This window comes from Drosophila willistoni (assembly GCF_018902025.1).
Source record: "Drosophila willistoni isolate 14030-0811.24 chromosome 2R unlocalized genomic scaffold, UCI_dwil_1.1 Seg167, whole genome shotgun sequence".
Lineage (NCBI taxonomy): Eukaryota > Metazoa > Arthropoda > Insecta > Diptera > Drosophilidae > Drosophila > Drosophila willistoni.
In genome coordinates, this window is record NW_025814050.1 from 12,469,232 (window position 1) to 12,588,208 (window position 118,977).

General features: G+C 35.1%; 12 protein-coding genes and 2 long non-coding RNA genes across 16 annotated transcripts; 5 read left to right on the top strand and 9 right to left on the bottom strand.

Annotated features, from left to right (window-relative positions):
• Positions 1 to 11,120: 11,120 nt before the first annotated feature.
• On the bottom strand, positions 11,121 to 12,382 carry LOC26528932 (vesicle-associated membrane protein-associated protein A). Of its 2 annotated transcripts, none has more exons than XM_023175686.2 (2): positions 11,634 to 12,382; positions 11,121 to 11,560 (listed from the first exon to the last, which is right to left on the bottom strand). In XM_023175686.2, the coding sequence occupies exons 1-2, from the start codon at positions 12,199 to 12,201 to the stop codon at positions 11,496 to 11,498; spliced, it is 633 nt and encodes a 210-aa protein (XP_023031454.1). In that variant the 5' UTR covers positions 12,202 to 12,382; the 3' UTR covers positions 11,121 to 11,495. The 2 variants fall into 2 exon arrangements, with proteins under 2 accessions (XP_023031454.1, XP_046866690.1); XM_047010734.1 differs by having other exon boundaries at positions 11,121 to 11,572.
• A 693-nt stretch (positions 12,383 to 13,075) lies between these two features.
• LOC6642068 (myosin-2 essential light chain) lies at positions 13,076 to 13,600 on the bottom strand. Its single transcript, XM_002064806.4, has one exon. It carries the CDS (start codon positions 13,598 to 13,600, stop codon positions 13,076 to 13,078), a length of 525 nt encoding a protein of 174 aa, XP_002064842.1.
• A 3,189-nt stretch (positions 13,601 to 16,789) lies between these two features.
• Positions 16,790 to 17,343, bottom strand: LOC6642069 (dynein light chain roadblock-type 1). The gene has a single exon (XM_002064807.4). The coding sequence runs from the start codon at positions 17,197 to 17,199 to the stop codon at positions 16,906 to 16,908; it is 294 nt and encodes a 97-aa protein (XP_002064843.1). The 5' UTR covers positions 17,200 to 17,343; the 3' UTR covers positions 16,790 to 16,905.
• A 2,749-nt stretch (positions 17,344 to 20,092) lies between these two features.
• On the bottom strand, positions 20,093 to 22,478 carry LOC111518655. The gene is made up of 3 exons (XM_023176034.2): positions 22,337 to 22,478; positions 21,933 to 22,280; positions 20,093 to 21,870 (listed from the first exon to the last, which is right to left on the bottom strand). The coding sequence occupies exons 1-3, from the start codon at positions 22,361 to 22,363 to the stop codon at positions 20,149 to 20,151; spliced, it is 2,097 nt and encodes a 698-aa protein (XP_023031802.1). The 5' UTR covers positions 22,364 to 22,478; the 3' UTR covers positions 20,093 to 20,148.
• Positions 22,479 to 23,726: 1,248 nt separating this feature from the next.
• LOC6642071 lies at positions 23,727 to 24,540 on the bottom strand. Its single transcript, XM_002064809.3, has 2 exons — positions 24,356 to 24,540; positions 23,727 to 24,279 (listed from the first exon to the last, which is right to left on the bottom strand). The coding sequence occupies exons 1-2, from the start codon at positions 24,380 to 24,382 to the stop codon at positions 23,830 to 23,832; spliced, it is 477 nt and encodes a 158-aa protein (XP_002064845.1). The 5' UTR covers positions 24,383 to 24,540; the 3' UTR covers positions 23,727 to 23,829.
• Positions 24,541 to 24,699: 159 nt separating this feature from the next.
• LOC124460199 lies at positions 24,700 to 26,941 on the top strand. The gene is made up of 4 exons (XR_006954136.1): positions 24,700 to 24,919; positions 26,051 to 26,196; positions 26,350 to 26,654; positions 26,755 to 26,941. It is a non-coding gene; the product is annotated as an uncharacterized LOC124460199 (long non-coding RNA).
• A 9,107-nt stretch (positions 26,942 to 36,048) lies between these two features.
• Positions 36,049 to 37,643, top strand: LOC6642072 (Golgi-associated plant pathogenesis-related protein 1). Its single transcript, XM_002064810.4, has 4 exons — positions 36,049 to 36,177; positions 36,987 to 37,094; positions 37,158 to 37,384; positions 37,458 to 37,643. Exons 1-4 carry the CDS (start codon positions 36,163 to 36,165, stop codon positions 37,546 to 37,548), a joined length of 441 nt encoding a protein of 146 aa, XP_002064846.2. The 5' UTR covers positions 36,049 to 36,162; the 3' UTR covers positions 37,549 to 37,643.
• LOC6642073 (MKRN2 opposite strand protein) lies at positions 37,627 to 97,230 on the bottom strand. 2 transcript variants are annotated; one of them, XM_002064811.4, is made up of 5 exons: positions 97,079 to 97,230; positions 67,706 to 67,844; positions 39,363 to 39,821; positions 38,220 to 38,406; positions 37,627 to 38,135 (listed from the first exon to the last, which is right to left on the bottom strand). In XM_002064811.4, the coding sequence occupies exons 3-5, from the start codon at positions 39,638 to 39,640 to the stop codon at positions 37,731 to 37,733; spliced, it is 870 nt and encodes a 289-aa protein (XP_002064847.1). In that variant the 5' UTR covers positions 39,641 to 39,821; positions 67,706 to 67,844; positions 97,079 to 97,230; the 3' UTR covers positions 37,627 to 37,730. The 2 variants fall into 2 exon arrangements, with proteins under 2 accessions (XP_002064847.1, XP_046866485.1); XM_047010529.1 differs by lacking the exon at positions 67,706 to 67,844.
• On the top strand, positions 41,537 to 59,774 carry LOC124460173. The gene is made up of 2 exons (XR_006954111.1): positions 41,537 to 42,061; positions 59,716 to 59,774. It is a non-coding gene; the product is annotated as an uncharacterized LOC124460173 (long non-coding RNA).
• LOC6642074 (protein eyes shut) lies at positions 59,840 to 97,972 on the top strand. The gene is made up of 13 exons (XM_002064812.4): positions 59,840 to 60,696; positions 64,328 to 64,476; positions 76,372 to 76,524; positions 76,609 to 78,866; positions 85,850 to 86,202; positions 90,494 to 90,766; positions 91,891 to 92,183; positions 92,254 to 92,914; positions 92,977 to 93,140; positions 93,224 to 93,955; positions 94,731 to 94,973; positions 96,572 to 97,051; positions 97,476 to 97,972. Exons 1-13 carry the CDS (start codon positions 60,284 to 60,286, stop codon positions 97,661 to 97,663), a joined length of 6,360 nt encoding a protein of 2,119 aa, XP_002064848.1. The 5' UTR covers positions 59,840 to 60,283; the 3' UTR covers positions 97,664 to 97,972.
• LOC111518656 lies at positions 93,961 to 94,687 on the bottom strand. The gene is made up of 2 exons (XM_023176035.2): positions 94,512 to 94,687; positions 93,961 to 94,445 (listed from the first exon to the last, which is right to left on the bottom strand). The coding sequence occupies exons 1-2, from the start codon at positions 94,560 to 94,562 to the stop codon at positions 93,996 to 93,998; spliced, it is 501 nt and encodes a 166-aa protein (XP_023031803.1). The 5' UTR covers positions 94,563 to 94,687; the 3' UTR covers positions 93,961 to 93,995.
• Positions 97,973 to 101,715: 3,743 nt separating the features above from the next.
• LOC6641894 (ras-related protein Rab-5B) lies at positions 101,716 to 108,903 on the bottom strand. The gene is made up of 6 exons (XM_002064813.4): positions 108,762 to 108,903; positions 103,194 to 103,610; positions 103,009 to 103,129; positions 102,292 to 102,460; positions 102,110 to 102,223; positions 101,716 to 101,797 (listed from the first exon to the last, which is right to left on the bottom strand). Exons 2-5 carry the CDS (start codon positions 103,460 to 103,462, stop codon positions 102,123 to 102,125), a joined length of 660 nt encoding a protein of 219 aa, XP_002064849.2. The 5' UTR covers positions 103,463 to 103,610; positions 108,762 to 108,903; the 3' UTR covers positions 101,716 to 101,797; positions 102,110 to 102,122.
• Positions 108,904 to 109,078: 175 nt separating this feature from the next.
• On the top strand, positions 109,079 to 114,457 carry LOC6641895. The gene is made up of 3 exons (XM_002064814.4): positions 109,079 to 109,407; positions 110,536 to 112,591; positions 113,349 to 114,457. Exons 2-3 carry the CDS (start codon positions 110,702 to 110,704, stop codon positions 114,054 to 114,056), a joined length of 2,598 nt encoding a protein of 865 aa, XP_002064850.1. The 5' UTR covers positions 109,079 to 109,407; positions 110,536 to 110,701; the 3' UTR covers positions 114,057 to 114,457.
• A 2,065-nt stretch (positions 114,458 to 116,522) lies between these two features.
• LOC6641896 (trans-1,2-dihydrobenzene-1,2-diol dehydrogenase) lies at positions 116,523 to 117,814 on the bottom strand. Its single transcript, XM_002064815.4, has 3 exons — positions 117,349 to 117,814; positions 116,906 to 117,282; positions 116,523 to 116,841 (listed from the first exon to the last, which is right to left on the bottom strand). The coding sequence occupies exons 1-3, from the start codon at positions 117,734 to 117,736 to the stop codon at positions 116,587 to 116,589; spliced, it is 1,020 nt and encodes a 339-aa protein (XP_002064851.2). The 5' UTR covers positions 117,737 to 117,814; the 3' UTR covers positions 116,523 to 116,586.
• Positions 117,815 to 118,977: the final 1,163 nt, after the last annotated feature.

The following is a 118,977-nucleotide window of genomic DNA, read 5'->3' on the forward strand; positions in this document are numbered from 1 at the left end:
ACATCATTTAAATCTCTTCAAATAAATTTTTGATTCACTTTTTTTTTTTCTTTGGCAGAAGACTGACTGTCAGACGAATGTAAAAGTCACTGATGTCTGATAGGTATTTCGTCATGAATATTAAAGTTGTCTGCAAGTTATCCGTTATTCTTTATTTTTCTTATCATACTTACATATGTATAGGTACATATGTATGTGTATGTATGACTTACGTGACTATAATAAATCAGAAAGTTATCCATTCACAGGTGAAAAGTTGTCAAGCTGAGAAGTTATAAACGTGAAAATTTATGACAAACTTTTGCAAATTACAACATCAATGATAAAACTATAATAACAAACTTTAACATTTTTGAACTTTATTTAATATTTAGTTGTAATCCTCTTAAATAACCATTAACCCACTTGTGATCAGAAATATTATTTTGCAATACACATTGGACTAGACTTTGCCATGTTTAATATAGATATTTGCAAATGCAAAAAGTAAGCAACAATTTTAGCATCGACATCGAAATTCCCAGTATAAAGATTTTTACTAACGGAAAAATTATTTTTAATGAAAAATAAAAGATATTTTTTCATTAACAATTTGGTTCTGTCATTGGGAAATAGATTGATTTTAAGAACTTTTACGAATACCAAATAGTTCCTAATCTCGATTAGGCATCATTTACATATAGGGTATAAAAGCAAAGCTCTAATTTTGCTACACAAAAATAATAGTAATTAAAAAATGTCATTTGAATAATTTTAAGGCATTTATTTCATTGGCGTTCAATGATTATTTTGCATTTTAATGGTTCATTTCCAAAACATTTAAAGATTTCATGTGTGAATAAAACATATAATGGGTATTTAAAGCAGAATAAAAAAAATGCCCCCATTTAAATCAAATCAATTTACAAAAACTCTTTGACATCCATAAGTTGTCTAGCTTGATATGTATTGACAAATGTTTAGATTTAATATATATAAAATCATACATATAAGTATGTACACAGACATGTATAAACCTACCTACATACACACAATTTGTAGACAAAACAAACCCAAGCAAACAGAAAATATCGCGTAAACAATTTGGGACAACGACTTTGTGATACTCTGTACTAAAAATCATCAACTGGTGTTTCCAATGGTATATTATCCGCTTTCCATCTAAGAAATTATTTTTTTTTGTTCTATTAATCTTCAATATCGTTAATATAGAACAATTGATGGGTATTTTTAGTACCTTTTATGCAACCCTTGAACAGCTTACAGGGTATGAAAATAAAAAACAAATCGAACTGGTTGAGTTGCACTTGAAGAGTAGCAAGAATAGCTCTTGCAATGTCTAGTCTGAGCCTTGCTGGCATGGTCTGTTTATAGCTGAAGCCTTTAACATCAGATGCTGATGATAGGAATGAAGCTTGTCTGCCAATCTGCACACATTTGAAGTCAAGTGTCATGTGTGAGTGAGTGACATGTGCTAGGCATGTCAATAAACTTTCTATTCAAGAGGAAAAGATTGATTGAGAAATAAGGAGAATAGCAGATAGAGAAGTCGGTATCATTTAAAGGCAATTGCTAATTAATAAGATTATGACGTGAATCAAAAAAAGTTAAATAAAACGCCTTTTTTTCACAAATCTTCCCCCTTTTTTTTTGCCTTTGGCAAAATCAAATGTAACCAAAGGAAAAAAAAATTGCTTTGAAAAACATTTATGAAGCTCCAGTGCTTATACGTAATATTATTTTAGGCTTGTTATGGGTTTTCTTCTACCTCGTTTTTGTTTTGTTGTTTATTTTTACTCTGCCCTCGGGCATTTAATGTCTGCTTTTTGTTTGGAGTGTGGTTACAGGTCACCCATAATATTTACGATCTGGCGAAATTAATGAACCGAAAAGTGGCGCCAAATTTAAATGCAAATTATAATTAAGTACATTTGCCGGCAAAGAGAAATGCAATTAATTAAATTCAGACTTTTTATTTGTAGAGTGTCGAGCATATAATTTAAAATGAATTGTACACTAAATGAGCTTGTCTTCCCTCCCTTAAAATCTTTCCCTCTCCTCTGTCTCTCTCTCTCTCTACTCTTCCATCTTATGTAATTGTTGTGCCACATTGCGTAAAACCGAAACCTTGAAATGCACTTAAAATTCTTGCCCGTATTTTGACACGAATTTTTTAATTGTTTTACCATTGGTCGAATGATGGCTGATGAAAGCGTTAGCGGCAGCGGTGGCTTGGGTTGAACAGATGCGGGTATGAGGCATCGTGAGTGTGGTAAATTGGCACATTGGTTGCATTTTGCATTCTGCAGTTTTCTAAACTAAACTAAATATCTTTTTTTTTTTGCCGCATTTGTTGGGGTTTGTATGTGTTTCAAGCTGGTTTCATTCTGCGGCCTGGCCATTTCTATGGCTGCTTCTCCCCTCCACCCAACAATAGGCACCCCGCCTCCTTCTTCTCCATGAGCCATATGTGGCCCACATAGTGGCGATGACTCTTTGAGTTGTATATTTGTTTTATGTATAGGTTTTTTTTTTGCTTTTCCAAGTAAGCATCTACACAGATATTATCAGTGCTTTGACCATTCTGCAAATGAATGTTGATTTATGTTTTATGTACTATCTCTCTGTTTGGTTCTTCACTGGGTTATTAGGTTGCCAGAGGCACCCAAATTGAATTATGGCTCATTGGATATTAAAAAGAAAAAAAACACATTTGAATTATTGTCATTAAAGAACTAAATATATTAATTGCAGAATGTTCCTCTGGAATATTGATTTATGAATTTAAATTTAAATATTTGCATTTTATTTTAGGTACAACAAATTGTCTAAAATTTATTTTTTACATTGCTCGTGCATAATAGTTGAGTAATGTCAATAAATTTATGTTAAAGTGATTATCAATCATTTTTAAACTGTATTCCAATTAAAAAAGCATACATTTTTTAATGTTTTCCTTTTCGACATATGCCAGAATTGGAAACTGACATTTAATTAGATGTTCTATCTGTGTGTATTTGAATTATGTGTTAATTTGTATGTTAGGCGTTATGGGCTTGTTTTGATTATAAATTATGTGCTAATTTAGCTATTGATTAAATGAAATATTCTCTAACTTTACCAACGATTTAATGGTAATCGTATAAATTTAAGCTTTATTCAAAAATGTTTCAAATTTACTTGCTTAGATAAACATTGCAGAATATTTATTGGACAAATAGAAGCTTTTGCAAATATTTGTAGTCTGCTATCCCAGACCAATATACCCCAAGGGCTTACACACAAACTATGAATTGACAGCTTAGGTTATATAGACATATATATATACATATATATACAAATAATCCGATTTTTTTTCTTGCGGGACGCACTTTTTTTACTTTATTTTTGCCGGCAATCTCCAAAAACAAAAATCTCGCCCAAATTCCATGCTCATATATCTGTATATAAGATAAACAAACCGGTAAAAAAGGACTCACACATACAAACATATAATAAGCTGCTAGCTATGTCAGCGAAAGGTAATTTATGAGAGTTTTCCCAGCTTAACGCATACTCACCAAATTTCCCCTAAAAGAGAGGGACAAAATGGGCAATTTTATGCCTTTTTTTGTAAATAAAATAAACGCTAGTCCCAGTTTAGACTTGATTTGCAAGTTTTTCAATTAAAAAGTTATAAATATAATATTTTAAATATTTCTTTTGGCTGATTTTTCTCATTAAAGAAATTTTATCAGAAGTCACAGTAGGTAAAATCATATAACCAAAGTAAGAAAGTTCTTTGCAAGTGCAAAAGGGGTTTTTCTTTAAACAGTTAATTATAGTTATAGAATTATATTAAAATACAAAAAAAAGCCTTTTATGATTGGGTTTTGGTAATAAAATTTAATAAGATTGGATACGGATTTTTTGTAAAAAAGAATTTAATATATATTGGCATATCTTAATGGGTATGACATGTTATTTCAAGTACATATATTTCAGAAAATTTTATAAAATATGATTTCAAAAAGAGCAAACTTGAAGTTATCCAAAAACAGTTTTCAGGAATTGCCAAATCAGCCAATATAGATTAAAGAAAAAGCAATTAACTTATTAATAACAAGTAAGGATACAATGAAATATATGAATAGAAACTCTAATGGAAAATAAATAATTGTCCTAAGACATTGTGGCTAACCACAAAATGTTTTTGTGTTTTCATTTCGTTTAAACCCAAACCAAAGAGTACCCATTTAGACGTCAGAAATCGACATCATTTGAGAATCAAGAGATAAACGGTTAAGCCGATTATTTGGTGCCCTAAGCTTTATGGCCAAGGTGTTTGACAACCTCTAATACCTAAGACACCACAACAGTAATAAAAACAACAACAGCAACGACAACATCCATAGGTATAACAATAACAATTAACTGTAAACTGAGCTAAAAAGAAACAATAACAAGGTGTCGATGTCTTGGCAAAGGTATTGGCCCTTCCACTCCCTTGCCTCAGGTCGAATGCCTCCATGCCACAGCCAATGGCCCCCCGAGAGATGGCTACTTGAGACTCGGTCTGGAGAGTTCATTAAGCTTATGTAAGTTAATTAAAACGCAAACAGGCAAAATGGCAAATGATCAAAGTGCCAAAGACAGCGAATGGCAAAGGTGAAATGAGATTGTGCACAACAAGATGAGGAGGACTCAGTAGAGATGGGCTGAGGGGTGGGGGGTTAAGGTTGGGCAACAGCATAATGGCAAATCACTTTGCACAGTAAATACGCAGAATACAGCACAACACACCAATTTCATTCGCAAATGCCGCTACCACTTTCCCACCCTCTCTCTCTGTCTCTCTATGGGCAATGCCAGTGGCACTAACACTTCCACTTTACCTCTTGTCCCCATGTTAACTGCAACATGTGTCAATTGGGTTTTTGGAGAGAAGAAAGAGGAAGAGGTGGTGGTGTGGTGATGGCTTGGTGTGGGTGATGTCAGATTGCCCAGTCCATGGCAGACTGCTTGTGAACCTGCGGCTGTGGTTGAAGTGCTAGCATTGTAATGGACACAAGGGAACACAGTCTGCCAGCGAATGAGAGACAACCGCATATACAATACCACAACACAAACCTCATTGACTTTGTCTGCCAAAATTTATTGAAGTCCATCAACTCTAAAGCTCTTTAGGATTAGTCCACCAAAATGACTGCCGCCAACAATATGGTGAGGAATTGCCAGCAAGTGAGACACTGATGAAAATGTAACCAAATGGTAGAGAAAGTTCGTTGTGAGTTGCTTCAATTTTTTCCACAGTGTAAAATAGACATGTATGGTCTCGCCCTTTCTCTTTCTCTCTCGATGGCAATCAGCATTTGAATCTCACATTGCAATTGCCCAAGCCTACTTCAAGGATAATTGAAGCTGCATCCTGTGTTACAGTCATCCTCTTTTAGCCTGTCTCTCTACTCAGTCCAACGAAAATTTCCCTGTTCGCTTTTAGGTGTAATTAAAAAAACAAACTATGCAAATTTACTTGAGCAAAAACTTTACTAGTGTCCCTGGCAAGCAGCAGCCCACCTAACTCTACTTTCTTTTCTCTGCACTTTGCCCCACGCCCCACTCCCCACTTCCCATTCCCCGTGACTGTTTGCAGCACCTGGGCGAGCGGGCACCTTTTGTGTTTGTGTGTGGCATAGTTTTTGGGCGCTACACAATTGTTGACTCTTGCATAAATTATAATTATTAAGTGCAGCGGCAAGAAAACACAATTTATTTTCTTTTTCGTTTCGTTTTACCTATTTTTTCGGGGCTAGGGGAAGGACTTGTTGTTTTTGCTGATGTTGCAGCCATTTGGCTTAGTCCCCCCCAAGGTATGCAACATTTTAATGCAGTTGGCAACGATGCGTATACGAAACATAAACCAAACATTATAACATGGAATACTAATACAATGGCAAAGTCAGTTGTCCCTGCAATGCGTGTGCTCCCATTTCAACTCACAGTTTTCTACTTATTTGTATAATCGATGTTGCCATGCCCACTTTTAACCTTTCGCTGCAAGACGACTACTTCGACTTTAAGGTGAGCCAACAACTCGATTTGAATGTCAGCCACAAAAAGAAACCAAAAAAAATGAAGCCATTTTTGCTTTTAGGCATTTAAGTTTCGTTCGGGCAAAAATATAATTGTTCCACTTCCTGCAATTTTGCTTAACACGGGCCAACTTAAGCACACTTTTCATTTCGCCCGTCACACCTACACAAAAGTAACATAAATTAAAATGTCGTTAAGTTCTGTTTTTGCCACAAAATTTTCGCTTATACAATATAAAACGTATTTTCGCTTTTTCTGGCTGCCAGTCTCAAAGTTGTGCAAGAAATTTTAGCAACTCATTTTTATAATTGAGATACATACAAAATATTTAACTCAAAACCCATTAGCAATAGCAATTGAAGCGTTGGCAGTGTCGAAGGCATAAACTTTTCTCTTGTGAAAATACTTGATAGTTTTCTCACTCTCTCTCTCTCTCTCTCTCTCTCTTGAATCTCTAAATTTATTTAAATCATAAACAGCACACGAAAAGGAAAACTTCAGACTCGAGAGCAAAAAAAACAATTGAATTTCAATTTTCTTTTTTCTAGCAATCGAATTTCTATTCTTGGCCTGAAGGAGATTAATGATTTGATGGTTTAATTTGTGGGGGAAAAACAGAAAAAAATCAACCAAAATAGCAAAAAAGAAGTCGAATTTAAAAAAACGCCGAAGATGATATACACTTGCCAACAATAAAAATAAAAAATTGTATACTGATTTTATTTAAAATGATGAAACTTAAAAAGAGCAAAGAAAAAGTTTGGGATATACCAAGTGAAAAAAAAATATTGAATATATTTCATTAGCCAGTCACATGCCTAAAATATTAACGTTTTTAAATATATTCAAAATGTTCCACTTTATGCTTTACAAGGCGACAAAAAATTAACGTATCTATTATTTACATTCTTAGTAATGGATAGTCGTAATTTCCCTTGCCCTCATCCCCTGTTTACAATTCTGCCTCTGTTCCAAAATATTTCAAAAATTTTCTCTCAATTTCTTGCATTTTCTTCTTTCAACCTGTCAAATATTTGATTTGGCTCAAGGACAACCATTTTTTTTCTTTTACTGTTCTTTTCTTGTTTTTTGTTTTCTTTTTTTTTTTTTGAAGGCAATTCTGTCCACTTGACAGCGAGTTTTTTTCCTAGTAATTTTTCATGGTTTATGTCGATTTTCATGAAAATTGCACTTGACATGCAATGGACACTTGAAATTTAATTTGCGAATTGTGTGGAATTTTCAAATCATTCAAGTGGAATTATGAGATTACTTAGAATTAATTGGCCATTTTGGCCAAGCTATTAAAGCTTTAAGGCAAAATTCTGTCTCAGACATTGAACTTGAAGGCAGATGCTTGTTGAAGAAACTTCCCTTGTTGCTATATTTAGCAAAAGAAGCAGCTGTTAGTTGAAACTAAAACTTTTCTTCTGCCTCTATCTAACGAGAAAGTTTTCCTATACGATATTACCGTATCAGAGTAGCTGTATATATACTGATGGACGACATAGAATATAGTTGATCCAATTAACTAACTTAAAATCACTTAAGTTGGTAAGTTTTTTTTGTTTTTGCATCAAGTTGTATGCTTTAAGTTTTTCCATTGCCAATTGGTTTACATTTTTAAATGGGTCAAACTCTTCTATCTCTTTTTGTTTCCTTCGTTTCTGCAGGACACATGGTCAATTGTCATGTGGTTAGCCAAAGGACAACAGGAAAGGAATTAAGGCAAAAGAGAGACAGAGCGAGAGAGAAAGAGAGTCATGGGAAAAAAACTCGATTGTGAAGCTTTTGAGGACACAATTTGTATTCATTGCCACTTTAATATTTAGCGATGCGTAAGCCGCTGTCAGTCACTTGATGTGAAGTGATTTTATTCACCCTTCCATCATGTATGCATATCAATTTTTTTTTTCTTTTGTTTTTTGCAGTGTTCCTTTTTTTTTTGTTTGGCACACCACATACACACCATCTGTGTGTATTTTTAAGTGCTATAATTTACATTTGACATGACATTTTATATCACTTTGAAATGCAACTGTGTATGCACACTCAATGGGAATTCTCATGCAGGCAGTATGTAAACAAAAAAAAAATAATAAGAATTTCATTTTAGCTATATCGCAGTTTATATACCCTGACCATATGTTGGCAGGAATTTTAATAGTTTAACATTTCGTATAAAGAAGCTTTGTTATAGACTGGTTTAATAATTACAATCAGTTGCCTTCATATATGTATTTGGTTTATCAGCAATTGAAGTGTAACAACATAATGTAATATCTCAGCTCAAAAGACATATAATAAGTATAAAATGTGAAGTTTGTATAGCTACCTTTAAGCTAAATATAATAAAATATAATAATTACCATTGAATATATGTACATAGTCGAAGCTTTAGATCTTGTCCTAGGAAGTTACATGATATAGATCAGACAGAAGATTCATTGTACATATAACTAGCTATAGATGATCAGTTGCATTCGATTCTGAAAATTAAGAAACTGTAAAGAAAATAGAGACAGACAAACAGGTAGTTATGGTTGTCTGAACTCGCGAGAGGTCATGATTTAGTAACTTACTAATGGCCTTCAGCTTTTGGTCTTAGAACACATTAGAATTTGGGATCTTGTTTTGCATTTCACAGATTAAAGAACGCACTACTCATAATTGAATAGTGTTATACAACGAATTAAAAGACAAGGGACTTAAAAAACTTAAAAACTATATTTAATTTGTTAAGTATTTAGCATAAGACAAACCCTTTGCGTTAAATCTCAAATTAGTAAATAAATTTGTAATAAAATTTTTAAATGTCATGAATATTTGTTCCCATGAACATACATGGTATTTAGAAGATGGTTCGAAAATATCTCGCTCACAATTATTTTTTTTTCCTTTACAAATCAATAACTTGTATAAGATCTTAATCAAAATAGCCACAAATTCATATATACCAGATGTAAGTATGTATAAAAAAGGTTCAAATTATGTAGCTATTACGATAATTGTTATTTTTTTTTTTGAATTCAACATTCGTAACGTTTACTCTATGTTAAAAAATGACATTGTCTCTAAATCAGAAAGACCAAAAAAAATTTAAAGAATAAATGGGAAATATTATAAAAACGAAAAATAACAAATACACGTACTTATGTGTACAGCTATTAAATTAACATTTTTCAAATTTTCAGTTTTGTGATGTTTTAATAAAGACTGGTAGAATTTATATTAAAAATTGTTTTATGAATTTTTTTGCAAAGTTCATTTTAATGAAGCATTTTACAAATGAATTAACATTTTTTTAATATCGCCTAATGGAATGGTAGAATGTAATAATAATAATAATTCAAAGCTACATCAATGGTAAATTTTTTTCTTAAATGTGTAAAAGAAAAAATGTGTTAATAATTCTGTAGAAATAATTGTAGCCATTAAAAGACTTTCATTTTCAAATGAAACTTAAATTTGATTAAATTTTCATTGTGTAAATGGTAAAGAGTATGTAAAAATTATCCCATCAGGCATCAGGCTCAAAGGTTTATGCAGCTGCCAAAGTTCCACAACATGCACACGCTTCTGTTTTTGCACTCCTTCACTTTGAACTCCTTTGACACACCTTGATTTCCGTATTCCCCTCATGGCAAACGTTCCATCATCGCTTTGCCTTGCAACTCATTAAAAGGAAGCAAAGAATGTTAAAGGGGTAAACCATCAAGAAAAATATCCCAAGGGCAATACAAGTTATCGACTTTGATATACCCTTTGACATTTTTGGTTAGCTATAAACAAAGTTGAAAATGTCTTTTTGTTTTTTCAATATTTCCATATTTATTGGTAAAATAAATAAAAAATGGTAGAGAAATTCATATCTTAGAGTTCGATCTTGCTTTATCCTGCCATTCTGAGAGTATAGGGTATTAAAAAGAAAAACACTCGAACGAGTCAAGGTGAGGCACAGAAAAAGTGGTGGGAGCAATGCACATCCTGGCCAAAAGCAAATGAAGCCAAGTCCTGGCTTCCAAAGATGAATGCATTTCCTCTTACTTTTTGCCTTTTCCTTGTGCGTAACGGGTTAAGAAGAAACAAAAAGAAAAGGCCATAAGTCATGAGTATTGGTGACAGGCGGCGAAATGAGTGGGTGTGTAAAAGAGAAAACAAACGGCATACCACAAAGACAGAGCGAGAGTGAGAGAGAGAGACAAAGGAAGTGCAAAGGTACATACACATACAATGTGAAAATGGGTTACCAGAGCAAGGCTGACTGCCCAGCGTAATGGAAAGCCATAAAAATGGATTTATAGTATCAAGTGCATGGCATAAAAATGTCCACAGAGTTGGTTCGCCAAACCTTTTCTTTTGCTTTTATGTGACAGTCGTCCACAACATGCTAATTGATCCCCACTGATTGAGTTTCGTTGATTTCGTAATGCTCATCAGTAGACAGTATCTCATTGGTGTGTGTCCTGATTAGCCATTTGCATGTTTTTGCTCTGTTCCCTGCAATTAATCGCTAAAAGGCTTAGTATCCTCCCGAATGAGGGTAATTTATGACCGGAAACATTGCCAACCCATGTCAGTCTGATGATTTTGTTTCTATTGAAAAGAATTTTAAACATTTTTTGGCGTTTTATCATTAAAAAGATTACAAACTCTTTGCACATATCAAGATGTTATTTTAATGGCAGGACCCTGAATATAGTCATGTCAATGTCAGTTGACTCAAACTCATGCCAATTATCGTTTGGTGTTTGGGCTGATGAGTTCCTTTGGCTAATTCAGGTCCTTTTGCAACAACTAATTATTAACCATTACAAAGACTGACAGTTTACCACTTCAATAACATTATTTAACCGCTAATTGCCTACCATAATAATCTAAGGCAAAGGAGAAACATTTCTTTAGTAATTTACCTTTAACCTCGTCCATTTGCCACACTAAATATTCGCTTAATGAAATCCATTGAGTCTCAGGATATACATGTTCGAGTGTTTATGTGGGTGTGGCTTTTAAGGCTAACCAGGTCATTTACAATCAAGCCGCGATAATCAAAATCAAAGTGCACTACCATTTATTGCATTGTTATTGTTGTGTTTGTGGTCGGTTTGTTTTGTGTTTGTGGGCGCGACACTAAATTGCAACCGCATCTAAATCAAAAACCACCTAATCAACGTTCACCTCACACACTCGTTTCCGTAAAAGAGAGATTCTGTGTATGTGTGTTTGTGTGTGTGGCGTAATGAAGTGTTGCCACCAATTAAGGCGAAAAGGGAACTGACCCTGTCACTCCTCCTTCTCCTATTTGTTGGAGAGGGCAGCAGCTATTACAGGTGCAAACTCATGTCTTCGGTTTTTGAATTGGAATCATTTTGTCTACTTGCTGATGCATTCGCCTATATAGATATAGCACACCTTCTTTTCATTCACAATTCGATATCATCAGTTTCAATTTTGATAAATTCATAAATTTTGTGACGTAGGAAATACACTAAAAACAAAACTACTTTAATTGATAATCGAAAAATATATATATATGTATACATGCCACCCCCATAACTCACCTCCCACTATGGTGCCCATTATAAGTAGAATTTTGCAAATTTTGCGACAAATTTTTCGCCTTTTAGCCCGTTTAGGCCTATCGGGATCCTCACAATTTGGACAGAGAGCGCGTAGTTCTAGTCTCTCGTCCATAACCAGTCCCAATAGATCCCATTCCGATTGGGACACAGGTGTACCAAATTCATTCAAATGTATTGGTATACGTACAGAATCCAACTCTGATTGTGGAATATTTTTAAATAAACTTAAGATCTCCTTGCCCAGTGGAAGGTCTTCTTTTGGTGATTTCGCCCATTGAATGACAAATCGATGACGATACAGCTGATTGCTTTGGAAGTCAAAGAAACCTAACTCTACTTGAATCTCACTGGTGGCATAGGCATCAATTGAACCGCAATAGGGACTGACATTATAATGCCTATTCGCATTGGATCTCACCTTAAAGATAAATTTGCTCGACGTGGGATTCAGTAGTGTCAGCAAACGTCTCTGAATGCGTCTATATGGGGCATGAAAGGTCAACATTTGTGGTCTGATGATAAGCAGGCTCAATCTACGTGATTCCATTGTTGAAATTGATTTTGACTGGTAACTTTCACACGCAAATTCACATGCACACTGGCAAAAGTTCTACCCAATGTATGAAATCGAAGGGAAAAATCGAATGGAAATTCTGTCGGAAATATGCCAGCAATTGGAATAGTTTTGACAGCATATGCATATGATGCTTGACTGTTGAATCGTCTGCTTCCCCCCTCACCCCTTCTGCAGTGTGCGTCACCAATCGATATTGTCGAGTTAAATTCGAAAGCAATGTTTTTTTGCCTTTATGGCCTGTGCCTCGTTCGTTTTCAGTTTCATGTCAATTCACTCGCTGACCATCATCACGCATTACCATTAGCAAATGCCGGACACTGGCAACTGCCCCGTCCATCCTTCCGAATGACCCATCACAAGGTCCATTCATTTATAATCCATTGCACTGGCAAATATTTCTGGCCATCCATACAATAAGAATGACGACGATGATGAGGATGATGATGATGAAGATTGAAATTGTCAAATTCCGCCAGCATTTTTGGGCTCCATTTTATGATGAATGAACTGTGTATGGAACCACGAGAAATGGCGGAAAATAGAATTATTATGACAGTTTTTTGGTGTAAAGTGGAACGGGAACAAGCCAATTTTTCCCCAGACATTTATTGCCAGTTGCACATTCAATTGCATATGATTGAAATTTTACGGTCTGACAAAAGAAATGCAACAAATCAAATAAAAATATATACAATAATAGAAATTTAAGTACTATCCCACTTTTTGTCTAGCAAAGAAGATTTATAATTTGAACGTAACATAACTTTAATATATTGTTCAAAGTCGACTTTCAAAACAAATTATTCTGGTCTATGGTAAATGGAGGGTTGGGTTAAGTTATTCGCTATCCATTCATAATGGCATGAACAAATTCGATATAGTTCACCAAGCCTTGTGCATTCACCCGATTCTTTAGCAATTCATCCATATCTGTTGGACTCATGCAATCGCCGCATTGGGTGAGTATATGCCGCAGCCTGGCAGCCGGCATATGTCCAGTGCCCTTCTCATCGAATAGTCGCAAAGCGGATATGAACTCTTCAGCCTGTTGTGTTAGGTTGCATGGATTGTTCTGCATCTCCTTGCTGATCTTCTCATAGACGGACATGAATTCATCGAATGAGATGCGTCCGATGGCTCCATCCCGCAATTGTTGCTGATGTTGGCGTACACATGCCTCACTTGGATTGATGCCCACCACACGAAGACAGTCGCCCAGTTGGGCAGTGCTAATTTTTTTATCGCTGCGCATAGCATGCGTCAGAAATATGCGTCGTATTCTTTCCAATTCAGCGGGGTCAGTAGTGGTGGTAGACGGCTCCGACTCCGTCTCCGATGTGGTCGTATTTTGGGGAAGGGATGATGCCATTTTGTGGGTGGTGTTGGTTCGATTGGTAGATGATTGACTTATAGACAGATGGTCAGCTGGTTCAATTGATTGCTTGCAATATAGAATGGATATAACTATGGATACGGATACGGCTACGGCTACGATAAATGAGGACAAGACAGCCTATTGGAAATACATATCGCACATTCCACAAATTGAATTCAGTCGTTCAGTGATTTGAAAATACAAATATATGATAGCTGTGGACATGTTGAACGATGAAAGTCGACTGAGGTGATATTAATTGATAGATGAATGAAGTTAAAGTCGAAACCGTATATGTTTACTTGTTTTTTTTTTACTTTATTTTCGTTTTCCAACGGCCAACTGCCTCCGTGCAGTTTCTCTTCCGTTGGCTTGCCAGGAAATATAGCCCAGGCTCAACGTTACCTTTGGTCCTTCTCAGTTATTGGCCATGCTTCCTGTTGACACATTTAACAGCATTTACATCAATTTTTCACCATGGTCTAATGCATTTAATGCAGTTTTCAGTTTATGAAATTATCACAGACCAGCTCGATATCGTTGATGTCCTGCCTTCATGTCTTTTTTTTCCTTCACAGTTAACTGTCGTCGTTATTTAGTTAACATTTTTGCATCTCTTGCTTACAATGTAGAGGAATGACAAAATCCTTTCACTCAACTCATAATGCACTTTGCTTGTTTCATATTTAATTAAATGAAAAATAGCTACCCTTTCTACCATTTTGGTTTACTCTACAGAGAGTCCTCCATTCCCATATGCCTGTACCAAAAAAAAAACACGACAGAAAATGCAAAAAAAAAAAATAAGGAAGAAAAGTTTATACATTCCGTGGCTGACTCAGTCAGTCTTCATTTATTGTAAATGAGTTTGGTCTGAAGCTTGGGCTGGAGAGCGGCATCGTGACAAGGACATACACACACATGTGAAATAAGTCGCCCCCATGCAAATGGCATTTCGATTCAATTCCAATTCCCAATGCAAATAATTTGCAACCGAATGCCATTAATGTGTTGAAATCTACCAACACCACCACCAGCAGCGATAACGAATCCAGTGCCAACTGCGATCCATAGATATATGAATGTATATTATATATATACATATATACATACTTATGTATATAGTATGGTTGATGGCATATGCCATGCACGTGGTGAATATGTTAATAATATTTTGTACATTTACTGACTTTTTAATTTAATTGGCTTTTATTTCAATGGAATGCAGAATGAAATGTAGGCTTTACTGCGGTGAATGAAATGAATCAATTATATATTTCCATACGTTTTCATTTAACTGAGATAATCATCTTTAATTGAAAATAAAGTAAAATCATAACAACAAATGAATTCTTATCGCATAATCCTTGAAGCCTTTATATCTTTTACTTGAAAATTCACTTAATAGATACATAGCCTTTTCAGATTTTGCTTAAGGACTATGGAAGCCCCTTGTTTTTTTTTTTTTTGACTAGATTTAATACGATCGGTGGACCTCTAACTAAAATTTCCTCTGTTTCCTTAAACTGTTTGGTTAGAATATATATATGTTTTTATCATTTATGCTATTATTATTTCTAATACTCTCAAAGGAAACTTTTCAAGGTAACAGAAAAAAATGAATTGAAGCAGATATTCCAATATAAGCTGAAAGCATTTATTTTAGTTTTACAAAATGACGCAAAATCTGCAGTTTATTTTATAGAATGTAAGATATTTTTTCAAATAACACAAAATAAAATTTTTGAGTTAATGGTTCTTGCTGAGAATATTAAATATTTTAGTTTTTGTAGACTATCTGTGGAGTCCCCTAGTTAATAGAGCTGAAACTTCTTGAATGGAGACTATCCATACAATTGATGGATTTTCATTCAGGCGATATTTCGATCTTTATACCCTTGCAAAAAGGGTATATTAATTTTGGTCAGAAGTGTGCAACGCATAGAAGGAAGCATCTCCGACCATATAAAGTATATATATTCTTGATCAGCATGACGAGACGAGTTCAAATAGCCATGTCCGTCCGTCCGTCCGTCCGTCCGTCCGTCCGTCTGGATCAACGCAAACTCCTCCTAGACCGTAAGAGCTACAGAGCTGAAATTTTGCATGTAGGCTTGTATATACTGCAGGCGTTGTATATCTCGGATTCAGCCGGATCGGACCACTATATCATATAGCTCCCATACAAACGGCAAAGTCACGAACAGTGAGTTTTCTCAATAACTTCATTATTTTCTGAGCTATTGTCGTGAAATTTAATATTGGTGAGTTAATTACACATATAAACGACTATGCCAAATTTGATCAAGATCGGGTGACTATATCATATAGCTCCCATAGGAACGATCTTTCGAAAACAGTGACTTTTGTCAATAACTTCGTTACTTTTGACGCGATTGCTTTCAAATTAAACATTCGTTAGTTTAATATATCTGTTAATGACTGTGCCAAATTTGATAAGGATCGGGTAACTATATCATATAGCTCCCATAGGAACGATCGGTGGAAAACAGTGACTTTGTCCAATATCTTCGTTATTTCCTATACTAAGATTGTAGGCCGTTCTTTCGCAAACTTTGACCTTTTTAGAAAAAACGTTTTTCCATTTTGATGGCTATAGGTAAGGAAAGAGTTACCAAAAAAGTTGCAAGGGTATACAAACTTTGACGCGGTCGAAGTTAGCCCCGGCCCTCTGGTTTTTATTAATTTATTGCTTAAATATTGCTAAATCTTTGTATTGTCGGAATAACGGCCAAAATATTTCAAAAACCAAAATGTCCTTATAACTTTGAGAAATTCTTCAGGACAACCTTTCGGACTACCGCTTCCATTGACTCTACGGAAGGTTTTCGACAAGCTGAGCTTGAATGGCATTTCTCTTCGGGGAGAAATAATAAATATCAAGACGAAAGTGGTGTGAAAAAACTCCAATCAAGGACTATCTTTGGTTCGAAGGAAATTTCGATAATCTTAATGAGAGCCGAAATAGTAAAAATTTTGCGGTGTTAAAAGTTCGCCCTTATCTAATAAAATATAATAACTCATTTGATTCATATTTCAATGTCGTTTCCTCGAAATGTATTAACTTTTCATCTTTTTTAAGTCATCTGGGATCGTTGTGCATAAAAGTTTAATAAACCTACTAAACATAACCACCAAAGCGATCAATTAAGATTGATAAAGTAATTTGTAAACTAAAATTTTAAAATTTATTTCATTTAAAAAGAGAGTCTCAGACATTGAATAAACTTTAAGTAAAGCAACTAACAATTTAGCAATGAATGAAGTAAGAATTTCATCTAATCGGAAGGTTTTTGAATGACAATACAGTAGAAATCATCTGATGGAGCAAGGATAACTTCATGGGTCAACGTGCGCATCCGCAATAAGGTAAACTCATTCGTTGCATCCAAATCGAGAACCACTTGTCGTGCCTTGACCACCAAACTTTGCATAAGTGCGGCATAATGAACTGTCTGAGTGTTCTCCAAAGTGGTCTTAATAGGAATTCCATCGTTATCAACTATAATAATGCCGGCTATATTTTTATATGTTTGAAAGCGCTTTAACATTTCCTCCACTTCAGCGGACATTTTGGCGAGATGTGTAGATCTTCAAAAAGGGAAAGTGTATTTTTCTCTATTTTTTTTTTGTTTTTTTTTTGCGTTTGTATACGTTTTTAGTTTCTCTGGGAATAATATATTGGAATTCTTCGTATTTTTATGAATTTTAACGAGCTGGCAAATTGATAGAAAAATTTGTTCTATATATATATATACTTTTTTTTGTTCTTATTTGCTGTAAATAAGTATAAACTTCATAACAATGCTGGCCACCGGACACGGTCTGCAAAAGTTGGAAAAGTACGGAAAATTAATTGAATGTTGTTGATGCTTGTAGCACAGATGCTGTTGATGCCGGCTCCTTGCTGGACCCTTTCATTCGAATTGCAGATGAAATGTTTGCATCAAGTTTTGTGCGGAAATTATGGCACTCATCCGGCTTGGCCAAACCTCCGCAAACCCAATTGCAAAGACCAAATAACGCAGTCACAATTCCCCAAACCAAGGACCATTTTCAACCATACTGGAGCAGACTGGACTTAAAAAGTGTAAAATTGTGCACTTTTTGAAATTAATTAAAAGTCATAAAACTCATAATGAAATTACCCAAACAGTCTGACAGACAGCCGCAGCCAAGACATGGAAGGGAGAATCCATGGCAAGGGAGGGCATTTTGCAGAAAGAGAGTTTCCACACACACACACATACACATATGCAAATTTCATGGCCAGACTTAAGGGAAATTCAACTTTGTGAAAATGCACATTGTTGTCATTCAACTGGAAAAACTATGTGGAAGGAAAAGGAAGGAAAACGGAAATTCATTTTGATAATTAAATCAATGTCCAGTTTTAAAAACCTCAAATGCAATTTGTCATTCAAAATGTCTACAAAATATTTTTCAACTTTATACTCTTTACCCTAACAATGAAATGGATACATATCCAAATACATTTCGAATGCTGACATATGTATGAGATGAAATTTAATTTTATTCCACAAATTCAAAAGAGATGAAACGTATATGTAATCGGACTTCATTTGCTTTTGCTGAGCTTAGATTTTTAGTTTTAGAGTATTGCAAAATTCGTTGTCTTGATGATGTTTGGGGTTTCCTGTTACTGCTAGTCTCTTGACTAAGATAAATTGTATACTACAATGTGAATTTTATTGCATATTTGTTAAATAAATATTTAGTTTTACTGGCCAAGCTGTGTGGCATGCAACAGGAGCTTAATTTTTGATGCATTCACATGCATGAAACTAAAATATTTACAAATTCGTTGCCAAATGTTGGCCAGCATATGCATATAAATTTGTAAGACAAAAAAAAATATATGCAAGTTTAGTTATATTAAATATACAAAATTGCAGCAAGGCAAAGAGCAAATAGATACTTAAATAAAGCGGATAAAAAAAATTCTAGTGGGAAAAGCCTATTTAAAGTAAATAATTATAACTTAAGGCATGTCTCAATGGGCATGTAATTAAGTCGTTTATTAAATTCTACAATAATTTCCTTTAAATTTTAATTAAACGTGTATTTTAATGAGTTATTTTTGCCTAAGTTTCATATAATCAATGTTGATTCATTACAGATTCGTATTTATTGATAATATTTAAACTATTTATATATAATTAAACATTTTTTCCTTTGCGACTTTATTTCTACCGTATTGCGTTTTATTTATTTTTACGTTTTTTCTTTTTGCTTCTTGTTTTTGTCAGCTTTGATTTCTTTAACTCATTTGCATAATGTTGTTAAATATATAATAATTTATAATTGATTATTTCAATCAAGGCAAATATTTTTATCAATTAGCCAAAGGTGATAATGAAATCAGATGAAAATCATGAACTGATGATGATGAGGCGAGGGTTACCTGGCAGATTTATTAATTGACAATTTCAAAGAGATTGCAATTATAATTTATATTATGTGTTAGCTATTATCTTGAAATCTACATGAATTTAAGATATTTCAGTTATTATTATTAAAGATTTCCCATATGAATGCTTGGCACGTATTCAACTGTACATGGCTTTGTTTTTAATTGAATTTTAATTAGTCAACCCACAGAAGAATAATGTTTTATCAGCTTATATGTATGTACATATGTATATACGAATATGGTTATTCTTCTAGTTAGGAAATTTGATTTACGGACAGGTCTTACTTCATATACTTGATATATAATAGCCTTAGATGTATGATGTATGTATGTACATACATACATATATGTATAACACATACACAGCCGAAAAATATCTTAAAAGTTTGGCTAGTCGACTTAACTATGCCCTGCATCTGATTTTATATATCTATGTTGATTTACTAACAATAAGATTCATGAATAAGTTAAGCTTAGTTTATGAATTTCAAATTCGTGTAATTGATTTAATTTGATATTAAACACGAAAATCATAAACCTTAAACCATTATTCTTTATACAAGATTAAGGTATAATGAAGGAGAAAACAAAGGATTATTGCCTGCAAAGAGAAGATAAGGATTGCAATAAGAAAAAGAATACTGAAGAGAAAAATATAAACAGATCCTTTTCAGTGTTTCTTATGTTGACTGTCATCATCGAAATACCTCTTCTGCGCAATGGGTGGTCGAGGGTATCAAATGTCTCAAGCCAGTTGATTTGCCTCCTTCTTGGGGTTTATTTTTTTTTATCAAAGCACAGCCAAAATGCCAGAGGATGAAATTTTAAATTTAATATTATAGCCATGGCATTATGTAAGCAGCCTAAGGCAGACTGATAAACACAATATCCCACTGTATATGAGTGGGATAACAAAAAAGACAGACTGGTGTATTTTTTTTTTTTACGTTAACACAGGTGTGAGGGTGCGGTCCTCACCTGACACCTTTTCGTTATGCCTTTTAGCATTTTATTAGAAACTTCGAAAAGACTGTATGTGTGTGTGTGTATATTTAATACAGAATTGAATGAAATCTTTTATAAAATGTTAAGAATCATCAAAAAAGTCTTTGTCGCCGCTCCATTCAAACTTGCTAATAATCTTGAGCTCATTGTATGCCTGCTTGGCCAACCAATGGAACACTGGACTATTCCATTCTTTTGCGGTTTCTATGGTGGTTTCCCTAATGATATCCGATGTCTTGACATTTACCTCCCAATATTTGGACCACATAAAGATCATGCTACGCATTTTGTATATCCACAAATGATTTGGTACACTGCGAATTATATCCAACAATTGCTCAATATCGGATAACGATAAGTTCTCCAAGAAGGCTTCACTCATCAACTGGTATATGGTGCGCATATTGTAATTATAACCAGTTAGATTCTTCACCAATGCCAAATTGGCCGAGTTAAGTAGTCTCTTGGTTGTATTCTCGATGCGTGATCCTTCATCTTGGTCCTGTAGGTGTATAAGATTTATTATGAAATTATATTTCACATTGTAACCATTGAATCTCTCCAATTGCTTATCAATGCCAATTTCACACCATTGAAAGTCCTTCCACCAGTTATACCAATTACGATAATTCTTCGAGCGGTAAATGTTGGCCCACTCAAGAAACAGTGACTCAGCCAGAAGCCCTTTCCCAGCGATATATTCATCGTCGGTAATCTCATCGCTGTCATAGAAATTTACAGATTCCGGACTACACGAGCCAATAATATAGTTCGGCGGTTTCTTAAAGAATCTAACTGCATGTGATTTGGTTTCCGGTTGTGGTAAAACCTTCAGGGTGGTATTGGTATACGGTAGTCTATAGCCTCCAACATGAAAACCACGCTGACGTGACCTTTTCGAAAAGATTCCAGTGTCCTTTGCATCAATGGTTTCCAAAGCTTTGCGTTTCAGTGGCCCCGAACGGTATTTCGTATTATCGGGACGTTTACGTTTCCGTTTATTAGATGGCAACGTCGGCATGTTTTGTGACTGCTTCGTAGAGATTGGCTCGTTGTATGCCTTTTGGGGATCATTAACATCTAAACGGCCATAGCGATCATTATTATTCCAATTATCATTAATATTAAATGTTCCATTATCATCAGCATAAAATTGACGATAATTGGCTTGATCAATTGGTAGGTCATGATAGAAATCTAAATTATTGCCCTCAGCAAAATCATGACGATTAAGTTTAATTGGTGGCTCATCTATAAAAGCTGAACTGCGCTCATCCGGGCTTTGGCTGAATCGACTTGTATTTCGGATATCATCAAACATTTGACGCTCTGGATACTCTTGATATTGCTGAGAGTCAGCGGGACGCCTTTCCAAAGGAAAATCATTGCCATAATTAGGATTCAATGGAGTACTATAATGCTTGGGGCTTTCCATCCAATTGATATTTCGTGGTGGTGAAGGTGGCTGAGGGGTAGATGACGGAATATCCAAGGGATATGGAATCGTAGCCATCGGATCAAGCAACTCCAAAATCTTACGCAATCGGGCTGCATTAAGATCAGGGTGATCTAGTGGCATAAGCATCATATCGTGTATTTGCTGATCAGCTCCACGGGAATCAAACGAACGCCTCGTTAATTGTTCGGCCCTACGTCTACTTAAACCCAACTTACGGAAAAAATCGATACGGTTGTTTTTCTCCATCAAGTGTGAACTGCCTCGTTGGGGTGACACTGCTGGCAATGGCGAACGCCCTCTGGGCAAGAGCCCTCCATTAGCTTGACCCATACGATTCACTGCATTCTGCGTGCGAAAAAGTAACTTCAAGTAATCCCTTATTATTTTTATGTAGTGTTTTTACTTACCTTTCGAATGGAAGATTCGGGCATTAGCAACTGTACAATCTTCCTTAATCTGGCTGCATTGAGATCCGGTTGATATAAGGGCATACGCATCATTTCGCGTACTTCTTCATCAGCTTCACGGGAAGTATAAGTGCGCCTGGCTAATTGCTCGGCTCTACGTCTACCCAAACCCAAAGTACGCAGAAAACTGATACGATTGTTCCTCTCAATCAAGTGGGGTGGTAACACTTTTGGCAATGCACTAGGACCACCTCGCTGGGACGACATTGTTGGTAATGGCGAACTGGCCCGTAATAAGGGCCTTCTGGTAACTGGAACCATTCGAGCAGCCGTACGATTTACCACATTCTGCGTAAATAAATTAAAAGAATGCCTATTGCCTTTTGTCTAGAGATTTAACTTACCTGTCTAATAGGTGAATAACGTAACATTTTCTTGTTTGATTCAGTTTTTAATTATAATTGTTATTTTTTAGTTTTTTTTTTCAATTTTATTAGAGCTGGTTTCGCTTACGACGTTTGCCAGTGAAAAGTAAAAGTCAGAATGAATTTCTATAGACTCGGGCGGTGTCAAAGTAAATGTAAAACAACCAGACTACTAGATTGAGGTTTCTTTTTAAATATTGTAGTAAATTTTCGAAACTTTAGAAAACCCAAAAGCCGCAAGTTTACTTCTTTTCAATCAACTAAAAGATTGCCGTCTGTCCTTCCGCTTCGTCTTACCGAGTGTAGTGACTCAATAAGCTGGCATTTTATTTGCATTTTTTTCGTCACTTGCCGCTGTTGTTGGTCTGTCCCATGGGCTGTCTGTCGACGTCGTCATCGTGATGCTGATGGACCCCCTCCCGATTCCCGTAGTTTTGTGCTCATCACTGTTTGAGTTTTTCACTTTGTCGTCAACGCCGCGGCGGCGGCGGCATGGCGAGCAAATTCATCATCGTCGTCGTCTCAGCACGCGTCTGTCAACCTCGCTAAGGATACAATAAATGTCTTTCGCGGTCGACCCGCCAACTCCTCTATACGCACAGCGTGTTTCATATCCTGGCCATATACTGGCATGTCCCACTGGAGGCCAAAGACGAGAGTGCGAACACTGGAGCCACCCTGTATCAGTAGATACAGGTCTGAGTGAAATACTCTGTCGGATTAATATGCAGTAACGTTTTGCATTTTTTTCTGCTTTCGTTTTTCCTTTTTTTGCTTGCCCTTGCTGTTGGTTTATTCATTTGCCTTTGGCTCTTCTTATTCGCCTTCTATCTTTCTGTTTTTGTGTGTGTGTGTGTATGTTGGCTTTCTTTCTTAGCCCTTGCTACAGATGGGGCTCAGACTATCTGAGGCTCAGGTGCACTTTGAGGATAACAAATTAAACAACTTTATGCAAGTGCCGCTGAATAAATGCGATGAATTTTTTGCTCGCCCACGCCATTAGGTTGTGATGGCGTGTGGAATGGAAAACGGATGTGCATAAGGATAATCAAATACTGAGGCGAGATGTCTAATAATAAACCATTTATATGAAGATGAAATATTAGAAAACAACCGAACAAATGGATATGTCAAGATAGTAAGTCATAAGAAACGCAATGAGGCACAGCCCCAGAAAGCCATAAACAAAAAAAGTTTGAAATATATGTTCTAAACACAATAAAAAAAGGAAAACGGAATGTTGTATTCATATACCAGAAAGAAAATATATAGAAATATTTGAAAATCAAAACATTGAACTAAATGAGGCATCATATAATGGCTTGAATTTAATAATAAACTAAAAAATAAAAAAAAAGATTTTACAATATTTGGGTAGTAAACACAAGAAATGTATGTATTTCACTTTTCACTTTTACACAATTTGTTACATATGTATATACATATATCATATGACGTTTATATCTCCATAATTAAACGCATAAAATGTCCGCGTTTTCCGATTTGATCAGTTCCTTAGGTAAACCATTATCAGTATCGTCACTATTTGAAATTGGCAGCGGTTTGTATTTATTCATCGGCTCCAAAAGATAAAGTACTTCGTTTAATACAGCCATCTTCTGCTCCACCTTCAATCCACGATCATTGAACATTGTCTTCTGCATGATATTCCGCATCTGCTGATCAACTTCACGTGAGCTAAACGAAATCTTCACTAATTGATCGGCCATATCGCGATCGACGCCCAATTGACTTAGGAAGCTCAGACGTTCAATCGTGTCCTGCATGTGTACGGGTAAGACTTTCACCAATCTAACTATTGAACGATTGGAATGTGGTAAAGGCGGCAATGGCGGAGGCGCTGGCTGTGGCGATTTTCCAATGCCCAAGCCAACGCCACACAAACGTCGAGTTACATCAGACTGTAGAAGGGAGAGGAATACGACAATTTTCTTAGGTATATGTACATCCGCACAGGTAAAGGTATTTCATACTTACCCGCTTAATAGGACCGTGACGCAGCATTCTTGTGTAGAAAATAAGCAAAAAGCAAAAGAAAAAAAAACAACAAAAATCTTTTAAAAACTTGCTTTTTTCAAGGAATGTTACTAGAAGAACGAATTTTGAATTTCTTTATTTTTACAAATTGATGTATTTCAAACTTGTAAAACTAAGCACATTTGATATAAGAATATGCTTAAACCGATAGATTGTTGATGGGCTTTTTGTAATTATCGATTGGTTTTTTGATTTATCGAGAAGCAACCCTTTGATTAATAAAATTTCCAGCCTGAAAAAATATCTACGTTTCCTATATTTTTTCAGCAAAACTTTGATTTTTTTTTAATTTAAATTAAAACAATTATTTTGTGTTATTCATTGGTAATAAAGCTTCTTTAGGTACAACAGCATCATGCAGATCATGTTGATGTAAAGTTTGAAAGTAGTAGAAAAATACACGGAAAAAAATGGTTGACCAACTTTTTAAGAGTTGCCATACCTTTAACATATGTACATATGTACATATTTATGTGTTCCTTGAAAAAATGTGCTTAGCTAGAGGTAAAAAAGTTGTGAATTAAGCCAAATGTAATTGGAAATGTAGGACTTCTTGTTAAATAACTTATAAACAAAAAAATACTCTAAAAAGCATCCAAATCTCCCCGCTTTGCTGCGGTGGCTAAGAATTTATTTAAGACTTCATGTTTCTTGCAATTTTACATAGTGCACACTTTTTTTTAAAAAAGATTGCCTCATTTTTAAATAAAACACTCTGAAAATCATGACTGTGCATGAGAAATTCACAAATAAGATATTTATATTCGTATTAAAATTGCTAGAGTCATTTGAACAATAACTTCCCCCATTCTGTCTGTTTAAGGAAATGGGAAAAGGAAAATCATGCATTTTCTGTTTGTTGTCTTTTGGCTTACCCATCCCCTCTGTGTGACACTTTACTCCACTTGCTCATGATAAACTCGAAGCAAAATAATTTATTGCAATCACTCAACCCAATAGTAGGATCGAAGGCGACAACGGAAATGTCATGTTTAAAAAATAAATGGAACTTGCGTCCCTAAAGAATACGAAAAATACGGAAGGCAAAAGCAGACAGGATGCAATAAAAATGCGTCAGCAAACGAATTGAAATAAATAAGATATAAATGTGTTGAGCAAAAACACGAAACACCCGAGCTGTCGCAGTTGCCATTGCCACGATTTATGCCCCAAAAGATATAAATATATTTACGAATGTCCTTTCGACTGCGTTCCGATAAGTGTATTTATTTTGCAGCATTTACAATGCACCAACACCAATTGACATCTCTTAAATCGCTTCCCACAAACCTCTTTCATTCTCTCTGGTTTTTGTTTGCTGCCAGGGGCAACGGTGCTGCTGTTGTTTGTTTGTTTGTTTGCTGACTCGGCGACAAGTAGACCATGACCACGCCTTTTATCTAACTGACTCGCAATTAAGGCAAACGAACAACAGCAGCAGCAGCAACAGCAGAGAGTGGAAAAACTAATCTCAAGCGGCTCGTAAATTCCACAAGGACATTCCTGTGGGACCCACGAAGGATATGTTGTGTAGCAATTGAAACTATGCACAAAATCTGCGACGTTGGTAGAATGACTAAGCTGCCATTCTAATCTCACGCTTCCTCTGGGTCTCCTTCTTTCTCTCTCTCCTAGTCACTGATGGCTGTTTTCACTGCCACGAGAAGATTGTGTCAACCAACCAGAGAATATCCCGAACCATATAGTGAACGCCATAGATGAGAATTGGCAACAACTGCTGCTGCTCCATCGTCATTTGCATATTAATTAAATGTCAAAGGGTAAGTAAGAAAACAGTCTGTGGTGCCATGGTCTTTAATTCAATTGGCACTTAAGCAGATCAAATAACCCAACGAAAATATATCCATAAGAAAAAGCAAGTATCTCAATCATCCACACTCACACCATTCTAAGCCCTATCACTTCAATTTTAGGCCAGCAACATAAATCCTTCAAGCTGTCATCTATCCAATAGTAGCAGCAGCATCTTCTGTTCCCTCGATTCAAAATGTTCCACAGAAATGAAAAATCCATAACCCGCTTATAGCACACACAGATGCTGCTGGATCTGTTCTGCAGCTGGAGTTAGAGCAGTTGCTGCCATGACAACCTACAAAGATGACATTTTCCCATTGATGCACGTTGCTGATGAGCCAAAAATCACATTGCCAGCAAAACAATTGGATATTGAGGAAGATGATTTTATCCTTTCATCATGGCTTTGTATGGTAAATCTAAGGTAAGGACTTCTGTGTATTTGCAACACAGAGAATATGGTTTTGAACTCTCATTTATCTTAGTCAAATGCTACTTTTGTTAATGGATACTCTTTGGTTTAGGTTCTATTTAATCACGAGTTACAAGAACAACTGGAAAGGCAACCGTCGGCAATGATAATGTCAATTAAGTGCTAGAGATTTGTATATAATATATAATGGACTTTACATATCATATTTGCAACTCTGCAAAAATTAGTTTGAAGCAATATTATCTTAATCATGCAAATAAATGTATACTTTTACCTAATTTTGTTGTGACAGCATTTGCATTTGCATTCTCTAATAGACCTCAAATAGAACTTGTTATTAAGTTTGAATCCCATAGAAATAAATCCACCCTTTTAGGCGAGCATTGATGTTTCTTTGAAGGTTCGTAATAGAGAAATTAAAAGATTTTTTACTTCTAGACGGTAAATGCCAAAATATCTAGAAAATCCCAAACTAAGATGTCCTAGTTAACAATTCGAGTTACTCATATGCCATGTAACTCATATACAAATAGTTGCTTAGATATTGTGGATAACGAATAATTTTTTTCATATATGTACTTATATTTCCTTAGATTACATATTACTCAAAAATATATTTATTTAGATTGCTGTTGAACATAAAGATATAATAACATTGGATGACGAATCACAGTGTTGGAAAGGGTTAACTATGGCTGCTCACATAAATACGAAAAAGTGTTGCCTACTTTTATGGATAAGACCAAAAAAGCTATATCTTATTAATATATAAAAAAGGTTTTTACCAGATAACTGTAAAATAAGTTCAAACAACTAAATAATGTATATAATATCAATATTTTTAAAAGCTAGAGTAAATATTAAAATTAAATTTTGTCTTCTTATAAAACAGAAAATCCACTCTAATACTCACTTGTACATACATACATATCCTGACTTGACTTATTTCCACACCCAAGTCAAACTGCCAAAAGTCGGCTAACCACACAGACTAGGGACACCAACACACTGAGGAGATACACAAGAAGAAGAACAAGAAGGTGACAGCATGATGGTGGAATGAAATTGCAGTAACCCAAAAGCAAAAAGATATGCAAATCTTGACGAAATGTCTACCCGAAAATGTTTGCTCTTGTGTTTGCCATAAAATTTTGTGGTGGAAAATTAGCACGCAAATTACAACCCAAACCCAGTAGACCCAAGAGCCAAAGGAACGACGACTTCATGTAAATGTGTGAAATTGTTGATTTCAATAAATTTATGGAAAATCTTTGCCAATTTTAAGTGTTGACTAATTGAATTTAAGACAACATGCACAAATCAACAATTTAGAGAGCAAAGCAAACAGACAAACAGCAAACGATAAACTGTAAATTGTATTCAATTTATTATAACTTACATTTAAAGCCAAGTATGTAAAGCAAGTAGGAATTGTTTTTCTACTAAAATTTAAACACTTCATTTTAAACTTACCATGCCGTATGCCCTTTTGATGAGCTTGTATTACAAAGCAATATTACTTTTTGTTTGGTTCTTTTTTTTTTTTTAGCCATTTCGGTCAACCATCTCATGATGATAACCAAAGTTAGACAATGTGTTGTATTCTGGTTTCTCTGTGCTGTTTATTCGCTTGCCATTTTATATCACATTTTGAAAATGCCATTCAATATACATTTTTCTCTCAACTTCCTCTTTGGTTCACTTCAATTGAGTACACATATTGCACTTATAGTCATCAATTCGTACATGTGTAGATAGATACTTGGTTAGATAGTCAGATGGATAGACAAACAAATGTTGGTTGTTGTTGTTGTTGGCTGGCTTGACTTTGCTTGCATTTTGCTAGAAAGTCTATTAGAAAATGTAAAGATAGAAAATGCTGCAATAAAACTAAATCGAATTCAAACACAAAGTTCATTTACAGTTCATCAACTCAAGTCAGCTTCCTATATAGCTACCCAAAGAGAGCAAACAAAGTCGAACATATGTATGTACATACATATAAAGTGTAGGCCAACCCATACTCCGGCAAAGACCCATCAACTGCTCAATCTCTCTTTCCATCTCATTCTCTGACCAACTTCATCACTCTTCGCTTAGTTGGAAAGCGGTTAAATGCCTTTGGCCTGATGCAGGGCAGTGAAACTTCTGAACATGGCTTTTATGCTAAATTAAATGTGCTACAACCTCAAACTTGCAAAAGTCTATATACGTATACGTAATATATGTGTATCTTTGACTTTCATAGAGAATGTAAGCCAAAAAGTTGAATATGTTAAATCGATTCGGGCAATTGAAGCAATATGTATTTGAGTAAAAACACATTCAAGGCAAACAGTTAAAAAATTGAATTACTTAGTTTTAATGGTATATAATATTTTTTGTAAATTTGCCATTTGATAATTACTTAGTGCCGTTTATTGTTTTCGTGGTCATTTAAATGTTTGTCACACAAAATTTTTGGTCAAAGTTTTTTCTTTCAGTTTTTCCATTTGCGGCGACGTGAAATTCATTTCCATCCATTTATATCCATGGCCAACAAAAATTTGCGCTAATTGTGTGTAAAATGTTTGGGTTTTTGGGGTTTTCGCTTTGTGTTAAATAAATTTCATTGTACTATAATTTGATTTGCCACCAAAAAAGAAAACTTTGCCACGTGCTATGCATAATTTAAAGCTAAGCCACTGAATTGGATAGGTTTGGCATTGTCCATTTTGTTCCATTATACGATTTATTTTTACAAATCGTTGCATATTTGAGCTGTGTCAAAGGTCAATTCGTTGACTTATTTGCGCTCGAATGCATTGGCAAAATCGTTTTAACTAGAACGCAAAGACGAAGAAGACATTTTCTTTTCTCTTTCTTTTTTTTGCCCAAAGCGTTCAACTGGAAAATACTGAGTAAGTGTATTTGATTTTTTTTTTTTTGTAATTTCACGTACACTGGCTCACATAACTGCGCGTACACAAGAACTTGATCCTATTCTATTAGGGAAAGTATAGGAAAAAATATATTTTTGATTCGCAAAAGATTCTATATAATAAATTTGAAGAATTACCAATAATAATTGTAAATAGGCACATAATATTAAGTTTCTAAACTTACTTTAAGCCCCACATTCACTGAAAAGATTTTTTGAACAGGATTTATCTTAATGAGTCTCTTTTAAGCACTTCTGTTGATCAAAAATAAAGGTTATATTCAAATTCCATTAAAAAATGACTCCAAAATGACTTTTTTTGTGTTTTGCCAATATCTAATCGATATAAAAAAGTTATATATAAAAAAATCAAAATTGATTATACTTAAAAATTGCATCAAACAATTGAATATTTAAAAAAATTATTTTCGATTCGATTTTTGAGAAAGCTTTACATGAAAATAGATCACAATTTTTTTGCGGAAATTGTCAAAAATTGAGTTCTCTACACAGAAAAGAAATTTTTCACGTATTTAAAAATTTAATAAATTAGAGCTTCATGAAGTTATTTGAAGTTTATCTGTTTGTTTATTTGTTAATTGACATTTATTGTCTTTGTAATTCTTACTTGATCTACATTTTAATCCAAAGTTGAATTTAAATGCATTAAAAAACGATATAACTTTTGTGAATCGTGAAAAATTTGGCAAGTTCGAGAATTTTCAGAACTATTTTTAATTTAATTTATTGTCAATACGCCTATTTTGCTTAAAACTATATTTCAGAGAATAAACATTGAGTCAACAAACATTAAAAGAGTGGGGCCCGTAGCATCTGGTAAACCTGCTGTAAGGTTAATCCGGCACTGCCTAAAATTGTCTGCCAATCAGAAGATGACAAAAACCACATTTGACCGAAAAAGGCAACTTGGTAAACACTGACCACTGAATTCAAGGCAAAGCTATTGGATGCACATTTGCATTTCAATTAGAAAATGATTTAAGTACCGTTTTAGGTCACCTAATTTGTGACTTTAATTGAACATGGTTACAGAAAGAACCAGTTATACACTTTAGAAAAGTGTTAAATATTTAATTAAAATGAATGAATACCAGGTTGCATATTTGAAATGGAATGCCTCCTAATAAATGTCACCAGAACTGATAATTCAATTATTAAAGCTGTCAAAATGCATCACATATGTATGTTATGTGTGTCAAGTGAGATTTCATTACACATGCCAATTAAATTGTGCATATAGAAAGCCATTTTTCTGACATGTGGAAATGCGGAAAATTGAGACTGATGAGTTGACATTTAAAAGGACTGTTCAGCGTGACATGTATCTGTAATTGTTAACAGTTTTCATACAATTTACATTTCAAACTATCAACGACAACTATAAATATACATAATTAGTGAGCTGAATATACATACATATGTATATGAAACTTATCAGTTGAGTGCAGATACTTTTCATAAAAGGTTTCCACTGGACCCGGGACATGGACGTGGTTTCAAAGTAGCATCCTGTGGAGGAGTGTCAACCGCATCAACGTTGCCTGTTATTTACATTTCCATTAAGTCAACAAACGCAGCCAAAAGCAAACAAAGAACAAGTGCCAACGAGATCCGAAGCAAGAAGAGGGGCCAGAATAAACGACAAAAGGTAAATGGTGAAGGCATAAAACAAAGAAGAAAACAAAACGAAACTCTGAAAGAGACTTGAGACAAAGTCAACACGAATTTGCAATTTGGTTTAAATTTCCATGGCGGCCGCTGCACAAATTGCTAATTCGCTAAAAACTTCAACGTTGACACAAGAAATTTGTGTGAATACATTTTTTTTGTTGTTAGTCTTGCGTTTCGCTGGCCAACAATGTACATACATATATATATGGAAAGAAAAAAGGAAACAGAAAGAAGACAAATTGAATAGAGAGTGCAAAGCAAACGACTTAGGAAAGGTAGGAAAGAATTTTATACGTATATACCATCACTATGAATAATGATTCTCCTGGGTCCATTGAATATGTCAAAATGTTAATCAAACTAAAGAAAAATAATTATATTTTTAGCCTTCAACAAAGATTACTCTAATCGATAAAAACGTGCATGTGTAGTGAAATAAAGAGAGAGAGAGAAAGAACTTGGTCGATCTGGCTGAAATGACAACTATATTGATCAAGTTATCTTTATATAGACATCACCCCTGACCTAAGAGCAATCTAGAATCATTGCTTAAAAGTTACGCTTGAATTAAAACTAATTGTGAAGCAAGCTTTTCAATACAATAAACTAAATAGACAAGTATTACTTACCTTCATTTATGTGATAAATAAAAATTAAACTATGATTGATCGTCTAATTTAGATAACTACATATAAATATCCCAGAGTTTAAAACTTTTAATTAAACTAAGTACTTAGCTGTTTATACTTTACATACTTTTAGGCAGTATAAACTCAAAAACATCGGTGTTGGTTGAGGCAGTGTCTAGTTGCCACAAGGCGTCATGAAATAAAGAGCTGATGCTAGTCTTGTAATTCTTGTTGCTTGACAATCACAATCAATTTCACTTGCTACCTTATATCAGTTAAATTATAAAAACCATTAATGCTTTTCGACCTTAATGACTAGATTATTTTATACTTCAAGATAGTTTTTATAACTTGACATAGATGTATTTATTTTTTATGCAAATTTTGGCAAATTTATAAATATGAAAGAAAAGCCTGTTATGAAATATAGATAGGAGAAACTTTATAAAAGTCTATCCCACCCTAAAAAAAATAATTAAAAACGGCTTAAAGGGTTCCTGTTATTTACTTATTCAACAAAATTCAGAATTAAATTCCAATTTGTTGACAGTCAACCACATATACATATTATCTCTTATACACCGATCGATATGCTTGCTAACATCAGCAGAGGAGAAACTTTTGAGTAAACGATTTATTCATTTATAAACGGAAAAATTAAGCCATATGTGTGTAAAATAATTAATAAAACTTAATACTTAATAAACTGACATTCACCGGATGTAAGTTGTTGTAAATAGTTTATAATGGGTCATAATCAATCAGGAAAATTCTAAGAATCTTATTGATTAGTACATTATTGCTTTTTACGAGTAGTACGTCTGTTATCATCGTCCAACAAAAACGATAAAAAAAAAACCATTACGAATATAATGGTAAACCAAAAAACAATAATAATAACAATTCCTAATACTGCATACGATCTTGTAAAAATTCATTAATAGAGTATGAAATTTTCGATATCATGGAAAATGGTAAATTTTATAGCCGTGGCTTTTGAGTAAATAGAAAAAAAAAATTTGTTTGTTAGGTCGGGCCTGCCTGTGCTTTTGCTTATCAGAAATCAAAGACAAGAACAAATATTGACAAACACTTTCCGGCAAGTGCCATAAGAATACTTATCAAAGAGTAATAATGCAAGTATTTGAGTATTTTATAATCCCCCCACACTAAAATATGATGCATGATGAAGAGAGAGAACGTTAATCAAAGTGACTTGAAGGGATTGCATCATGGCAAGCTTATATTGTATTCCCAGTGGATAGACGATGTTGGACAGGCGATTGATAAATATGCAACTACTAAATTAAAAGTGTCAAGCTCAACGGCGATGAATGGTTTATCCAGCAATTCTTCTTCCTCATGGACCTTCATTCGACTGCGGTGGCAAGCACAGATTTTCGACAAGCGACAAAGCATTCGACATTAGTGGATATTTTTTAATGCAGCGTAAACGTGTCAGCAGAGGGGGTGGCGCTGGGGTATAGGGCAGCCATAGAAAGACCTTACCCATATCAAGCTTTGAAGAACTTGGTCAATTTTGCTGGTACAAAGTTCAAAAAAAAAAAAGGGGAGAATGGAAAACGTTTTTAAATTCCATTCAAGGTTTTTGCACGAGTTGAGACAAAATGGGACACAAAAACAAACACGTTTATGTTGTATTCTATTTTTAATTGAATAACAACAATTATCCGAACAGAAATGAGGTGTTTGTGTTTTTTTTTTTTTTTTGTTTTTTGTTTTTCTCTTGCCTCCCATCTCATTTCTTTTGTTTAACTCACGCGACACAAAGGCGCCGAGTTTTAAATCAATTCCTCACGGCTTTGACTCACAACAATTATCACATAGTCGTACTATATAGATCGATTGTACTCGATAAGGTATTTCGTCTTTAACCACACCCTTTTCCAGCTTATTGCACGAGCTTTTATTGCCAAATTAGTGAGGACGATTTTTTTAGGGTGCGGCTTTTGCCGACCTTGATAATTGGCATTGAAATAAATTCTGTTATCTATTTTACAATAGATTCCCAAATACTTGTGAGTCAAAGTGATTTACTGATTACATAAGATAGTGAATTGGTTAATGTTTTATCTATTGACATCTATTAACGTACGCAATAAATGATTTATAATCGGAAGTTAGTCATATCAATGAGAAGTCAAGAAGTTTCATTAAGGGGACTGGGAAATTTTCATGATAAAAATACTATAGTTGTCGCAGGTATAGAAAGACTTTTAGATATTGACTCAGCATAAGTAGCCATTGTTGAATAGAGAATGAATGTCATATTCATAGGTTTTTTCAACCCTAGCTGAGTAGGCAAATTATCTGTTTTCTGCATGTGAATCGCTTTTTGTTATCTCCTGAGGTCAGAGATAAGGGATGGCATTACTTTGAGGGATGTGCCACAAATGTAAATCGAAAATTGAACTTTTCAGCTTCAAAAACGTTCAACGAGATTTTTGTTCAAACAACTTCTACGAAAAAAAAAATGACCTACATCGAAAAACTGACCTACTTTCATATATATATTGACTTAGCAGAAAAAATAACGTATACGCACGATACGCCAGGTGACATAATGATGATTTGAATTAAAATTTTTGGTTTCATTCCAGCCTGTAATTTGGCAAATTTCAAGTCGCATATTTCCTATATTTGAAAATAACATCAAATATCCAAGTGATTTGGAAAAATTATTTTTGATCCGATTCTGTTGGCAAAAAATTAGGTTCACCTGATTTTAATGCAGACTGAAGGGTATATTCAAGTTTCAAATTGAACATTTCGCTGTACAGAAAAGGAATACGCTGCCCCAAGCTTATATCTGATTGGCAACGGACCACTGTCCATCAAATCAGGAATAAATAAAGTAAGAAAAAAAAAGTTGGGTAAACTGAAAGGTTAACACCTTAAATATATTGCTTATTCAAAAGTCTGTTATATTTTATACAATTTTCTTTAAATAGACTTTACTTTTTATTGACAACTCATTAAGCTGCTCTGCCATCTCATTCCTTTTGTCCTTGTCTGACGTTGACAATATCAGCTGCTTGTTGGCTTTTGTGGCTCGTTTCATTTCTCTCGCCTGCCTCATTAATAATCACAATATCCCAGGTATGCCGGAGTCAGTCAACGAGGATGATGTTGGTGCTGCCTTTTGGGTTATGCAAAACTGTCATGAATCGGGAAAATGTAATTACATTCCCGTTGCTGATGACGATGGCGATGATGATGATGACGAGGTGGTAGATAGATGCCAGCGACGACATTTCATCTTGGCAGCCAAAGCAAAAGACAGCAATACGTGCATATAAATTGTATAATGTCGACGCCTTCATAAAACTTTGGTAGACACGTAATTTAGAAGTAAATAAGTTGCCATCGTTTTTGTATGAAGGTTGCCTCTTCTTTTATACTCTCAGCCAAGTTGGCTTAGCTGTTTTGTTGTGTTTATGGTGTTCATAGTGGGCGATGGCATAATGATTATATTATTGAATTTAACTCTTTACCTGAAATTGGATATCACACAAATTAAGTTAAAATAAATGGTTTCCCCTTACACACGGTCTTATCAAATGTAAGTATAAATTTCATCTATATTCTAAGTTGAAAGCTTTAATAACATATAAAAACTTATAATAATATAATTCCCTCTAACAAATTTTATCAGTTTGAAAGTTGCCGACAAAATTCTTAGGCAAATATCATAAGCATATCAAAACAGTTACAAATTTATATACTCGGTATTAAGTAGTGTAAAATAAACTATTTTTAGTTTATGTTTATTAAAGTATTTTATAAACTTTTTTACTGCATATAACTACTATGAAAATTAAAAATTTTAAAGTTCAGGTCTAGGTAAATATCCCATCTCGTGTGCCATAAAGATACCCAGTTAAGGCCTTTGAAAACAATTAAACAGAATAATATTCCATAAAAATACGTCATGCATAATATTCTGGAGGTCTGGGGCTTATTGTGGACCCAGTCGTTGATAAAAAGATTACTCATTTTACTGCTGCTGCTGCTGCTGTTGCTCTACAATGAAAATTCTGTGGCATACGACGGGCAGTAACTGATAAGAAAATCTCAACTGACATTCGCATAAAAAGGCAGAACTCTGTGCCAACTAGCTTTAGTCCCATTAAAATATTGACAAGCAGCTCAAGACCTTACTTAGAAAAAAAAAAAAAATAAAAATAAACACACGTGTTTTATCAAACTTTAAATTGAATATAACTATCACATTGAAATGAGTGCCCAAGAGGTAAATCATAAAGAAAAGAATGGCAAAAAATAACAAAAAATTTGTACAAGTGAAGTGATATCAAAGTCAACTTAATGTTGCGACATTTTTAAAATCAGGGAAATGTGTTAAAAGAGTTTTTTACAAAGCCAAAAGATATCTCTTTGTATACAAAAATAATTTGTACTACTTTTCTAAAATTTTATTCAAAAACCAATGAAAAATCGTTCAAAATCCGACATCTAAAACTCTTTTTCTCTGATGGAAAAGGCCGTTAAATTCGAATCTTTGTTTATTTCATTATTAATTAACTGATATTAAAGTAATACTAAATACCAAAGTAATATATTTGAGCCAAGTAAATGTTATTGTGAAAAATAATTATATAATTTTAAAAGTTGTGCAACATGTTTAGATGTGATATTTGCAATTTTGAAGCTAGTTCTTATGACAAATCTCTAGTGTATTTTTTATACTATTATAAATTGTTAATAGTTTTTTCAAATATGTTTGACAATTTACCATATTAATTCTGGCTTTGACTACAATAAATAATAACTAACTAAAATCATATATAAACGATTAAAATTTGCATTTCAAAATGCCAAAGTTAATAGATGGTCAAATTTTGAATAGCAATAACAAAAAAAATAATTTCTAATTTTGCAATTTGCCGTAGATAAATGAAATGTATTGCAATTTATTGTTATTTTGTGTATTTATTATGATAGTTTTATTATAACAATTTTACCATATACATATTTCGTTTGATTAAAAACCAATGATATATACTACTAAAATAATGATTTATTCTCATTTAATGTTTAAAGTTTGGGAGAGAAGTCCTGAATGCCCATAACACCTACAGGGCACTTCACGATGCTAAGCCCTTGACGTTGAGTCCCAAACTTAATCAATTAGCCACCCAATGGGCACAGGTAAGAATCACACATTTATAATCCGCAATAAGTCGTTGGTTGATCTTTGTTGCTTCCGTTTAGCATCTCTTGGCCACAAATTCTATGCAACATCGTCAGAATTCTGGTTACGGTGAGAATATATATATGGCTTCGGGTGGTAATCTAAGTGGCACTGATGCTGTACGCTCCTGGTATAATGAAATCAATCAATATAATTGGCAGAGGCCTTCATTTCAAATGAATACCGGCCATTTCACTCAAGTGGTTTGGAAAAATTCTACCGAATTGGGCGTTGGATTTGCCAAAAGGTATAGAAGAAAACTAAACACATTGATAGAGAGAGAGAGGGATTATTAATTATTTTGTTTTTATTTATTATAGAGGCAATACCATGTTTGTGGTTTGCAATTACAATCCACCTGGCAATTATAATAACATGTACAGAGAAAATGTTTCACCCAGAAGGCATTAGGAAATATAAGAAACAAATGCCATAACATTCAAATAATTTACAAAGTATTATATTTTAATTAAGACAATAATATACAAATACAGGACAAATATATATACTAGTTATATTTATAGATTGAATTGTGTTTCCATCTGAATCTTTATCACTTACTTTTCCAGGATCTCTTTCTCTCTCTGATTGAATTACTCCTCAATTGTGCACAACTTGTGACGCAAACGTGATCCCATGCCCTTAATACTGTTGTTTGTAAACGCATTTATTGAGACTTTGGTTGAATTTCTAATACCATCGCAGACATCATCATCAGAGCCAGCGGAGTTGGACGAGTCCTGGCTAGATTTCATCCTGCTCTGCTGACGATGCACATAGATGCCAGACTGACGCAACTTGCGATAGAGTGAAATATATTTGCCAGCCGTTGTCGTCCTGGGCACAATGTATTTCTCACAGAAAGTGGTTTTACTATGCGCCGCCTCACTGAGCTGTGCATGGCCCAGGGCCTGCAGGAAGGCCAGGACAAAGGCATAACAATTGTGGGTGGATTCCTCATAGCAGGCAATGGACCATTGCCATGACTGAGAACAAATCTATTAATGCAAATGGTTTGCAGATTTGCATGAATACATATTCTGTGTGTATGGGTGTGTGTATTTTTTTTTTATGCAATTCACCTGCTCGAGAACATCATCCCAATAATCGTACCAGGGTTCGGGTACATCACCAACTAGTAGGGATTGTGACCATTCGTGGGGATTATCATCGCGTCGATGCCGCTGTAGTCCATACCGATCAAATTCAACAATGTCGCCGGCGGATGTGGTCACTGCGATATGCAAATCGGTGGAATTGTTGTAATCGCTGCACCAGAAAAGATAAAGAGATATAAGAGTGTGAGAAAGAGAGAGAGAGAGAGAGAGTCAACAATTTTTGGGCAAACAATTTGTGTAAGGGATATAAAGCCAGACCCCTAATATACATATATGAATTGTGGATGGAATTTAAATGGCAATGTAATTTTAAAATGACAAAGGGTAACAAATCTGTAATCTGTAACGTATTTAGGTTATGACTGCAAATGTCTGTAAATTGTCTATAAATGTCCTTAACGACTTTTTCATTATAAAAATGGTTACTAGAGTGAACCAAATTGTGGTAACTTATACCTAATAAAGGCATTTCGAATTATTTACTTTATGATTTATCTAATATGATTTTTTCATCCTGAAAATGTTTGAGATTGTCCCAAAGAACATGTTCTTATGGTTTATACTCTTATGAATTTTTTTTCTACATCAGTAGAACTATCATAGATCTAAGCCTGTTAACGCCGTTTATTATTGATTAATAAAAACATAAACCTAACAGGTAATGCTGATCGGGGATGTATATGGGATAAACGTGAGTAAATATACCTTCTGAGAGAAAAAAATGTGATCAAAATGAATCCTATCTACAAAGGTAAGGTACTTATATAAAGTAAACCAAGATAATCTGTTTTTAATGTATTAAATTAGAAAAAGTCAATTGTTTTGGATGATTTTCTTTAAAATCCTTAACCTAGCAGCTTAAGTTGTAGTGTTTTTTGTTATTCCCTTAAACGCAATTGACTATTGTAGTTCAATTAAAGGTATCGATTGTGGTTAAAAAAAAAGTTCTGTAAACTGATTCTTCAATCTAAGGTTTGCATTTCCTTTTTGAATTGGTTTTCTTTTTCTCTCCTTGTTAATGAATATTCAAAGAATTCTATGGGATGGCATAGGACAGCATGAAAAGAATTCTTGTCAATGCCAACTAAAATGCTTTTCCTCACTCACTTGAGAAAGTCACCAGTTGATGGCCTGAGGACAATTGCACACGGATGTTGCGTGGCTCGCACAAAGGGATAAGGCAGTCGAAATGGCAATAGTCTTGTGGTGGCCACTCTTCTTCCTGCTGTGGTGTGTGTAGTCTGGCCATCCGCATCCACATCCGCATCCAGTTGCGCATTGCAATGGGGGCAAGTGTGCGGCAAAGTGAAGCAGAAAACTTTTACGGTGCAATGATGAAAACAGAGAATGCCCGGATCTGAGGTAATTGTGGTTGCAGTCGCCATCGTTCTTTGTCGCCGTCGCCGTCGGAGTTGCTAGAGTTGCCAACGTGTGGCTTCGCCTGCCTGGCACCCGTATTATAATTGATACACTTTGTCTATTGTAGTTTCCTTTCTGCAGCACAGTATAGTTTTTCCTCTGATGCGGCTGCGGCTGCTGCTGGGCCTTTTGTGGTTTATAACTGAACTGTAATAAAAGGAGAAAGGAGTAACATTTTTGTAAATAAGCCGAAACCGAAAAGCCCAAATGTCGTTTGTCTGTTGCCTGGTGGTTAGCAACAGCAGCCTTTGCGGCAAACACAAAAGTGCGAGGATCTTATATTGGGCCAATATGAGGGAAAAGTGGGCACACATTAAGACAACCAGCATGACATTTGCGGTTAATACTGCGTTGCTACATCTTAAAGAAGATTTGCCTACTACTTAAAAAAGAAAAGAGGTTAAAATGGTTTGTAAAATTGGAAAATTCTTTAAAAACTTTAGCTGGTTAACTTTAGTCTATTCTGGTTCTGCAAACTATAGATTTACTTTGCTTTTGCAAAAGTTCTTCTGCTTTTTTTGCATAATAAACAAATTTTAGAGACAATTTTCGTGCAAATCCAGCACCTTAAGAAAAAAATCTGTATTAAAGTAAATATGTACATATACATATGTAAGTATAATTAAGGGCCCTAGGTTATCAATACTTCTAAAATTTAGCACAGTTTTTCGTTATGATATTGTCTTAAGACTAACTCGATTAGTTGAACAAAGGATTTGATTTACTTTTTGTTTCTTTCAAAGGAAACATGGTCGATTCTTACTGATGGGATTGAATATATCCAAAAATCATATACAAATGCATATTTTAAATCAATCAAATATAAATCTTAAAGTCTTTACGACCCAAGGATTGGTCTACATTGCCTTGAAAATTTTAAATTGTTAAAAAATAAATTATCGCAGGAACTTGTATGCAAATCAATTAATCCTTATGCCTGTAAATGATCCAGCTAAAATCTTAATATCATTCTAAAATCAACCGATAGCTTAGCAATAAACAAATAATATTCCTTTTATTTTGAAATTAAATTAAATTTACTTATTTACAAAAAAATTTTATATTCTTATAAGTGAAATAAATGCATTAAATTTTAATTAAAAATTCAGAAGTGTAAGAGATCGTTTTTTTAAGGGACATACTTAATGAGTTTCCATGTTCTGAACTCTTAATGTTACCATGAAAGTCCTTAAACTAAAATTCGTATACATATTCAATAAAAAAATTCTTTATATCTCTACTTGATTGTTAAGTTTTGAAAAAAAACATTGCACGTAGCCAAAGAAAAATATTATATTAAGCCTTAAAAAAACTGTAAAATAAAGTAAAACATATTTTAGATTCCCTACGAAGTTTATCTGATCAAACTCTTAAGGATAAACTTAAGACCAAAAATAAAAAGCCTAAACAGCTAAAAAAAAAGAGTAATTAAAAATTTCCTTCATTTTTTATTTTGCCGCCAATCATATGGTTTTTCTCTCTTCCAAAAAAAGCCGGTTAGCCAAAAGACAAAGTGGAAAAGCAACAACAGAAAAACGTAAACAAACCGGCAAAATGAAAATTCACCCCTCCTCTCTGGGCGTTGTGTGGGGCGCAAACTCACCACAACTGTGAGAGCAAAATATGTGGGAAATTTCTAACAAAGGCGGCAAAGGTGCAGTTTCCTCAAAAAGAAGGCTAAAACTATGCAACTGCATGGAGAATTTCCCAGCTCGAGTTGTCTGGCCGCTTGAAACGTAATGTGTAACGCGACCAAGGAACCTCGAGGCGAAACCAGTTGGCGACGAGCCGTGCGAGCAGACGGTCGTGTCTTAGTGGCGAAATTAATGAAAAAAATAAACTAAGCAACAAACAAACAAATCAAACCAAAAACCCCAATCAAAGCAAACCACAGTCGAAGAAAAATGCTCTAAGAAGAAACCATAAATATTAAAAAAAAAAAAAAGTGTTAAAAAATATAAAAAAAAAATAAAAATACTAAAGGATTTACTTGATTCAATTAGTTAACCAATTAATCAAAAAAGGATAATGCTAATCGGTTGTCAAGTGAACTAAAAATTTTTTGTTTACAACTTTTGCGGTCAGAACGTGGCACTTTTTGGGGGTTTGTTGTCCTTTGCGTTAGCTAGTTTGTGTGTGTGCGGTTTCCCCTCGCTACTCCTCAACCCAAGGCGGCCGAAGGATATTTGTTTGTAGTTTCGTGCGGTGGTGGTGGTGCTGGTGCTGCTGCTGTTTCTGTAAAGTGGCAGCTATGGCAACACATTGCTAATCGATGACGTGACCACAAAAACATAAAACGCAAATACTAAAAAGAAAACAAAACCCAAAAAAAAACCCTAAACTAAACACTAAGGATAACACAAGGATAATGACCATAAACTGATTTGGTATGTGTTTGCCACCTAACGTTGTCCTTTTGATAAAGTGATAATTTATTTTTGATAGCCCAAGCAAGCAGATAACAAAACAAAAAAAGGCATGAACAAACAAGGACATTGAGATAAAAGCAGAAAAAGAAATTTCACCAACTTTCTATTTCTCCGGTGGCTTCTTTTCAAATGTGACATTTCAAGTTGAAGTTGACAAGCCACAAAACTTTCGACTCAAGAAAATTTGTTTGTCGCAAAATTTTTGTGTACGCTTGTTAAATAAGTTTTGCGAAGCAGCCAATTAGTGGGCGTGGCATTTGTGCAAAAATTAAAATGTTTACTTGGCAAACTTCCACCCAAAACTAATTTCATTTTCCCCGCCCCCTCTCCGTTTTCCACCCGAAAAGAAGATGACAGATTAAGTGGAGAGGTATTTTTGCCCCAAAAAATGGGTCAAAAAACGAGACGAAGGAGCAAGACAAATAACAACATAATTTGTTAGACAGGGATGGAGAGAGAGAGAGTGCAAGAGTGAGAGAGGGCGAATACTTTTGCAAACTAATAGCTAATAGATTAAATTGAGAGACAATCCAATTTATTTATGAGCGTTTTGGATTTTATTTTAGCAAATTTATGTAAATTACAGTAGAATAGAAAAAGTCTAGAGCCCAATTAGGAACAATATGAAATTTCATTCAGCGAAAGTTCAAAAGGTTATTTTTTCAATCTTAAATATTAAATATTAAATTTAAGTGAATTTATCATTAATATGTGTCACTAAACAGGTACATACATATATATATGTACATGTTAAAATGTTAGGAAAAATAATACTACCGCCTGTTTCACACTTAACCATTCAAATAATTGTAATTCCCAACAAGTTTTAGCATTACATTAGTTGTATGTCCATGCAGATTTAGCGTCTTGAGCGAAAGATGGTGATTAGAGAACTTGATTGTTAGTTTCTGAAATAGTTTCTGAAAAATCTGGAGCTGCGAATACTTCAAACAACAAGAGTATTTACACAATGCACTTAATTTTTAAAGGGAAGAAAATTAGTTTGTTCTATGAAGAAAACTCTGTGAAAATAGAAACGAAAATTGAATTTGGGTAATGGTCAGCTTATTAATTATGTGAAAATACACTTTCAGTATTGAACGTCTTTACTGATCAACATTATTCTTCATTCACCATATAATATGTTAATGGAGTAAATTAGAAAAATTGAAATCTCATTTTTCAAATTATTGATATGCGGTGTCATTTCTCGTTTTTTTTTTATTTTCATTTTATTCAATAAATTCTTGTCTGTTCAGAAGTTTATTGAAACTGCTGTAAAAGCCTTTTTTCGCACAAACAAGAAAGTTATACTACTAATTCAGATTTCTTAATAGAACTCTTCCACTTTTTATTGTGATAAATTATTTTCGTATGGCACTTAAATAGGTTTGACTAGTTAGTTTGTTAAGTTTTTCCCAAGCATTTTCTTAGGTATTTTAAAATATTTAAAACTGAAGAATGTATTAAAATTAAATGAAAGATGCATGAAAATACATATATACACAAATATACTAAGGTATAATGTAGCCAAAGGTAGCGAAAAATATGTATTTCAGGCAAGAGTTTATGAAATGTGTTCCATCCGTTTGTCATTTGCAAATATCCTAACTATATCAACATTTCGTTTTGATACATGGAAATTGAAAGTTTAGGTCTCTGATTCAGGCAATTAAAGTATGATACGATTATTGTCTTATTGTACGATTTCTGAGTGACACAAAATATTTGAATATTCTACAAAAATAGCGTTTGTTCGTTTAACGTTTTTTCTTGTTAATTACATAAAAACGTTAACCACCTGGACAACAATTAACTAACTTTAAAATTATTTAAGCATCAGAAGTAGTTGTAGTAGTAGTAAGTATGGCAAACCTTGAGTATAAGCATTAAAGACGTAATCGTTATTTCCATATAATAAACAAAACATAAAAGAACTTTATTTCAATATAGTAAATATTTGCGCTCAGTGCATTAAATATTCCAAATAAATAATTAAATTGCAATCTGAAAAGTCGTCAAATTATTTTAAAAAAAATTTTGTTTTTCTAAATTGGTTCAATTTATAAAACTGCAATTCATCTTGATAAAGAAATTAAAAAAAATATTTCTTTATTTAAACTCAATCCAAACAAACCAAACGACCTTTAGGCCAAATCACTTTGATTTGTGGTTTTATGGAAAATAAATTTAAATAAATCTGCCTACAAAATATCGATTAATAAGAAATGCATGGCCAATGATATGTCAATTGACGAATAAACTATAGAAAAGAATAATATGCCGCAGGCAAAAAAAAAAAGATATTTTTCTTCTCTGCAAGAGGATAAAAAATTGATGATAAAATTGTTGACTGACTTTGAGATACCGAGTAAATTTGATAAAAATTTCATAAAGTTTGAGTAAAATTCCAAGAGATTCAAATATGAAGTATACAGATAGAAATATACTTTATCCTTTTTCCTCTGCCTCACTTCACATTTCACTGACTTAAATAAAACTTTTTACCCTTCCGGGCATTGGGTATAAAAATAAATCAAACTAAATGTTTCTTGAAAAATTTAAGTGATATTTTTTTCAACCCAAATATTAACATATTCAAGTACTTGGGGATTGACAAATGTCTAAAGTGGAAAGTTCAATTTGCTCCCAAAAAAAAAAAATTCAGAGACAAGTGAATGCAATAAAAGATATGACAAGTAGAAAGCAAGGACCTTGAATGAGAAGACAGGATGGATGGCAAAAGCGAAAAAAGGCAATAACAAACAACAAATTTTCAGCAAGAAGCTTGAGAAATTCAAACAAACTTTATCTCAATGTTGTTTGCGACTTGAATTAAATACGCCCACACACACACACACACACATACACACTCGCACACATTCTTACATCCGCGCATGCAAACACTCAAAACACACACACACATACACACATGAGAGACACAAGGCCAGCGGGAGAAAATAAAATGGGAGAAATGAAATTACAACTTGCATCCTTTTCTCTACATTCCTTTCTTTATCTCCTGTTTTTTTTCTTCTTCTTTTTTTTTATTTTGTTCAAGGAGGCTTCAAAAAGAATTGTTTGGCCAGTGCAAACACGAAAATGGCTTAAAGAGGCTGAAATATAGAAAGAGAAAAACATAAAACGGAAATCAAGTTAAGTTAACGCATTTTTTTCCACAGTTTTTGCTGTTTCCCTTGATGCATTTAATGAGCAGGGACACAAATGAATGTCAAAATAAACAGCAAACAACAAGAATAGCAAGACAGAAATATTGCTCAAAATTTGCAAATAAAATATTTACTTACATACACGTCAAACAAGGCAACAAACAACTAAGGAAAGAAAGCAATCAACAACTAACTAAAACAGGTTATCCAACATGAGGAGAAGGAGCATATGAAATATGCAAGACTCATGCAAAAAGACAATCCTTTGACATGTTTTATATGATAAATAAAAATAACAAAAACTTATGCAAAAACGACAAACGCAAAGACCAAGTGCTGAAAAGAAATTTTCTTTAAGATTCTATTTGGAAAACTTGAAGAAAGAAAACATGTTATGATTTTTACTTGAAGACGGTTACCAAGGAAAAATATCTTAGAGAAAGTAAATAAAACTCTAGAGTTTTTTCTTTAATACAACTCAAATTTGATTTCGAACCAGTTGGCAATTTTCACATTTTTATTTATGTTAACACTGATTCAATGCGTTTTTTGAACGTTTTCTATTTATTCAATAATTGTTGGGTATATTATTTGTTTGCTAAATTTTCAATTGTCATCGAAGTCGACAGTGTTAAGTTTAGCCACCAATTTGATACTTTCAATTATAGAAAATTATAATCAAGAATATAGGAATCAAATTTTTGGCGGCTAATAGTTACATCTATAGCTCTGATTACACATCGCAGATCCTAGATTTGGATTCTAAATACATCTATTTAGTTGTAGTATTTTTATATATTTCACACAATAATTTGTAAAAGAATTAGGTTTCAAACTCTCTACAGATTTTCAAGAATCTTTCTTCCTTTCGTTCCAAAAAAATTTCTAGGGTTATTCAAACAAACAAATCAAACGACAACAGTTAAGTTTTGCTCAATATTTTGCAGCTAGTTATCTGTTAAAGCTAATTATCCAGCTATCTGAAATTCAAGTATTGTATATCATACAAAACATTACTCTTTAAATAAACCAAATCGACTTCATTATCACATACATATTAAATATTAATAAGGGAGTCCGATGTTGGTTATAAAGATACCTAAGGAATATTGAATACAAATTTTAGAATATTATGTCATTTAAAGCACTAAGTTCTTAAGACTAGTATATAGTTTGGCCTGCAATTCCCTAACTATATTATATAGTAAAAATTTCATAATAAGAACCAATATGAGACGTTCTAGTGCCTTAAATTCCAGAATAGTGATAATAATTTTTAAATGTAAAGGTTGATGCCTTTAAACATTTAATGAAATATATAACATTCTTTTAAACTTTTAACCCAATTATTAACTTATAGACTTGGTGCAAATTGAAATTTTGCCAGATTTCTACCCCAGATGTGACATTGGCATCCTTTGCCAGGACATGCAAAGCCCGCACAGAGCGTTGTGTTGTTGTGTGTGGCTGGTGTGCAAATGTGCCACCAACTTCAAAATAAGTATGTTTTATACTGTGCCACAATAACAACAAGCAACAGCAACAACAACAACAACAAACAAACAAGCAACAACAACAAAAACAACAAGTTCGTTGTTCACTGCGGAAGCGGAAACTTCAAAGCACAAACACTTGGCTTTATGAAGCTCTTGAGTGGTGGCAGAGAAGCGGTGAAATAAGGAGCAAAAGGATGTTGTACTCCCACCACACACACACACACACATACACCTGGTGGCCCACCATTTGCGTGTGTCGTCATCTCTTGAATTAATTCACGCACTGGAGACCCCCACAGGCGGCAGGCTCAGTTGCCTGTTGCCTTCTTCTTTTCGAAGGTGGTTGATGGTGGTGCTGCTGGCTCTGGTTCTCTGGCATCAGGCCCAGCAGCCGCTATCCGCCAAGTTGTCAACTCGACTCATTTCACATTTTTTTTTTATTTTGGAACCCCTTCAGGGTTGTCACCGGTTTTCTTATTAATTCACTGACTGAGCGGCACTTCTCTTTCTCGTTCATCGTAATTTATATCCTGTCTTTTGCCGCTTGTTCTGAAAAGGACAATAACAGCTTTTTTCTTACCTGCCAGACGTCATCTCAATGTCATTCAATTTTTTTCATTATTAAAAATTTATACACTTGATTTTAATTTGTTTATATTAAAACAACCTCAAGTGTGGCAATAAGGAATATGAACAATTAGTTAATAATAGGATCTCAGCGAGTTTCTACATGTTTTGTAAATATTTAAAAACGCGGCTAAACCATTTTAACTGATTATCTATTTATTGGCAGTTAGACACAAGCCAATTTTGCTTATAAAAAAGCCAGTTAGATGTATAAATTTCTGTATTTTCATATGATTCTTGATTCTTTTTGGGATTTTCTTTCTGCTACTATCAATTTTAAGCAAAGAGTCCTTGCTTGAAATATTGCAAGGACTCTCGTTAATAAACTAGTTAGATCGAACAATAAAAGTTAGTAAACGACAAATTAGATCAAGTATTCCATATTTCTATGGTAATATTACCATTGGGATTCGTACTATATTAGATAAGCTGGTAACTGCAATAAACAAATGCCACGAAACATTATAACACCGACTTTAAATTCTGTTTAAAATGACCAGCAGTTCGCTAACTAGATGCCAGTCAGTTTTAGTGGTAATGGCTAATTCCTAATTGAATGAAAGACATCAAAGACAGATACATAACATAGAGCTACATCGTCACATAGGAAGTCACTTCGAAGACGAAGGAGTCTATTTTGATGATATGCGCCAAGGACACAGAGGCCATCAAGTGATAAAAGCTTAGGCCATCATATGCATGCACTTGAGATTATTAACATCGTCTCCAAGTTTTGGCAGCACTTTTAAAGTTGCAGCAACACATGCACATCATTGTAAGGTGATAGAGATAACATGACACCTTCTGGCCAAATGAGCAATTCGATAGTTTTTTGTCGAACCACCCATAAAGGAGAAACTTAAGCTTACACCTTAGCCAAAGTTGTCAAAAGACAGCCCCTAAAGAAGTTTGATTAAGAAATATGTAAATATTATAATAAAACTCTTAAACTTTATAAAAATTGTGCTGTCATTACCAATCACTGTACTATTCTAGGCCTAAAGACTTCAACATATCAACTCTTTCGGCTTAAATAACAATTTGTTGCCCTTTAAAGTATAGTTAATTCTTTTGAAAGTTTGTCAAAAACCATTTAAGGATTTTTACCTCCAATGAATTGAATTGAACTGAACTCATGTATACCTAAATGGCACAATCTACAATGACTTTTATGTTGAGCTCTGAGTCCACATTGTGGTCATAAATAATGACAGCTTTATGCAATTTTATTACATACTTTTTATGTGCAAATATAACCAACAGGAAAGTTACCACGAAAAAAAGAACCAAACAACCAAATCTTGAGAATAAGTGTCTCAAAGACGAAAGTGAAGAGAAGAAAAAAAAGAAACGCAAAGAAAGAAGAATGTGTAGGGAAAGAAGCAAAACACTTTCACTTTGTGCCCATTTAAGGTCGTGTTTCGCTTTGGTACGTGCAATAAATAAGCGACTTATTTATGCCCCTCACTCGCACACACACAGGCACACTTACACACACTCACTGGCACACACATGTTGCCAATAATAAGTATTTGGGTTAGTAATACCATTTACGAGGCAAAACAAACATAAAAAAAAAATCTCGAGCACACATTTATGCTGGCTAAATCCGTCTCCAATGTAAGCTCTGCAAAAAAAAAAGAAGGAAAGCGTAGGGAAAAAAAAGCAAAACCTAAATAACAACAAAAACAAAAAAGAATGTGGAAAAATGAGGAAAATTAAAAAAAAAAAAAAAGAAACAAAGAAACTTTGGAGAGAGAGACAAAGGAATGAACGTTCGTCTATTTAACTAACTGTGCATAATTCATAATTTAATTAAGAACTCAACGAAATGAAAAAAGTTTACACGAGGGACATTGACGCTCTGTGTATGGGCGAGTGTGTGTGTGTGTGTATGAAGCCCTGCCACAGCTGTTGATGAGGGGCTACCCTTGTTCGTGGCATAAGTTTAGGGCAGGTGCCATCGGGTAGAGAGCAACATAAACACTGGCCATGCCACAATGGCATGAAGTCAAACGAAGCGTCAAGGAAATCTGCTTCAGCAAAGTGGCAAAAGATTTGCTAAGGCGATTACAGAATCTGGTCAAAAAGCTTAACTGCACGATTTTCAGTGTAAAAACTAAGAGAGGAAAGAGATATATACTTACAATATGTATGTGAGAGATATATTTATATATGTGCTAGTGTTTAAAATAAAAGCCATAGTCAATGCATTAAGTCTGTCCATCTATCTGGTTTTATTGAGCTCTGTCAACTTCATTAGAAGTTTACGAAAACACATACTTTTGGTTCATTAGTTCACTCATTAAGATAATTATTTTAATTAATGCTTTATCTATTATTACTCTTGACAATAATTTTTTTGGTAACAACTAAGTTTTTATTATGACCAGTAAACACACATTCTTAGTATTTGGTAAATTATTGCTTTCCATATCCTTAAGTCTTTAATTAATCGACTAATTTAGATGCTAAAGAATAAATGGGCACAAACAAACTTTATATTACTTAGTTTGTTCTTTACAAAAATAGTTCAATTTTAAATGTATAACCTGGATAGCTAATATTTTGTTATATTTTTGTTGCCTCTTTTATTTGTACTCAATCAAAGTCTTTAGGCATAATGCCAAAACAATTAATAATAGGTTACTTTTGTTTATATTTATTTAACTTTTTTATAGTCTTATCAAAACTTACTTGTCATAGGGAAGTTCGTTTATTTAATGTTAAATCTACATTGAAAATCATCCTTAAAGTCGTAAGTTCAGACACTAACCATAGAACACATAGATGGGACAAACTCATGATTTTTTGATTGCAAACGCTAGCCTAGTCATGGAACCCCAGAGAGCTTCGGGAAAACCCGAACGTTCGTACTCTCAATGAGAGCGTAAAGTGGGGAGAGGGCCAAGCAGCTACGAAAAAATTTCAGTCTAGCACAGACTACAGAACGACGAAGGCAGGCCTATGTCGCTTGTGATTTCGTTCTGTCTATGTATGTGTACACTCATCGGTACATGCTCAGGCTTCGTAGTGTGTGTGTGACGTGAAGTTGTACAACATCGCATTTCAATAGCTCGCTCGACAAAAATTTTTAATTTTCGACAAAACAGCAGCAATGCGAATTGGATGTGCCCCCGTGGAAAGAATATATAGAAATATTGCCATCTGCTTCGTATGTATCCCGGTGGCTGTGACGATAGAGTGTTCGCTTGGCGATCCGAATGTCCCTGGTTCGATTCCCATTTCGGAACCGACCAATATGGTTTTTTCTATTTTTTAATAAATAAATAAATAATAAATGAATATTATTCATTGAATAAAAAAGAAAAATAAAGAAACAAAAAATCCACAAAAAAAACAAAATTATAAAATAAAAAAAAACCTTATTTAAGCCGACGATTTCGAGTTGGGAACCGAACCAGGGACATTCAGATCGCCAAGCGAACACTCTATCGTCACAGCCACCGGGATACATACGTAGCTGATGCCAATTTTTCTTGATATTCTTTCGACAGGGGCATATCCTATTCGCATTGCCGCTGTTTTGTCGAAAATGAAAAATTTTGGTCAAGCGAGCTGTTGAAATGCGATGTTGTACAACTTCACGTCACACACACACTACGAAGTCTGAGCATGTACAGACAAGTGTACACATACATAGACAGAACGAAATCACAAGCGACATAGGCCTGCCTTCGTCGTTCGGTAGTCTGTGCTAGACTGAAATTTTTTCGTAGCTGCTTGGCCCTCTCCCCACTTTACGCTCTCATTGAGAGTACGAGCGTTCGGGTTTTCCCGAAGTTCTCTGGGGTTCCATGACTAGGCTAGCGTTTGCAATCAAAAAATCATGAGTTTGTCCCATCTATGTGTTCTATGGTTAGTGGTTCAGATTTAAAGAGGCACAAACAACAACTATAGAAAACTTTTGCCATGGCGGATTCCAACTTTATAAAATGTTTGTTTATATGAATGCTGTGTAAATTGTTGATAATGAAGTGAGCTTTTGATGCATATTGATCAAAGGATGTTGTTTCAATTAGCATAGAAAATGTTACTGCAAAGTCAATCACAATCAGTTGACCCTCACTTCCTTCTTCGCCATTCTCTTGCTCTCTCGCTACTGTTGCACTTAAACCACATTGTTGTTCCTGGACATGGCGGACTAAAGTTGCCTATCGTCTCTTTCGCACCTATCAAACTCTGTTCTTTCACTCTCATTCCCTCTTATACCCACTGCCTATCATCATCATCATCATCATTGCCGTCATCAAGCTACCACACAAAGGGCGTTCATTTTGCTTGGTCAGCTCTTCATTTGGTCAACTGCTGACAGCAACCGCCAGCACCGAGCGCCATTCTCCCACCAAAAGGGCCACCAACAACAAAAACAACAACAACAACAACACCAATACTGTTGGTGGTTTTATGTCGCCAGTTGGCTATCCCTTTTTCCCTATCCTCGCCTTCACTTAATTAACTTGCCTCACATCACATTCCTTTGAGCAAATTTCATTTTTATGCTCCCTTTTCGCTCTTGCAACAAAGTTAAATGCTTTGACTTTTTCTCAACTCAAAAGCAAAAACAAACAAGGAAGAACGAAACGATAGCTACTTTTCCAGAGTCTGACTAATTTAATTGGTTCGACGTGATGCTGTAAAATTTTGATCAGAATTATTAAGTCAACTGACAACAATTTGTGTGTCAATTTGAGGTCTCCAACAAAATTTTGCCCATTCTGCTGCAGTTCACAAAAATTTAATCTCAAATTATTAATATTTGTAATTAAAAATTGCAAGATTCTTAATCAACTAAATTTATAAGAGTTGATCTATGTATATAATTTATTATACATATAAAGATTAGTGAAAGGAAACTTGTGTTCCTATTCGAAAGTAATAACTGTAAAAAAATTGATTTTTTCTTTTAAATACTAAGTGTATTCATTCTAATCTTTGAATTTTAATCTTGATCTTTATGTCAAATATATTTACTTAAGTATTTCATCCAAGCAATCTTTAAGCAATCAATCAAAATCAAAAAATACTATATATTGGCTACCAAAAACACCAATCAGGACACAGATATAACGAAAGTTACACCCAAATAGTCTACATGACTGTAGAGGGTATACAAAAATCAATAGAAACCATATTCATAAGCCAAAGAAAAATATGTATGCTAACTAAGACTCTGCTCTACTCTCATTTAATGCCCTTAGTACCAAATCTGAAATCTACTTTTCTGGCAGTTCTCCCCCAAAAACCAAAAAAAAAAAAAAAACAAATCACGCCGCAAATGCAATAAAAAACCGAAAGGCCCACACACACACACACACACCCACCCCCTCAAATAAAGTATAACATAAACAACATCAAGAACTAGGACGAAAAAAACGGGCAGGGATGGTGGGGTACTGTTGGGATAGGCATCATCGGCATGGATACAACATCGATTATACAAGCATATCTGCAGGGGAAGGGGAGGGTGGTTGGGGGGTGTTAGTGCGAAGGGGCGGGCGGGGGCCGAAGTAGCATAAACTTCTTCTGGGCCTCCAACTCCAACCGATGTAAAAATGTTGCATACACCAAGGAGCCCAAAACATTTTGCACATTTTCCCTCTAGACAGAAAGGCCTTATTCTCTGGTAGTTGCTCTACGCCCCCGATTTCCCTTCTATATAGTCTCTTGCTGTTGCCTACGTCTTCTGCTTCTTACGTTAGCTGCTGCTTTTCTCGTAGTGGTAATAAAAGTTTTTATCGCTTTAAATGAAAATTTTTCGCTTCCGCTATGTGAATTTTTTTGTTCCCCTTATACTCTGGCAGTATGCTTACGTCTCTTTGGCTCACAAAGTATTTTGCTGTGCATCTTTCTCTCTCTCTCTGTCTCTCTCTCTCTCTCTCTCTCTCTGTCTCTCTCTCTCTCTCTCTCTCTATCTTCACAACTATCTCTCTTCTCAGTTTATTATTGCAGTGGTGCCTCCTGTTTTTGTTATTATACCCTTGCAAAATGGAAATATTCATTTTTGCTAGAAAACTAGAATGTAACCGACTTTAGTTTAAAAACAAGATCATAAGTTTTTGAAAAATATGCTTAAGGGGAAAAAAATGGCACTATTTAAAGCATATAGAAGGGTGAGTTAACTAAATTTCAAAAACCACTCTTGAGTCTTTCTAAATATGGATACTAATACTGGAAATCTGATTGATCTCTATAACTCATTGAATCACTGAGTAGTTTGTTATCCGTTCCTTAAGACGAATTGATCTAATGAAAATGATATAAGAGTATACAATTTTGGTACTCTTAGAGTAAGACAACTTTGGTCTGGGTTTTAATTTTAGTTTTTTTTGGTTTGCTTCTGTTTGTTGGTTGTTGGTTTGTGGGCGTGGTCTTTTTGTCTGTGTTTTGTTTTGTTGCTTACAATTGTAATTAAAATTGTGCAAACTTAAGTAAACGCCCGAGTGCCATATTTATGTGGGTGACTGTAATTGTTGTGGGTTGCTGTAAATGATACGAAAATTAACTCAATTTGCATGCAACAATGGAAATGAAAATGACAAACGCAAATTATGTGATAGTTAAAAATTAATATTGTTAGAAAAAGTTGCTCTCGAATTATTTATGCATGAAAATTTTATAAATGCAGCTTTAGTTACTTGCATTCTTAGAAATTTTGTACAATCAAGAAATATTATTCACGTATCAGACTTAATAGTTTTTGTTGTCTTTTTAAATTTCAAAAGTGTTTGTGTTGTTGAAGTTGATTAATTAAAAATCTTTTTTATTTTACTGCATCTTTTCAATTGAGTCCTCCATTTCCGCCAAAATCAATTTCCTACATTTAGTTAGCCCCATTCAATTTCCTCTTCTTGGGACAAACTTGTCAAAAAGTGTCAATAACAAATTAAAAGCAATTAAAATAAACTATTTCACAACATTTATGTATGTATGTTTGTTTCTATGTAGTGAAATTTTTGTACGCTTTTTTCATTCATATTTTTTTTTATGCAATTTGTTTGCAATTTGAGTTTGACTATTTATGCATGTTTGCTTTGCATTTTTGTACACAATTTATGCAACTGAGAGAAAATAGAAAATATTTAAAAATGCTGAGAACAGCAGAGAATGCAAATTGGAGGGACCCAAGCAATTTAAACTGTTTGTTAATTAATTCTGACAAACAGTGTGCAAATATTTGATAACACTGTGTGTATGTGTGTGTGTGTGTGGTTGTATGGGCAGGGCATACAAAACTTGAAGCAGAAGGCTTTTGCCTTAGAGTAGGCAATACATAATGAAGCAGACAATATGCGCGCGGGCGAGTGTGCGTGTGTGTGTGTTGTGACCGCGTGAAAATCGATGGCCAAAAATAAACAGAATAAGCACACAAATAAAGACACGCACACACACACACATAGGTGTACACATGTAAAAATAATTAACTTGTCTTTGACAAGACATATGAGTAAACACATTACAAAACTCTCACATTCTCCATCTCTCGGTGTGCCTGTCTATCTCTCTATCTCTCTCTTTTTCATTGTCTTGCTCTATCTTGGTAGTACCATGTTTGCAGTGTACAAATACAATTACCTCTAAGTATCTCTACCTATTCCACTTCTCTTGTATAGCCCTCATGCCTTTTTACCCTCCCCAACTGAAACACGTGTCAGACAAAGCATTTCCGCTTATTTAATACGATTACATGCCGACCCCAAAAAGTAGGCTACACAAAATATGTGTATTCGCCAGCTGACCAATAACTGAAACGTGATGCTTTCTCTCTCTTGTGGGTTAAAAGGAGGATGTCAAGAAATGTGTGGGGAGGGGGTGAGCTGGGCTTTCTATGTTATTATGGCTGGTTCAAATTAATTGACTTAAATCAATTTCTGACTTTGACGTATTCGGAAACATTTCTCGTTTTTGCGAAATGAAATGGATTTTCATAACTCATGCTTAGTCTTGGGCAGGGATGCAAAAGCATACAACTACTTTGCATTTAGAAACCTAAAAGATTTGCTTTCAATTGATTATAAAATTAAATATTAAGATTTTTTTACAAAAACTGTTTTTTAATTCTATCTAAATATAATGGTAAAATCCATTGCCTTCCAACCCTAGTTTTCACTGTGTCCGTCATGGACATCAAAAAGAGAAAGTGGCTCCAATTATTTAATACAATTTCTCAACTTTTACCTTTTTATTCTACCACGTAACACATTTGATCTTGAAACAATATTAATTTCGAATTCATTCTCAATTCACTTGCTATTTATATTCTTGCCCAACACAAAAATTGGTTACCATCTGGGAATTGAACTAACCATAACCATAATAAAACATAAAAATGAAAGAAAAATATGTAACAGAAATGCCAAAAATACATTTGGTCCCAACGTTGAGTATAAATTGCAAGACAAATATTGTTAAATAAATCTGCAAGCAGCACAGATTGCTTTAATAAATATTCGGACAGGCATGCGACATATAAATGTGTTTACTTGCCCAACAAACGATAAAGAGGAAGAAAAAGGAAGAGCGAAAGAGCGAGCTGCAGAAAGCAAGACGAAGAGGTTAGAAAAAAAGAGTACCGAACAAAAAAAAATTGTTATATAAGCAAAAGAAAATCAACGACAATTCTTGAAACACTTTTAAAACACATTTAGAGTAAAACGCCAAAAGAAAAAGAATGGGCAAAGACAAACGTTAGGGTCAGCTAAAGGCTAAACAACCAGGCAGGCGCCAAAAAAATGTAGCAAAAGGACGAGAAAAGAACAGGATTGTGCTGAAAGTCAAGTTAAGGCAACTACCACGTGGCGTATGCGCAATCTTCTTGTATCGCATTATATGAGTATGTATGTATGTATGTATGTTTGTGGGTGTGTGTTTTGTATAGCGCGTGCTGGCACTTAATCTTCTCCAGCTGGCACAGAGATGCAGTTACCGGATATGGCCAGACCATATATCCTAGCTACACAATTTTCAATATAACCGGCGTTAAGCGAACACAAAGAGCAAAGATAACCTTTTTGAGAGTATGTGGGCGTAACTCTGTCATTGTCTCCCCCGCCTTCATCCATTTGACTCTTTTTCTCAAATTTGAAATGTTGCTACTAGAGGGGACGCTATGCAATGTTATTTTAGTTTTTCTCAAAATGTGCATCAAATTTTTACAAAGTGCAGTATTTGCTACAAAATTTATCAACATGCTTTATAATGCTTCTTTATGTAAAATAAATCGCTTAATCAATGTCTTTGATATACTCAAACATCAGTTATAGATCACACCAATGGGAAATGAGTGGAATAAAAACATTTTGTATTCCATCAATTTCAATTTTGCAAAACAAAAATAGGAAACAAAAATCCATATTTTAAAAAGGAAGAGAGAAGAAACAATTGATTAAGAGAATTTTTTACCAACTGTTAGTTAAATTGAAAAAAAAATCTGCTTTTGTTTGAAAGCAGCATAATCATACATAGTTTGCGCTTTCTTTTCGGTGTTTGAGTTTTTAGCTTGCTTTAGCTTTTAGCCAAACAGACTTGTGTATGTGTTTTTGTGTCTGCGTGTGTTGTGCTTTTTTTTTTTGCTGCTTCTGCTGGAAAATCTCCACAGCTAATCCATAATTCCACCATGTGGCATTTCATTTCATTTCGAGCACATCACACATGTGTCAAAATAAACCCAAAAACTTGTTGGTTCCAGTTAGCTAGCTAACTCTGGATGCTTAGTTTGGGCCATTAAAACGTTCGTCGGACTACAGTGAGCACACAGAACTAAAGTGAAGAGAGTGATGAACGAAATCCCAGTCACATGCGACGTAAGCTGAGGAAAGCAAAAGCAACAACAAACTAAAAAAAAAAAAGATAACTTTTTGTGCTCTTTTTGCACATATATTTTTTGCGTTTTTGTTTGCAACTGCGAGTAGAGAATAAATATTTTTTATGGTAGCCGCAAAAGTGTGATGGAGCAGCCAGAAAGGGCAGATCTCAGGCAGGGGCGCAGAATGGTCTAGGGAATGGGTTACAAAAAGGATGGAGTGACAAGTTCAAAATTGAAACCACTGGACGAACAGTGCACGTCAATTAAGGCAAAGCACCATGGTAACACAAAAAGTGATTGGGGACAAAGAGTAGAGTAACCGAGTAAGGACAAACTGGAGTGAAATACTAGGATTTCGTAGAGCGCACTAACATCAACATAAATCCGACTTAACTTGGCCAATGGTCAAGCGAAAGCATAATGAAATTGCATTTGTCTTTTCCTACACATATGTACGTACATATAAGTAATGTTGGCCATATTGTTTCTAATAAATGCTATGACATAGTTTCAGTCACATAAAGATACAGGATTATCGCCGACAATGTAAGATAGTCAGAAAATATGACCAAAGGATTCAATCACAAAAGACTGTGTATTGGAAATTAGAATCTTTTCTCAAAATTACAAAGATGACATGAAATTACCACCCAACCCAACACCCTGTCAGGCTCATGTGAATGCAATAGATCTCTTGGTGATTCTGCTGATGATGATGCTTTTGTTGTCCTTACCGTAGCTACCTACCTATCAGCCGCTGCATTGTAAACAAACTTCTCCGTTCCAACGCCAATGCCAACTTCAATCCCAAACCCAACAATTGAGGTTGACAAAAACTGCATCGTGCTCTGGCAAAGGGCGGGAGAGAGAAGAATTGGCGGAGAGTACTTTGAGGTACAAGTTGGCTGGCATCATCATCACATTGTTGATGATGGCTATGGCTGACTGTTAGGGCCAGGGAATGAATTTAGCCTGAAAACAAGAAGCATGAAATGCGCACGAGCGGCTCAAACAGAATTGCCAGAAATATATAGACAGAAAAGGCAAACTGCAAAAGGGAACCCGAGAAGAAGGGAGAGAGTATTTTGGGGAATATTCAAGTTTTAGTGACATTGTCGAATATTTGTTTTTGTTGCTCATTCGATGTTGTTGAGTGCTTGATGAAACTAAGATGAACAGGAAGCAGTCACACACTGACAGAAATTTTATTCCATAGTTTTTGGTTTTGCTTTATTTCACACAAAAGTATGTACTTGCAAAGCACTAAAATTTGTCTTTAAATTAAGTGGCTTGATTCAAAGATGTCCTATTTAGTGGTATTCAAAAATGTTATCTTTCTAATAATCAATTGCAAAACAATCTTACTCCTTTAACAATATCCACCAAGTACTACCCTTAGTTAATTTTTTAAATTTTTTTAGTTGAAAATCTTAACTTTTTTGGCAGTAAATAACATTTGAGATGCTGAAATGTTTACCAGAATTGCCAAGCTCCACACCTAATATTGAAAAACATTAGACATTTTCAAACTGACAACCGTCAAGAGATATCTGAGATTTATTTTAAGTGATTTCTTCAAGTGTCAAGAGCGACAAACGTCATCAAATTGCTTGCACCTGAAACAGAGAATCACCGAAAATTTTAACTAGCGAAAAGTATGCCATAAAAAGCGTTACGTTTTCATGCTGAAAAGCCACGTCAACCGAACATCAACGCCAGAGCACGTCCTTCACCAGGTTTTTCTTCTTCTTGTTGTTGCCTTCTGTAGTTGTCGTTGTAGTTGTTTCTCTTTCTGTTTCTATTGCTGTTGCTTTTTTGGGTTTTTATGGCATTTCCGGTACTGCAACTTTGTGGAACTAAGGGAGAATGTTAAAGGGGACTAGACGAAAAGCGGCCAAGAGGTGGATTTGTCATTAACGTCGACCGTTTGCCGACACTGGTGTGTGTGTGTGTGTGTGTCGACATAATGTTGCAGATTTTTGAGATGGAGAAGGCAAATGGGAGAAGGCAGATGAAAGTTGTTCCCAGGTCTCTAGCTTCTCGAGATGACATTAATGAATGGGCCTTGTTAGGCAATGTGTAATCTGGAGGGTAATTATAAGCAGGTTTTGTGCTGGTTCGTTAACTGCTGATGAGACTGAAGTGACAAGGCAACAACGAACTGAGAGAAGGATTTTCCAAAGTTGAGAAAGTGACATGAAATGGTGTACATAGAAGATGAATGGCTAAATAATGATAATGACGAAACAACAACAAAACAAAATAGAATAGTCTTCTTATAAAAAAGTGAATGCCAATCAAAAATTGTTCACTTGAAATTGTAAAAATAAATTAGTTAATTATAAAATCATTCAGGTTCACAGCTCTTCTTTTCGGTCTTTAAAACAATTTCCAAAATAACTTTTACCCCATTCATGAACAGCGCACAATATTTTGAAGAATTTTCCACTTGCATTAAATTCTAATTTCTTTTTATGTTTTTATTCTTTGCAGATTGATAATTGAAATCGTTGAAAAATGTGAACAGGTAAATTGAGCTTGAATAACGGAAACAACAGCAGCAATAAAGACAAATCGGATAAAAATAGAAACAAAGAAGAAAAAGAAAATAGTAAATAGGAAGCAAATAATAAATAAGCATGCCCCGTACTTGTGTCCAGTGAAATGCGATGCGAAGGCGACGAAGATTGCATACAGAGTCTGCCCAGGCAACAACAACAACCCACATAGAGCAGGGCAACAACAACAACAACAAAGACAGCAACAAGGATAACAAGAATGAGGAGATGCCATGCAATGCGATGCGAACTGAAAGGGAAGTAAACAATTGCCGAGCAAACAATGAAAACTAATAAAGCACTTAAGCGGATAGAAAAGCAACAAGGACATTTAAGTGGAGTAAAACAGAAGAAAAAGCAAAAGCAGCAGCAGCAGCGGCAGCAAAGAAACCATCAATCAAAAGTGATTATTAAAGGACAATTCACAACATTAAGCTGAGTCCCTGCCCAAGGCGTTTCTTTAAATTTAAGAAAATTTTATTGATTAAATATTAACAGCCACAATGGACACATTGTTGCAAAACCAAGTGAGGCTAAATGATAGAGAGAATGATGGGGATAAAGTAACATCAACAAGCCAATTTACACCATTGACAGCAAATGGAGCCACAACCACAGGCCTAAGTTTCACCAAGATGAAGAAGGAACCTCTTAAGGATATGCAACGAAACCACCTGCAAAAGATGCCAACGACGACAGCAATAGGAGAGAAACCAACGAGAACACCAACAAACGTAGCTGGGATTTTAAGGATATTAGCCAAGGGTCGAGGCGGCGGCATAACTGGTGGGGGAGCCAGCACACGTCTGCTCCTTTTAACAATATGCCTGAGCATCCTTGTGGGCAGTAGCAAAGCCGGTTTTGCTTGCCTCAGCAATCCTTGTGTATTTGGCGTATGCATCGATGGACTTAACAGGTAAGAGACTGCCCACACAGTGCTGAGCAAATATAATCGACATATATCGTGAGTGCTTCCAATTAGGACAGAATTTATCACCTGCAAGTTCTAGGCAACAAAAAATCTGGTTTCAGATTCTTTTTTAATCTGTTAAGATTTTGACAAAATCAAAATTTATATAGAATAAATGGTGAAAAATTTAGTGTAAGGTCATAAACAATTCTTGTCAAACTGCTTAAAGTTACTGGTCAGTGATTTAAAACAAGGCTAGATTTTATTAAAATAATCCTTTATTATAATATTCCTTTATTCTGCTTAGTATTTACATATAAATGTAAGAAAAACTACATTTTCAAAAGCAAATTGAAGGAAAGTAAACTGAAAAAAGTGAGTAAACTGAGTAAAGAAGATATATCTATAAATAAAAGTTATTTCAGACAACTTATAGTCTAGAAATCATTTCAATTAGCTTGTTCCTCCTATTAATTTAACTTAAAAATAAATCGACATTGAAAAACTCCGAAAAATTTCGAGGGTTAAGCGGAATGTAAAAGCATTTTCTTTTATGAATTCTATCGGGAGGAAATCAGCATTTACCTTAATACTGCTGTAATGAAGCAATCATATAACTTATTTACATTCAGCTTTGCGACAAGCTAACTCAAATCGATTGTAAGGCTAATTTTTTCAATCACGCTGTCATCTCTCTTTCTCTTAACCAAAGTCAGGTGTTCGCCACACCAAAAAGGACATACTTGCATGGAAACAGTTGGCAATACCCTTGCACATTCTGCGCTTATTATCGCCAGCCGAGCGACCAATAAACCCGTCCAACACATTTCGAGTGGCAATAAACTTGCTGCTCCTCTCAAGCGCCAACGGCAGGATCGAGGAACCAGCAGTTTCACTACCCCGATTAAGGGAAAGGAGGGTGAACATGTTGACGCCGCCACTTTGCAAGGAAATGAATTTACCACCAGATGTCTAAAACCGCTCTCTTTGCCCTTACCATGTGCCATAATTTAATGCATGCGCCAGTTTAAATGGGGTTAAGTTTTGAAATCGTATGGGAAGATGCTGAGTGGGTTTCAATTGCATAAAACTGGAAAAATTATTAACTTGGATGGCATCCAATGTACACACACACTCTCGCTTGCGGGTACGTCAGGATCTTATGCAGTAAATTGACTGCTAAAATATAATAAAAATGCCAAAGTATGGGGGATTGAGAAAAGAAAATGTTCACTGCAATATAGATTATGCTTGTTGCATGTCCCTACTTAAGTACAGTTTATACATTTTCACAACATTTACATAGCTTAATGCCAAATTGCGTAAATAACCCAGTTGGAAAAAGTATAGTTGAAGAAGATGTACGAGTATCTGGCATTTCTTTAGCTTAACCTCTTTAGAATACCATTTTTCAGACTTTGAGCCATTTATATAACTAAGTAACTGGCATTTTATTTTTTTCCTATGAGCACTTTGCAATACGTGCCCACTGCTGAGTGTGTGTGTGTAACCGCTAACTGAAGGCACTTGGCACCGCCGTTTCACTTTGGTATATTTTTTTAAAGGATTACATCCATTGCTGAAGCAAGCTGCAAGTCAAATGCGAAGAGCAGTCGTAACTTGAAATGTTTCCTCTTACTCGCATTTCTTGACATTGGACCAAGGCAAGAGCCAACGGAAGATAGCGGGGCAGGATAAAACGAAAGATGCCGATGTCGATGTCGATGGGGGCCAAGAGACAGACCTTATGGATAGAAAGTTTATGCTTGGGCTTGGGAAATTTATCGCTGCAATTAAATTTAACACGATTTCATGAGATTTAAACGGATTAACTGAATAGTTTTTCGACCAATTTCAAAGTTTTCGTAAAAGCAAAAGCAAACACCCACGAGGTGGGAGGAATTTTTGGTGATTTAAAATGTTATGCGAGAACATTGAAATTTTATTGGTTTATCGCGGTTTATGGCCATCAAATAGTTTTATGACTTTTAAGCACAACTAAGAAGCTATAGATATCCTGTTTAACAAAATGCGAATCAAATAGGCGATTTGCTTATATTTGCAATAAAAACGAAAGCAATCAAATAACTATGTGAAATATATTACAAAGTAATTTCCTACAATTGTGGCAACAAATCAAACAAATCTCTAGGGCGCAAGTCAAGTCAAACCAAAAGGTAACAAGCAGAGCACCTTCACCTACCAATCTCCCACTCTTTTCCTTTAGAACCATGTCTGGTTGTACATAAGTATGTATGGATCTCTAGGGCTTCTTTTGGCATATGTCTAAGTGTGCTTATCTCCATATTTAACCCATGCAATGGCAGCAGCTTCCATTCAGTTTGCCATGCTGCATTCTAATGTAATTCAACAACTTCTTTAATTAAGCAGTCGCCTTGGTGCCCCACCTGGCTGGCTGACTGACTGACTGGTACACTTTCATTCTGCCTGTCGGGCCTTAACGTAGCGACATTTCCCTAGACACTTTTCTTGCATTTCCGTTTCAATTTCAATTCGCCAACACAAAGAGCGGAGCAGAAAAAAAATGTAGGTAAGAGAGAATTTGTACTTATGTGTTTGAAAGAAAAAAAAGATAGAAAAGCAATCCCAAATGGCTACCAAATATTTATTTCCACCACTCAAGTGTAATGTTACGTTGGACGAAAGTTTATAGCACTCAGCTGAGTACTGGATATGGGATAGATGTGTCCCATCAACCTACATTGCTCAGAGATGGAATCGTGCTGATAACTACATACATGTTCCGAATCCAGTTCGAATCGTTTAGACTGATTTCATACATCACTTTATTAAAACTTTACTTCGCCGGGCTTTATCTCAACCTAAGTGTCAGTTTTGGTTTTATTATGAAAGAAGAAATATATATTTTACTTACGATGAGAAACAGAAAATTACTAAATCTTTAAAATTTAAATTGAAATTTTGAGATAACATTTGCAAGATCAAAAAATGTGAACAATACATGATAATTAAAAGAAGAACTTAATAACTGCCACAAGATCAATTTCTTATTTCTTGATACCTTGATAATACTCGATACCTTTTTTGAATATTTTCCGGTTTAAGTTAATTAGTTTTTGTTTTTAAATGATGAACTGAAAATGAATTCGATTTTAATAAGACACCCTTCAACACATTAGCTTAAAGCCCTTCAAGTCCATAGAACAAATTATATATTCATGGTAACAAAGTTTATACTTCTCGTCGGATAATACGTTTTTTGATTTTACAGAAATTTGATGAGGCAATTCGTTTTAGTATTCAGTCATGTTACCATCTCTAGATATTGCATTGCTTCAATTACTTTCGAAGGAGAAAAAAACACAACAGCCTTTATTCGAGCAATGTACCGTTATATATGCACTTGTTCTCTCCATATATTGTGCTATTTGCTGAAACTATTTTTGTATCTAAAACATTTTGTATCTTGTTGTTGTAATTTGTTTTTACTATTTTCTTTCTTTTCATGTGCGCCTCTCCGTGTGTTGTGTGTGTGTGTGTGCGGGTGTTTGGGTTTTTTTTCTGGCCAACGTTTGATGCATCATTGACACAACGTTCCACCTATCTGACTGCCGCCTACGCCCACGTGACGCGATAACAACAACTGAAACTACAGCTCGTACTCATGTTACTGCATTGATGGCTATACAGGGATCCAGTGTCAAACGAATTGGGACGAATGCTGGTCGGGTCCCTGTCAAAATGGCGGGACATGTGTGGATGGTGTGGCCTACTACAATTGTACGTGTCCGGAAGGATTTTCCGGTAAGTGTGTGCATATAAATACATACATACAAATATGAAGTCTATCTATGTATCTGTGTGGTTGGGTTAGTACAATGCGGTTTATTTTTGGCCACCAACCTAGCATACGAGAACTAACTAAAATACACGGAACTAAAACGGTGCACAGTTCGCTGAGCAATTCACAAGGCATGGAGAAATGGTATGGAAGTGGAGTTCCTCTTTTTTTTTTTTTGAGCTCGCTCTCCATATCTTCCTTGTGCTGCCTTTTATTCTCCGTCTCTCTCTCTCTCTTTGTCCATCTCTCGTTTCACGTGCAAAATGTATTTTTATTAAGCAAAAGCAAAAAAAAGTACCCACATCCAGAATCTCCTTGGTATCCATGGAGTGTGGAATTGGAGGAGTAAAATATACAAGCAGTGCAGCCAGTGCCAGTGCAAACAAACAGAAAGGTTCCTGTTTCCTTCTCCTTCCACCACTTCTTCGTTAACACTCACACGTATTTGTAAAATTTACGCGGAAAAGCCAAAGCAAAGCAAAAAAAAAGACAAAGACGAGTCAAAAAATAATATATGTGTACCTACTATCCTTCTTTTTCCCTCATTTCCTCCCAACATTCGCTCACATGTGTCTATTCTTGTTTTTTTTTTTTTAACTCATGAGCCAAAAAGTAGAGCTAGCTAAGGACACTGTACAAAACGAAATTGGAGGTAAACGAAATATGGGATAAATTGTTAAGAAGCCATTATGCTCTGTGAAAAGTTACAAAATTAAATTATAGAAAAATTCATAAAAAATTATTAAAAACAAAGTTCTAATGAATAATTACTAATAAATATGGGATAAATTGTTGAAAAGCCATTATTTTCTGTACAAAATTGAAGTATAGATAAATTTCCAAAAGGATTTCTATATTTATTTAGTTAGTTGAGCAATATCAATCGATTAAGGAGTTGATTTTCATCAATTAAATTAAAGACTTAAAGTTATTATTTTATTATTAAAAAATCAAAAACTAAATAATTTTAATCAGTTTTTGAATTTGCGGTAGTTTGTTCCTGCATTTTATTTATCTAGTTTGTCTAAAAAAAAACAAATTTTGAGCTTGTATAGACAATACAGGTTCAAAAATTTATAAAGTTCGAATTGGTTAAATTTTTTGTTGACCTAGATCAGAAGAGAGAAAGAAAGGGAAATTTTAAAGAATATTTTTGATGACATTTATAAATTGTGTGCTTACCATATAAACTAAAACTAACACAAAAGCATCTATAAATAGTAATATTCATAACGATAAGCATAAATTCTGAAGAGTATTCACAACAATGCAAGGAAACGGAAAATGTCGGCAAAATGATTTGAGAAGCAGGATTTCCAAGACGTCAAGTGGGGAATGAGAATGAAAATGGTTGGCAAAGCCAAGCTGGGGCCGGCAAACCCAACTTTAATGTTGTCTATTGTGGTAGTCAATGTTGGGTGCTTAACTTGCCACTTTCTACGTGTGGGACTCTCAGCTCTCTGCCCTCTATTTTAGTCCCCCTCTCTCTCGCTTGTGCTCTGTTTCTATATATACATATATATATATATATATATATATATCTATGGAAGTCTTACCATGAATGTATCTAATGTTCATCCTTTTTGGATTCGTGTACTTTCCGTCTGCACATACATACTAACACACAGACACACACACACACACATTTACTCAAGGTCTACGTGCGAGAAGCACTTAGAGTGAGTCCCAAAGTTGACTTTATAAAATTTAGTGAAATTTATAGCCATGATGTAGGTGTGAACTGTATTTGTATCAGACGCCAACTAAAAACCAAAATACAAATTGTAGCAAATTTGTTCGAGAACTTTGCTGATGAGTTCGAAACAGAGACGAGAAAAGTAGTAAGGAAAGGAGATAGAGCGAGAGAGAAAAAGGATGTGTAAAGGTTTATACCAGTTAAGTCATTGGCTTTAAGGCGTGTTGTAGAAAACAAGTTCGAAACATGTGTCATATGGGTTTCGGTTGTTAACAAACTAAAAACAGAGAGAAAAACTAAAGCAAGAAAGTTGTTGATTTTCGGCTAATTTTTCGTATAGTTTCCAAAACATTAAAAACTAACAGAAGGTAAAAATTTAATCCCATTATGGTAGTAATGAAAACAAATCACGAGTTCGATCTTTCTTGTCTTATGTCGCAAATAGAAATTAGACTGTTTATATTAAATTTTCATCTGTTAGAAAGACAGAAAAGATGTCGGTGTCGCTTTACCCACATACACAGCTTTCAAAAGGATTCAAATATAAATGATTATCTGCATTTGCCGTGACACCTCATACAACAAAATTTTTCTATAGGGCTCTGATTTTTACTCAGTTTTCATTTATCATCAAAATAATACATGGTATCACATTTTGATTTCTAAATACACATGAAAAAAAGGCATTAATTTCGGATAAACACAACATAAGCTTGGAATATAAAATCAACAGATAGACAAATAAAATTAAGCACCACCAAGCGATTTGAAACGGCTTTTCCGAATTGGTCTCAGACAAATGCAGTGGAAATAAAAGCAAAGCAAAGCAAAAAAAAAAATAGCAATAAATGAAATGTAAATAAAGAAGGACTGCATAACAAATACACCAGGAAAAAATATGCTGCTTGTCAGAGAGAAATATGGAAGGAAAAGAATTATACATACATATATAAAATAAATAGATATTTTTTTCCCCTACCAAAAGCGCGAAACGTCGGAAATGAAGCAATAAACTATATACTAAAAAAAAATGCACAAAAATTTAAATGAAATGCAATGATAGTATGAATAGAAAGAAGACCCAAAAAAGATAAAAAGCGGAAGCGACCAAAAAAAAAAGGGTCTAACACAAAGGCAAAGTAACGGATGCTAAAGAAGAGAAAGCGAGACGCCTCTGGGCAAACTATTTAACCGCTCATTGAGTTCAGCAAAGCTTTCACCTTGGTTTGGCAACCCTAAAAAGAAAATTATTCACATTAAAAAGTGTACAAAGCAGGCAAGCAGCAGAAGAGCAAAAGAGATGGCAAGATTCTAATTAATTTTATGAAACCTTCGCCTCTTTTTTACATCTGCATTTTGGTTATGACTTTTGAAGTGGTTGCATCCACACACACACACACATACATACAGAGAGAGAGAGACCAACAGAACAAAGTTCAGTAGCCCAAAAAAGTAGACTACGGTTTTGTGCATCTTCAATTTTTTATGCTACTTACCAAATTTTTTGGATAATTTTCGGTAAAAATTAATGAAATGTTCTTTCTTTCACTTTGTTTTCAAGTGCTTTGATTTCGTTTTTGTCTCTTTGAGTATTTTTTTATCTCGACGTTTTAATCAGGCTAATTGCGAAAGGAACTGAAAGAACCAAAAATAAAAAGTTGAGAACAAGTTTTAGAAAAAGATTGTAGAGAAAAAGATAATGTTTGAATTATAATGTAGAATTGAATTTAGAGCATTATCGTCTGATAAGAATGATCTCAAGAAAAAGTATTTGCAAAAAAAAAAATGGAAAAAGCTTTGTAACTTGGTAATTATTTTGTTGCTATAAAAGTAAACCCTATAACTCATAACTTTTTTAATAAAATTTCAAATCAACTCGCTGAATTATATATAACTGTACTCGAAGTATATGTTCTTTAACAAATGACATTTGTTCATACTACATACTCATGTTGAAAACTTCCTGTTTTTTATTGTACTCAAAACTTGGACTGATGACATTTTTCTTCGTTTGTCATTTCACTTCTTTTTTTTTCATTTTTTATATTGTAAACTTTCTACCAACATGGTTCTCTTGTGCGTGTTCTTTTCTACAGTTGATGCCACTGTTGCAGCTGCCTGCCACTGAACTGTAAACATTTGTGCAACAAGGTACGAACATTTGTTTTGGCTTCGAGTCACAATAAAGATGTCTGCTCGCCCCAGCCCCAAAGTCCCCCTTCAATGCACAAATTGAAATTTGAATTTTATCTGCACACATTTTATGCTTCTTATTTGCTTGTTACTTTTCCATTTCTCCACAAGGCGGTGAAGAAGGTGGGTAGGATCGGAGGGTGGCAGATGGTAGAAGTAAAAAAAAAATATTGCACTCAGAATCGGGGCAACATTTATAAAAGTGCAGAGAGTTGAAAATATTGCACATTTCGTTTTGCATTTTTAGCTCACATATTCGTATTTCCATGAATGAAAAAATTCCCAATGAATGCATTGCCGAATGAATGACTGCACCCAAAAAAGTTGAGTAAAGATGGAAAATTCGATTTCAGAATTCTCAGGCATAATTAAAGATGATAGACTTTGAAGTGTATAAGAACAGATTTTCGAGGAGTTTAAACCCAATTTAAACACTAGATAGTTGTATCTAGTTCCAGTTTCTAGTTTTTTTTTTTTTGGTTTTTTTATACAATTTCCATTAGCACACATTAATAATACAAATTTGAGCTAGTTAAAATGGATGCCACGTCTTTTGCAGTGCAATTTGTATGCGAAACTAATCCCACACCCAAAAAACGTCATCTATTATGTCCTATGAATTCAAGGATTCGTTCTTCAATCACCCACTCGCCCACCCTCCCCGTTTGGTGACAGTGAGCAATGAAATGCACTTTGGCTCATCGAATGCTGAATGCTGCCGAGGAAACTAATCACGGGATTCATTCACTCAGTTTGAACCCGAACTCAAACCAAATCCACAGAGCAATTCAAACCGAGCCACAGTCACCAATTTCAATTCGCATAAGAGTAGGTGGGGAAATGGATGGAGGCGAGGCAAGGCGGTTGCACTTGAATGTCTTGTGGTGCGCATTGTTGCTCTTTCAATTGCAGTTTCTTTTTTTTTTTTTGCTACCCAAGGAATCCATACCATTTTCGAGAGGACAATGAAAAGCCAAAGCCAAGGGAAGCTCATTTTCACGGCAATTGCCATGAGGCTATGCGAGTTGCGGCCAAAAGGATGCGATGTGATGAGAAGGGAAAGCAGATGGAATTTAGGGGTGAATGGCATACACATATGCAGTACGTTCCATCTTTTCACCTGCTTATGTATTAGCTCTTTTAATTAATTGCATTTGGTACAACATTTCCTATCTGGGGTATTTTAGTTTGGATTTTCTATTGAATTTCCTTTCTTTTTCATTGAAAAATTTTCTTTGCCAACGTTGCGTAAAATTAGAAACTATTGTGTGTGTTAACATGTATTTATCTGTGTGTGTGTGTATGTATGTGAATGCCAAAAATTCAATGGCCTTATTTATGACTGTGAAAATCAGTTTGCCAAACATTTTTTACATGAAACTCGAACATTTGGGTTTGTATTGTATATGAGTACATGTCGGTACATTATTGTGTCTCTGCGTTCTCTATTTAATTTATAAAATACTTTGTTGCTATTTTAAAGTCGTAAATTTAAAGTAATAATATTAGAAATACATAGTACACATGTCGTATGCGTGATATTTTTAGCTAATGTTGAGTCGCACAAGAAAATATTTTATTAACCATCTCTCTTTTTTTCTGGAATACAATGTATTATTAGTTCTACATATAATAAGCCCACAAGATCATCATTAAATAAAACACAATAATAATGGATCAACCTAAGAAGTCTTTTAGAAATATAAAAAACTAAGTTATGTATAATTAATAGACGAAACTAAATTGTTCCTCCAAACTTCACACTATTTCCTTATATATACAATTAGACCTAGACTAATTGCAGCAATCAACTGTAACAAAAATGAATCGTATGAATTGTAACCTTTTGGAAAGTTCAATAAACTTTTGCAAATGTTGCTTTTGTTAAAATCAATAAAATCATGAATATTTGAAAAGCATGACAACAACAAAAACACCAACATCAACAAACGCCAAATAAAGAAATAATAAATAAAACCCAAAAGCCAATTGATTAGCTTCGTTTCCACCCTGCAAAACAAGGACAATTTATATAGAAATACATATAAAACGGGTGTCTTTTTTTTAAAGGTATTCTAAGATATTCTAAATTTATTTTAAATGTCAAAAAACCCTACAATTTGTATGATAAACTCGAATTGCAATCAATGCATGGAATACCAAGTTTTTACAAACAAAATAGTTACATAAATACTTTATATGTCAGAGTTCCATACTTTTAAGATAATTATTAGCGGTCTTTTTTCTTTTGATTAATACATTTTTGGGAACAACGATTGCTTGGTTTGAGTCAAATATATATATATTTAATAGAAATATTCACAGAAATCTGTTGGTATTAGGAAAGTTTTTCTAAATTATTTTGGTTTGAAAATTGTTTATTCTATTTATTTGGATGCACCTTTTTTCTATAGAACTTATATATACGTATCTATTATCATACATACATTGCAATATCAAACATTTGTCCCAATTTAAATGGCACACATATCAAAAGAAAAAAACACCCTTTATGTGCACATGAATTCTGTTGAGTAATTGGTATATAAAATGTATATAAAATTGAATGAATTGCGATTTGTTTTCACCTAATTCGTTTAATAAAACACGAAGAGAAGTTTCGCAACCAACGCCAAATATTAGAGTTCATTCAAAATCAAACCAATTAAGCTTTGATTATGATTTTTAGTTTTGATTAAAAGAAGTTGAATGCCAAGTGTACTGATGAATAAGAGAATTAATGAATGAATGGATGAACACAAGTTGATTTTTGATTGAATACGGAGAATATGTAACACAAAGTAAGGTGTAAATTTATGCGCACTGGCAGACACACACACACACACACACACACATATACACATATTCAACTATGCTACTGCTGATGAAGCAGAGAGCAGGGAGCCAGGAAAATTACGATAAAAACTGCATTGCTGCAATTTGAATGCATTTCCATTTCTCTCATATTTTTCCCCTTTTTTATTTGCATTTTTGTTGTTTTTATTGTTGATTCACTGCATTTGCATGAATGCGAAATCTGAAAATGTGAATAGGCCGGGAATCTTTACCCTTTCCTCTGCACTCCCGCTTCATTCTACCCTTTAAGCAATTTGCATTGTTTTCGCGTTGCAATGGCCCCAAGAGCTCTTTGCTGGCTGCAATGATTACATAAAGGCAAGTCAAGGAATAAACCTACAAAGGAAATTCCTAAGCTTTGTTCTTCTTGTTGATGTAGTTACGGAATATATTTTATGTGTGTGTGTGTGTTTGTGTGTGTCAGGAGAGCAAGGTTAAGTTGGCTAAGGATTGCAGCTTACATAGATGATTTTGTTTGTGAAAGAAATTGTAAGCTCATTACTCTTTACACAAAACAAGTAAACAAATAAACATTAAAGCAAATTATATAAACAAAAAGAAAAAAGCTGAAAATTGACTTATTATCTATACATCAAACATTCAATAAGCCATAATAGGAACTTAACTAAAGACGTGAACCTATTAAGGAGAAAAAATGAGAAACTCAAAAATTAATGAAGTGATTCATTGTACAAATTATAAGTTAAACATGACATCCTTACTGTTAATTGAAGACCAAATTTTTAATTTTTCTTCTTAAATAAAAAAAATTATACATTTTCTTTTCTTTTCGCTGGTAATTTAATTATAGTTGTATTTTAAATAAAAAATTCAACACTTTTGCTTTCAGACTTAACGTAATCAAATATTTAACAATCACTTTACACAAATTTCTGACCAAATATTCAGACATTCAGATGTTCAATAAAAAAAAAAACGACCCAAACCCTGAGGTTGGAAACAAAATTGAAATGGCATTACAAAAAACAAAAAGCAAAAAGAAGAACAGTCAGGGGTACAGAGAAGAGAATGAGAATGCTAGGGACAGAGCTGAAAGAGAGGGGAAGGGAAAGGGAAAGGCAGTCAAACCAATGCCCGTCCATTAAGCAGACGAAAAAATGTGCGTCCAATTCGAAAAATTCATTCATAAAACATGCTTCGTAGATTGCGGATACAGAGAGTGAAACATTTTTCCAAGCCCACAGAATTGTGTGCTCCACGCTATATACATATCTGCAATACTCCGCTCTTCTCTTTCTTCATTTACTCTGCCCACGCACAATGCAGCAATAAAATGAAAATCGATTTTCACTTTAACGACTTCACACATACCAAAAAAGAAGGAAAAAATGAAAAGAATTGAAAAGGCCTCGATGAAACCACAAAACAATGAACAGAAGGAGAAAAAAAAAAGGGAAAAACTGAAAACGAAGTAAGAGGAAAAATCATCGCCATTGCAGTCGATAGGTTGTTGCTTCTGCTGCTGCTGCTGCTGCTGCTGCTGTCCTGCTTGAACTCATAAAAAGGGTGGTCACTGGTGGTCAGTCACGAACCCTGTTGTCCCTGCTCCATCACCAAGTCAGATAGACATTTGAGGGTTGACTTGAATTTGGGGGTTGACTTGTTAAGAACTGGTACAATGCGTAGGTGTTCAAGTTTTGACTACCAACTTTCTTTTTACCCCTCTAAACGCCCTCACCTCAAACCGAGTACTCTTCCATTGCGTGTGTAAATTTGTGTGAGTGTGTGTGTGTTTGCCTGACCACTTCCTGTATTTGTGCCTGAATTGGAACGTAATGTGACATTTCAAAAAAAGGTAAACTTTTCTTTCGTATTTTTTCCCCCTCTCTGTGGTTTTCGTATCACTTTGTTTGGCTCTTGCAATATAAAGTGAGTTATACCACTGCAGAGACATATCTATTGACAGATAATGCTTCTGCTTTTCGTAATACGATGATGATAATGACAGGTAAATGTTTCCTGTTTTATATAGCTATATCCGGCTTATTTTTAGCCACAAACTTTGAGGTTGAATGTATATATTGCCATAATAAAACTGCAGTATGTGAATACATTTCATTTGGTATTTGTTATTACAACCATTAAATCATATGGCAAATGGCAAAAAGCCATAAACAAATTGAAATGCAACGGTGGCGGCCATTCGCATTTACAGTGACTTTACGATAGGCCAAGTTAAAAGGATGTTGCTACGTACAATAAAATGCAACCAAAGAGATGGGCCAAAATCCATTACTCAATCGAAGTGCGGTCAGCGAGAAGCAGTAATACCATAAATTTTCAACACTTAAAGAAATTGCTGGAAATTTCCCATTAAAATTTATATTCTTACACTCAAAACAAAAGATAAAATGTTCTCCAGAAATAGATAAATAAATTGTATAACATTAAATGATTTTATGACTATGAAGTTGTGGGCAAGCATTAGTCCATAGGAAAACCAAAGGAGAACCACTTATATGTGATTAAGAATTCGTGTTTCTATAAACCAACCTAATCGCAGATATATGTTGGGCAAGTTTAAATCTTGTTAATCAATAAAAAATTTTCAATGTTTTGCTACATATACTTCTGATGATATTATATTGGGCTAAGACAAGCCAAGCGGCAGTTCATTCGACCTCAAAGTATGCAACAGAAATGCAACACACAGCTTTTAGGGGCAACACTTGATCGAATTCTGCATGCACAAGATATATAGATGTACATACATATATGTATGTATGTTTATTTTAATGTACGCCGACATACAAGTACACATACACCCCCACACACACACACACACACACACACATGCACACACTTACACGGAGTCAGCCATGTCATAAAGCAAACAAATGGGCATCAGCTGACATGGTACCAAGTCCAGACACTCGTCTCATATTTGGTTTTGTTTTGCTCTCTTTGGTTTGCTTTTTCTGTTGATTTAGTGCTTATGCAAATGTAATATATGTTCCACTCTCTGCCTTCCCACTTACTCTCTCTTTCATTTGCATAGACTTACATTATTGTTGCATTATAAACAACACACATATACGCACATACATACGTACATAGGGAGACATTTATCTTTTATGCGTCTGCATCTATTTTTATGTCCATCAGCGTATGAGAACTATAAGAACATGAGTACTTTTTGTTATTTATGAGCTCAAGTGATAAATTTGTTGCCTTTTAGTTGCACTCTTTCTTCTCTTCCTTAAGTTTCATTAAATGCCTTCCACTGACGTTGCCATTGCTGCTCCTTTCAATGGCATCCAAAAGTTGAATGCAATTTTCTTGCATTAAATTAAAAAGTTTCATTGCACAAGAAAATTCCTATGCACAGCAATGGCAGTCAGTCAGACAGACTGGCAGGCGGCAGGCTTTTTGACACTTTTGTTTCGACACTTTGAAGTGCTTTTTGCCTCAGACACAGACAGACACTTGGGAGATACGCGGAACTTACGAAAAGTTCTTTTCTCAACTTTAAGCATATTTTTCGCCAACTTGTTGCCAAAAACGAAACAGTAAGAAAAAGAACAGAAACAAAACAAAAAATGCCAAGAAACAAAGAAGACCCAAATAAATTTTGAAAGTTCAGCCATACAAAACATTTCGCTGGCAATAAATTTGCAAGGATACACACTCACGCACACACACACACACTTACAATAGGAAGTACACACAGAAAACAAACAACGAAAAAAAAAACTTTAAAAAATCACTCATACGCAGTGTTGCAACTGCAACACAATGGGGCGCCTTTGGCATAGAGAATCTGTCTGTATGTCTGTTGAACATATATGTCTGCCAGTCTCTTGCCTGAAAGCCTGAATGAAACACAACACAGTCAAAGTCGAAGTCAACGTTGGCCTGCAGTTGTTGAGCAGAAAATTGAAAAGTATTTTCAAGTACTGTTTTTTGTTGTTGTTCTTGCTGCTGCTGCTGCTGTCAAACCAGACATATATTCTCCTTGCAGTGCAATAATACACTAATATTATATATAAAGTATGTTCAAAAAGGTAAAGAACTTAAGCAATCGAGTAATTGCTTCTTAGAAACATTTTATTGCCAATTTGCTGTTGGTATACAAAAAGGTTTCGCTCATTACATGAACAAAAAAAATATTTGGAACAACAATTTAATTATTAAAAATTATATTTTTGATGCTAATACAAAATAGATCATGTGTAAATTTATATTTTCTTCAGGTAAAGTAAGGACTCAAAACTTGTTTCCAGTGAAAAAAAATAAATTATAGTTTCAGCTTTTTTATATAAGAACATTGACCATTCGCTGTGAATTTTTCTAGTGTGCTTTTTCACTAGCTTGCTGACTTGCTCGCCTTTTATCCACTTGTTTTTCCTACATCACCACCCTCTTGACCCAGAACCCCGACAGACATCAACAAATTTGGCATGTGTTTGTTTCACACACACACACAAGCATACTCCATATGGGTGTGTGTGTGAGTATATCCTTTTGAAATGTTTATATTGCTTGCAAGGAAATCAGCACTTGTAGGTTTTGTTTTGATTGCCATTGATGCGCTTGTATTGAAAAAGTTTCCCTTTTGCCTTAGCCATTTCTTTTAACTTTCCATTTTCTTCTTGAAAAGAGAAATTTCCATTTTCAAAATATAATGAAAAGGTCATTCAATTGCATATCAACTAACCTGGGCATGGCAAAGGGTTATATAAGAAAAAAAGAATGATTGAATGAAAAACAAATTGAAAATTGACAAGAAACAAAAAAAAACACAAGAAAAACGTTTTTCCTTTTAATTTGGGATTTGCAACAATCTCAATTTACACTTTTTACGCTCTCCATTTCAAAAATTCAATCAGAGACCACACCAGACCACATAAACGAAACCACAAATAATAAAAAAGCAATAAATAATGTTTGCACAACACAAAGTAAAAAACAAAAAATTGCTAAAAGCTAATGGCGAAAACTTGCCAAACAAGAATAATAAATATTATTTATGAAATTTATTTTTTAATAAACGAGAATTGAACTTTAACCAGAACATAAATCTATAATTCAAAGGAAAATGCAGAATTTGCTCATTGAGTGTCTTTTTTTCCTCCACTTTTTTTGTTTACAGGATCCAACTGTGAGGAGAATGTGGATGAATGCATGTCGAATCCATGTCAAAATGGTGGCCTATGCCGTGACCGTAACAATGGTTATACATGTAGTTGCCAGGCAGGCTATCTGGGTGATCACTGTGAAGTGGATGTGGCTGTTTGTGAAACAGGTAGGTTTATCGAAAGGAAAAAAGATTGTGCCAAAGTTTAATCGAAAAACTATCTTTGATAACCCCATCGTATCTCTTTGCCAGGCACTGGAGCCCGCTGTCAACATGGTGGAGAGTGCATTGAAGGACCTGGATTGGAATTCACCTGCGAATGTCCCGCAGGCTGGCATGGACGAATCTGTCAGGAGGAGATCAATGAGTGCGCCTCATCACCATGCCAGAATGGCGGCGTCTGTGTAGATAAACTTGCCGCCTATGCCTGCGCCTGTCCCATGGGTTATACGGGCATCAATTGCGAAGAGGAGATTCTCATCTGTGCGGACAATCCATGCCAGAATAATGCTCTTTGCCTTATGGAGGAGGGCATACCCACGTGTTATTGTGTGCCCGACTATCATGGTGAAAAATGTGAATATCAGTATGATGAATGCCAATTAGGACCACGTTGCATGAATGGTGGCGTTTGCATTGATGGTGTGGATACATTTTCATGCTCCTGTCCGCCATTGTTAACGGGCATGCTGTGCGAGTGTCTGATGGTGGGTGAAGAATCATTGGATTGCAATTACACGGCACCAGCCACAGTGGCTACACCACCAGCAGCAGCAGCGACAACCACAGTTGCAGCACCCACAGTGCGACCAGTAACACCGCCCGAAACGACCTTGCCACCAAAAATAGCTGAAGCAGAGGTTGTGGTAACGACAACATTAATGCCAGAAGTACCGGAAGTTACTGCCCCTACTTCTGCTTCCTCAGAAGAAGGAGTTTCTGTGGAAGTAACAGTGGAGATAAAACCCATGACAGTAGCACCACCCGAAAGCGATAGTCAAAGTGTATCTGTAGAACAGACCACCATAAAGCCACCGCTGGAGGTGCAACCGGAACCAATACCGGCAGTGACCACACAGCCCGGGGGAATTAGTGCATCAGTTAGTTCTTCCTCAGAAGAGACACATAGCATCTATACAACAATACCACCTCTACCAGCAGCAGGTGGTACTTCAGCATCGGCTGAAAGTTCTGGAGAAGTTATCATTTCCGAAGAATACACACCAGTGCCCAGGTTCGAGGTAAGCGCCAGTGGCAGTGGTAGTGGAAGTGGAAGTGAAGAAGGTGTAACCACCACAACGCTAAGACCTATGCCACCACCATTACCGGAAATAACCACTGTAATAGATTACACTTCCGCCTCGAGTAGCAGTTCTGAGTCAGTGGAACAGCCTCTGGTGACAACGCCAGGACCCATTTTCGTACAGCGAGTGACTACGCTGGAGACTAGCATTTCCATAGAATACGCCACGCCTACACCAACACCTTACCGACCAGTGGAAGTAAGACCTGCCACTGAATCTGGATTAGAATCGGAAGAAACGACCACAACTCGTCACCTATGGACGGAGGTACCAACAACAGCGGCGCCATTTTTCACAGAATATCCCGCAGAAGTTTTAATCACAACACATCGAACGAGTGCGGGAAGATTTACCACTGTGCAACCCCCCATAATGGTAACCACCGGCAGACCAGTAGATGTAACACCACATATAGTTGTGACTATACTGGATGACAATTCTACCGCAACCACAGAAATGCCAATGACTACGCACCATCACCATCATTATCATCATCATGAGACCACTTTACAACCACCCGTCGAGGACGATTATGAGCATCAATACCATCATCATGGCGGCATAACTACACCAGCAGCCGTGGAGATAACAACTGGTGGAGCTATGCAAACCGAAGATCTAATTGGTATACCACAGCCAACGGCAGAAGATACAACGATAGCACCACCAAGATTACCAGTGGCAACGCTGCCACCTACGACTACAATGAGATCCGTTACAGAAGTGCCGTTGGTGGTGCCCATTACAGCGTTGCCAACATCACCACCCACGCTAGCACCAACGACGCAACCCCCAACGGAAATGCAAACCCAACCACCCACAGTTTTTCCAACAATGCCTCCAACACAGCCCCCAACAATGCCACCCACCCAATTACCCACTATTCCGCCAACAATACCGCCTACACAAGCTCCGACAATACCACCCACATTACCGCCCGCATTGCCCACTATTCCACCCACACCTCCATCCACCCAATCAGCACAAACTCTACCGCCACCAACACGAGACTTTCCAGTCCAGACCAAACAACCTGTAACGACCACCACCGAGAGCAGTGAAGAGGTCGAAGGAGCCAATACAGTGGCCACCGGTGGACGCGGTGGTGGCATGCCAGAAGAAAAAGCCGGCGGCGCTGATGTCGACTGCATCAAATTGGGCTGTTATAATGGCGGCACCTGCGTAACCACGTCAGAGGGTTCCAGGGTGAGTACTAAAACAAACAAAAAACAAAACTCTTTAGGCTGCCTACTACTCATGAGTAGGTCAATCGATAGGCACAACACCTTGGGTTTTGTTTGTTCGATGTCTGAGCAATATTTTGGTGGGCTGGGGGCCATTGGATGGTCGAAATCAACAACTTCACACAAAATTTTCAACCCCATTGAGCTGCTAATTGGCCGTGGTGCAACTGGAGACGAGAGAGGCAATGAATGCGAGAGAAAGAGAGAGAGATGGGAAGAGGCTCCATTTCAATAATAAGCAATTAAATATGCCAAGGGCTTTAATTACCCCGAAAAGTAGGCAAATAATAACGAAAAGAGTAAAATTGATTGGCTAATAAATGTACATATTGAATTATTAAATAGGAATTATGCCATAGACTCTATAAATCAATCAACATATCCATCTAATAACCCAAAATGTTTCTAAACCTAACTTCTTCATTTTCATTACTAATATAATCCTTTAGATATATGAATTTCACTATGGCATACATTTCATATAATTAGTTATTTTTTCATGATGACAAACTAAAACGAACAACTGTTAGTATAATTACTATTAAAGAGAATAAATTTACAGGAACTAGTAAAAGTTACATGTGTCCCATTTCATTGTACAGGTATACTTACTATCCTTAGGCGACATTTGCCAAATTTGAGACCCATACAAATGGAAATATACATCTCTGAATATGTAAATGAAACTATGTACTAGTTGCCTAGACAACACATACATAAATAATCATGATTGTGGGTGTAGTTCCATATGAGTTGCAATGTAAGCGGCTTATTTCCAAAAGCCACAAGCACAGAGACTACGAAAGCACTCAGCAACACGATGGAAGGCAACATTAAAGTTTCTTTATTTGCCAATTAAAGATCCAATGTTAATATTTCGACTAAGCAAAATGACAATTAACATTAAATTGATGTTTAAAGAAGGTTTTAAAGTACAAACTCAATAGGCTATCAATATATCAGTATATTCGTTCTGAAATGTTAAACGTTGCAATTTTCCAAACGAAATTGATTTTGTCCACTTTTCGACTGATTAATTTGCCTACCTTAAATACCTGGCATTGATTTGCTTGTGTATTTAATGTGCAATTCATGCATGCAAATTTGATTTAAATGAATTTGACACTATGCTAAACATTAAGTTTAATTATAGCTTAAATGAGCAAGGTCGAATTCAATTCAATTGCTATCATATCTGCTCAAAATTGATTCAGTAATGACGAATATTTAAAAGTTATTTGCAAAATATATAAGAGCTACGACTCATACGTATTTATTAAATATCAATAGTCCTTTATTCGTTTCGGAACTGTGGTACAGCTTTTAAGTAAAATATTGAGTTTAGATTTATGGAAACAAGCAGAACAAAAATTATGATATGACAAAATAGAGAAATTTTATAAACGAGTAATCGATTAGAAAACCGCCGATATAAACAAGTTAAATACCAATCCCAAGAGAATAAGATCTATGAATAAAAACTGACCAAGGTTTGAAAAAGTTTCCCAAACTTATGTAAATTAAATTCTATTCGTTTGAGTAAAAGAAACTATTTTCTAAGCACTAACTAAAAACCACAAAACTAGAGCAAGACATGTTCATTTTCATGACATTAAAAGTATAGAGCAATTTAAATATGTGGTTGCAATTTTAATTAAGCTAAATTAAATACCATAGAAATGTGAGCAACCTCTTTTAACAAAAAAGTGAGTCTTTGCATATTCTGTTGAGTCCCCTACATATTTCCGGTTAAAAGTTGTTACCAACAACCTAACGAACTCTTTACTCACATTTCTCTACAAATTGCCTTCTTGTCTCTCATCAGACTTTATTTTCGTCGTAAATGCCAATTGGTCTTTGCAAAAATGAATAGTTAAAAACTTTTTGAAAAATATCTAAATAGAAATATCAGGTTGAAAATCAGACAACAATTTGTGTTTTGTTATACAAATTTTTTTGTTCAACAACAAGAAAAAGCCACAAAGCGCTCCCCAGTTACCCAAAAAGAGAGTAGGCAGGAGCTGCCTATTCAACTATTTATGAAAATACTTGTGGTAATTTTACAAAACCAAGAAGAAGAAAATACAAAAAAAAGTTTTCCACATTTGGGCCGGGATTTTGGTTGGCATACACACACGTGCCTAAACACACACACACACACCCGCACACAACCGAGATGGGGTTGGGGGAGACCTAAATTTGGCAAACTGTATGCCATTACGTGTAATACCAACACATGCATGCATAAGTACATAACTTAGTACGCAACAATTTAAAATGACTGCCTCTAACTGGCAAAATCGGCAATTGCCAAATCAACAAACTTCTGCATGCATGAAAATTTTATCCAAATTTTCCGACAAAAAAGTCAAAATTTCTTGTTAGACGATGAACGATGGCAAATGATAATAGTGTACCATGTAAATGAATGGTACCATGCAAAACCTAATTTAAATCGCCCTTTAAATAGTGTCAGAGGTTAGGAAGTTAAACTTAAATGGCGTATCAAAGGAAAAGGAAGTTGCCAGTAAATAATTTCGGGGCGAGAGTCTATTAAAGGCAACACACAGCAGCCAGACTTATGGCATTAAGTAAATCCACAGTTAGCCAAATTAGCAACACTTTATGCAATTTTATTTTTTTACGACCGAGACGTGAGACGTGGCATAAGTTGTCGCCGCTGGTATAATTTGTAAATGCCAAAGACAGAACTGAATACTGTCCGAAATTGAGAGATATAAAACAAGGCACAGGTGTATTCTCTCCAGTGTCACATTAACACCATCTTAATAAAGTAAAGTGGATTAATAAACATATCAAATTTTTTTAAGAAGATTATTATCGTTTATAGATTTTAACAAATGTCTATACTTTTTTAAAACTTGTTAGCTACATATATCTAAAGAACATTGATAAGGTGTTTGGAATTTGTTTGTAGTTGATTGAAAAAAACTTATTCATCTCATATGAATTGCAACTTCAAATAAGGAAACGACAAGATATACCAAAACTTTTCTTAAATTTTGCACATTTTTCAATAAGCAGCTATTTACAAATTATGTTGGCAAATGTTATAGACTAAACCAAATCCCTTAATTGTGTATACCTTTCCCCTATAGAGCTTCTTACCTCGAAACTCTTCACATTAGCCTTTGTATGTTCTTATTCAGATTCATTTGGTTGCCGCCCACTTGGAAATTAATTGTAACACGCCTTGTGGAAATGTCAACAGGCAAAGCAAATGGCCTTTTTTTGGGGGGCGTAAGTGTGTGTGTGTGTGTGAGTGTATGGAATCAGAGTGAAGTGCACGTTTTGAAATGCCACGAAAAGAGGCGCTCAGAACGCATTAAGGCTGACGCAGTCAAACAGACAGACATTTAGAGATACAGTCAGGATATGTTAGCTAGTGGTGGTGGAGCAGAAGGTGGAGAATATAGAGACGATGTTGGTGGAGGCCTCTTCAAAAAGAGGGGCTGAACAAAGTTTTCATTAGCGGTGGCAAAAAGACATCGCTATGAGATATGCGAAACGATGCGTTGCGTTGCGATGTGATGTGCCAGGGCAAACATTTTCCAAAAAAAAAAAAAAAAAAAAACCTACCAAAAAGTCAGCCAGTTAGAAGCAGCAGCAGGAGCAGTTGGAATATGCTTAATGCCACTTTACGAGTGACTTTCGTTGAGAGCGAAATGCCACTTTGACTACACTATCCAACCAGCCGCAATTCTCTCGCCCTTCCCGCAAAAGGCTAACCAATATGACAGCTAACATATGTAAGTGTCTGTCTATCTGTCTGTCTGTCATAGTGTCGCTTAATTCAACGCACAAACACAAAGAAATACAAAAACCAGAGAATCGCATAGAAGGACGCCAGAAAGCCAACAAAGTCCTCCTTTCTTTCTAGTGTGTGTGTGTGTGTGTCGTGTCGTGTGTGGGCGTTAGTTAAATTACTTGGCTACAATAAAGTGGCATATGCTCTATGATATAATTTTCTTCTACTTTGACTCTATTTTTCCACTTTTTGACTCAAACTCTTTATTTTCTAACCTTTTGTTATACACCTGTCATTCATTTTACCGTGTGTTTACATGTACTTGGCACGTGTATGCCAGTTACTTGAGCGCGAAATTTATTGTAGAAAATTTAATTTCTTAGCATTTTTTTGTCATATGTGGAATATGTCTTTATGTAAAGGTTCGTCCTAAGCTTATCCGATTTGAATGTCAAGAAGTTTTCTCACTGTATGGTTCTAATTTATATTGAATCAGTCCAAAATGGAATCCTTCCTACTTTCTAGACTACTTCTTTTTTATACCCTTGCAAAAAGGGTATATTAATTTTGGTCAAAAGTGTGCAACACATAGAAGGAAGCATCTCCGACCATATAAAGTATATATATTCTTGATCAGCACGACAAGACGAGTTCAAATCGCCGTCATCAATCAATCCGTCCGTCCGTCTGGATCAACGCAAACTCCTCCTAGACCGTAAAAGCTACAGAGCTGAAATTTTGCATGTAGGCTTGTATATACTGCAGGCGTTGTATATCTCGGATTCAGCCGGATCGGATCACTATATCATATAGCTCCCATACAAATGGCAAAGTCACGAACAGTGACTTTTCTTAATAACTTCGTTATTTTCTGAGCTATTAGCATGAAATTTAATATTGTTAAGTTAATAACATATATAAACGACTATGCCAAATTTGATCAATATCGGGTTACTATATCATATAGCTCCCATAGGAACGATCTTTCGAAAACAGTGACTTTTGTCAATAACTTCGTTACTTTTGACGCGATTGCTTTTAAATTCAACATTTATTGGTTTAATATATCTGTTAATGACTGTGCCAAATTTGATAAGGATCGGGTTACTATATCATATAGCTCCCATAGGAACGATCGGTGGAAAACAGTGACTTTGATCATCGTTATTTCCTATGCTAAGATTGTAGGCCGTTCTTTCGGACACATTAGCCCTTTTAGCTTAAACGTTTTTCCACTTTGATGGCTATAAAGGTAAGGAAAGAGTTACCAAAGAAATTGCAAGGGTATACAAACTTTGACGCGGTCGAAGTTAGCCCCGGCCCTCTGGTTTTTAATTGATATATGTATATATATCTTGGTAAGATTTTTTTCATTCTTCCAATAAAAGATATACACCATACATAAGCTGCCATTACTAATACTTACAGAAGAAAAAATGTTGATGTAAATGAAATAATTATGTTTATTTCTTTGTCTGTTGTATTAATTCTAGGTAATTTCTTCATGACTCGTTTGCTTTTAAATAGCTAAACTAAATATAGTACAACCTTTTTTTATGATTTCCACCTGTAGAACATATTTTATGAGAATGTCTGTCCGCAAAGCAACTGACGTTCTTTTGCAAAACCTTCACGTGGAAAATATTAATGGCCTGTGGCTTACAATTGTTCTAACCAGGCAACGGAAATGCCTAACAGCGTTAAAGAAAAGTTTAAGGGAAGTTGTATGTACAAGCATCCTAGCCAACCCTTTTACCAACAACAAATTTCCGCAACGGCTTTTGTTTTTTTGCCAGCAAAAAGGAAAACATTAAAATCAACGCCCGCTGCGTTGAGCAAGAAGCTCTTTATCAGCATCATCATCTTCTTCATCGTCATCTTTTTCATAATTATCTTTATTTACATCATCCAGTTGTTAGGATACTAATGTGTTGGTAGTTTAGGATGCTTGCTTGAAATTTATATTATACGACTGTTGAAAAAGAAAACTTTTGCATTTTTAAACCATGCATCAAATCAATACTCTAACACAGAGTATTTTTAAATTCAAGGCGACAATACCCAAAAGTTACTTACATATTTTAAAGCGAACGAAATCTAGTTCTACTCTTTAAAATATATTAATCACATCAATATTATATTTTGGTAAAGATCTTTAAAAGGTATACCAAAACAATAAAGTTTACCTATTTATGTGAAGTACACTGTAGTCAGAAGATATTAAGTATATCTGTCAGATGTGGTAATATATTATAGAGTTTAGATGTAAATTTTATAGTTTTGCTTTTCTGCGACCTGTTTAGTTTTGTGTTTTACAAAAGAAAGTTATTGTAAAGGATTAAAAAGATAAAGTTCTTAAATGGTTTCTTATTATAATGACATGCCAAAATCTGGCATAGTTGGGAATGAAACTTTTGCGTTAAGTTTTAAAAAGTAACTTGTTTCGTTTTCGAGCTCGAAAGCAAACAGAAACCATTTTAATTAATCCTCTTGAAATCGCAGGAAAATAAATTAATTCAGATATTTGTAGTTAAATACTAATTTAATATTACACCATTAAACGACCGACCAAAAAAATACAAAAATAAAGCTAAATAAATCAATAGCTTGAACAAATTAAAAACAAAATAATGCAGTATCTAATTACAAAAGTCCCAAATAGGAAAAAAAAACTTCTGAAATCAAAGTTGTAACAAATTTCATTAATATTATACCAACTATTGCTATTACCTTTCAATGAGCAAAGCTAAAGCGAACTCCAATAAATTTAAAAGCAATATGAATTAACTTTTTTGGTTTTCCCTCAACTCTGGGGTTCGCTTCTCTTACTTGTGCCACATTTTGTAGTTGTTCTGGTTTTCAATAATTTATTTATGCCGCCACCGTCAAGGGATACTTGAAAGTGCAACATGGACAAGAAAAAAGAAAAGGAGAAACGTCTGCAACAGGCAAAAGGGACTCACGCAGTTTCAAAGAAGAAAAACTTTTACTGTAATTTTGTTGAGAATGTTTCAAGTTGAACAAATGAAGTGCAAGGCAACTGGGGAACAGTCACGTGACAAGCTCGAGGAGAAGAAGAATTTCAAAATATGTTTTAAGGAGACTTAAACTTATTAACTTATATTCTGATTAAATGTTTGCTAATCTCATAACTTTTCTTCTCAAAATGTTCACAGTGCGTTTGCCGTTTTGATCGCCAGGGTCCGCTTTGTGAATTACCGATTGTAATTAAGAATGCCGCCTTTTCCGGAGATTCATATGTATCGCATCGCATTTACAAGGATATACCACAACATGAGGCTCTCGATGCTGTTTTACCCATGCATATTCAACTTAAAGTACGAACGCGAGCCACCAATGGACTGATCATGCTGGCTGCTGCTCAAGGCACTAAGGGTGGACACTATATGGCCCTATTCCTGCAGAAGGGACTTATGCAATTCCAATTCTCGTGCGGATTGCAAACGATGCTGTTGAGTGAACTGGAAACGCCTGTGAATACGGGTCACGAAATTACCATTCGAGCTGAGTAAGTGAAAATGTGTCCAGATGCTGATGCTCAATGCTGACTCTGAATCCTCGACCACCAACCAAAACGCAATTATGTGTGTGGCAGCCATAAGGTCACATCCTCCCTAAACGTGATAACTGTCTGAAAGTTCAGTAGGGGTTGCCAAGGTTGGCCAACCTTAATTAACTTTTTAAACTGTGCCGGGGCAAGAAAAGAAACAGCGAGAAAATCAGAAAAAACACCGCTCGCAAAAAAAAAAAACTTGTGGCTCAGCAGATTGGTCATTAAATTTGCCTTCGTGTCGATTTCACCCTACTTGCCAGGAAGTGCCACAAATTATAGTGCTTGAAGTGGAGAATAAAATGCATTTTTTTTTTTGCCACTTTTTCCTGTGGGATTTCAACTTGGCATTCATGCGTAATTAGTAAGCGCTGTTTGAGTTTGTTTTTTTTTTTGGCTTTTTGTTCAATGGGATTGAAATTTAATTTTCCGTACAATACCAACATATTCCGAAGTGAAAAATGGGTAAATGAAAAAGTGTGTTTAATGTGTTAAATTGTTTTAAACACATACGAAAATAAAACCAAAAATGAGATAGTTCAAATCTAAGTTCATACGAGGTACTTGTTCAAAATATATATACTCATTTAATACATAAAATGTATAAGGTTAATTATTCCGATGAAAATGCTTTCTTCTTTTAACCACATAAGCCTATTTATTAATGGGTTTCTTTGTCTTAAAGGTTCAACAAATTGAAAAGATTTAAGCCTTTTGTTCTCGTGACATGCTTCACGAACTTTCATTAAACTTCCGCAAATTCCACGCCTCCTTAACCTCCGCCCATTACCTCAACTTGATTAAACAACAAATTAAATTAGCATTGTTTTCCTCTCGTTTTTTTTTTCGGCACAAAATAATTGACACGCCCAATTAGCAAACAAGAAAATATTAAGGCAACTTCTCATTTTGTCCAGGGCGGTTTTCAACTCAGTTAATTTGATTTGAGAATTAACTAGGCAAATTCGCAATAATTTAAAAGCTTCCCCCAAAATACATTCCCTTTACAAAACAAAGTTTAGTTTCCTAAGGATATTAGGCACAAGCTAAGGATAATTGTTATTGCTTTCTAATTACACTAATTGTGTGCAACACCAAATTTCGTTGAAAATCCTTAAGTAAAATGTCAATTGCGTTTGGGGAGCATTAGAGCTCATTATTAGGATAGAACAAAGTATGTTTGTGTGTGTGTGTGTGGAACTAGTTCAATAGCTGTTAGGCCTGCAAGGCAAAGAGTCCTGCGGCCCCTTCTCTACACTTTTATATTCTACTATGTATTTGTGGACCATTAAGCACGCAAGGCAAATAAAAATAGGCAACGAACATAAATTTGTTGCTCGTAAATCCACTTGGTGGCCCCCAAGACCGAGACCAAGACCCAAGACCAAGACCAAAACCAAGGACCAGAACCCAGAGACCAACGGCCAAGGACCAGAGAGAGTCAAGAGTACACAACGGACATTGGGTTAGCCCCAAGCTGGGACCAAGTGCTAAAAAGTAAATTTGTGGTCGATTCGATAGTCGTAAAAATGCCTTCGTTCCAGTTCTATGCCCTCTTCCAAAAAAAGAAAACTCCCACTGGTAAATTATTTATATAGACGGGACCAGACTGTAGAGCCTCTGCCATACTCACTCTTTCATTCATTCTCCTCGGACTGGGTGTTGTTGTCCCACTTTTTTTTTTGATATATCTATTCCTTAATGTCCTGTTTATGCCACGTTCTAGTTCTTGTTGTTGTTAGCCTTGATTCGTTTGGGGAATTCATTTGACTTGTGAGTGAGTCTTGTTTTTCTGCCTCTTTTTTTTTTTGTTTTTTCATCGTCTGTAAATGATTATTTGGTAATTTTCCATCAACATTGATGACCAAGTAATTGCACTCAACTGAATTGTAAATTTGTGAAAATTTTGTTAGTCGGGTTAAGTTGGGCATAAAAACGGTCAGTTGGCATACATTTTATAGTTGACTAGACATGATGTAAAATGTTTATATGGCATGCGATAGCAGCGGATTTAGTTTATCTTTCTGTGAAAGAATTTCGATTTAAAAAATAATGGGTCAAATACCATTTGAGATAATTTTGCTTTACAAGCTTCACTGTAAAGTGCCATGAAATAGCTTATTTTTTACATAATGAAAAATTGATAAATTAAAGACCAAAATTTCAAACAAAACTACAATATGTAGTAGAAACTGCTTATGTTGAAATCAGTAAAACTGTATTTTAATATTACAGTATTACATATATTGTCAGACAGCTACTTCATTGATAAAACTAGTTAGAAATTACAAAGCAGAATCATAGTTTACATCGACATTAGCATGTTTAAAAACTACATAACAATATCATCTAATTTAAATTTTTTACAATAAATTGTAAGAAGGAAAAGAGTTTCCTATTAACCATTATAAATATCCATAAATATAACATTAGCTAGTGATTAAAATGCCTCAAATCATTTGAGTTTTATAATTAACTTATCTAATCTTACTCGCTATATACTGAAATTTAATCGAAAATCAACAAATATAAAAACTAAATCCAATCTGACAATAAAGTTTTGTCATATGCTGCAACTTTGTTTAATATGCCACATAAAATAACAATAAAATTTGTATTCTGTGAGTGGCCCGCCCGCATTTATTGCACTCTACGTTACTTTTGGGTGTTTTTCGATGCTCTGTATTAAAATATCAGCATTCCAAATGTAATAAACGAGAACAGATATGAATCCCAGTTTGGCCATCTCATATGCCAGACAAAAACAGTCATAACAACAGCAACAAAAGCATCAGCAGCAGCAGCAGAAGCAGCATCAAAAGCAGTAACAAAAAGTAAAAACTTTTCACAACAAATAAAATCAGAAAACGTTTTTTACAAATAACGGCCAGGTGACATTTGTGCCCTTTTTGCGAAACAATAAAATGTGAAACCCAAAAATCCAGCTTCATGTCCTTTTTACTTTCTTTTTTGTGCCTCGATCACATCAAAGGGTTGAAAATTCCATACCAAGTTGAGACAAGCACACCAAAAATTTGACAGTCGATTGACAACGTTGTGAAGAGGCACCAAGGAGAGGGCAAGATGAATTTTTGGCACAGTAGTCATGGACTTAAAGAAAAGTCGAAGGAAATATTTCAATTTCGTACAAATTGAAAGTGATAGTGGAACTAGTTTATAATACTATTGTCTTTTTTTGAGCAAAAACCCAAAGTATTTTAAAATATTTTCTAATGTTTCACAATGTAAAATACAAGTTTTTTTGATAAAAGACAATCTTTTAAAAAAGTTCTGCTGAGTCTTTTTAATATATAGAGGTCATTAAAAATGCAAGAGTAACATAATTTAGCACAACTTGTAGAGTCAATATAACATAATTGTCTGGACACTTTTTGAAGGTACTTTTAAGAGACAAAATACATTAGTCATCAATTTCAGGAAACTAGTTTCTAAAAACTTAAAAATCTTAGATCAGACTTAAAATATTGGAAAGAATTCTTACTCTTTAGAAACCAAACTGACGAAATGTCCTATTAAAGAACTTACAATTTCGGTTTAATATTCAAGTTACTTAACACTTCTTTTGTTAATACTTTTATAAAATTCTTTATGCCACCTTAATTATACATCTTTTGTTTTGACAAATTCTTATAACCTTCGCTTTAAATAAAGCAGAGAAATGACATGAAAATGTTTTAACTGATTTAACTTTACAAATTAAAAATAATCCAAGAACATAGAAAAAGAATAGAAAATCTATCGATACGAAATGAGTCAAATGAGCTAAATCTATCATATTAGTGGAACTAATTTTCAACTGATTTTCATCTAATAGCAAACCACAGTGCATTACGGGTAAACGAAAGGCAACCTGAAAATTGGTTACGTGAGAGGTCAACAGGCGGCAAAAGGTACAACAATTTGTGAAGTGGATGGGGAGCCCTGGACCAGGACCAGGACTAGGGGGTTTTTCTTTCCATATTTTTTGTTGTTTTTTTTTTGTTCAGCGGGTGTCATAAATATTTGCACGCACTGGCATGTGGAGAATTTTGCTTTTAAAGGCCGCGTACAGAGGACGGTGCGGCATATTAAATATTTCATATTTGCGCTATACAAACAAGAGCTCTGTGATATTTTTCTTTTTTTTGTTATATATGTATATAATACAGTACCTATCCAATATATGTATATCTATATGTCTATCTATGTATATGTAAAAATTGATTTTCATTTTTGTGTTATTTTACAGATTGGACTTCAGCCGCAATTACACCCACTGCAATGCCTCGCTGCTCGTCAACGACACATTGGCCATGTCCGGGGATCAGCCGACATGGTTGAAGTTACTACCATCGCGACTCCATACACCGGAGGCCATACTGAACACATGGCTGCATTTGGGCGGGGCACCCCAGGCACCGATTGGCCTGATTATCGAATTGCCGCCAGCGCAAAGTGGTACCGGCTTCACCGGCTGTCTGCACTCGTTGCGCATTAATGGACAAGGGCGCGAAATATTCGGGTGAGTGTAGAAGCACTTTGCTTTTTTTTTTTGCTTTTCTTTTTGGTGTTTCATTTTGGTTGTGCCCTTTGGGCACCTTGTAAATGGTATTGCTGCTGCTGCTGATGGTGTTGGTCGCCATTGCCATTGCCATCGTCGTCGTCGTCGTCGTCGTCATCCACGACCAATGGCTAATGAACAGCTCCCAAAAGTTACGACTCTGTGGCCATCACTTAAATGTTTATGCCTCTTACGCGCGTCTCTGACCCCAGGCACCTATGGTTCAAATGGTTGCAGCCTCACAAGGCCTCACACAAAGTTGCATGTAACAAAAACAGGTATAGGTGGCATATAAATGATGCGGGAGAGTAAAAGAACAACTCCAGAGTGTGTGGCTGTTAAAACTGTTTACCTTATATGGGTAGTTGTAACCGGGGCAGAGTTGGGGGCATAAAAAACGACGGAGTTAATAATATTTCTGGTATTTGCTTTATTTAAATATGCAGCCACACTTTTTTGGCAACAAAACCCTTACCATTTTTAAATATTTTAATATTTAAAGCAAGGTTAATCATTATGCAAGTTTTGAAGTTAGCTGAACAATTTTCATTTTTGTCAGATTTAATTTCATGTTGATGAAAAGTCTTTGAATCGTACATCAAGATTTAGTTTTTCTCAAAGCCCTCTTTTGGTGACCAAACAACTTTGAAAGTGTATTACGAGTTTCCTTTGGGGTTTTTTTTTTGTTTTGGTAAAACAAATTTACCAAGTTTGCACCAAGTGGAAATGCAGCAAGCTTAATGAAAAGCATCAAGATGAGGGCAAAGCAAAAAAAAAAGTTTAGGTCTCGCAGAGGCCAGGGCAGCCAGAAGCAATGAATGCGGAAGCCATTCATCAGCATTCAGCGCAGAAAAGCGCGAACATAAAACAGATGGCTCAAAGCACGAGCACGGAAGAGGTGAAGCGGAGAAGAGTTAGGGTGGAAATGGACTCCTGCTTTTAGACGGTCAAATGGCGGACTGACAGCTGTGGGCTGTTTGGCAAATGGCGCACACAACATCCGTATAATATTGACATTCGAATTAGCCGAGGACATGAAATTAAGGGCGACACCTAACATTCCTTCTCACTCTTATGCTTTATAGGGACGCTCTCGATGGCTTTGGCATTACTGAATGCGGTTCGTTGGCTTGTCTATCGAGTCCTTGCCGCAATGGCGCCGCCTGCATTAAGATTGAATCAACCGAGTTGGATGAGAATGGCGAAAAGGCTGAGAAATGGAAATGTAAGTGTCCCACCGGTTATATGGGACCCACTTGTGAGATATCCGTTTGTGAGGATAATCCATGCCAGTACGGAGGAACATGTGTACAATTCCCAGGCAGTGGATATCTATGTTTATGCCCATTAGGCAAACATGGGCATTATTGCGAACACAGTGAGTACACAAAAGATTTAAAAGCCATTGTTGTTGGAATACTAATTTTCTTTCTTTCCCAAAAAAAAAGATCTCGAGGTGGCTCTTCCCTCTTTCTCTGGCAGTGTTAATGGTCTCTCATCATTTGTGGCCTACACTGTGCCCATACCCTTGGAATATTCATTGGAATTAAGTTTCAAAATTTTACCACAAACCATGTCACAGATCTCTCTACTCGCATTCCTTGGCCAGTCGGGTTATCATGATGAGAAGAGCGATCATTTGGCAGTTAGTTTTATACAGGGTTACATAATGCTAACCTGGAATCTGGGAGCTGGACCCCGACGCATTTTTACCCAAAAACCCATTGATTTCCGATTGGATGCACCGCGTGTACCCTACGAGATCAAAGTTGGTCGCATTGGACGACAAGCTTGGCTCTCGGTCGATGGTAAATTCAATATTTCCGGACGTTCGCCGGGCAGTGTTAGTCGCATGGATGTATTACCAATTCTATATTTGGGTGGTCATGAGATTGCCAATTTCAATACACTACCCCACGATTTGCCATTACATTCGGGCTTCCAGGGCTGTATTTATGATGTCCAACTAAGAGCTGGACAAGTAACAGTACCATTGCAAGAAACACGCGGCGTTCGAGGACGTGGAGTGGGTCAGTGTGGAACCAGAGAGTGTCATAGACATGCATGTCAGCATGACGGAGCCTGTCTTCAGCATGGAGCAACGTTTACGTAAGTTCGAAAACCTTAAAAATTGTTTCTATACATCAAATTAATATATGATACCGATACAGATGCATTTGTCAAGAAGGTTGGTATGGACCACTCTGTGCTCAACCCACAAATCCCTGTGATTCCTTTAATAATAAATGTTATGAGGACTCGACATGTGTGCCCCTGGTGAATGGCTATGAATGTGATTGCCCTGTGGGACGTACAGGCAAGAATTGTGAAGAAGGTAACTTAATCTAAACTTGTCTTAATCGTGTCTTTCACTTTCACTTATGTACCTTCTCTCAATCGCTCTTTATATCTTTCTAGAAATTCGCTCACTCAGCGATGTCTCACTAACCGGTCGACGTTCATATCTAGCTGTGCGTTGGCCCTATCTATATGATGGTGGCGATAAGATAGGCGCCAAGCGATCTCAAATGGTTAGCTATAGAAATTTCACCAAGAAATTGATGCCACCAAAACCGATTTCAACGCCAAGCACACATTTTGTAATGAAACTGCTCAATGAGGTGGAGAAGCAGCGAAGTTTCTCACCCGTTCCCCTTATGGGTTCCAAGACATTCGAAGAGCATCATCGAGTGCAATTCTTTTTCATTGAATTCCAATTGCGTCCATTGTCAGAGCGTGGCCTCCTACTTTACTTTGGCACACTTAACAACAATCAGGACAAGAAAATTGGCTTTGTATCGCTGTCATTGCAAGGCGGCGTTGTGGAATTCCGCATCTCTGGGCCCAGTAATCATGTGACTGTTGTGCGTAGTGTACGCATGTTGGCCATTGGTGAATGGCATAAGATCAAGATGGCTCAACGTGGTCGCTGGCTAACTCTTTGGGTCGAGGGCAGTGCCTCTTCGGCTTTGGCCCCATCGGCCGAGGTATTGGTCGAACCGGATTCACTGCTCTATATTGGTGGTCTAAAAGATTTATCCAAATTGCCACATAATGCCATTTCTGGATTTCCAATACCATTCCGTGGCTGTGTTAGAGGACTGGTTGTCAGCGGCTCACGAATTGTCCTCAATGAAACAAATATTGTGGGTAAGTAGGATTTGATTATTATTTATTCTTTAACTCTTTGTTAGACATGTGTATTGTAATATTCAAATGAATGTGGATCAATCTCATAACGCTTCAAACGCTCGTAATATTGGCCAAAGAAAAATGCCTCCAACTGAAAGGTCTTGAAGATGCGATAATAACCTTCGTTAACATGTCTATAATTCCACATCCATTTGCAAATAGCGGGAAAATATTCAATAAGTAAAGCTCTTCCACTACTGTCTAGATCACACGGCGAATGCAATTCATCAAAACTGAATCCCACATCCGGATCAGCTTCACGTTTCTTATGGCCAATTCGTTTTGAAATGAGATTACTCTTTTCACCTGACTGACTTAACTCTGTAACATTTTTCTTCAATTCAGTAGCGTTAATTCCAGTTGTGGCATTAACTATGGCCTTGTTAGAATTGGCATCGTTGACAACAATTTGTGGAATACTTTTGCTAACCCCGAAAGGAACTTGTATCTACATTTTGTATAGAGTTGTTGTTGTTCAAATGTAGTCAAAAGAAACTATTCTGGAAACACTTACCCATACAAATAGAACTACAAGTAAACCCAAACTCACTGAATTGATTGTCATTGTGTCTCTTCTAGAACGTTTTTGCGTGTCCTTACCAAAATTATGAACAAACACAAATAGTTTGAATAGTTTTCTACTGAGATCTAGTTGATTTTACAACATAATTGAACATGCCTACTACGTTTAGTATATTTGTCTTGTAATTGATTTGATTCTTTCTGCTTTTAGAATCTCGCAATATTCGTGACTGTGATGGCACCGCCTGCGGTGGCGATTCCTGTGAATCTGGTGGTCATTGTTGGCTGGATGAAAAACTTCAACCTCATTGCATTTGTCCCGAATATGCCAAGGGCGATCGTTGTGAATATTCCGAGACTTGCAAATTGATACCATGCAAAAATAGTGGCAGATGCCTGCGAAGTGGTCGCTGTTCATGTCCCAATGGTTGGGGCGGTTTCTATTGTGAAATCGGTGAGTACATTGAACCCAACAATTTGATCATTAAACGAATCAGTCAAGCACCAAATTGATCTAGTTGCAACTTAAAATCATAAATGAAATTAAAAACAAGTTTTTTTTGTCGAAAATCATCTGCCACTCGTGTAGTTCTCGAAAATGTGTCATAAGTAAAAGTTCTTTCTCGTCAAAAGTAGATTATCAAATACATACACAAAAATTAACTGATTTGAAAACAAGTTTTCAATTTGAGCGAACCGAGAGCAGAACATTATTATTATTATTATAATAATTAGAGAGAACTACAGCGAGAGATAAACAACAACAAGAGCAAAAAAAACCATTAACAGTTCTGATGACTTTATGGTTCAGTGCACAGCGGGGTCAGGAAGTTGGAATTGCAAAAAAAAAAAAAAAACAACAAACCCCAAAATAAACAGCAAAAAGAAATTAGCGAACTGATTCACACAAAACAACAAACAGCAATTATTTAAATTTTAAAATGACGCAAAGACAAAAAATATATATTTTTCAGATCTCTAGATTAGCTTAATTTAAAAACTTTCAATCTATAATGGGCTATAATTTTAAATTAAATTTATGATTTGCTTTGATCTTTCTATTTGTATTGAAAAGTGAAACAAATTCTTAAATTTACTTCGAGCTGAATCTCTAATACAAATTGGTTTCACTTTTCTAATTTTTCACTATGGAGAGTGTAATTAAATAAAAAAGTTTGTATCACGTAAATTGTAGAATAAATAAACCATAGCCAATCGAGGGGTTTTCCATTAACCTGAACATTGTACGAGGGAAAAGGCAAAAATTTAAAACATTAAGAAATGTTTACAAAAGAAATGGGCGTATACGTCATTGATGCTTCATATCCTAGTTCATTAAGTATTCTTAAAATTTAGTGAACTCTTTTATTGTAAGCTTTGATTCATTTTGTTGCAATTCCCAACTAGTTATAGCGTTGAAGCTATTTCTATATCAAAGTCAGCTGATAATAGAACTTGGGGAAAGTTGTATACTAACCCTCGCATAAGTTCAACTGCAGAAAACTGAAAGTTTTATATGGCCAAAGTTTTTCCCATTGGAAAACCATTGAATTTGAAACATCAATCAACGATATCAGGTTCTATTAGCGATCCGTAAACAACAAAACCTGAAGGAGGCTTCAAATCAAGCAAGTTATTAAATTGCCTCTGGTCGTCTTCAAACTCGGCCTTTCACTTATAAGCGAAAAATAAACAAATTAAATATTAAACAAGTTGAATAAAATATTAAGAGAGCCATAAAAATAAGAGAGCTAGAAAACAAAACGAAACTAAGAATTTAAGATGAAATCAAAAGATTACGCAGAAGACACAAAAAAAAAAACAACTAACAAAACTAACAATCAGCGAACGGCGAAAAAAAACGAGATCAGGGTCTGAAGAGGTAGAAGCCAATAGGCAAAGTAGTTGTATGATGAAGACAACGATGAAGTCTCTCCACATGATGCTGTAATTTAATTATGTATCACATGCAATATGTTTAATGCAATACTGCCAGCCCTGCCTCCTCCACCACCCTGTGTAACCATCTCTCTTGCTCACTCTTCTTTTTAGCCATGAGTAAACCCTCAACACCCAGCTTCCGCGGCAACAGTTACCTGATCTTGCCGCCACCACGCATACCAATGAAAGACAAACGACGCGGACCCTCACTCTATGTACGACCTCGTGAAGCCATTCAAATCTCACTGAACTTCTCTACCATAGAGCCGGATGGCCTGCTGCTCTGGAGCGAACACGATCGCTCCAAATTCTTGGGTCTGGGCCTGGAGAATGGCCATCTAAAGTTGGCGAGCAATCTGCTGGGCAGTAACAATGATACGGTTCAAGCGCCGGCAAGTGGTTTCATAGCTGATGGTGCTTGGCATTGGACTAGGATCATGTTGGATCGTTCCCGCTTGGAACTACAATTGGATGGTGAAGTCATATTCACGGAACGTTTGCCCGAGGCTGGAACTACAATGCTAACGGCTGCAAATCGCCGATCTTTGGCCAAAGAACCAACAATAAGCTATGAAGATGTCTTTTATTTGGGTAAGATAAAATTAAATCTTAACTTACCCGTTACCTATATTTGCTTTGATTTTTCTATAAGATAAATCACATGCACACACTCAACAGAAATTAAATAAAATTAGTTTCAAATTATGCCACCGAAACTTGTTGAAAACTCGCCAGGCAAACAAACACTGGCAGTAGATAAGTAAATAAATAATTATAAGTTTAAGTCGGCCTGCCAATCGATGGATCTCGCCCCAACAGCTGTTATGTTAACTAAGCCGAGCTGTCAACTGGCTTTAAACTGTTAACAGTTTCTAACATGCGCCAAGAATTTTAAATTTGAAAAATGCTGTAAAGATACATATTTATGATGAAGACTTTTTATATTATGTATTTGAAACAATTACAATTCAGTTTTGAAAAACTTTATTAATTAAATATTTTTGAACCTTTACAGGCGGTTTTCCCAATATGGATGCAGTGAGCAAACGTACCAAAGGCCGATATTATGAGCCGTTTAAGGGATGTCTTCAGGATATAGAATTTGGTGGCGAGCCGAAGGCTATTATTAACGATTTCTCATCGTATCAAGGCGAGAATATAGGCTCTTGTGATTTGCACGGCGATGAGCCGATTGTTGTATAAAATCGACGAAATAAAAAATCAAAATACGATAGCAAAAAACAAAAATCGACCCAAAGATAACCCATATAACCTATCAATAGAAAAAATAATCCCAAAAAAGAAAAAACAAGAACAAAAACCAAAAACATAAACGAAACAGAACAACAAAAAAAATAAATTTGTGAAATTTTCATAGTTCTGGACGAACCATTCAAAAAAAGATAAATTAACTTTAAGTGTAAAATTTAAGCAAGTTTATATAGGTAAATGGATTAACCCCCAGACAAAATGGATAAAAAAAAAGAGGCAAAAACAAAAATGGAAAGTAATTTTGTAAATTTTATAGAAGTAACTGAACAAAGAAAAAGAATATAAAACCAAAAGACAGTTTAGAATAAAGTTGTTTATCAATAAAAAAAAAAGAGCAATACAAAATCAAGCAAAATTGTAATTTAGAAACCTAAATTAAACGAATACCAAATATAGAATAGTTAACTTCTCTTACGTAAGTGATATTTAAATCCCAAACTTTGTCCTATATAGACATATGATTACTGTATATTGTTTTGTTGAGCCAATTTTTGTTATGCCAAGTGTTAAACTATAATATCTTTAAATGAATTATGTGTTCTGAAACTCAACTGATATTGCTCTCTCACTCTATCACTCTTAACTGCCCGTCAATGAACAATGAATTTCTGCCATTAATTTTTTAAAATTATTTCTTTTAATTAAACCTTAAAAATCAACATTTTGTTTACTCCTTACTTTGTTATCTAGCCTAAAAAGCTATACTAAATTGAAGCCATTTAGTTGCCTTGTAGTAAGTTAGTGTATTAAATACTCTTTCTATGATTTCATGAATCTTTGACTATACTTCTAAACAACAAAAAAACAAAAAGAATTCAACGTAAAACAAGAAAAATGAAAGCTATACACTAAAATTATTCTTATAAATGACAAAAACCAAAACAAGTAGAACAAAAAACCATGGATTAAAAATGAAATGAATATATACAATACTTTATTATACAAACAAATGGAAAATGTAACCAAAAAAACATTTACGTATGTATTTATTTCGATAGACAACTTAATCAGTTATAATTTTAAATAATAAAGAAAACAAAAACCAAAATAGAACAAGTTAAATAACATAAAATGTTATTTAAAAATTTTATTCCATTACAAGAGAATGCAATATTGTCTTTTGGGGTTTTCAGCTTCTTTACATTGAATTCTTTATTCGCCGATATCAAGTTTAATTGCTGAACTAAAAAACTTTGATTGGCCAAAAATATTGTACATCTGTTTATTTTAATGTGTACTACATAGGTTTAAATGTTGAGTAGCCCGAATCGTCTTGAAAAATCCTTTTTTTTTTTTTGCTGTTTTTTGAGTATCGAATTTGTGAAGCTCCTGTGGGCGAAGGATTTTGTAAAACCCAGTTGCCTTATCATAAGAAGTAGGATATTATAGAAACCTAGCCAGTGAATGACGCAGATTGGATGCGATCCATTCATTACATATGAACTAAACAAAACTTCCCCATTTCAATATCATATGTGGATTTGATTTATTATATAGAGTTACAGAAAAAGAGTTTGGGATTTATTAAGGCTTTATACACTGCAACACAGGCGAAGTTAGATGCTCTGAAATTTAAAATTATTTTTCAGAATTTTTGTATTTTGTCTGCTCTACTTCACTTCTTGTCTTCATTGCTTTTTAAAGCATACCCAACGACTAATGAGATTCTCATGCTTTATTGAAAAAGTGCACAAATTATGCTCTACCACTTCCAGCATTACGACTCCTTTTAGTCTGCCTCCTCTTTATGGTCAATTTGGTTACCTATTTGGTGAAATATTGCTCCTCGCATATTTCACAAGAAATCTTAAACCATTCCTATTAGGTGCATATCCTACGTTTTGCCTCTTCATCGAATTTATTACCATTCAATGTTAATACCAAAATCGGCAATTTTTTTTAGCTCTATAACTCATTGTTTGGCTACATCGAACTCTAACAATTGTGAGTTAGAAACAATTTATACCACTATATTATTTATATATGCTGTATCAAAAAATGTAATTTTTGTATCTGATTAATCAGGATTTTCAAAAATTTTCACTGCTTAGTATGGTCAGCAAGAATTCCGTTTTCCTGTGTGTCTGATCTAATTTTCCCATTCTGTCTTAAAATTGCTTTATTCCTGCTACAGTTTTTTCTGTAAATTTATACAGGATGTCGCAAAACGAATGCATCACCAATAGGTAAATATTTCTCTTTACGATTTGCCCTATCGAAGTAGCACCTGGATTAGAAGTTTCGCAAAGTATTATGGACGGAAGAAGTGATGTTTCACGACATAAAATCATAAAATCTTAAATGCACTACCAAAACGGTTAGACAAAAATAAGAGAATAAAATTAGTAGTAAATATAACCTGACGACATTATAATAATGTTCAACACAAACCTTTACATCTAATTGCAGCAAGACGTAATAAAAGTAAGTTTCAAAAACTGTTAAATAAATATCTAAATTTATATTTGCCATTTAGAACTTGATTGAATTAAAATATCATTTTTATGATTTTCGATTCGAATCGATTGACTTCATATATGTATATATACGATTTTTTTATTATAAATGTTAAATTTAAATACATACATACAACATAAAAATTATAAATTGGAAAAAAATACACACACACAGCTGTTTTTTTGTGGTTATCGGATCATATCTGAAAAGGCTGTCTTATGTTTTGGTTTGATCGCTTGCAAAGTTAATATTTTTGTTTTTGTTTTTTTTGAGAATTTAATGTGGAAATTATCTGATCTCTTAGTGAAACAATGAAAGCATTTTGATAAAGTATGGGGATTTGTTTACTTCTTTTGTTCTTACAGTTTCTTTATTTCTTTTGTTTTGTTGTTTAAGTTGAAGATTTGAATTTAGATTCTTTTTTATCTTTGTTTTCAACTTAATTGCATATTAAGACGTAAGTTTTCTTTTTATTATTAAATGGTTTTTACGATAGTGATTTTTTGTTTTTATAATTATTCATTTATTTATATATATAAGATAATAGCAGTAAATCTTCGATTGTTGCTAAGAATGTGGAGATAAACAAAATAAAGAAGTAAACCAAAGAAAAACAAAAAAAAAATGTATAATAAAGTAAAGAATTTTAAAAAAAGAAAAAACACCGAAATTGTTTTAAAATTATATATATAATTTTTGTTTGTTTGTTTTTTTTTTCATTCATATGTGTATGTATAATTTATATAAATTGCAACTATCACACGTGTCCAACGCAACTTTTCAAAGGGTAACGAGAGACACACAATTGCCACAGATCGAGTACGAATACTTGAGCGAGGATGATCTTCAGCTGCCGATCTTGGTTTTAGGTTTTTTGTTTTTCATATTCTTAACTTGGAACGCTGCTTAGAACAACTGCAACTTGGAATTTTTATGTGTTGTTTTTTCTTCTCAAACTTACATGAATTGTAAATTTTACAAATATTCATTATAATTTTATTGTTTATTTTTTTTTATACAATTTCAAACTTTTCTACGACACGACGAAACTTTCGAAAACTATTCTGCGCTTTCTGTTTATTTTTATGTTATTTTTGTTTTTGTTTAATTTGTATTATTATTATGTTTCTCTTTCAATTTAAATTGTTTGGTTTTTGTTTTTTTAGGAGCAGAAGGAAGTGAGGGTATTGTGAAGTTGGGGATGGTGGGCGTGTATAGGCTTTTAAATTGATGGAATAGTTGGCCAGATATTTTATATATATGTATATATATAAATAATTTGGTGAGAGCAAAACTTTCACTTTGTTTTTCTATTTGTTGGTTGCTGAATTCATAACTAATTTGCTTCGTTTTGGTTTGCCTTGTTATTTTCGTTTTTTTTTTCTTTTTTGTTTGTTGTTCTTTTATATATTTAATTTATAATTAATATTATCATAATCTTGTTGTTGTTGTTGTTGTTGTGGTTCTCATCAAATCAAAATTGCTTGCTCATACTGAGAGGAGCTGGCTTTAGGTTTTTGTTTCTCTTTTTTTAAATTTTTTAAATAATTTTTTTATTAATAATTATCAGCATACACTTTTCAAATCTCTCGTTGGAAATTTCATTTTCTAAAAGAAAGAAAAGTATAAATTAATAAAAATAACAAACAAAAAACAGAAGACCTTGCTAACTTTAGTTATATCAATATTTTTATATCATTGCAAATTCTATTGTATTAGGCAACTTTTTCCTTAATAATGTGTCATTCCCCATTATGAAATTTATTCAATTTTTCGTGCTATTAAGACTAAATCGTATAAATATTTGCCAATAAGTTTGGTAAATATTTTGTTTTGTTTCTATTGACACAATATTACAAAACTCTTTGCAATGGTATAAAAAATTGACAGCATTAAAGTTTCAAAACACTTTTAGCCTACCTACGAAGGGACATCACTTGCAGCAGTTGTTTGTCGGTCGATTTGTTTCATTTCCATTCGGCCTTATGCTGGTTCCCTGATTGTTGGCGCCATCGTTTTTAGGTAGTTTCTTGGCTGTAACAAAGAAATTAGAAGGTAAAAGTTTGTAGACAATATTTCAAAAATGAAAATCCATTTCGTACCTATGGCCAAAAAGATATCATTGACGTTCATGCCCGTCTTCGCAGAGGTTTCCATGAAAAGTAAACCATTCTCCTCAGCATATTGCTTCGCTTCATCAAACTCAACCACACGAATGTTAGATAAATCTGCTTTATTGCCAGCCAAAGCAATAACAATGTTTGGTGAGGCCTAAAAAAAATATAGAAAATAGTTAATAAAATATTAAACTAATTAATAATAGTTAAAATTCAAACAAATTTTTCTGCTTTTCAATTATTTTAATTTAGATGTGCCTACATATCCCCAATTATTTAAAACGATATTGGAATTATGATAAACATCTTACGAATTATTTCTTTCACCGAATCATAAGCCTTTGACTTATTTCTACTTTAACCTTAAGAAAGCAAATAAATGTAATCAAAGATTTGATGAAAGGATCAAATTTTAGTATTTTCTTTTCTTGCAAAACTTAACCAACTATATTTAGATCTTGAGAATAGCCATGGCTATAGCCTTTCTATAGTGCATTGAGGCGTATAAAAAGAGCCGGAAGTTACAAAATAAGTTCAATGCTCGGAATTCGCGACTCTCAATCGAATAAAAAATATATACATTGTGACTGCACAATTTTCTGCACGATTACATTGACCTTGATAATAAATGGGAGACTGAACTGGAGGCGCTATGTCGCTATGTTGTGGGGAACACACATATCTCTTTGTCAGAGCACTCACTTGTTTATGCAGTTCCTTGACCCAGGTTTTTGCACGTTGAAAACTGTCCTGATTCTGTATATCATAGACAACGATGGCCGCCTGGGCTCCTCGATAATACATGGGAGCTAAGCTGTGGTACCTGTAATGAGTTAAAGGACATCAAAAAGGAGTTTTCGTTTTGGTTTTAATCATTATTAGCTTACCGCTCTTGACCGGCTGTATCCCAGATCTCAAACTTGACCACCGTATCCTCTATGCAAATGGTTTGTGTTAAAAAGGCCGCACCTATCGTGCTCTCTTGATATTCATGGAATTGCCCCTTGACAAAACGTAGCACTAATGATGATTTACCCACGGCCGATTCGCCCAGGAGCACCAATTTGAATTGGCAACTTTTATTTTGAGATGTACCATTTGGGCGTTGTGCCGCACCAGAACCGGCGGCACCTCCACTGCGTGGTGTTGTTGCCATATTTGTTGATTTTTGACTGGATTTGATTTGATTAAAGAATGATTTACGGACGGTCTCTCAATATGCTGGTATGTCTCTGTGTGTTTATGTTTATCCCCCTCTCTCTCTCTCTTCGTGTGTGTGTGTGTGTGTATGTGTGAATGGAAATCTGAAAATAAACAAAGGTTAAGATATTTAAAGCAAACCAAGTATTCATACTCTGAGCTGCCTATCAGGCATGCCTTTATTTTTTACTCAATGACACTCGAGATGATGATGACGATGACTACATTCATAAAGTTCCCCCCCAAAACATACGACAGATTATCGCCAAGAGACAGAACGAGAAATAGAGAGAGGAAAACGGAGAGAGAGAGAGAGAGAGTAAAGTAATTAAAACCATTCTACTGAAAATGAAACTGAAACGCCCCTTAAATGCCTTTTGTGAATATATGATTAGAATAAAAATCTCTCTAAACGGAATTTCATAATTAACTAACTAATTCGAATTTATTATATAATTTAACTGTCGTTCTTTTGCATATTTATTTAGTTTTCTGTCTTCATTTACCTTTCTACCTAACTAAAGCAGCAACAAATGATTCATCTTAACTGATAACGAAATGCGTAATATTGGAGGCGTCCACTTTTTATATGTATGTCTTATCTACTTACAGAAAAGTATAAAAGAAAAGCGACATGGAATACACATCAACTCACACAGAATATATACGTTTTAAGACGGGACTTCACACAAATAAATATTAATATTGTATATATATTTATTAATATTAAATACAAAAATCAAAGACAGTATTTAAATGATTCGACTAATTTATTTGAGAGACTCACAACTAAGGGAGACATAAAAAAGGTCGTCTGCGATTTTCCCACTAGGAAATGAGGAACGATCGCCTACTAAAAATTATATTTTATCACTTAAACTTCTCCACATATAGACTTTCCAAGGGAAAAAAGAAGAATTTCATACAAAATGATTGAAATTTCAGCTTCACCCTTTTTATATAGGGGTTCAGTCAGTCAATAAGGAATACAATTAAAAAAAGAGTCAAAAAAGGTCAGGCCAGACCCAGTTGTTCAACGGAGATCTAATCTGAATATTAAAAACTTGCCAAACATGTGACTTTTTAGTATAAGCAAAAATTTAGTAAGCAAATCCACGCTAAACCGTCTAAGGGCCCAAGAGAGTTAGCCAACCTAAAACAAGAAACACATCTATGATTTTCAGTGGCGTAGAGTGTAAGAGGGTAAGAAAATTGTAAATAAAAAAAATTGAAATGAACTAAACGTTACAATCGCGATGATCGTGTGCCTTTAATACGTTGATCTAAAATATATTCGGAAGTATATGTACATATATAGTTTTTTAATGAAATTATAAATCAGAATTTAGAAAATTCCCTTAATGGGATGTAGACACACACACCTACAAATATGCTAATATTTAGGGGTATATGTACATACATATACATATTATCAATTTTGCAGTAGCATTTATTGATAAGATTAGTAGTTTGACTAGACCCAACAACGATAACAAATACAACAAAGCAAAAACAATAATTGCGCTTAAACATTTTTAAGGTTTCGCGTGTTTGTGAAGTATTTTTAGTTGTTCTTCTAACGTTTGTTGTTGTTACGCTCATTGTTTAGGTGTGTGTGTAAATGACACGCAAGCAAAATTTCTCTTCTCACGTTCTCTCATTCTCTGGTTTATGACATTGAACTTTGTTTGTTGCTCAATTAGCAAACAAAATGCAAAAAATAAAAATTGATTAAAGACAGCCTCTCCTCTGATGTCTTTCCTTTATCATCTGGGAAAGGTTGGTTAACTGCAACTGAAATAATTTTCAATTAAATCCCAATTGTTATATTTATTAACTTTTTTGTTGGTTTCCATTGCTTTTTGTCTCGTTTCACTTTGTTGTGGGAGAAACCTTTTTAACAACAAAAGCTGCAGACCACCATGGAAACAGTTGGGAATCCTTTTCCATAATTCGATTAGATTAAACTTTCTGACAACAATATTTCTATGACTACTCAAAATGTTGCTCTATCGAAAAATGTAATATGTATGTAGTACATTTTTTTCTTCACTAATCCCGATAAATATCTGTACGATCGGTTTTCAATTCAGTTTCTAAAAAATCCGTATCTCTGATTATTACTTTTGTCCACTGGCGATTCTTATTTCCCGATCTGCCAAATTATGGTCTTATTTTTATAGAGTCGCCAAAATGTATGTAATAGGCAGAAGGAAAATTTTCCGACCCCATAAAGTAAATGTATATATTCATGGTCAGCATCAAGAGCCGAATCGATCCCGTTCGTATAAACACCTATTTCTCTCGGAGACTATGAAAGCTAGAGCCAGCAAATTTGGTATGTAGACTCATGTAGTGCTTATAGTGAACGAGTTTATTTCCCAGTTCCACCCTTGCAAATTAAATAAAACTGATTTTTTCAAAAATAAACAAAGTTAAAGATCGATTAAAAATCTAATTCACTGTATTCATGTATTATTGAAATTGAAATTAGAACAACGGTAGAAATATATAAAATCGTATTATAATGGTTCATTTAAAATATAGGCATTAACTTTCTTGTTCACGATCGAAAATGTAGAAAACTTTTTGTCTTTTTAAAACATTTTGTAAGCCACTGGCGTTTCTCATTTATCGATCCGCCAAATTCTCGTCACATTTTTACAAATATTTCTCTACACAATTAATTACCATATCCATGCTAAACTGTACAATTGATAAAGTGTCTAGAAAGGGGAGGAAAAAGAAGTACTCATACGAGTATCATGTGGGATCATTTATAACTCTTGACTATAGAGTGGAGCAAGAAAAACGCTAAAGACCAATCATACAGCGAAAGAGTGCCATGCGGGGGAGGCGGAACGGCGGCGCGCCATCTATAGAGGACAGTGTAGGATGCTGTGATAAAAATCAATGCAAAATAAATTAAACAGCAAATAGAAGACGACGCAAGCAAGAAAGTGAAAAGTCTGACATATTTATATATAGTTGTTGCATTATTAAATTAAGCGAAAGAGTGAGGGGCAAAGTGAAAATATGCAAGTTTTGAGCGAAAAGAAAACTTTTTCTGTACTTGCTGCCTATTGTTTTTGTAGAGAGTGGAGCAAAGTGCACACACCGAGTTGTCAAGCCGCACTCATACTCATACACACACTCACACACACATATGCACAAGGAAAGAAGGGGGAGAGAGAAACACGCAGTCATTCAATGAGTGTCGTTAGTCGGTAATGTTTTATATACCCTGTAAACGTTGAAGCCATTAAAATTTTTAGGTCATTTTGTCTCTATTTTTTTCATTGAATATTTTAAAAACTTTATAGCAGTACAATTTTCAATTTATAACCAATTCAATTTCATAAATTCAATAAATGTCATTATGGTCTGATACTTAAAAAAAAAATATTTATATATGTTCCTAGCATCAGGGCATCAGTTTTCACTTTTTATAGGGTATTTCGAAATCTGTGCTACAACTTGTCAAACGGAATTTCTTTACTCACTTGTCTAACTGCTTTTGTTGTTTGTCTATCCCTGTCTAGCGCTCTCCCACATTGTTTTTCTACCTCTTTCGCTCTCTTTGTCTCTGCTTAACAATCATTTTGCATCTAAATTTTGTACCTTATTTTACCAAATGACGTCGTAGTTGGAATTTTACTTTGTGTTAATGGTTATTTAACGGCAACTTTATTTCAATTAAACCATTATTGAATGGTCTTGCACTAAACAGCTGTTTCGTAAAATTTAAATCACACAGCGGCAAAGCCAAAAAAAAACAACTATAAATTAAAAACTTAAAACACAACAACAAAGGAAGAACAATTGTCCGGCCTTGCTTGACGACGACTCGAACTTGTTGTAGGAAAATTCAATAAAATATAAAACATCGTTTCAGTGCGGGCGTCGGAAATAACTGTTAGGGCCTTACTCACACATACACACACACACACTGAGAGTCGGTCTGGTATTGGTGTTTTGCAAACAGCTGACGATGCGTCATTCAGGGCGAAAGAAGAGAGCGGTGGAGCGAACAAACACAAGTGAAAAAGAACACGCACTCATTAAGCAGCACACACACTCACACAAACACACACACACCAATGGTCAATGACTTAAAGACTTTTCGGGTTGTACAAAATATTTAAATTAAATTAACCTTACTTTTGTTTTGTTAATAAACAATAGATATATGTAAATATCTATTAATATTTAGGATTTAAGATCAAGTGATCCTACTTCTATGTCCTTTTCTGTTTCTTCGGCCCACACACACACACATGTGTGTTTGCTTCGGATTCTCTTTCAAAAGTCAACAAGTGAAACTTTTCCCCGCCCCTCCAGCAGTTTTTGTAAATTCATTAAATATGATATGAATTCGACATTTGTATATATGCAACACAAATCTTTTGGAATTCGAGCAAGTCAACAGATTTTTCTTTCTTTATGCTGATCGTTGAGAATTAGTAGTTGGATTCGCATGTCTATATGTATACATATGTACATTTCTATATTGTATAAACAAATACGTTCACTAACAATTTGAATTTTTTTTTTTTTTGTTTACATTTTGCAGAATCCTACAACGAAAAAGAAAAATCATATCCAGACATTGGAGACACTTATGGTGGGGGCAGAAATGAGGATTAGGAGTGTTGGGAGGCGGTGGCAAGGGAGCTTTCTCCATCCAATGGTGACTGGCACGATAAGGCAGGCAGCAAATGGTTTATAGATAATAACAAAATAGTACACACACAGAAATTAAGACGCAAAACGTTAAGAACAAAGACCAGGCCAATTAGTATTTTGTATATATAGAATGCAATATAATCAGATATGTCCCAGATAACAATGGATTTTTATTAGCAGCGACAACCTTTTTTATATATACTTTATACTCTAATTTGATTTTGCACAATCTGAGACACTTTTAGTTGACTTTAAGGTCTTTTTAGACCCACTGTGCAGGCTGCAGTTTAATCTGAGCATAGCGCCATCTCGCTTTTGCAAATGATTTCGCTTCGAAACGCACCCAAAAATTCAGGGCCACCTCTATAACACTCTCGCTTGCTCTTATTGAGTCAGCGTATACGACGACCCGCACTCTAACTTTCTCTCTCTGTCTCTCGATGACGATAATAATATGGTGGACGACGGGAGAAAAAAAATTTACACAATTTTCTTAATTAATTGCAGGGAGAATTAAAAACAAATGAGAACAGTACACTTGATTTTGGTTGCTTTAATAAATTACGCACGTTTCTGTTTGAGATTTGCACACTTTCTGTTGTTGCTGGCACTTTACTGTTGTTTTTTTGTGTATTTGCGTTTTCGTTTTCTTGTTAATTTTCGTGCTACAAAAACAAAGCGCACCAGTCGCGAGTCTGCTAACTAGAGATGGGCAAACGCTTAACAGTATTATTTGGAGCATGTTATATTTAACAGCATCATTTTGGAGCTAAACGATAAGTATCACCATTTTGAATAAATATCGATATCGTTGACATTATTGAGCTGCTATCGATAACGGCTCAATAGTTCCAAAACCAAACAATCGATACTTCTCCACCTCTAATCGAAACGACACTAGTGAAAAGTAAGAAAAAAAGGAAAACTTTAAAGTAAAATGAAATGCAAATAGTTTAACACTTTTACCTAAGCGTGTGTGTGAAAATAATAAAAAAATATAATATTTAATATAATATACAAAACACTCACGTTCACGCTCAAACACGCACGCATACACGCACACACACACATAGACAGCAAGTCGGACAATTCCTTTGATTTGCAATCCCCTCGCAGCTGCAACGCAAATTCCAAAGAGGAGCGGGGCCAGAGAAGAGCCCACGGAAAAGTTTCGCATCCTGGGCACTCGGACAGGAAACCACAATAATTGCCAAGGTAAGTTCTTAATATGGATTTAATCAATAATTCACATTGCATTTGCAACATTTTTTTTTGTGCCGTTTTCTCTCCTAAGTGAAATTTGTTTGCTCAATTTTTTCTGTTTTAGAATAAATTTTCTTCTCTCTTTAATCGGCCAGTAACTCGAGAATGAGGTAATTTCTTGCATGATAGTTAAACATAAAATCTCAAACCTACTGAAATCCTACTAAACGCTAATCGCCGGATATTAAAAAGGAGAAGAAAAAAAATTAAATAGATACACAAAGATTTATACATATATAAATTCATATGTGTATGCCTTGTTATTTGTTTATACACCTGACCTGGGATTTTCCTTCTACATTGATGTTGTCTACCGGGGTCTAGAAAAAGTACAATTTTTCACATTTTCAATTAACAATTTTAATGAAAACGTTAGTCTGTTGTTCTAGAAAGCGACATGGAATAGGGCCGAAAAGACATCATCTCAGTAAAGTAATTTTTTATATAACAATTGTAAAAAAAAAAAACTGTTGAAGTTGTCGCAAAACAAAAATGATCATAAATATTTAGATAACAATTAAATCAATTTTATTGGGTACTAATACTATCGATCGACAAAATGAGCTTCTCCTCCCAGACCTATAAATAAATAGATTGTACTAGGGTAGGGGGATTTCCTAAACAATTTTCCGGAAAGTGGGAAGGCACCCCAAACTCTTAATATCCTTAGAGAAATTTGAAAATCATCAATAGCCACTTAAAAGGCATCTTAACGGTTAAAGGACATTAAGATCAATCCAACTCGATGTTCTACTTAGTGCAGGATGTAGGATTTTCCTTCTTAGGCAGTGCAAATTATCTTCGTTTATATAATTATAATTATTATATTATAATAATTATTATATTATAATATAATTATTATATTCCCAAAATTTATAAATTTTATTATAAATTGAATATTTATTTAAAACGTATGTATATTTTTTGCATGATTAAGCAATACCCAAATAAATTTTTACCTTTTAGTTTAGTTTATTTAAGTTTCGTGTTATTTTTTTTTTTTTTTGTTTGTCACATTTACTAGCAAAATAGTATATAATTTTTGTTCGTAATTCATTTGTTTTTTTCCGATATTTACAGATGCCTTGGTCCTCAAGGGATTGATAACAAGATTAAACGATTAAATTAAGGCCACGCCCCAGTGAGGATTGACGGGGCGCGCAAAGAAGAGGTGTTGTGTGGTGAGGTGAAGAGGAAAGAAGAGGAGAGGAAGGGAGGAAGTCTCTAGTGAGCGCTGCTGGATAGCATGTTTAGTCCATTCAAAAAGATATTCACGTATATACAAAAAAATGCCAGCAGCTCGAATATGTTTGGCCAAACATCAATAGCAACCACAACAAGCACAGCACCAGCGACCAGTAGATTAAATGCCGACGAGGAAGGCGGGAGACTGGAGGAGCAACTACAGCAAGAGCCACAAATCGAAGACGAAGAAGAAGAGGAAGATGATATTGAGAGACAAATCAAGACATCGATAATCGATGCAAGTAAAGTGAAATCATTGCCCATACAATTAGATGATGAATTGGCTGATTTTGCTCATGATCCTGTCGAGCAACAACAACAACAGCAGCAACTGCACCTTGAGGATGATCAATTGGAAGAGGAATTCCTGGAGCTCGATGATTTTCCCAACAATGAGATTATTGTCATCGATACGGATCTCAATTCATCTCTAGCTTCGGATAATGTATCCGAAGATCCTTTGGCCATTGATACCATATTGGATTCATCATCGGTGACCACCAATGATGAAGTGGACACAAGTAGTGATATATTATGGTTAAAAATAAATCATCAGGAAACAACAACAAATGCGGCAAATGCCCATCAAACGGAGACAAGTAGACAAACAGATGAGCTGAGGGGAAATACGGGGGAACCTCCAAAGCCGACCAAGACCAAAGAGGAGGAGCTACGAAGCAGCGATGGTGGCTCAGATTCAGGCTTGGGCAGTGAAACTTCTATTATTAAAGAGACGACAACGACGACGACGACGACCTCATCATCCACCAATAGCCCAATAAAGCCTATACGATCCAATCTAAAACGACGTCTAGAGGTTGAAGATGGCATCGATTTGGCTATACCAGATATAGCCAGTGGCAGCTCATCCACACAAGCTACACCTCAAGCTCAAAAGCGTCCCAAACGTTGCATCAATTTCGATAATGTCAAAGTCTATTACTTTCCACGTCAGCAGGGTTTCAGTTGTGTGCCCACTGCCGGGGGCTGCACCCTCGGAATGGGTGCCAGGCATATTGCCTTCAAGACAATGACATTGGCGGAACATGCAGCCGAGCTAAGACGAGCACATCGTAATCAAAATCAAGACCTGCAAACTCGAGGCTCCAGCACAGATGATAGCGAAGAATCCGAGGAGGATTATCTAAGCGAGAGTAGCAGCTCAGATCCGGATGATGGTTCCAATGGCTTCCTGCAACCGGTGACCCCCAAGCAAAGGCGAGCCCTGCTCAAGGCGGCGGGAGTACGAAAAATCGATGCTAGCGAGAAAAGTGATTGTCGTGATATTCGAAATTCACGTGAGGTTTGCGGCTGTTCGTGTCGAGAATTCTGCGATCCCGAGACCTGTGCCTGCAGCCAGGCGGGCATCAAATGTCAAGTGGATCGTGCCATGTTCCCATGTGGTTGTTCGCGAGAGGCTTGTGGCAATACTGTCGGTCGTGTTGAGTTCAATCCGACGCGAGTGCGTACCCATTATATACACACAGTGATGCGTTTGGACTTGGAGCAACGGCAAGGGGTCCAGCAACAGCAGCTGCAGCAACAATCCAACAGCTATACAAATGGTGGTGCTAGTGGAGCAACGCAATCTGCCGCAACTTCGCCTCATTGTTATTTCATGCAGACGCAATCGAATTATAGTTCAGGTTATGCCTCGCCAGCTTATACGCCGGATAGCAGTGTTAGCTACTATCAGCAACAACAACAACAGCAGCAGCAGCAACAAATTGTTGCTGTCAACTTGCCTGGAAATTCAGCTATCCAACAACAGACTCAATACTCTGGTTACACTCAATTGGATAGTCTCGATTCCGATTTGTTTGGCAGTAATAGCAATGGTACTCCCGCCTATGGAGAACTCTATCAATCACTGAGCTATGGCAATGCTCAGGTGAGTTTCTAAATCTTCTTCGGTTTTCTATATAGACTAACTTGATTTTGGTTAGAAGTTTGGTTAAAAAAAAAAAAACTTTATAAAGTAAGGAGAGAGTAGCCAGTGATAGGGCGGGTTAATATGGTAGATAGCTTAGACAAATCTCTATATATCAGGGTTGTTATCGTTTCGGATTCTGAATGTTTTTGTTTGATTAACAATAAACGACAAATAAATATAGATACATATGGTAGAGATAGTGGAAAAAGGAAACAGGGAGCAATAGGGTTTTTGGCAGGACTTGCATTGAAAAAGAAGTTTATACTTTAACAATTAGCTTTCGGGGTTTGGGTCGAAAACGATTGATTTATCACTCGGAATAGAGAACACCAAATTCGAAACCTATGCGGAATTGCATTGCTTAGTTTAAAATCAACATGGAAGCAAGAACAGGACCTCTTATAGAAAGGCTTATATCTATTATTGATCAGCAAAGTTCATACAAGCATTTGCGTTTGTCTATTGTCTGGACCAACACGAACTCATCCCAAGAGTCCCAAGAAACTTTCCCCAACAACTTGACTATTATTGTAGGAAAATATATATCTGTAGAAAGGGTGGGGCTTACACAACATAAAAAAAAAGAACATTTGTGAAAGATTCTATTTTTTTGCTCTTGCTTACATTTATTAATAAATTCTGTTAAGAAATTTTATTTAATTTTTTTCATTTTCTTACATCTAAAACAATTAAAATTTGTTTATTTTTTTTGCAGATTACTTCCTACCAAACTGTCTCCTATCAGCATACATCATCACCCGCCGTCGCCGCTGCCACAGCTGGAGCTGTTGCAGTCAACTCTCCTGCTGGCACGCCCAGTGCTTTTAGATCTTGTTCCGTGCCGTCGGCTCCACCGTTTGGTAATGCCACCACAACAGCCTCATCCACCAATTCCCAATATCAGACCACCGCCTCAATGACAGCTGCGTCAACAACAACCAATGGCAATGGTTGCTCACCTCGTCTTGGTGGCAATTCTGTGGCCTCCGTAGCAGCAGCGGCAGCATCCGCATCCTCGCCAGCCGAATTCATAAGCCTCAATTCACCCATTGCAAGTTCGTCGCGTCTGTCGCAAATAAATGATTTACTGCAGCATAATCGTAATACAACAGCTGCCCTGGTGGCCGTCTCAGAGGGTTATGGTGGAGTTAGAATAAGCTCGATATCATCATCATCATCATCATCGGCGGCAGCCACCAATATTGATTCCATTGAAACGCCACCCATTGTTGAGGATGCACAACATCGAAGTTGTATGACCTTTGAAGAGCTGCCGCCACCTTTGATCAATCCCACGCCCATAGTGACTGTGGTAGAGACAAAATTGCCAGAAATATCAGCAGTATCCTCCCTATCAGCAAACATACAAGGACCACAACCACGTCAGCCGCTGGATGTGCAATCTCTGACAGAAACCACTTAGAGATTGGGTACAGAGAATAAATCGTGGAATAGTTTTTTATAGCAATTTTACACAGCAGAAGACTTAATTATGTTTAAGGCGGCGGACGTTAACGTTAGAATGGATAGAATTGGTAATCAAAATGTATTGAAAAGTGAAAGAGGCGTGGTGAGCCATCAAATCAACTTTGGAGACCTTTTCAATCGAGAGAGAGAGCGTGGGCTGGAAATTCTTCATCCTTCCCTCCTCGCCTTGTGTATAAATCATTTTTAATTGTTAAACTCGTAATTAGACATTAAGTGCAAATTATAATTAGGTAAAATACTTTGTTGCTTAAGTTTCGTTTAACTTTTTCCTAAAAACAAAAAACAAAAACATAAACAAAAAGCAGTTATTGAATTATGATAAATCTTCCAACCAAATGCAAAACGTCATTTTATTTTAATTAATTGTTTTAAATGAACCAAATTTATTGTATGTATTTACAACACAAAACAAATCATTTAAAAGGTAAAAAAGCAAAAACTGCGAATTTAAAAAAAATATATAATTATTTTTTTGTAGCATTATTTTTATTTTTTTTGATATATCAATATCCAATTTCTTTAAACAATTGGTTTTCAAATTTACAAACAATTTTTGTACTAAATTTACTAACTCAAATAATTTATTTGTCTTTTTTTTCTTCTTGTATTTTGCATTTAGTTAAAATTTATATGCGATTTCCCTAGATTATATGTTATTCAAATTATTATTTTTCTCTCTTTGAAATTAAATGTAATTATATTTGCAATTAGCTGCTTTTAAGTATTCATTTAGTTGATAAGTTTTTCTGGTTTGCTGATATTTTAGCATATATATTTATGTAGGTCTATCAAAATCTATAAGAAAAATTTGCAGCAACACCAACCAACAACAACAACAATATAAATAAATTATTAATATGTACTATAAATATATGCAAGAAGAAAGAAAAAAGTGAAAAAGAAAAACGATAATTGAACAGAAGAAAAGAAAACAAATGCAACAAAAACAGTTGATAACAAAACAACAAGAAATAAAAAATAAAACAACATAATTGCGATTTATTAAAATAAATATTGAATACAAAAATTTATGAAACACAAATTTGTATACACTGAAAGTAAGATTAATAATTTTTGCTAGCCTGGCAGAGATAGTTTGACAAAAAGTTCTCAAAGGCAAAATTTTGTTTTTTTTTTTAAAATACAAAATGTTCGTTTCCATCCAGAGAGATTCTTAAATACAGTGGTCAGTAGGGTTAGCGCATTTTGGTTTTTTTAACTTGGTATTTCAATGATAATTGTATCTAAATGTCACCTTGCCAGCTTCCGAAGTTTTTTTAAAGGTGTTTTTGAAGAAATAGCCCCCATTTCCAGCTGGTCAATAGTTTAGGGCAGTCTTTTTAAAATCTTTAATATTACAGTTAGACATGTGTATTCTTTAAAGAAGTTGTAGATATAGGTAATATAAGCTAAATTGCAAAAATTTTCAATTTTGCCCCAGCATTTGTTTTGGGGCCATTCGAAATATTGGGTTTTTGTATGCAATTCTTGAGGTCCTTCGGCTTGACTACATTTTACGACACCGATTTATACTTAAGTACTTTTGTCATGATCTACAAATGAAAGTAAATTGAATTTCCCGTCGAATGATACATGTTTTATAAAAATCCGACAATTAGATAGTTTTCAACGCCTTTAATGAAAAGTGCAATCGATGCAGAATAGCCATAATTATGGCCTCAAACTCAATCAAAATGTTGGGATATTTTTTACCATTAAACAAGAAAAATATGGGCTAAAAACAGATTTTAATTTTTGAAAAGCCGCCATTTTGTCACAAAAAATCCTAAAATTATGATTGAGGTCGAGATCGGAATTATATTTATTTGAATCTAACGCCGGGTTAAATTTAAATTTCAGACGATCCTGAATTTTGGTATCCTTGCCGCGAGCACAATTTCTTTTTTTTTTTTTGGTTAACTTTAAAGTCCAAGAATTTTTTGAACAAACCTTTTTAAAAAAAGGAGACAACTCCAATAAATCTTTCCGTTTTCAAATTATACCTACATTTTTTTAAAAAGGGTCAAACAAACACGATCTTAACGAAAAATGCGCCCTTATTATTCGCTTGGAATATTTTTGAAGTTTCAAAGTTTAGGGCATGCCCTTATCAAAATTTAGGCAAACTTTTGCGCCAATATTATTGAAAGTTTTTTGTTAGCCGTGATTTTCTTTTTTAATCTGTTTAAAGTTTTAAAATTTTAACTCAATCCACAATTGATTGACAAGATAGTGTTTGATTGTTCTTTCCAACTATTGAACCATTGAAAACTGATAAAGAAGATTAAAAACTGATAAAGAAGGTATTTTCCGCTGATCTTTTCCTCTACATAAAATTAATTTCGGTTGGGTATTTCCTTGACGGTTTTAAACTAATAAAATCATTATACATAGTTTAAAATTTAAAGATATTTTTATCACAAATTCGATTCGTTTATTTTAACTGATTATTTGAACTGAATTATTTAAATATCAAAAGTAACTCCAATATGTCGTCGTAACTTCTCACTTATGGCGATTAATTCCAAACTGGCGGCATGTGTGAACTTTGGAGTCTCTATCAAACGTTTCTCTATGCATTTTCGTACTTCTTCGGCCTCATAGCGGAGACCACACGAGTTGGTATAATGGAAATCAAATTTCGCCTTGGGCAGTGGCCAAGTTTCTGGCGAGGAACCATTGGAACGTATCAATTGAGTGCAGCACCAATAATTCGAGAGCTGCGTTTAAAGTGGGAAATTATATTGATAACCTGAATTGAACCTGCAGGTCATTAAGACTCACCTTAATCTCGCCTTTGGTGCCAACAATGACGGCATCATTCTCCAGATGCTCTAGTCCAGTGATTAAGGCCACCAGACGACGATTGTCACCATAATCCAAAATGAATTCCGTTTGCATATCGACACGATCTCCGTTTAATTGTGTGCCACTTGGAATAATTTTCAATGGTGGCGTTCCAAAGACAAATTGCCCCAATTGTAGGGCATAGATTCCCATATCGAGTATAACCGAACCACCTAGAGCACGGGTACAAACTCTCTCCACATTGGTTAGGCGAAAACCATGTTGAATTTTGACTAGATTTACCTCGCCAATGGCATCACTTAATAGAAGTTCATGTAGACGATCATAGCTGGGAAAACAGCGGGACCACATGCCTGAAGAAAACCCAAAGCAGACTTCAAATTCGAAGCCATTGACTTGTCACCTAGAAGATTACTCACCCTCCATTAGGAAGACTCCACGCTGCTCGGCCAAACTATATAGCTCCATAGCTTGGTCGTATCTCAAACAGATTGGCGTCTCACATAAGACATGCTTGCCCCTGGACAAGAGTAAGTGCACCACGGCATAATGAAAGGGATTCAATGTGCCTACATATACCACATTTACATCCCGATCGAGAGCCAACATATCAAAACCATCATAATGTCTGGGTATTTGATTCCTTTGAGCAAACTCCTGAGCTCTGGCACCATCTACATCTGCCACAGCCAGCACAGTGTGATGCGAATTCTCGATTGTGGCCAGGGCAGTGACAAAATCTTGAGTTATTCTGCCCGCTGCCGCTATGCCCCAGTTTAAGGTATCTGATGTCTGGCTTTGCATCATCGATGGAATCAAATGGAATGGACGTTGTTTTCGGGGTGTCGTTGTGGGCGATGTCGTTGCTTTCAGACCACTGGCTCAACTGTGTCCGATAGATAGATAGATAGAGTAAAGACAGAGAGAGAACTGGCGCCCCTCTTCCCGAGGCAATTCATTATCAGTTTTGAACATCTGCATTCACTGCAGTTTATTCCGCATTTTTTTCGCATTGCATTCCAATTGATAAGGCAAACCGGGCAAGAAAAGGACAGAGACATGGGCACGGGTAGGCATTTGCGATCGCTAAAATTCTCCCAGATGCATTTGGGTCCATCTTGAGTGAATGAGCAAAGATAAGCTTACTCTCTTTATTGAGTGAACTTGTTTTTCTTCAATTTGCTCACTGGTTAAGTTTTTCAATCATTCACTTGTTCACTGAATCAATTCTTTACTCAACCAATTGAATAATTTATATGAATATATAAAGTGAACATGTTAATTTTCTTATTTTATTGTATCATCTATTTAGTTGTTCACTGAGTTAGTTGTTTAAACACTCACATAATCACTGCATTACTTGTTCAGTTGTTCCTCGAATCATTTGAACTGATCATATGCTTTCGTTTACCAACTAAATTGATCACTCTCTCACTTTTCAAATTACTTAAACTGATCGTATGCTTTCATTTACTAACTAAATTGATCATTCTTTCACTTATTCACTGATTCACCTGCTCAGCTGATCATGTGAGTCCGTCAAAAGCAGATCAAGTTGACTGAATTGGTTCATGTTATTGATCTGTGAAATATTCAATATTTCAAAACGTATTTTCGAAAAAAACTACGTTCCGTACGATTATGGGTTACCTAAGACTCTTCTTTCTTATCTTTATCTTATCGAAGAACTTCAAAAGGTTAGAAACAAAACTTCCCCAGGTGATATACCTTTACCAAGAGGCCTCTCATTCTGAAGTTTTAGACGTTATCTATCATAATACAAATAAATGTCATAACCGGAATTCTTATCTATATGAAAGACGAGCCTCCTTTTTTGTTAATTGCAAACGCAAAACGATTGGGTACAGTTGTGTTCACTAAAATATACAATAATTGTAGCATCAGTAAATTAGATTTCGATAGTTTATAATCTTTGATTGAAGAATGACGCTCCAGAATGGGCAAATAGATTACATTTTTATAATCAAAAAATGTTTTACTCAAGATTCACGACCAAAAGCAAAGAGCAAAGCTAAGCTACAGGCACC

What these genes read in the sequence shown, in the direction of transcription:
- LOC111518656 (XM_023176035.2), bottom strand. Translation starts at nt 94,562, where the DNA reads ATGACAATCAATTCAGTGAGTTTGGGTTTACTTGTAGTTCTATTTGTA. An exon ending in TTGTAGTTCTATTTGTATGG is followed by an intron (nt 94,446 to 94,511) that starts GTAAGTGTTTCC and finishes TACAAAATGTAG; the next exon opens with ATACAAGTTCCTTTCGGGGT.
- LOC26528932 (XM_047010734.1), bottom strand. Translation starts at nt 12,201, where the DNA reads ATGGAATCACGTAGATTGAGCCTGCTTATCATCAGACCACAAATGTTG. An exon ending in AATGGGCACCATAGTGGGAG is followed by an intron (nt 11,573 to 11,633) that starts GTGAGTTATGGG and finishes CAATTAAAGTAG; the next exon opens with TTTTGTTTTTAGTGTATTTC.
- LOC6642073 (XM_047010529.1), bottom strand. Translation starts at nt 39,640, where the DNA reads ATGGCGACTGCAACCACAATTACCTCAGATCCGGGCATTCTCTGTTTT. An exon ending in TCAACTGGTGACTTTCTCAA is followed by an intron (nt 38,407 to 39,362) that starts GTGAGTGAGGAA and finishes TTTCTGGTGCAG; the next exon opens with CGATTACAACAATTCCACCG. An exon ending in GGGATGATGTTCTCGAGCAG is followed by an intron (nt 38,136 to 38,219) that starts GTGAATTGCATA and finishes TTGCATTAATAG; the next exon opens with ATTTGTTCTCAGTCATGGCA.
- LOC6641896 (XM_002064815.4), bottom strand. Translation starts at nt 117,736, where the DNA reads ATGATGCAAAGCCAGACATCAGATACCTTAAACTGGGGCATAGCGGCA. An exon ending in TGGAGTCTTCCTAATGGAGG is followed by an intron (nt 117,283 to 117,348) that starts GTGAGTAATCTT and finishes GGTTTTCTTCAG; the next exon opens with GCATGTGGTCCCGCTGTTTT. An exon ending in GCACCAAAGGCGAGATTAAG is followed by an intron (nt 116,842 to 116,905) that starts GTGAGTCTTAAT and finishes CTTTAAACGCAG; the next exon opens with CTCTCGAATTATTGGTGCTG.
- LOC6642071 (XM_002064809.3), bottom strand. Translation starts at nt 24,382, where the DNA reads ATGCTGCGTCACGGTCCTATTAAGCGG. An exon ending in GTCACGGTCCTATTAAGCGG is followed by an intron (nt 24,280 to 24,355) that starts GTAAGTATGAAA and finishes TCCCTTCTACAG; the next exon opens with TCTGATGTAACTCGACGTTT.
- LOC111518655 (XM_023176034.2), bottom strand. Translation starts at nt 22,363, where the DNA reads ATGTTACGTTATTCACCTATTAGACAG. An exon ending in GTTATTCACCTATTAGACAG is followed by an intron (nt 22,281 to 22,336) that starts GTAAGTTAAATC and finishes TTATTTACGCAG; the next exon opens with AATGTGGTAAATCGTACGGC. An exon ending in CCGAATCTTCCATTCGAAAG is followed by an intron (nt 21,871 to 21,932) that starts GTAAGTAAAAAC and finishes TTTCGCACGCAG; the next exon opens with AATGCAGTGAATCGTATGGG.
- LOC6641894 (XM_002064813.4), bottom strand. Translation starts at nt 103,462, where the DNA reads ATGGCAACAACACCACGCAGTGGAGGTGCCGCCGGTTCTGGTGCGGCA. An exon ending in GATACAGCCGGTCAAGAGCG is followed by an intron (nt 103,130 to 103,193) that starts GTAAGCTAATAA and finishes AACTCATTACAG; the next exon opens with GTACCACAGCTTAGCTCCCA. An exon ending in TCAAGGAACTGCATAAACAA is followed by an intron (nt 102,461 to 103,008) that starts GTGAGTGCTCTG and finishes TATTTTTTTTAG; the next exon opens with GCCTCACCAAACATTGTTAT.
- LOC6642072 (XM_002064810.4), top strand. An exon ending in TAGCCACCCAATGGGCACAG is followed by an intron (nt 37,095 to 37,157) that starts GTAAGAATCACA and finishes GCTTCCGTTTAG; the next exon opens with CATCTCTTGGCCACAAATTC. An exon ending in GGCGTTGGATTTGCCAAAAG is followed by an intron (nt 37,385 to 37,457) that starts GTATAGAAGAAA and finishes TATTTATTATAG; the next exon opens with AGGCAATACCATGTTTGTGG.
- LOC6642074 (XM_002064812.4), top strand. Translation starts at nt 60,284, where the DNA reads ATGGACACATTGTTGCAAAACCAAGTGAGGCTAAATGATAGAGAGAAT. An exon ending in TGTGGCTGTTTGTGAAACAG is followed by an intron (nt 76,525 to 76,608) that starts GTAGGTTTATCG and finishes TCTCTTTGCCAG; the next exon opens with GCACTGGAGCCCGCTGTCAA. An exon ending in AGGCAAGAATTGTGAAGAAG is followed by an intron (nt 93,141 to 93,223) that starts GTAACTTAATCT and finishes ATATCTTTCTAG; the next exon opens with AAATTCGCTCACTCAGCGAT.
- LOC6642069 (XM_002064807.4), bottom strand. Translation starts at nt 17,199, where the DNA reads ATGTCCGCTGAAGTGGAGGAAATGTTAAAGCGCTTTCAAACATATAAA.
- LOC6642068 (XM_002064806.4), bottom strand. Translation starts at nt 13,600, where the DNA reads ATGGCATCATCCCTTCCCCAAAATACGACCACATCGGAGACGGAGTCG.
- LOC6641895 (XM_002064814.4), top strand. Translation starts at nt 110,702, where the DNA reads ATGTTTAGTCCATTCAAAAAGATATTCACGTATATACAAAAAAATGCC. An exon ending in TGAGCTATGGCAATGCTCAG is followed by an intron (nt 112,592 to 113,348) that starts GTGAGTTTCTAA and finishes TTTTTTTTGCAG; the next exon opens with ATTACTTCCTACCAAACTGT.